The sequence below is a fragment of the Muntiacus reevesi genome, chromosome 14 (assembly GCF_963930625.1).
Source record: "Muntiacus reevesi chromosome 14, mMunRee1.1, whole genome shotgun sequence".
NCBI lineage: Eukaryota > Metazoa > Chordata > Mammalia > Artiodactyla > Cervidae > Muntiacus > Muntiacus reevesi.
Window position 1 is genome coordinate 59,046,476 of NC_089262.1, and position 144,179 is coordinate 59,190,654.

Here is a 144,179-nt window from a genome sequence, read left to right on the forward strand (position 1 = left end):
TCATTATAACTCATAAGCTGAAGGGAGGGCTGCACCAATTTGCTAGCACAAGTTTTCAGGATGACTTGACAATTCATGGTAATTCGTGGACTCGTGTTTTAGTTTGTGTATATCAGTCTCTATGAGCTTGGTTAATGTGAGTCTGCCTCTGAAAGAGAAGTCCATTCTCAGTGCCTGCCAAACATCAGTCAATCAGGTAAGCTATAGATGGATAAGAACTCTAATTTTAAGGCTGATACCCGAGTCCCAGTAAATTATCAAGGGAAATACTTCATTGTGTCTCTTGGCCACTAGCTGTTGGCATCAGAAGCTACACTTCTGGAGACATGCATTATCAGATGCCTTTCCATTTCCAAAAGTACCAGTGGCCTATATAACCATAGGCAGAATTCAAGTTTCTGAGCCCTGCAAGGAATCCATGCAGATCATGGTACTTAAGTTGGAGCTGTTTAATGAATCACAACCCAATTTCCTCCACAGTTCAAAGCTATTTTGTTGTTGCTGAAAATGCTTGCCAAGCAAAGGATCATACAACTTCTTACTTCAACATGTTAAAACATATTTGGTGTATGATGTCTCAGGCATGCAGCACAGAGTCCAGTTATAATCCATGTGGAAATAACAATTGTGTAAATAGTCTGACAAGGAAATGTGACTTCATTCCAGTGACTGGAAGCCAAAGCAAGGAGACTCTGTCCATTAGCCCCGCCAGTTTGCTTTCTTCAGCCACTCTGGCCCTTTTCCCAAGCAGGATAAGTCTCATAACTGAAACAGCACAGCCTTAAAGCAGGCCACTCACATGGCGTTTGAATGGAAGGAGGACACACGGCAAACATTCTTGACCATCTACCAACACGAAACCGGAGCAGGTTGGTGCCCTCTTTGTAGGAAGAAGCCTAATCTAATAGGTAGCAGACAACCCAGATTTTGAGGAAAATTTGCCCTTGATAAAGGCAAAATGTGTTGCCTCTTTTTACCACTAGTCTTTACAATTTTTAATTAACTGAGCAAAGTGAAATGATTCTTAGGTCTAAAAGTCAGCCTTGCAAATGTATCTGTTTATCCAATGTTGGATTTTGAAGACACTGACTAGCACTGTCAAAATTTGATAACTCAGTAAAGGAAATCAACATTACTTTAAAGTTTATTGTAGTTTATGTTGCTCAGAGGCCAAGCAAGGGCAAGTGGTACCAAGGGGCAATGTAATGGGTTTAGACCCTCTGTCCTGCAATACTAGAGTTTTCTCAGAAATGAAAAATGCCAAGCAAAACAAGGTGGGTTAACAGGTTGAAAAGTCAAGAAAGTTAAGAAACTTAGCAAAGTTTAAATAAAAAACCATTTTCTAGTTTATATATCACATAGTTTAACTATTATAAATGTTTAATTATTTCTAAACAATCGGCAGTTTAGTATAGTCATCATTACACCCAGTTTTAGAACTTACCCACTGTTTAAAACAGTGTCTTATGTCTATGTCTACTCTACCCTCAGCTTCAGAAACTAATCTAATTTCTGACTCTATAGATTTTATATAAGTGGAATACCATATATACTTTTGTGTATATCTGGCTTCTTTCAGTTGGCCTAAATTTGGCTTTTATGAATAATACTGTGATGAACATTCGTACAGGTGTTTGGTGGATGTTTGATTTTATTTCTCTTAGCTGAGTACTTCAGAGTGGCATTCTTTGATGACATAGTAAGTTTATGCTTAACTTTTTAAGAAACTACAAAATTATTTTCCAAAGTGGCTCTACCATTTTACATCCTCATCAGCAATGTATGACAGTTCCTATTTCTCCACATCCTCTATCACTTGTTATTGCCTGTCATGAGTTTAGTCATTATAATGAGTGTGAAAAGGTAACTCATTGTTTTACTTTGCATTTCGCTGATGAGTAATGACATGAACACCTTTTCACATGCTTATTAAAATCTCTATTTAAATCTTTTCCTCATTTTTAAATTGGGTTATCTTTTTATTATTGAGTTGTGCAGGTTTATATATTCTGGATAGAAATCTTTCATTAAATACACGATTTGCAAATATTTTCTCTCAGTCAAGAGACTTGGTTTTCTTCGTGGGGTCTTTAAAAGCACAAAAGGTTTAATTTTAATCAAGCCCAGTTTATCATATTTTTATTTTATGGATCATGTTTTGGTGTGACAGCATTTTTTTGTAGGGTGGGGGGAGGCACAGTTCTACCATAAACTGGTCCATAGGAACATATATTCTCCTCTGTCCCCTTTGCTGTATCTTCAAAGCTGCCCAAAAGTATCCAAGTATTCAGTTGAAGCAAACAGGGACAGGACAGAGTTTATAGACAGGCACAATCTCTAAGAGACTATTTTGAAAGTGGAGAAAACTGAGCTTGCAAAGAATAAAGGTAGAAAATAATCTAAAACACTGGAAGTTACTATTAGAGAAATGTTGCAGTAAAGCTAGCATTAAATTAACATGAACAAGAGGGAGGAAGAGCAGGAAAGAGCAAAGGGTCAGAAATTAATGCTATTGATTCTTTCCAGGGATTATAAAAGAAAAACAGAGGGTTTGGGGGGACCCCAACTCTAGGTGGACCAGGGGAGGGATGGTGGTGTTTTCCTCTCTGTCCTTCTCTTATCTCTCTTCTGGTGACATGAACTGGCAGGGTGAGCAGAGTGTGAAAGAGAGGAGCAAACAGCACTTAGTCAGTAACACAGAGAACGCGGTGGAAGTGCTGGAGCCAGCACGCTGAGGTCTGTATCCCCGCTGTGTCCCCAGCTAGCTAAGCTGCCTCAGACGGGACATTTGATCACCAAGATTTGTTTCTTCCCCTTTAAAATGGGAACAGTAATTCTGCTTCACGATTCCACGTTGTGAGGAACAAGTGTGTGTGTGTTGGGTGGAAAGTGATTGTGAAGGTGCCCACTGCACGGTAGGAACCCCATCGACTCTACCACAGGATCCAGAAAAGTTCTGGAGCGAAGTGTGTCCAGGCGTGGCAGAAGTGTGCTAGCACCAGGCCCCGGAAGCTAAAGAGCCACTCATAGCACTCATATGAAACAACCACTCATAGCAAAAATCTACATCCCAACCGGAAAACCTCCTAGACACTAAGAGAAGGAATTCCAATGTCATCAGTCACCTGATGCAGGGAGTGGAATATAGGAAAAGCTCTCTGGGAGAAAGAAACTCCATAGTTTTTATCTTAGGTTATTAGAGATGCAGGAGATCTCAGGGGCTTCCCTGGCAGTAACACATCTGCCTGAAATGCAGGAAAGCATCTACAGTGCAGGAGATGCAGGTTTGATCCCTGGGTTAGAAAGATCCTCTGGAGAAGGAAATGGCAACCCACTCCAGTTTTCTTGCCTGGAAAATCTCACAGACGGAGAAGACTGGCTGGCTACAGTCCATGGGGTCACGAGGGTCAGACACGACTTAAAGACCAAACCACCACCACCACCGGGAGAACTTTGACCTTGGCTGAATGATAAATGATAAAGGAGAATAAATGAGAGGGGAGAGATGCGTTGAAATCTAAACGCTGTCATTAAAAAAGGACAAAGCAGGAAGGATTTTTTCTCATCAGTGAGATGAAGGGGTTGGTGTACATATCCTCAGAGGCTATTGCTTATGATTTCACCATGAGGAAAAGCTTTTTGTAGAAGGAAGACTGTACTTGCCAGAGGACAGTTTCCAGAGAGATTTTAACGGAGTTGGTATGAGAGAATGTTGCTCAAAAACTTCCCTTAAGAGGGAAGGTATTTTAACAAAGTGAGAAGGCAAAAATAAAGAATTCTTACCTTAAGACATATGCCAGTGCTTAAAACTGATGCATGGAAAACACTGAGGACATATTTAATTCGGTAGATAGAATCCTCTTAATTTAGGAATTTAGAAAAAGTCAGTATTTTGGAATATGATGCCGAAAGTGGTAACTTTCAGACTGCAGTATTAGAGTAAGGACATTTGGAAAGGCCTGGAGATTTGCAAATAGATTATGAGAATCAAAAAGGCAACTGAAACACAGATTATTTAAGGGGCTGGACCTACACCGGGGCCTGAAGGAATACTGCGACCTACAACTGTCACAATTAAATAGATCGTCACTAAAAACAGTATGCCTAGAGACTAGCAGTTTCCTTCTAATTCTCTAGGCCTGCAACTCTGGTTGCAGCACCCTGAAGCTTGGCCCCACCAGGCAGGTTTATCTGTGGCATATGGCTGTGACTGGGTTTTAAAACATGCTCTTTGATACCTGGATATGATGTTCTACAACAATCTTTCCACTCTTCCCTCTTCCTTCCACTCCCTTTTCCACCTGTCACTGCTTTGTTCTGGGTCCTGAAGGCTGCCCTGTTTGGTTTGCATCAGCAGAGCTCTTTATCCTCTAAATACCTGCTGGGACCCTGGAAAATACCATAGCTAGTGCTAGGTATTAGGTAAAAACCTGATTAAATTTCTCAGTCTCAGGTGAATAGGAGTTTTGTTTGGGGGGTGAGTGTATGTGCATGTGTGTGTTTCATGACACAGCAACTTGTACTAACTTGGAAAACATTCTGAGTATATAAGACCACGTAGAGGAAAAATTCTGAACAACGTTCTCTTCCCAAGGTTCACAGTCTCCCCCTGTCTCTGTTCACCTCTTCTTTTCAATGAATAACACTTTGGTCATGACAATCTTGGTGACTACCAGCGACCCCATGGACTGCAGCCCACCAGGCTCCTCCGTCCATGGGACTCTCCAGGCAAGAGCACTGGAGTGGGGTGCCATGGCCTTCTCCAGACTACAATCTTAGAGGAGTTTAAATACTTAAGGTAGAAATGCTTTCCCTTTCTGAACAATGTAAAGATATTTTTGAATAAAAGAAATAGTTTTTGCAGCAAAGTAATACCATATTATCATAAAAAACTTTTAAGTGAAGATAGTAAAAATCAAATGTAAAGGCGCCCCATTTCACTCCCAATCATTACCTCAAAACTGCTCCAATTTCACATTTGGGGGTAACCACTGCTTAAATGTATTTTTAAAAAACTGAATAGAATGGTTACTGTTAGTGGGAATGTAAATTGGTACAGCCACTATGGAGAACAGTATGGAAGTTCCTTAAAAACTAAAAATAGAGTTACCATATGATTTAGCAATCCCACTCTTGAGCAGATATCTGGAAAAGACAAACTCTCTAATTCAAAACTATTTACAATAGCAAGAGTCAGACACGACCAAGCAACTAAGACTTCTCACTTTTCATATATATACAGTATTGTTGTTGAATTGCTAAGTCATGTCCTACTCTTGGTAACACCATGGCCTGCAGCCCTCCAGGCTCCTCTGTCCATGGGATTTCCCAGGCAAGAATACTTGAGTGGGTTGCTATTTCCTTCTCCAGGGGCTCTTCCCAACCTAGGCATTGAACCCAGGTCTCCTGTATTGGCAGGATTCTTTACTGCTGAACCACCATTACTCAGCCATTAAAAAAAAAAAAGAATGAAACATTGTCATTTGCAGCAGCATGAATGGAGCTAGAGATTATCATACTAAGTGAAGTAAGTAGAAGGAGACAAATCCCATATGATATCACTTAAACATAGAATCTGAAGAGTAATACAAATGAATCTAGATACAAAACAGAAACAGACTCACAGACATAGAAAACACACTTAAGGTTACCAAAGGGGAAAGGGAATCAGGAAGGGATAAGTTAGGGGTATGGAATTAACAGAGTCACACTACTATATATAAGATAGATAAGCACCGAAGAGTCACTATATAGCACAGGGAATTATATTCAACAATCTGTAATAACCTGTAGTGGAAAATAATCTGAAAAAAAATATATACAACCGAATCACTCCAATGTATACCTGAAACATACAGTATTGTAAATCTTACACTTAAATTTTTTTTAAAAAAGGAATGAAGCAAACAGAACAAATTTTCTTCAGATTTTTTTTTAAGGTAAGAAAAAATCTTTTAGAGACAGCGAATCAGTGTATATTCTGCCCCTTTTTAAATGAGCAGAAAGGGATAACACCAACACAAAACTGATTCAAAGTGAGGAAGAGGCTTACAAAGCAGGCAGCAAAAAGGTAAGAGACAAGGTTTAAAAAAACGTTCTGAGAGAAAAGTGTACCCCTAGAGAGGAATTCAATTTGTTGGGGGGAAATTAAGAAGAGATTCAATTTTAGCAAGTTTTCAGAATCGAAACTTCCAGAGAGAAGTAGAGATAGAGTGTGGTTCACACACCATGGGAAATGGCTCACTCAGGAGGCTGTGGAGGGCTTCAGCAGAACAGTGACAGTCCCCCAGGGATGCCCATGAAACAAAGGAGAGGGCTGGCCACACTTGATGGTAGGGTGCTTAATTTCAAGCCTTCGGGCACAACCCATTTGGCATAGAGGCAAAGGAATGCTGGGATGGACTGAAAACAGTTGGTAGTAAGAATATACTAAGCAGACAATGGAAAGCTTGATGTGAGAGAAGAGGAACATTAATGACCCCAGTGGTACACTGCTGTTTTTTTTTTTTTTAAACAGTTTAAGATGATGGTTATAATTAGTATGGTTAAGAAAACAAAGACCAAGAATATTTATCAAGTAAGCAATGGTGAAAATGTTTCTGATTTTGTTGGTGGCTATAACTGTTTGCAGGGCCTATTACTGATTTGTGACCAGACTTCTTGAAATTTCTTTCTTTCTTTCAAAAATAGCCACCATATTTTTGGATCATTGTTTTGGGATTAGAATCTTAAAACCATCTTGCAATGAGAAACCATTTAGAAAGTAGAGATGCTGCACAAGCTTTCATGGGACAAATTATGGGCTTGAGCCCATTTAGGAAAGAGAGAAAAATCTTCCTTAAGGGGAAGTGAGAAGGAAAATGAGGAACAAAACTGTAAGAAAGAGGTAGGTTAGAAATGTTTATGCTCAGTAACTTTGTGTTATTGGTTTCTGAGTGTGGTGTGAAAAAAGTAATAGACGATGATTGAGTGGGAAGTGGTAAAATGGAGAGAAAAAGAATGAATCTTCCAAAATAGGGTTAAGCTATTTTTGTTACTATGGTTGTTAGATAGCTATTAGTCACTGAACTGGGTTTTTTTCTTTTAAGTATAGGAATTATGAAGTTAAAAGAATTGTTATGGGGATATATAACACTTATTATTTCTTTAAGCTTCCTTTGTAGCACTTTATTCCTACTAGAGTGTGTTGATCGTTAAGTTGAAATTTGGCTTTGAAAAGTTAGCAACCAGTATTTCCCCTAATTATTCCATCGATGGAAGCTCAGTGTGGAGCCTAAAGATTAGAAGAGGACTTAAGTAAGCATTTCTTCAAGCAGGCAGACTGAAGCCAGTAAGTAGCAGAAAGAGTGTTTAATAGAAAGTGGTATAAATAAAGTAGCAAAGCCGTTTCCACCTCCAGTCTTCGTACTCTTTTATACACGCTTATTGGTCATATGCTAAACAAACAAGCAAACAAATAACACCTATCTGCATTTCAGTCTGTTGAATATCAAGAACCCCTGCTATGGTTAGAATTCCTTTGATTGTAAGAAACATTGCAGTCACACGCTAAAGCAGGAAAAAGACATTTGCTGATGCCCCTGGGAATCTGACTACCAGGCCAGGAAATGGGTTTGCAACTGACAACCAGAATTTTATAATGCAAATCAGTACAGGTCTAGCAATAAGTAAAATTGTGCTGAAACTGAACACAAAGGACTCTGATCCAAGTCTTGGGCTCCATGACTAAGAAATCCATCAGGGCAAAGAAGCAGTCCAGCAGGAAGAAGGCTCAAGATGAATGGCTTTATCCACATCCATGAGACAAGGCCCCCTTTGGATACCATAGGACTGAACTAGTTGGTACTCCTCTTAAAAGCTTCCATTCCCAAATGGAGAAATTCACAGTCTGTAAAGAAAATAATGGCTTGTGATTTATATTTTTGGGATCTTTAGAATATTTCCAGGAGGCAACTAAGTGTTCATTCTCTCACCAGGCTCATAAACTCTTGTTCTGGGTCTTAAGCTAGATTGCAGAAATTGGTTTGAATGTTTCTGATTTGATATAATGATCGTCTGTGAACACTACAAATTAGCCATGTCTGTGATGTAAAAAATAGTCTATTCAATAATTACTGGTTCTTCCAAGAGTCCATTAGTACCCACTTAAATCTGGGCTCATGCTCACCTGTAAAAAAAGGGTAAAAAAGTGGGTTTGAACTCTAAAGAATTTCACAGTTCAGTATAGGTAACCCAACTCAAGCTCTTTTCCATAAGCACCAGATCTAATTGCTGCGTTACAGGTATCATATTCCCAGTGGGGCCTACTGTGAATTCTTGGGATATCAACATTAAGAAAAATCTTGTTCTGTTTCTAATTGGAGACAGAAGGAGGATAAACTACATTTCTTTGATGAGAAAATGGGATTTTCTTTCAAAAGCTCATGGGGAAATTTTTGGCTTATATGATTTTGCAGTCATAACCACAGAGATAGAATGTCCTTAAGTATAAGAAATCAATTTCTAGTTGTCAGACTCTGTACCAACCCAGGGGTCATTTTCTTTTTTGGCTAGTTTTGCTGTTAATGTTTATTCGCTAAGTCATATCTGATTCTTTTGCAACCCCATAGACTGTAGCCCACCAAGCTCCTCTGTCCATGGGAGTCTTCAGGCAAAAATACTAGAGTGGGTTGCCATTTCCTCCTGCAGGGGATCTTCCCAACCTAGGGATTGAACCTGTGTCTCCTGCATTGCAGGTGGATTCCTTACTACCGAGCCACATGGGAAGCCCTGACTTTGTCCACAGATAATGTTTCTCTCTCAAGCATCCTTTACTCAAATAAGTAACAGCAAAATCTCCATGGTAGCCTGAGGGGCATTCCTATATTTGAGTACAAGAGGAGTTTCCAAAAAGCAAATGAAGTTCTGGGATAGGAAGCTCAGTGAAAATCAAGTCAATTTTTTGTTTTTTTGGCAAGGAGAGGCCAGAAATAATGACTTTATTTGGAAAGCCAGAAGATGGAGAAGATGGTAGACTAGCATCCCAAAGAACCATCTTTGGGTTTGGATGCTAGCTTTTTTTTTTTTAATAGAACAGAGAGGGGGAGGTGAGAAGGTCAAGTAAAAAAGATATAAGTTGTTGCAGAAAATCAAGTGAATCTTGATTAAAAATCACCACTTAAACAGCGGGACTCTAATATAGATAACTGCATGGAATTTCACTTCTGTTATAAGAAGCCATGTGGTTGTCTACTAAATAATTTGTTGCATTAAGTTCAACTCTGACTTTTGGTTTCTGGGACATTTTGAACTAGGCAGAAGCTGAAAGGAGGTAGCTTACAAGGAAATCATTTCCTTTTGCAGTATAAATAACCCAACGGGTGGTGTGTTGGCTTATGGCCATACCCACTTGTAAAGGCCTAAGCCAAGATATGCTCTTTCCTGGACTAAGATTTTTCCAGAACCACATTTAGGAGCAACTGTATCCTTCCCTTATTAAGGCTTGAGCTATAGAAGGAGGAATGGAAAAGTAGGAAGCTTGTCTGTCAACAGGGTCACAAAGGTGCTTGGTCAGCCATTCAGAGTTGAAAGGCCGCGGCACACCTGCATTAGGAGCTTCCTGCCTTACCTTGACGGTACAAGAGCCACGTACTTGGACAACACTGAATATGAATGGACCATCCAGCCTTTCAGATTCCCTTGCAGGTCACATATCAGGTATCAGGTGATGCCAAAAATAGTTTTTCGAGGCAAAAATATTCACCCCACTTTTCAGTCTCTGGTGCCTAAAATACTAGCAGGAAAGACTTTTATCTCTGTGTTGAAGAACTGAGTTCATAAGTCATAGGTTTGGGATTGTGTCATTGTGTTACTGTGGCAAGGCACTTAACCTCTTTGAATCTCATGTCTTATCTATAAAACCTGATAAATATAAGTATTACATAATTTATCACTGAAAGTATTGAATTTTACAGTATGTAAAATTATTTTAAAAGTTTTTCTTTGCCAATGTATTCGGAGATTGATTATTTTCTATTTTATCATTTTATATAGATGACTGGCTATTTTAATTTGAACAGATTACCAGATGTTTCTGGTAACATTTCAACATGTTACCAGAAAAAAATCATGAAACTCAACTCTAAAGCCTCTGTTTTGACCAGCTCAAGAAAAATCATGAGAAAATATTTACAGATAATCTGTTGTATGTCAGATGTTCTGCTAAGGTAGCTGACTTTATTTATCAAGAAACTTAATTATGTTGGGTCTTTTTTCCATTTTTAGAGTAAAGAAAGTTAAGGCTCACAAAAGTCAAATAAGTTTTCAGCAGTGAGTTAATGTCCCTGTTCTCGTAAAATGAATAATACATCTCAAGTCCTCACTAAGGATTATTCATTTAATAAAAGTGTTCTTCCAAAACAATCTGATAAAAAATGTCACCTTGCAGGTTGATGTGAAGATTAATCAGTTGCTTTCCAACTTTGAAAATTGGTATTTGTTAAAAATGCAGATTCTCAGAATTCCTTCAGAAGATAATGTGTATTAACTAACTTTGTAAATGTAAAGAGTTGTATACATATAAACAATCACTCTTACCATCCTGGGCATTTGTGGAAGGGTTAACACTTCTATAGTTAATCAGCCTGTTACACATTAGGAAGAGGAGTGGGGTTAAAGAAATCGACGTTCATCGAGTATCTAATGTGGTCTAGGCATATTAAATACTTCATGTTATTTATTTATATGAGGTGGATATTAGTATTCCCACTTTACAGATGAGGAAATTGAGGCTGAGAAGTGAAGAGTCTGGTTCACCATGAAACAGCAGGGTCTGTGAACCTACCTTACTTGCTTCCAAAGACCAAACACTAAACTAGAATCACATTACTGATAGATAAGGATCCTTTCTAAGAAACCGTAAGCAGAGACGAGGCCTACAGAGGAGGAAGGATACAAATATGAGGTGCTCAAAATGTGGTTTCCAGGTCGGCAGTTTAGCATCACCCTGAGAACTTGTCAGAAGTGCAAACTCATGGGCCCAGCCCTAGCCTTCTGGATCAGAAACTCTAGAAGCGGGCCCCAGAAACTTAGGTTTAACAGGTCCTGCAGGGGATTCTGATGCACTCTCACGTCTGACCACCTCTTTGGTAGACCCGAGGCACTAAGTATGAGTGTGTGTCTGTGTGTGTCGGTTTGTGGGGAAGACTCTGGGACGGTGGGGAGGAGGGGTGGCCTGAGGTAGGAGGTGCCCTATAGAGGGGTAAGGAAACTGAAGCAGAGGCGGGCAGCCTGGCCACCCTCCCCTTCGCTCTCAACTTACTGTCTTAGTCTCACTGTGAGGCCCCAGGTACACCGTGTACCCCATTCCTCAGAATGAAATGGTGTCAGGAGAGTCTTCAATAAATCAAAGGATCTCCTGAAGATCTGAGCTAATCATTCATTCAGTTATACAGGTGGCTAGAGATTTAGGACAAGATCAGCAGGAACATCTTCAACCGTATATCAGAAGGATCTCATGATGAATGGAAACAGAAAATGTGCATTAAAAACGGTTCCTCTTTTCTTTTTACTTTTACCTCACCTCCCTTCACCCGACACCCCAAAAACACTACCTGGCCATCAATGGAACTGCCTTGCTCCTTTTCAAATTAAAAAGAAAATTCCCCTCAAAAATTTTCTTGAGATTTAAAACAGGAGAGACTAGAAATCAATAACTAAATAACCAAAGGTTTAAAAGAGAATTAGAAAGTAAATATCCTTAAGAATGGAATGACTAAAATGCAATTTTTAACTGTGTTAGGTCATGGGCGTCAATCAACCATAGGAACATAAAAGACTTTAGAAAATTACTAAATGTAGCAGAAATGGACTCTTTCCATTAATTGCTTAGTATTTTAAAAATATGAATTTTGCCACAGAGTCCAAAATTCTGTTCTGTACCTCTGTGTCTCTTTTTCTGTCTTGCATATAGGGTCATCGTTACCATCTTTCTAAATTCCATATATATGCGTTAGTATACTGTATGGTCTTTATCTTTCTGGCTTACTTCACTCTGTATAATGGGCTCCAGTTTCATCCATCTCATTAGAACTGATTCAAATGTATTCTTTTTAATGGCTGAGTAATATTCCATGGTGTATATGTACCACAGCTTCCTTATCCATTCGTCTGCTGATGGGCATCTAGGTTGCTTCCATGTCCTGGCTATTATAAACAGTGCTGCGATGAACATTGGGGTGCACGTGTCTCTTTCAGATCTGGTTTCCTTGGTGTGTATGCCCAGAAGAAGGCAAGGGTGGGATGTTTCGAGAGAACAACATCGAAACATGTATATTATCTAGGGTGAAACAGATCTCCAGCCCAGGCTGGATGCATGAGACAAGTGCTCGGGCCTGGTGCACTGGGAAGACCCAGAGGAGTCGGGTGGAGAGGGAAGTGGGAGGGGGGATCGGGATGGGAAATACATGTAAATCCATGGCTGATTCATGTCAATGTATGACAAAAACCACTACAATATTGTAAAGTAATTAGCCTCCAACTAATAAAAATAAATGGAAAAAATAAATAAATATCTGAAAAAAAATGAATTTTGAACAAGCAAATATACTTACATGGTTCAAAATTTAAAAGATTTGAAAGGGCACACATTGCTTCATTCTATTTAACTTTGTCATCTATCAGCAGTTTCTTGCTGTTAAAGACAGACAGGGACGAGGTGAACTGGTGCTTCTGGTGAATACACTTGGGCTGGGTGGCCTAAGAAGAAGAGCTACCCTGTGCCTTTGCAGGCCCAGAAACAGCCCTTTATTTCACCAGGAGTCCAGCTCAGCAGGACTCTCAGACAAAATTTATAAGCGTCCATTTTAAACAAGAAGCAAGTGCCCATTTTTAAACAAGAAGCAACAGAACCGGACATGGAACAACGGACTGGTTCAAAATTGGGAAAGGTGTATGTCAATGCTGTACATTGTCACCCTTCTTATTTAACTTATATAAAGTACATTGTGAGAAATGCCGGGCTGGATGAAGCACAAGCTGGAATCAAGATTGCCGGGAGAAATATCAATAACCTCAGATATGCAGATGATACCACCCTTATGGCAGAAAGCGAAGAGGAACTGAAGAGCTTCTTGATGAAGGTGAAAGAGGACAGTGAAAAAGCTGGCCTGAAACTCAACATTCAAAAAACTAAGATCATGGCATTTGGTCCCATCACTTCATGGCAAATAGATGGGGAAACAATGGAAACAGTGAAAGACTATTTTCTTGGGCTCCAAAATCACTGCAGATGGTAACTAAAGTCATGAAATGAAAAGACGCTTGCTCCTTGGAAGAAAAGCTATTACAAACCTAGACAGCATATTCAAAAGCAGAAATATTACTTTACCAACAAAGGTCTGTATAGTCAAAGCTATGATTTTTCCAGTAGTCATTATGGATGTGAGAGTTGGACCATAAAGAAGGCTATGCACTGAAGAATCGATGCTTTTGAACTGTGGTGGTGTTGGAGAAGACTCTTGAGAGTCCCTTGGACTGCAAGGAGATCAAACCAGTCAATCCTAAAGGAAATCAACCCTGAATATTCATTGGAAGGACTGATGTTGAAGCGGAAACTCCAATACTTTGGCCACCTGATGCGAAGAACTGACTCATTGGAAAAGACCCTGATGCTGGGAAAGATTGAGGGTAGGAGGAGAAGGGGACGACAGAGGATGAGATGGTTGGATGGCATCACTGACTCGATGGACATGAGTTTGAGCTAGCTCCAGGAGTTGGTGATGGACAGGGAAGCTTGGAGTTCTGCGGTCCATGGACTTAAAGAGTTGAACATGACAATAAATTTTAAACAAAACCTGAAAGAGTCAAGTGGGCTCCTGTTGTCTGATGAATTCCAGCTCTTTTCTAGATAAATAAGTGGACATGGGAAACCAAACCACTCTCAGAGGGCTGTTGTTGCTGTTCAGTCACTAAGTCGCGTCTGACTCTTTGGGACCCCATGGACTGCAGAACACCGGGCTCCTCTGTCCTCCACTATCTCCCAGAGTTTCCTCAAATTCATGTCCCCTGAGTTGGTGATGCTGTCTAAACATCTCATTCTCTGCCGCCCCCTTCTCTTTTTGCCTTCAATCTTCCCCAGCATTAGAGAGTACTTGGTAAAAACACAGCTGGAGACATCAGGTGTTGGTATTATTGATTTTTGTTATTTAGCTACTCATAACTTCTGGTAGGGAAGCTTTTACTTTTATAGTTATATTTTTGCTGTATAGTTATTACTTATGCTTGTCATGTGCCAAGCACTTTACTCCTGTTACCACACTCAATTCTCACACAATGCTGTGTGGTCTTATCCTTATGTGACAGAGGCTTAGAAACCGAGGCTTAGAATGTTAAACAACTTGCCCAAGGTCACACAAAACTCCTAAATAGTCCTCTCCACTCGCTTTTTCTGATCTTTAGGCAAATCCTTCAATTAACAGATTCACTCTCCTCACAGGCTAAAGAAACTTGGGGTGACAGTTCTCTTACTACATCCCAGTCCTAATAACACCCCCTACTTTTTCGGCACCTGCTCACACATGTATCCAGGATCCTTGACTCCTTGGCTGGCAGAGATGCAGGGATGAAGGGGCTCCCACCTGGTGCCCTTGTCTACGGGTGAAAAAGACTTAATAACTAATTTTTACAATGCAGGATGTTTTTACAGAAACTAGGAGTATCAAACTTAAAGGGTGCAGGAAATGGTTATGATGGTTAACGCTCACTTAGTACTTACCACATGCCAGGAACTGGCCTAATTTATTTTACACTTATTTAATCATCTCAACAGTCCCCTGAGGGAGAGACTATTATTATGCCATCTTACTGAGGAGAAAACATTCACAGATTGGTTATGTAACTGGCCCCAATGACACATGGTTATAATGGAAGCTAAACATTACCGTGATGTGTTTTTTTAGTTCAATTCAGAGGACAACATACCCAAGTCTTGTGGCACCTTGCCAGATGCTTAAGAGCTAACTGTGCTGTTACAGCTAATGCCTGATGATGTGGTAACTAGCGTAGTGTCTGTGAAGAAAGAATAATGTATGAAGGTACCCTAAGAAACTGCCTTAATTTTTAACCATGTGGTCACATAAGCCTTGAGGGAGAGGCTGGGGAGAAGAGACTTGATGTGGTATAGATATGTCATTTTTCAAAACTGATATGCATTCTATTTAGCATGCCTTGTGCCTGGCTTCACTTTTCACTCCCTGCTCTGGCCACCCAGCCTTTCCACTGGGAAAAGCCCTGTTTTGCAGTTGTCCAAAGACTATACCTTCCAATCAGCCAGTCTGCTGCCCAGCGTGTAAAGTCACAAGGGAAACTAGTATGAATGACTCAGCTTGACCCATAACTGCCACTAGAAAAATAACCCACACCAAGACTTACAGGCTCTGATTTCCTGGTGTCTAAAGAGCAGTATCATCTCACTGATCCTAAAGGAATCCCCTCCCGAGAGGGGATTTCACAGAAGCTCCTAGATGTGCAAGATGAACAAGAACTCACTTTGCACATGGGTGGGACTTGTGGGGAAAGAAAACTCGGGGCATTTCAGAAGAGGGCTGGTCTGGACTGGAGTGTGGACTGGGAAGGGAAGATACAAAAGGTCTCTCCTATGAAAAGTTTTATGATCTGTTCTTGGAGAGGGACTGAGGGGCAGGAGTTGGGGAAGGGAGTCAGGTGAGTAGCAGCCTCTTGCGATGGTTGTCATGCTCTCATTTTCCTCCTGGGAGAACTGACACCGAATCACAGCTGCTGTAGATGGGCTCCCAGCTGCCGCATCTGAATTCCATGACCCTGTTCTTGACTACAGTGGATTGGTCCAGGGGACCCCCGACCTACATGCAGCCAATCAGATTTGTCTCTAGGAATTTGGGAGTCTGAACTGAGGAGCATAGATATGAGGATCCTTGCTGTTGAGCTAGGTTGGTGGCCTGGAGCTGTTGCTCATGTGTATGACTGATCTGCTTTTTGGACCCAACCACCTTCAAACTGATTGTTCAACTCCTACTGGGGTTTTCTGATTCATTCATTTGTTCAATCAAGCATTCACTTACGTTTAAGTTATCTTGGGTTGATTTCTGTGATTTGGGATTGGAAGCACCTTCTGTAAGGTCATCAGAAAGCCAGCAAGCACTTCTTCAGGCTTCAGTGCTGTCTGAAGGAAACCCATTTTTCCTAAGTAAAACTGACAAGTTAGTTAGCTGCAAATTAAGGCTCTCTTGAAGTCTGAGACTACCTGAGAGTGGAAACCAAGAATAGTGGTCCCACCCTCCACTGCCAGTCTCTTAAATCATTTAAATTATATTGCAGGAGACAAGATTAAGGTCCAACTGTGCTGACTCCAGCCTGGGGTGACTGAGAAAGCTGATGATGGCTAAGATTTATAGAACATTCTACTGGCTGCTAAGCCAGATTTATTACATCAGCATAGCTACAAAATAGGACCCAGGAATGTGCATTTTAAATAAGCACATATATATATATATATATATATACACACACACACACACATCAATTATCTTGGGTAATCGCAATTTTTAAAAAAACACTTACTAACCATTAGTTCACTATATTAGATTTTTGGGGCTACCTAAACAAGTTACTGGAGAAGGCAATGGCAACCCACTCCAGTACTCTTGCCTGGAAAATCCCATGGGCAGAGGAGCCTGGTGGGCTGCAGTCCATGGGGTCATGAAGAGTCGGACATGACTGAGCTGCTTCACTTTCACGCATTGGAGAAGGAAATGGCAGCCCACTCCAGTGTTCTTGCCTGGAGAATCCCAGGGATGGCGGAGCCTGCTGGGCTGCCGTCTATGGGGTCGCACAGAGCTGGACACGACTGAAGCAACTTAGCAGCAGCAGCAGCAAACAAGTTGCCACAAACCAGGTGGCATAAAATGACAGAAATGTATGCTCTCACCGTTCTGAAAGCTAGAAGTCCAAAGTCCATACATTGGCAGGTCCATGCTTCCTCTCAAGACTCCAGGGAAGAATCCTTTTTCTCTCTTCTGGCTTCTGGTGGTGGCCAGCAGTCCTTGGCTTGTGGCTGCATCACTCCAACCTCTGCCTCCACTGTTACACAACTTTCTCTCCTGAGTGTCTATACCTCTATTTCCCTTTTCTTAAAAAGACACCAGTCATTGGATTTGGACCTACTGTAACTGAGACTAATCTCAACTTGGTTACATCTATAAGGGCCATATTTCCAAATATTGTCACATTTGTAGGCACTGGGAGTTGGAACTTGAACATATCTTCTTGGAGAAAACAATTCAATCCACCACACTTCTTGTTGAATATTTATTATATGTTGTTTCTATTTTTTTCCAAATGATAATGCTGCTGTGGACTTCTTTTGTGTAAATCTTTGATGTCACCTTCTCTGATGGTTTCTCTATGACAGATAACTAGAAGTGAGTGATGGGTCAGTTAAAGCCCAATCAGGAAAACAAAATCACTCAAGTTTTTCTAGTGTTGTGGAATTCATGCAAAACACTGACTATATAGGTTCTAGAAGTGGCTACAGAGCCATCGGGGGAGGTGAGGATATCTAGAGTTTAAGAGTGGAGCCACTCTTGGCCTCTGTGAACATCCAATGGCATCTAAAACCAGGACAGAACTGTTGGGCAGGAGCTGGATCACCAGCAATGGCTTTTAGAGGTACTCCTCAAAGTAGAGAGGGGGACACATTCTCCCCTCTCCTCTCACCCCCCAGCTCCTTGCTTGTGTGTCCATGACCAGGTGACTAGGGAGCTGGAAGCACGTAAGCCACCGGGATCAGCCCCCTGAAGTCAGAGAGACTGGGGGCAGGCAGACAAGCTAAGCTGAGAGCAGGTAGATCAAGATGGGAACAGATGTATGGAATTTCAAGTGTTTGATGCGTTGCTAAATGCTTTCTAGAAAGTGGCTACCAATGTACACTCTCACAATAATAAATGAGGGCCTGTCTCATAAAGCTTTGGCTAGTTATTTGAGTATTTAAATTTAATAAATAATATTTTCTCCTAATTTCCAGGGCAACACATATTCATTGTAAGAAATCTATGAAGTAGAAAAGCAAACAGAAAAATATTAAAATCACTCAGTGATAACCACTGTTAAGAAGTGCCTCATACACACTTCAATAAAATATTCTAGGAACTAAGTGGCCTTATGCATTAATTGCCCTATTACATGCAAAGTGAGAGGATATGTGAGAGGACATTCACATGAGTGTCCATTTTTTGGGAGGATTTTTCTGAACATTTGCTCTCCTGAATTCTTGAGTTTACCTCACTGTTAAAATATGCAGTATGACGCAACTTAAAAATCTAGCAAGGAACCCTACAGATTCTACCTTCTGATCCTTGGCTTAGTGATTCTTCTTACTGAATAGCAAACATTCAGACCTTTCCTTCTCAACTTCCTATTCCCAAGTCCAGCCCAGTGTGGGGCTCATAGTAGGTCTCCTATTTATGAATGTGTATGTGTGTGTGTTTAAGCCATTGCTGGTGATCCAGCTCCTGCCCAACAGTTCTGTCCTGGTTTTAGATGCCATTGGATGTTCTCTCTCAATGAGAGAATGAGAACACCAGTACTTTCTTTAAAATTAACCCCATCAGCACAAACAGCCTTACACGAACTGAAAAGTAAGATAGGGAATCATTTTCTCACAGAACAACCCAATATGGCCACTGCCTCTGGCCACGCTCTCAGAAATGAAGGGGCTCCGTCTCAGGCTATAAAACATGCCACGGGTGCTGGCGTTTACTCTTCCTCGGCTGAGGCAGCTCCCCTAGGTTTCAAATCAGAAACCAGATTTCAGGACAAGCAGCCCATCAACACATTCAAGACTGAGACCAAAGATAAGGCAGCCTTACGGAAACAGAAGCCTAGAGGCCCTGCAGAGAGGAGGCAGCGGTGCTTACGTTCACTCACGGAGCGCCGAGGTAGGCACAGCGGCCTGTCCCTGGCCTCTGGCCCTCGGCTCACAGTCGGAGGCTCAGGCAAATCAAAGGCAGAGCCTGTCTTTGTGTTCTTGTTACTGGACTCCGCTTTGTGTTTGACTTCCCTGCGTTACTGACGTGCTGACAGAAAGGCCCCACAGGCCCCATACAAGACGGACATTTTGCAACTTTGTTGAGCCCTTGAAATAATTTCCAGATACTTTTTCCCAAAAGAGAGATGATGCTTTTTGTGTGTGTGTCATGTCAGCCGAGGCTGTGAGGATGAAGGGAGGTGGGCGAGGGGTGCCTGCTAGTACGTTAGGTCTCAACCAGGTGTCTCGTGGGGGGCCCAGGGGAACACGGCTGGGCAGAGGGAACTGGAGTCTGGACACGGGGGTTGCAGAAGTGTAGCTTCCCAAGGTAGGGGTGGGGGAGCGAGGGCCGTTGGCGCCTCGGACACCCTCGGCTCTTCTCGCACGGACTTGTCATGGGATTGCGCTCATCTTCTTAAGTGGTCTAGGGCTAACTGCTGCCCAAAGTCACTTTTTCCTTCCTTCCATTTTTGAGCCAAACCGCTCAATGGGAAGCAATAGTGATCGATGCCTAGGCTAAGAGGCCCCAACACAGACTGGAGGTTCTGGGACACGTCCCAGCTGTGCTCCGCCGCTGCGGCCCTCTTCACGCCAGCATCTCCACAGCGGACTGACTCCCGGGGGAGTGGTTACAGCCCCTCTTCCTTGCTCTGCCTCTCTCCAACATCATTTCATCCTGCCACCTCAAAGATTTTTAAGAGTTAAGAACATGTAAGAAGAGGTTTTTTTTTTTTTTTTTTACCAATAGAAGTCTTAGCCTAGGCAATTCATTCCTTTCTCAAATACTCATTATTTATCTTATCTAAAACAAATTCAGGATATTGGAATGGGATATTCCAATATCCCATTTGGAAGAGTCAATATTAGCCCAATGTCAGTATCTCTGTCATGTTCCATAGTCTCATTTTTCTTTGGTTTGCAACTGGACACTGGCTCCTTATAGGTGTGACTCCAAAGATGTATGTGAGTGTGTGTGTGTGTGTGTGTGTGTGTGTGTGTGTGTGTGTGTAGGGGACAGGAATGGCACCTGGTTATCCGTTCACACCAGTCGCCCTCAGCATCACTCCACTTCTTCTGCACACCACTGTTGCTCAGTGGCTACAGTTTCATCAGATCTCCACCTTCATTAGTGGTCTGCGTATAAAGCCAGCAGAGTAATTTGGCACCTGGCCTCTGTAGGCATCACACAGGTCCTGCTGGTAGCCCCTGCCATGTGGAAGCTGAGCCCTACCTCTCTCCTAGTATCCGGGAACCAATGACCCAAATAGGAAACACTTTTCTCTTTTATCTTCAAAACACAAAAGGCTTTCTTCATGCAATTCCTAGGCCTTTGAAAGTATATATATAAAAAGAACAAAACAATGAGGCCTCTTCGGGGTTTTCTGGCAGCTTTCCTTCAGTGAGTGTGTATCTGTATGCACATGTAGCATCACATATGGAGTATCTGTTAACTGCTCCTTGGAGGTTAGAATACAGCGGCAACTGCCTATCCTTTATTAGTAGGAGAAGTGGGTAAAATTCCCTTTGTTTCTTTCCAAATGTCTAGAGGAAGGAAGAGAAAAATGACAAAGAGGCAACAATTAATATAAGAACTCATCCTGCTACATATTAATTCATCCTAGACTGAAAATCAGGTCACATCTGGATTCCAAAGCTGAAATAAATGTGTGTCAAAAGAAAAGAGTGGAGTGGTGGGGGAGGGGAACATTTATGTCAGTAGAACTGGCCTTCACAAGGGGCCGAGGCAGGGCCTCGCACATGCTCAGCACTCAAAGATTTAGATGCCTAGATTCTAACCAGTGGCAGCCATCACTGAGATGCAGCTTCCCTCCCCACTTAGAAATCAATTTTATGATATTGCTTCTAAGTGATGGCCTAGTCTCGTACCACTTGCACACAGTAGGAAAGGGCTTTCTCACTTTGGAAAAGATTTATTTCACCAGTTTCTTCCTTGCCTTAAAACAAAACATTCTAAATTTCATTCGTTAGCCTTCGTTTCACTGTTTTAGGAGTAATGTGGAAGCAGGCAGCACGGTCTGAACATCAAAAGTCACTGTCACACTCACACACCTGCTTCCTGAGCTCCCGGTTTCCACAGCTGGAACTGCCTGCTCCTCACTGCAGGCAGTCAGCGACCCAGGTAGAAGCAGCCTTGAACTTCACCCTCTGCCCTTCCCATCGAGCAGTGAGACGGTTGGCTCTACTTCACCAATATACCCTAGTTCTAATAACTCATAATAAAAAGCAATGTTTGCAATGCTTAAATATGCCAGAGTCACTGGTCTAAGTGCTTTGCGTGTATGTTTGTGCATGTGCGTTTGTGTATTTGTGTGAAAGATTTAATTCTCACAACCACCCTATAAGGTAAGTACTATTTTTCCCCTCATTTTATAGATGAGGAAATTGAGATCACACAGTTGGTTGCTGGAGGAACTTGGATTTAAACTCTGACTTTGATCAGAGTTATAGCCAGATATGGCTATGATCAGTCCTATGATTGCATTCATCAACCCTTTTGGCACATATAGACTTTGAGCCAAACACTTCCAAATATTTTCCAAATAAACTGTTCTCAGACCCATAATTTCCCCATTTTATGCTTATATAATTTTTTTCTACCTTAACACAAAGCTGTATAGTTATTCTTGTTAACTTTCACCTGGCTTGCTTTTATACTTTTCCAGACAACGGAATTTTTCTTATTGAAATAAGTCTATTTTTCTCATTACGAAATAAATACTTGTTCATTACCAAAAATGTCATGAAATACAGATAATCAAAAAAGAACATTAAAACTTTTATTGATGCTACTCAATGAGAGTTAATCATTATGAATACCTTGGTGTTCATCTTTCCAGGCTCTTAATAAACATCTTTCCAAATTATCCATAAATAAACTTCTGTACATAAATGACTCCTAGAGATCATTTTATATTTAGCATTTCTTCTAGCTCTGAGTCAGCCAAAAAGTGGCTTCTGCGTTTTGGCACAAGATGTCAAAAAATATTGTATAAGATGGACAAGAACAGGCTGCTGCAACATAGCCCAAGATCCTGCCCTCCAGAAGGCAGAATTCAAAATCGATTAGATAGTAGTTTTCAACCAGTTAGAAATCCATGTATTAGTACTTTTAATCCAGTTTTCCATCTTATTCTGATGCACCTAAGTTGTAAGAGTCACTATATAGTGATGTGATGTGATCTAAGTTTTGTAACCAAATAACCAGGCTTCATATTAAGTTGACTATTTGTAGATTCCAAATCCTAATATTATTTTACTATTCCACTCTTTTCAGGCACCTTTTCCATTCCATTTCCAATTTTCAGTCACGTTTTTATTCTTCTTGATTTTCCCAAAATCAATGGCTATAATTTTGCAGTTACTTTGGTTAGTTCTCTCAGCCCCTTGGGATAGAATTCATTCAGGTCTGGAGACGACCGTCTCTCACAGAGCGACATCTTGTTACCTAGCCTGGCCCCTATCTTGGATGTTGATGACCTCTTAACCATATTTATTCCACTCTGTCATGTTTCACTTTTATAGAGAAGATGGAAGTAAAGTAAGAGTAGTGAAGAAGTTGTGTTTCGCTCCTGTCATCCACTGGCCTTAGGATACCAGCCTCAGTACACAATCCTGGTCATTTGTATTCTCGTCATATTCAACAAAAGACCATTTTGATGACTCCAGATTTTTCTGAAAGTTTTGATTCCTTTGTTTCCTTGGTTTCAGCCTTCCAGCTACAGTTTTTACTCTTTTACACCAGTCTTTCTTTTCCCCTTAGCAATGCACTGTTCTCTGATCTGTGTGTGTGTTCTTTTACAATCTGATTTCACTGAAGTGGTCCATTTGCTTTTCCCTCACACCAAGATAATTTTTTAAAATCACTTTTTTAGATTTATTTTTTATCGTCTTAAGCCACTTCGCCCTTAATAGGCTCTAGCTATACCAACATGTCTATCTCTTCTTTGGGTTTCTGAAATATCAGACAGATGCCTCATTTATGCCCTCTGTTTTCCTCTGTACTATCACAAGGATGCCATAGAATATAATAATCAATAAAGAGTGTAGGGATGTCATATTCAATGTGTAGTGATGTCATATTCAATGGGGTAGCCAAGAGACAGACTATGGCTGAGTTAAACAACAATGGAATTTGTTGGGAAGATTATCAGGAAACTCAGACTAATGAGAAGATTTGGAACCAGGCTCTGAAACTGTAAGAACCAAGATGTCTCCAGAAGTTCACTTAGTGAAAATTATTCTCTCCATATGTCAATTCACTTAAAATTAAAAGTCTTAGGAGAGACAATGTACCTGATTGGCCTATCTAGGTCTGATAGTCGTCCCTTGGCTAGGGCAAGGCAGGAAATGCTGACTGACATGCCCCTCAAAACTGCATGAAATGGAGGGAAGGAATCACTCCTCAGGGGCTTGGGGTGCAATTACCTATTGGGGGGGGGTGAATGGACTGCTGAAGAATAACAAATGTCCACTATCTATTGTCTCCCAAGGGTCACCTCACTTCCACTTTACCAATAGGATCTAGCTTTTTTCTCAAAGTTAAGCATTGATCATCCATCTGCTTCTGAAAAGAGATGTTACCAAGGAGCATTAAGAATTTATGAAATGCTCTCTTTTGAGCAGGGAGAGACTTCCCACAGGTATCTGAATAGAGGAAGGAAGTCCTAGGAATACCAAAATCTCTGCCAGTTGTAATAATATCTCTGAGATTCTATTTACCTTGCACTCCCAAAACTTCTAGAAAAGAGAACCAATACACAGATGTATTTACCTCATATTAAAATACTAAATTACTGTAACAACCATATTTTGGGCTTATTATTAGATATTGGAAAATCACAAATGTAGTTCTTCAATCTTTCCCATTATTTCCTCCTGAAAATTACTGATCGTCCTTTAATAACCTTAACAACCCCTTTCACGTGGAGGCTGATTACAGATCTCCTGATACTCTGCTTCCTCTTTCTTCCATTCCTGTACCTTTCATAATATTTGATGTTACTTTTTTTCTCAGACTTTTTTTCCTTCATCATTGTTTCAGGAACCTTATTTATGATCAACCTATTAAATGTGTTCCTTCCCGACTTTGTAAGTGGCCCTCAGCTTTTGCGAGGAACTTATGCCAGTCACGTGGAACTTCCCTGAGGGCTCAGCAGTGAAGAATCTGCCTGTAATGCAGGAGCTGCAGGAGACATGGGCTTGATCCCTGGGCTAGGAAGATCCCCTGGAGGAGGGCATGGCAACCCACTCCAGGATTCCTGGAGAATCCCATGGACAGAGGAGCCTGGCAGGCTGCCGTCTGCGGGGTTGCCAAGAGTCAGACACGACTGAAGCAGCCGAGCACATATGCCTGTCATGTCACTAGCCATTCACTTCTCATGACCACCTTTCTTTAAAGAAAGAATATTCAGTGTGAAGGAATACAAAATATTATGATGCCTATTTCTTCTCAGTTTCCTGCCTAAACTCCTATCTAGGTATGTAGATTTCTTCAAATTTTATCATTTATCCGATGTGACAGGTGACTTACAGCAGGCTTTCCTTTAGAAACACTCTCCAAACAGATGACTCAGTTCTAGACTGACCAGGACAGGTGAGTTATAGTCATCTCCTTGTCCCTCACCATGGAAAAGCTCCCCAAGACATCCTCACCTGGAAAATCATTAAGCACAGATACCAGAGGAGTCAGCAACTCTCAGAATCAGAATCTCTTGATTCAGAGAAAAAAATCTTAGAAGATGATGATAGTGGGTGGAAGAATGAGACTAAGGGAGTTAAAGGGGTAACAGAATACAGCAAAGTTTCTTGATAAGTTTTTCTTGTATCATCCTGGAGTTCTCCCCTGCCTAACAATTCAGAATGACAATAGAACTGGGGGATTATTTTTTAAAACTTCATACTTCCAGGGACTGTATTTGAAACTGAGGCAGGGTATACAAATAGTCTAAATGTCAAACGCAGGTGTCATCAAGCCCAGGAAGACTTGGACTTTAGAGAAACCACAGCAGCCCAGTCAGGCTGAGAGCCCCGTGAGGACTCTACGTTGGAGCCTATCACCAGGATGCCCTTTTACTTTCATAGACACACTAATCTGGAAATTTGAAATTTGTCCACGACTCAGTTTCCTTTCCTTTTAACCATCTTTAATGAAGTCACAAGATCTGAAAATGGCTGAACAGCCAGCCACAGATGGATCCTAGGCTCTGGCACTTACTAGGCAAAGTAGCTTTCTTGGGGTACTCAGATGTGAAGGAAGTTGACAGTGAAACACATTTGTCTAAAAGAATGCTAAGCATCAAATGGGGGATGTCCAGTTCATGCTCCAGGGATTCAAGAACTGCACAAGAAGAGAGGAGGAAAAGCAGGACTAAGGAAAGACCATTTTGTTCTGAGTGGGGCTAGGAGACTGGGGCTCTTTGTATGACTGACCCTCTGGAGCGCGGGCGGGGCAGCTTGTCTTAAAGGTACTGGGCAGACTCAGTAAGAACCACTGTTTCCAAAGAAAGAAACACCATTCATTTTCTTAATCTAGAGCCAAGTAAAAATCAAGAGACTTTCTCCCAGAATGCCGACCAGTCAGCTGATCCCCTGATCCGTAGAAGCTGAAACATCACAGGCGTGGCTTGTCGCAGAGTGTGACCAAGCCAGCAGCTGCTCCTGAGCAGCGCAGGACAGTCTCAGGGTGCAGACATGGTCGGGAGAGGGGGCTAGGAGGGTGAACGGAAGCCAGACTGAGTTAGAGTGCATGTTTATTTGGGGTCAGCTCTGAAGTGAGGGAAATGAGGACTGATGGCTACAGAGAGGCGCAGTCCTCAAACCGCCTCTCCACACTGCTTCCTTTCATAATTAAATTAGCTTGCCTTATAATGATTAAGGCACGTGAAAGATGCAGAAAACTGTGGAAAAGATGTTCACAGGGAGCAATGAGTGGTAGAGAATAGGACACACAAAGACACTGCATGACCCCAATAATTTAACTAACCAATGATTGTAAGGGAATACAGTTTAGATTTTCAGTCTATATTTCCATTTTCCCTCATGCAAATAGGAACATAATCAAGAAGATGGTGAAGGAAAAAGATATCATAAGAATGAGATTGTTTTACCATATCAAGGAAAAGGGAGAGAAAGCATTAATGAGTTAGTCTGAAAGGGATGTTGGGTAAATAATGAGCACGTACTCTCCAAGATGTCAGCATACGCATACTGTAAGCAAACAGGCTGCAGCCACAGCCGGGGGGGACATTGGCCTGGGAGTAGAATTTCTTCCTCAGGAGGTCTTTAGAACAGAAGAGATGCTGCTATTGTAACATGGCTGCGGCTTAGCTGTGGTCCCCACCTCTCACCTGTGTTCTCACTGCCTCAGGCACCGTAAGCTAGTCACCTCAACCAAACACATGCAGCACCTGTCACCAGTCTCTGCCTGAATTCCTGACCTACAGGGTAACAGTGCTTATCCTTGGTTTGAGCTGCTAAGTTTGGGGATGATTCACAGAGAGAACAAAGAAAAAACAAACCAACTGGAGGGGCAGGAGGGAGGGAGCTGGATTCGGGCAGCAGGTGAGTGCCTCAGTCACCTCAGCACTTCTCAAGTGCCATGACCCTTTAGAATCACAAGTATTCTTCTTTTAAACTATAGCGATTTTATTTTTTCACCCTATTGGAGATCATTCTGTATCAATACATGAACGGCTTCCTAATTCTTTTCCACAGCTATAAAGCATTTCACTTTGTGGAAATAGGTATCATCGTTTATTTAGGCAATCCCCTATCTTTAGGCATTCAGACTGTTCTGATATTTCAAAACATTCTTCACAGTACCTATGTACATAGTCCTTCTCGTATGTGAGCACAGGTCAAAGCGCAGAACAAAAGCCTAGAACTGGGATTGTGGATACTCATGTTTCAAACTCACTCTCCAGCCCTGATCTGTAGGGAGCTGTGGCCTGGGAACTGCCTGAAGACCCCAGTGCACCTGTCACACAAGGGGCATTTCATGTGAGCTCAAAGCAAATGCGTGAGAACCTTAGGGTGCCTCTGACAAAGACATCAACATAGAACTGCCTCAGCAAGTCCTCACCTGTGTCCTGCGCCGACCTTCAGGTCAGTACATAGTTCTCAAACACCTTCCGTGCTAGGACACTGTGAGAGGGCTCAAAGAAGGAAAAGACTTCAGGAGGTGAAGATCAAGTCTGCCCGCTCACTGTGGGATCCAGAAGAACTGAGTCCAGTCAGAGGGTTTTCTCCCTCAGGGACACAGCTCCAGTCACCAGGGAAGAGACTGCCCGAAAGGCGCTGAGGATGGGAACACACTCTCTGGGGGGTCTTTCCCTCCCCAGCTCACCCCCCCTCTCTTTCTCTCTCTCTCACACATTTTATGATAAAGTAAAATTATACCATTATGGACAGAATGATTTGTGTTTCCCATTACCTGCATATCATTCTTTGCTCTGGGGTGGGTGTTTCCTTTTGTTTCGATAAAATGCACAAATGTATTTCTATACATCTAGTATTTCAGTGGCTTTCAAACTACTTTGACGATGACCAATAGTAACAAAAACATTTATGATGCAATCCATCCACCTGTGTCTATCTAAAAAAAAAAGCTCACCCAAAGCATTTTGCTTTATTGTGCGTAAAATTCTTGGATATTTTCTATTCTAGTCTATTGCATTTTATAAAAATGCTGGCCTCAACCCACTTGATTTTATGACTCACTCATGGGTCAAGATCTGTAGTTTGAAAAACACAGCATACCACAGGTCTAGGGTAAAATCCAGGTGTTTGTCTTGTGTAATAAGAACCTTAAAAGCCTGTGCTATCTGCTTGCTAAATTGTTCTTCCTTTAAAAGTTAAAAGTCATCCTCGTTAAATGTACCGGAAGCAACATAAATCTGACTTTCTCAGAAGCTGGCATTAATGTGCTGTAGTTTGGTGCTGGTGCTGGGAATGTCAGTAAGTGCACCGGGCTCTGCCATTCTGCTTGATGGGCTGTCACAGTTGGGGAGGTACTTTCCCTCTTTGATGCCTTTGATGCAGCCCAAATGAAGAGAATGCAAATACTACTCAGCCTGGGCCAAGAATCTGTCTCCCTGTAGCTGACTGTTCTCCATGGCAGAGAGAGGCGTGTGTGTGTGTGTCTGAAACTGACAAGAGTGATTTCTTACAGGGGAAGCAAGGGGCATGGGGTACAATGAGAAACAAGGAAAGGGGTGCAGGTGTGGGAGAGCTCTCCCTAACCGTGTGCAGTCACCCCCAAGGCAGCATCACGTTTGTGTGCAGGTCTGCTCAGGCGGAGCGGGGAGAGACACCACATGGTCTGTAAGTCACCTGTGGGTCGGGCCCGGCACATCCCCTCGTGCTCACTGGGGTAAGTGTAATAGGAGTTAACCTGTACTGTGAAAGTGAAAGTCGCTCAGTCGTGTCCGACTCTTTGCAACCCCATGGGCTATACAGTCCATGGAATTCTCCAGGCCAGAATATTAGAGTGGGTAGCCTTTCCCTTCTCCAGGGGAATCTTCCCAACCCAGGGATGGAACCCAGGTCTCCTGCATTGCAGGTGGATTCTGTACCAGCTGAGCCACCAGAGAAGCCCAAGAATACTGGAGAGGGTAGCCTACACCGACAGCTTATTAAAACTGTACTGAGTGCTTATTAAATCTCATGATTCTATGAGGCAGATGCTATGTGATTCTTAACTTTGCAGATGAGAAAACCGAAGCGCAAAGAGGGAAAATCACTTCCTCCAGGTTCCATCACTGGTGTAAGATGGAACCAGGACCAGATCCTATGTCTGTTCAAGCCCAGAGCCTGTGCTTATCACCACTGATACACAACATGTCTATGTAGCCGATAGGAAGCTGGCTCAGAAAGGTTAAGCAGTCTGTCCAAGGTCACACAGCTGACAGGTGGCTCAGTCAGATTATGCCTTGATACCATGATCTTTCACTAAAACCACACAGCACTGCTGCATCGGAAGCCCACAGTGACCTGGAATAATCTAAGGGGAAATACAGCTCTTCCCGGAATGCAAGTGTGAATGTGGCTGGGTGGAACAATTCCAGGGCTGCTACTGAGAAACGCAGACTCCTCCGTTGATTCTCCATAAGATGGCTGGGGGCAGGGGAGGGGCAAGTCTTAGCTGAGTCTTCGGACAAACAACAGTGCAAGCTCGTAGACATTTCTGAGCTCCCTCACTGTCAAACCTAAAGTTGTAAGGGCTTTGAAATTTTCTCAATTCAATCTAAAGCTTTGACTTAAAAATCCTTCTTAAACCAGGCCCCTTATGAGAGGCCAGGAGAACTGATACACTTCATTGCTTAGATAAACAGAAGCAGATCCCTGGAGGGCAGGAACCCTGGCGCACGGTTCTTAGACTACTTAGCACTCAAGTCTTTCTTTATAGTTAGCATTTAAAGCCCCAGAAAAGGAACCTCTAATGCCAGGGAAGACATTTAAACTGTGGGGGAGGGAGAGGTGTCTAGACAGGCCACCTCTACCAATCCCACTGAAGGCATCTGAGCAGTTGTTGCCAGTGTTATACATAGTTAATGTACATGACGGATTCCCAGATGACTCAGCAGTGAAGAATCCACCTGCCAATGCAGGAGATGCAAGAGACTCGGGTTCGATCCCTGGGCTGGGCAGATCCCCTGGAATAGGAAATGGCAACCTGCTCCAGTATTCTTGCCTGGAAAATTCCATGGACAAAGGAGCCTGGTGGGCTATAGTCCAAGGGTCACAACGAGTCAGACGCAACTGAGCAAATGAGCACACACACAGAACACAATTTACATGAGTAGAATTATAGAATCATCACCTCAATAGGAACTTAATAATTCTGCTTACGATCTGATAACTTTCTATATAACTGTTGATTGCTGTTTATTCAAACATGTATATCAATGGCCTTTTTATATAATGGCCTCATGAGGTCATTGTGTGATGCTCATTCTGTATCTCCAGACCCTCCCAGTACAGGGCCTGTCACATATCAGACGCTCAATAAACTTTCACTTAACAAGTAAATGAAGTTGCTGATGCCCCTTTTTAAATTTTCAAATGGGAAAATAATGACTGGCTATACTACTGACAGATTTTTCATTTTAAGAGTAAGTATCAGGGTTTTGCAGATGACACCACCCTTATGGCAGAAAGTGAAGAGGAACTAAAAAGCCTCTTGATGAAAGTGAAAGAGGAGAGTGAAAAAGTTGGCTTAAAGCTAACATTCAGAAAATTAAGATCATGGCATCTGGTCTTATCATTTCATGGGAAATAGATGGGGAAACAGTGGAACAGTGTCAGACTTTATTTTTTGGGGCTCCAAAATCACTGCAGATGGTGACTGCACTCATGAAATTAAAAGATGCTTACTCCTTGGAAGGAAAGTTATGACCAACCTAGATAGCATATTAAAAAGCAGAGACATTACTTTGCCAACAAAGGTCCATCTAGTCAAGGCTATGGTTTTTCCAGTGGTCATGTATGGATGTGAGAGTTGGACTGTGAAGAAAGCTGAGTGCCGAAGAATTGATGCTTTTGACCTGTGGTGTTGGAGAAGACTCTTGAGAGTCCCTTGGACTGCAAGGAGATCCAACCCAGTCCATCCTAGAGGAGATCAGTCCTGGGTGTTCACTGGAAGGACTGATGCTGAAGCTGAAACTCCAGTACTTTGGCCACCTCATGTGAAGAGTTGACTCATTGGAAAAGACCCTGATGCTGGGAGGGATTGGGGGCAGGAGGAGAAGGGGACGACAGAGGATGAGATGGCTGGATGGCATCACCAACTTGATGGACAGGAGTTTGAGTAAACTCTGGGAGTTGGTGATGGACAGGGAGGCCTGGCGTGCTGCAATTCATGGGGTCACAAAGAGTCGGACACGACTAAGCGGCTGAACTGAGCTGAACTGATCAGGGTTTTGATGAATGGATACTGTCCCCTCTTCATTTTACAGACTAAATATAGACTTCAATCACTAGATAACTCATAATTGTACTAAACTAGCCACCCATGTTCTTTCTCTCTAAACAAAGTCTCATAGAATGTTTTTGTTAATTTTTTTTTTAAAGTTTTTAGCTTAAAATTGTAAACTTGGACAAGGAGATAGTTCCCAGCAACTTGGATCCTGATTGGATATGTATTCTACTGCTTCTGACTGTGTGCGTGCCACTGTCCTCCATGTGTGTGTGCATGCGTGCATGCTAAATCACTTTAGTCGTGTCCAACTCTTTGGGACCCCATGGACTGTAGCCAACCAGGCTCCTCTGTCCGTGGGATTCTCCAGGCAAGCCCCGCCCAAATGGAAGGGGCAGCTCTACCCACTAGCTACAGACAAGTCCCAGCAAAGACTAACCCAAATCTTTCCGGTACAAGTTTTACAAGGGTCAATCCAAGTTACAGCCAGTTTGCTATAGTTATTAGCTCATCTGGTAATTCAGGGTCAAGGGAAAATAGGATCAGGGAACCGAAAAAAAAGATGGACTAGTAAGACGGAATAGAGTAACTGAGAGAAAGACTTCTTTTCAAAACCCAAGTAGTGTCTTTGTCCTTTGAAGGACAGGAGATACCCCAAAACAGCAAGACAACAAGAATAAGTCCTACATAAAATCACTGGGGCATCTATTTTCTTTTTACAAGAAAAAGCTCTAGTCCATCTTTTCTGTTTTTATATTCACGAGAAAAAAACAAGTAGATTATAAAATAAAATATGGATCTCAGCATTAACAAATGAACAGATAAAGGAATCTGAACTTTTAACTAAAAAATTATGATCACAATGAGATATCATTCCACCCCCATTAGGTTGGCTTTTATCCAAAAAATGGAAAATTAGAAGTGTTGGAGAGGCTGTGGAGAAACTGGACCCTTTGTGCACTGCTAATGGGAATGTAAAATGGTGCAGGCACTGTGGAAAAGAGTTGGGCAGTTCTTTCAAAAGTTATACATAGAATTAGCAAAAGACCCAGCAATTCCACTTTTAGGTACACATCAAAACGAATTAAAAGTAGGATTGATATAGTTATTTCTACACTAGTGTTCACAGCAGCATAATTCTTAACAGCCAAAAAGTGGCAACAATCCCAAGTTCATTACAAATGAATGGATAAACAAAACATTTATCATATAATTCAGTTTTAGAAGGGAATAAAAATTTGATACGTGCTACAACATGGATGCACTTTGAAAACATTAAGTAAAATAAGACAAACACAAAGGACAAATGTAAATATGATTACCCTTACGTGAAGTTATCTAGAGTAGTGAAATTTGTAGAGCCAGAAAAAAAGAATATAGGTTACCAGAGGTGAAGGAGAGCAGACAGTTATTGTTTAGTGGGTACAAAGTTTCTGTTCGGGATGATGAAAAGGTTTTGGAAATGAATAGTGGTGAGGTTGTGCGACATTGCGGACATACTTAATACCACTAAATTGCATACCTAAAAATGGTTAAAATGGCCATTTTTAGGCTACACATATCTTACCACAATAAAAAAGAATATATTGTGTGACCCGTGACTATATTAGTTATCTTCACCTTATTATACAAACGTCACCACTAAGCTGCTGCCACCTCCCTCAGAATAGGCGTCTGACAGCACAGACAGGGAAATGGGACCCGCTGGTGCTCACTGGCTGCCTGGCTGGCCGAGAATAGCTTTCCTACCCCAGGAACTGGGGAGAAATCGAAGCCGCCCCTTGGCTTCTAATCCACCGCAATAGCTCAAGCACAACACAGGGCTGTGCTCGAGGGGGAGAGACTGTGCTCGTGGCCGCTCCCCCGACTCCTCCCTGGAGGGCAAAGGTTCGGGCGGGCATCTGGCCCCACTGCTGGGCCACCCACTCCTGTTAGGTCTTCTGCCCGGGGCTGGGGAGATGGCACTGCCACTTAGCTGTCAAGCCCATGGCGGCATGGGTCTCCGCAGGAGGGGCAGGTGCAGCCATGCCCTCCACTGTTCCTACTGAGTTTCTGCAGATTTTGTTGAATAGACATTTCTTTTTTTTTCCCTCTCTCTCCCTCTAAAAATGCTTTGCCTGCACCGTGCGGCATGTGGGATCTTAGTTTCCTGACCAGGACTGAATTCGCACCCCATGCCAGGGAAGCTCAGGGTCTTAAGCACTGGACTGCTAGGGAAGTCTATGACATTTCTTAAATTGTAAGGTTTTTGGTTAATTTCCGGAGTTTTTTGAATGGTTATTTTTACTTATTTTTACCAGTTGAATAAATGTCTCTCTAGGAGTGAGGTTTCACTGGGATCGTCACACTGCTATCCTGGGAGCCCCTTCCTACTCCACAGAGTTTTAAGCATAATGGAAAGATGCATATTTTTGAATAGTAGCATTTTGTACAGATCCCCTTGAAGGATCTTCCTGGTAAGTTCAGGTGTTAATTTTATACCCTTCTTACAGTAGTCCAAGGAGAAGCAGAGATGGTGACCACATGCAGTCTTGAAAGTGAAAGTGAAGTCACTCAGTCATGTCTGACTCTTTGTGACCCCGTGGACTATAGCCTACCAGGCTCCTCCCTCCATGGGATTCTCCAGGCAAGAATACTGGAGTGGGTTGCCATTTCCTTCTCCAGGGGTTCTTCCCAGCCCAGGGATCGAACCCAGGTCTCCCACATTGCAGGCAGATGCTTTACTCTCTGAGCCACCAGGGAAGCCCACACACAGTCTTAAGTCTGTCTAGAAACCTGCTGGAGGTGGTGCAGGGGTAGCCAAGTCCTTGGCTCAGAGAGCCAACAGCCTGAATAAGGAGAAGTGCTTGATCAGATAAGCCTGAGATCAAAGGTGTAGTATCCCTGCAGGAAGGTAAAAGGATTAGCATCACAGAGGCACACACAGCTTTTGGAAATACAAGTCATTTGTAATCCACAAAATCACTTGTGTTCTTCCAATAGGTACTCAGAGTGACTTCTTGCTTGCAGTACTTGCTTCCCAGATGCATCGTCATATTTGGTGAATGTTTATCGAATGTCCCTGGGAGGGTGACATTGTCAATTAAGGCTCAGAATAATCTTGTTTTGCTTTTTCTTCCTGTAAAGATGTGGTTATTGCTGGGGATTTCATATTTCTTTTATTTTCAGGTGGTTTTTAAGGAGTGAGAAGAGGTAGATGACTCAAGCTTCAGTATATCCAGTTTTGCAAAACCACAGCTGACGATATTAAATATTACCCTGACTTGGATAATCTGCCACTGTAAGTGAAGCTGTTTTCCTCACCAGGCTTGCTACAGGTTGGAAGGGAAAACTGCCCTTCAACAATGCAAATGCACAGCCATTGTGTCTGCAAGTCCAGAATGATTGATAAGTTTTACCTCATCTATTCCTTCATCTGACACAGGCTGGAGACCAGTTTCATTATGACTACTTTCTAGAAGAAGAAACAAAATCATTTGGCAGCATGCTCAAAGTGATGAATTGTGAAAATGAATGAAATATCCTTGTAACCTCTTTGGATGTCTCTTAATGTATGTCTCCATTTTCCTTCCAAAGGCCATTTGTTTGTTAAGATCTTCCCAGGGAAGAGACTTGCAATGCATACTTCAAACATCAATTTGAAATGATTCTTCAGGTGCAATGCCAGCAACTTTCACACCCCTCCTTCACATGGCCTCTGTGATCTCTGGCATGTCCCTCTCAGCACCCTCCCCTTTTCCCCCTCCCTGCCCAAGTGCATTCTGAATAACAAGGACTTCTGGCTGGACTTACTGTTTGGGTCAAGTTCAGAGAGTGTTCTTGTGTTTCTTTCATCATCTAATAAAGATGGGAGGCGGAGGTCAGGGGAAGCACGTCTTGGAGATGAAGGGCAAATTGAGATCTTTGATTCAAAGAGTGTGACTCCATCACTTTCTCTTGCACAGAAATTGTATTCATCCCACACTTCCTACTGCAAATCACTCTGGTACGACGTGACAATGCAGCAGATACACAAGGACGTTTCCCACATCGCACTACAAACACAGACACCCTCTCCGGGGAAGCTAAGAGAAACTCTTGGGCTTCCACTTCCCCTCCATTTGTTTGAAGGATCAAGAGAACACAGTTCCATTTTCAACAAAAATGAAAAAGGAAAATCATGAAAAGAGCCAGCCTCCTTTTTTTCTCTCTTAATATATTGTTGCATCCAGGGAAGAGGAAACAGTGAGCGCCACTGATACGGGGTCCCCAGGGACCCTATAAGGGTCACTCCCCAGCTCTCAAATGAGCTCGTCTTCCTCCGCTTGCAGAGCAAGTTCAGAACGGGACTGGAAGTTACTCTTGGCTCAGGTCTGCTATGCAGAAAATGAAGTACCCCGGTGCTTCAGGGAACCAGGCTGTCTTCCCACCTGGGTTTTTCCAGGGAGGACAGCTTTTAGCTTTAAAGCTTTGGAGGTTTGGAGTAAGGAGATTTGAAAAGCCCTGAGCTGAGTTCCTGCCAGCCTCCACAGGCCTGTAAGCACTGTGTGTTCCTTAAGGGCAGGGACAGTCTCCTGCTACAGGTTTTTGTTTTTTATTTCTTCTTAAGGTGTTTTCTGTGGTGCCATGGACCAATTCACTTTGGGACTTAAAATGTGACAACATCTTATTTATTCTGTATTGTTGCAAAGTAATGTGTGCGCTGGATAAAATTTTCCAGACAACTGGACTGTCACCCTTTGAGAATTGAATAGTTTAAATGAAAATGTATTTGGAGTGCATTTAGTTGATAAATACGGTAGGGATGATGAACTGTTCTTTGACCGTGCAACTCCATTATCGGGAACGTGTGCTATTTTACTGGCTGGATCAGAGATGGCCCCAGGGCCTGTGGAGATGAGAACTCCTTGAGCCTCACCTGTGGTCCTGGGGTTCTGCCTCCTCCCCTCGCTTCACTGAGTTCTAACTCCGCGCCCCTTTGTCTCACCGCTACTGTTTCTTCCCAGGATCCACGTCTGAGAAGCTTCACTCAGTCTTGACTGTTTCCTTCTTCACTGATCACAACCCAGAATAAAACTGAGAGAAACCAGATGGACTTACTTTTACATATACTATTTGGCAAGTAGGTTCTCTCACTAATCAAGTAAAGAGCTTGGGTTTTATGATAGCTATGAAAATTTAATTCACCCTTTCTATCATTATGTGAGGAGATGAACTTAATACCAAGTGGCATTTTATTTTTTACTTGGAAAAATGTATGTTTATCTTTGTATTAAAATTAAAATTGCTTTCAGTAGAACAAGCCAATTGGACCTCAAAACAGATTTGTGTGTGTTACTCACTCAGTTCTGTCCGACTCTTTGCAACCCTTGGACTGTAGCCCGCCAGGCTCCTCTGTCCATGAGGCTTCTCAGGCAAGAACAGTGGAGTGGATTGCCAGGTCTTCCTCCAGGGCATCGACTCAGGGATCGAACCCAAGTCTCTCATGTCTCCTACACTGGCAGGCAGGGTCTTTACCACTAGCACCACCTGGGAAGCCTCCAGACAGACTTAGAACCACGCATTTCTAACTTCCTCTTTGCTGTCTTTCTAATCCAGGCCAGTATCATCTTGCACAGACTATTCAAACTGCCTCTTCATGGTCTCCCAGCATCAGCCTGGCTTCCTTCCAACCCACTCTCCACACAAGAGTCAGAATGAGCTTTAGAAAATGTAAATCTCATTATTCCATCCCCACGCTCGGTGGCTCTCTGTACCAGCTTCACCTTGCATCACCCTCCCTCTCCTGCTGTGTCTTCCACACTGTCCTTTCCTTGGCCACACTCCCTTCAGTCAAAGACCTTTGCACATGATGTCTGCTCTGCCTGAAATGCTCTTCCCCTTGTTTTTTCCATGGCTGGCCCCTTCTACCCTTCAGTTCTCAAATTAGATGTCACTCTCTGACCACTCTAATTAAAGTAGATATTCATTATTATTGCCTATTAGAGTTGAGTGGATAGATACATGGGAGTGAACATAGAGAATGGGAATCTTTGTATCACACGCTAACGCCCATCAGATAGCATTCGCCATGAAAGGACGTTAAAGTCAGGCAGAGATTAAGTCAGGCAGACAAGTGACCTTGCGAGCTGACTTCAACCCTCTGTCAACAGCTAGTCCGGTGCTATGACAAAGCACATACGAAGCGGCCATGGTGGCACAGATGGAAGCTACACACGAGCGCAACAGCGTGAGCTCCATTTACCAAGGCTAGCCTAGTGCTGAACATCCGCCACACCAGCCACAAGGAAGGGTGCCGAGCTCCCAACGTGGCAGCATTACTCAAGGAGCACAATTAGTCACTTGGTGAGAAGCTGACTCTACTGAGTCCCTTTTGACTTGAAGGGACTTTTTCATAGGAATAGACACATATTTCATATGTAGGTTTGCCCTTCCTGCTGGTAGGACCTCAGCCGGCATGATTATGCAAGTGGTATGGTTATGGAGTGTTTGTTTAATGGACACACAATCTTACATAGTGTAACATCAAACCACAGTATTCACATTACAGCAAATGAGGTGACATATGGGCCCATGACCACAGGATCTACAGGTCATATCACACACATACCACCTAGAAGGGGCCAGCTGCCTAGAGCTCTTCTTGGAGGAAGTACTCCACAAGGATGGAGTGCCATCCTCCAGCATATGCACTGAATCAATATGGTCCCATGCTCTCAACAGGAAGAATGCACGGATCCAGGACCAAGGGTGGAAGTAGGAGTGGCCCTGCTTGGTCTCACTCGCAGTGACATGGTGGGGGCTCAGTATTTCTCATCGCTGTGACTCTGGGCTCTGGAGGGTTAGAAGTGCTCCTGCTCAAAGAGGGTACACTTCCACCTGTGGCATAGCAAGAGGGCCATTTAATGATGAGCCATGTCTGTCACCTGGGCACTTTTTATTCCGTGTCTCCAGGGACTCTGCAGACAAGGACAGGAGTCACCATCTTGGCAGAGGTAAAACACTGGATCCTCAGGAGAGAGAAGAGCAGTTGCCATGGGAGGGTCCGGGGGGGAACGTGTGGAGCCCACCTGGGGCTCTCTCGCTGTGTCCTTCCCCACCTGTGACTGTAAGTGAACAAGCGCAGTAACCCGACTCTGAGAAGAGCATCTCTCTTAGTCCATTCGGGCTGCCATAACAAAACATCAGACTGACTGACTAACACAACACACACTGATTTCTCACAGTTCTAAAGGTTGGGAAGTCCAAGATCACGTGCCCGCAGCTCCTGTGTCTGGTGAGGACCCGCTTCCTGGTTTGAAGACAGCCGCTTCCTTGCTGCGTCCTTGCAGTGCAGAGAGAGAGGACTCTGGTCTTAGCACTGGTCTCATCATGCAGTTCTATCCTCATGACCTTATCTAAATCCAATTATCTCCCTAGGGTCCTACCTCCAAATACCATCACACTAGGGTTAAGGTTTCAACATATAAATTAGAAGGGGAGACCAAAGCACTCAGTCTGCAGCAAAACCATGACCAAGGTTCAGGCCCTTTGGAGATGAGGGTCTGGGTCAAGCTGACCCGGGCAGAGGTGGTATCTGATAGTGAGATGGATCTAGACAGGTAATGGAGGAAGGAGGAAATGAGCATCCGTGTGTCTCTGAGACTGACTGCCGCAGCAGGGCTGAAGTTTATTCCATGAATCTCCCTTTTCTTAGTTTTCCCTCAGGCAGAGAGGCCTCCTGGAACCCTGGAGGCGGTGTTCTGTGATTGCACATGAGGAAGTGGATTGCAGTGATGCAAGAGGTAGGCTGTGGCAGACGCAGAGTCACCCAGTGTCTCTTCAAAGAGGGCCTCGCACTGAGCTGTGGGGAGTGGAGTCAGCAGACGCCTCTGGCCACCAGCTCCCTGACTCTCTCAGGGTCTGCCCCGTGCAGTCACACCTTCCTGAGGTCAGGCTCCTCCTGGGAGCTCAGCTTCTGTTGACGGGGCAAGAGGTGGTGGTGGGGGGGGGGGGGCACCGAGGCCTGAACGTCTCTACCCAGCGCGGCGCAACCCTGATGAGAGGACCTTGCCTCCAGCTTCCCGCCGTGTCGGATGAGAGCAGCACGGTCCTGCTTCCCTCTCACTCAGAGCTCTTTCCTCGTGCTTCTTTTAACTGGTGCTCTCCCCTAATAAACGTCTTGCACCCACATCTGCCTTAGCATGTGCTTCCAGAGAAGCTGCTACAGGCCATGTGCTTGGCGGGCAAAGGAAGAGCCTGCTAACGAGGCTGTTCGGAGTAAGTTATTTCACTCATCAGTAAAGTGGAGACAACAACCTCTGCCTCTCAGGGTTGTGTGAGGTTTAATTGAGACTGAGTGTGCAAGCCACCCGGCACATCGCTTGGCATATAAGAGCATATAACGTTTAAAAGGAAAGTTTCCTCAGAAATGGACAACTTCCCATGCTGACATAGCTCTGGGGGTGCTCTGTTGAAGAGGGGGAGCAGAGTGTTCCATTTCCTGGCCGCTTCACTGATGTTAATAATGATAGCTAAGTCTTGCGAGGCATATACTGTGAGCCATGCACATGAGTGTCTTCATGTATTGCCTCATTTAACCCACAAAATGACCTGGTGAGGAAGGTGCTGTTCTTGGTCCCATTTTACAGATGAGGAGACTAAGGCACAGAGAGAAGTTCACAAACTGGCCTCAGGTCCCAAAGACTAGAAGTGGGAGACCTGGGCTTTGAACCCAGGAACCTGGCACCAGGGTCTGTGCCCTTGCCCACTACAGCATATATTGTACAAAGAACTTGACACAGAGCAACATAATGCTGCCTCTACCCTCTCACTTGTCCACGACACCCTTCCAGAACTAGATTTTCTGAATAGGAGAGAAGAGGGTGAGGACTATGTCACCTGCCTGCTGATGGGCAGAGTTTCATTCATCTGTTTTTAAAGCTTGGAGGGAGAATCCATCACCCCTGTCTCCCTGGGGCCCAGACGCACCCCAGTAGGAACCTCTCAGATGGGAAGTCTGAGGGCAGGCATGAGACGCTGAGAATGGCAGCTTCCTTGTAAAATTTCAGGTGTTCGCAAATGATCAAGTAGGTTTTTTTTTTCCAACATGTCTTTATTTGCTTAAATTAACAAAATATAGGTTACATGCTATTTTCAGGTAAACTGCTTTTTCACTGAAGCAGAAAGCAATATTCACAACTTGGGTTGTTACATACTTCAAGTTTTAGTTTTAAATAGCAAGCCAGAACTCTGTACAAAATCAACATTTGGTATAATATTGTCCAAATATGTGAAGGATTTTAAATGTTAGTTCTGTTACATTTTGTTCCAGCAAAGCAGACAAAGATCATAATTCAAAACACGATGTTAATATTTTATTAAATGCCTTCAGGGCTTAATAAATACAGTGTGCACATTGTGCTGTCTCACGCAACTACTCACATACAAATATACCGGATACCCTTGTGAGATCATGGAAGGTCAGCCTTAGTCTCATGGCCAGTGGAAGACAAATTTTTAAAAAGAGAGAATGAATTGAAAGGCAACAAAAGGAGGCAATCATAGGCTAGAATAAAAAGATCAACAGAAAATATGCCACTTGGATGGGTCAGTTGGTTGGTTCAAAGACAGCGGTCAAAAGCCTGGAAAGCATCGGGTAGTGACCTACTTTCACAGTGTCACAATGTGATCAGTGTCATGCTATCCTGGCCCGGGAAGCGCTGATGACCTTGGTTTCATTCCTTAGTTCTCTGAGAAAGGCCTTATGGCTTCTCTTTCAGGCTTGCGTTCTGGCTCTTTATTAACAGCTCTAGGCAAGGCTGGCCATCCCTTCCCTTAGCTCTGTACTCTGTACTTATGCATAGGGTGCCCATATAATTCATCACCCAAACTGGAACATTTTTGAGAGTTAAGGTGACACTCTTAGTGACTATGTGGGAACAAGAGGTATAAACCTGGGTTGTTCCAGGCAAATCAGGATGTTGGTCACACACAAAACCAAGGTTTTAGACTTGGTTCTTGGAAGGTCAGGGTGTATTAATCAGCAGGTAATATCTAATTATATCCAAGTCTCTTATAGTCTCTCAGAGTCAAGAATGAAAAACAGGCTTAAGAATACATTCCTTAACAATTTTTTTTTATTACTTTTCCTAGACCCTTTTTTCTTCCTCCAAATGAAATTTCACTTGGAAGTCTAACAAATAAAACAGATGGAATTGGAGCTGCTCTGAGTGAAGTGGGGACGAAGGCTGAGAATTTCTCCTCCTCTAGCAGCTCTAGAAGGCCTAAGAGGACCTCTTGCTTCTCAACACACAATGTGGAAACCACCATTCTGGACCATGCTCTTTCCATCTCAACATTAACTTGTTCCTCAAACACTCCCACCTGACTCTTTTTGGGTGGAAAAGTCTATAACTTGCTATTCAAGATCTCCTAGTTCCTATGCTAGTTTGGCACACTCAGAACAAACTGAAATCTGCAGGCTTTATGGCAGGTGCTCAACACCTGGCTGCTGAAAGAATGAATATGTAACAGGCCCCTGAGAGCTGGAGGCTTCAGAGACCACTTTGCCAACCTCCCAGTGATGTCACTGGAGGCACTGATGAGCTATATTAAAAATGATGAATGGAAAGCAAATAGCCCCTTGGAAGGATAGGTTTGGATCCTCTGGATGGGTTCTTGACTCGGAGTTGCTGTGGTGACGGCAGAAACCCACGCTCCTCCTTTACCACCCCCTTTGCAGGTGCTCTGACCCTGAGACGAGGACGGCTGCAGGGAACTCAAGCAGCTTTGGCAAGTTGTGTGGTAATGCTGGAGGAAGGAACCCTAAGCAAAGTGGCAGGAGGAACTGCCTCAGGGACTGACAAAGTGCATGCGTGACTGATGAGAACTAGATGAGGCTGATGGGGAAGCACCTTGACCAAGAGAGAAAAAACAGCATCCCACAGTCAGAGATGGGTCAGACTGTCTGATGAAATGTACTGGGAATTTTGGGAGGAGAAGAAGCAAATAATAAACAGTACCTAGCTCTACAAATAAGAGTTGAAACTACCAAGAAGCAGTTTTTACATAAACACAGACACAGTACCAGAGGGTCACTGCTTATGGGCAGTCACATGTATGTGACATCTTGTCAGCACTGCTTTATTTGTCAGAATCCAGTGCCTAAGGAAAACCCACCTGCTGGGCTCAAACCACACTTCACAGTCACCACCACTCACTGCAATCATGATTCATGAATCTAGGAAGAAATAATTAGTCACTGTAGGCTGACTATGTATTTTTAAACATATTAAGTGATCATAAACCTCACAGGCATCATCTCTTAGTAAAAAAAACTGTGTGTTTATACAGCGTGTGTGTGTGTCTCCTCTCGTGAGGCTCTGACAGAACAGGTAAGAAGGCCTAAGTCAGCAGAATGATCTCAAGGTCTCCTGCTTTCTATATCAATGAGTAAAGCCAGAAGCAGAAATATTTATGGAATCCTTGCAAGGGGGTCTTGGGAGCCACTATTTTATCCTAGTTGATCTTCCTTAACTCTCACTACACATAAGAGTCATCTGGGGCAATCTGGAAAATAACCAATGCCAGAGCTCCACTCTAGACCAATTAAATCAGGGCCTCAGAGGCTCAGGGCTCCAGCATTAGTACTTTTTTAAAAGGGTCCCTGAGATGATTCTGGGATTTCCCTATAGCTCAGATGTTAAAGAATACGCCTGCAATGCAGGAGACCTGGGTTTGATTCCTGGGTGGGGAAGATCCTCTGGAGAAGAAAATGGCAACCCACACCAGTATTCTTGCCTGAAGAATCCCAGGGACAGGGGAGCCTGGCTGGCTACAGTCCGTGGGGTCACAAAGAGTTGGACATGACTGAGCAGCTAACGCTACTATACTGAGCTGACTCTAAAGGGCAGGCAGCACTGGGAACACAGCTCCGCAGCTGCTTTCCTAGTGATGGTTATTCCAATACTCTAGATAAGTTAGAGCTTCAATCTCAGGAAGAATTCCCCGCCCCCCGCCACCCTGTAGCTCCAGCACTAATGAGAAATCCACTGCTCAGAGGGTGCCAACTCTTCCTGCAGCTGCTTTACAGGGCATGAGGCCTTGGAGCAAGGTCTCCAGGAGGGAGCCCTGCTCAGGACTCAGGGTTAGCCTGCAGACGCTCAGCACTGCTGGACCATCCGCAAGCATGCTCCAATGCCACATCTGATGAAGGGAGCGGAAGCTGAACAAGGCAGACCCAGGCAGGAATCTGTCCTGCTGGATTTTCCTTAATCAAAATTAATCACTTTCTCTTGAAATTTTATATCTGCAGCAACTACTCAAGAACATCCTCTTTAAAAACTCACCCTCAAATAAATGGGAAAAAAAAATAAATGTAAAAAAAAGAAAAATAAAAACTCACCCTCCTCTGTCATTTCTGCTATTTTTTGATTATTTAATAAAGTGATTTTAAAAATATATACCACTACTACTATTTTCATCTATCTGGAAAAATGTAACTTTCACAAATTCAACTAAAGAGTCATTAATAAAGTAACATGTCAAGCACCATATTTTTGCAACTAGAAAGAAATCAACCATGTTAGTCAATGGAAAGTAGAATTTCTAAAAGCACCTCAGCATCAGCTTACAGTTAGATGTCCAGAAGAGTATGTACAGTTAATTGTACTGGAGATCCATGAAACAACATTGAAGAAGGCCTCCATGTGTGTTAAACATTAAGGGCCCAAATGCAAGACCTGAGAAGCATTTGCTTCTCTGCTCATTTAGTCTGCGCCCTTTGTCAAGATTCGTGCCCTTCTCCGTCTCCAGCAAATGAGAGCTCATGCGGAAAGCTGTCTTTGCACTGCCTAGCTCTCATTTTCCAAGTGTAATTCCTGAACCGTCCACTTAGATCCCCAAAAGCACTGCTTGTTTTTCCATTTTCCTCTCCAGTAATTCTTTTAGACTCTCATCTCTGTGCTTGAAGTACAAGTAATCAGAAAAGGCTGGGCCCCGCCGCGTGCTCGGCAGGATCCTGAGGCCAGGCCGCTCATCCCTGCGGGCGAACTCTCGCTCGGGGCTGCCCTCGGGCCCCAGGCTGTCGCGGCTCTTCATCGGGCGGGCCCCCGGAGGCGAGGCCTCCTCGGCGGGCGCCTCCTCCCCGGGGCCAGGCTCGGGCTTGGCAGACAGGTCCTGGGGCGCGCAGAGCGGCGGGCCGCGGGGCCCGAGGCCCGGGCTGTCCGGCTCCACCTCGTAGCAGTTGTCCTCGTCCTCCTCCTCGTGGCAGGAGCTGCCCCGGGCGCTCTCCCCGTCCGACTGGAAGGCTGGCCCCTTGGCCCGGCGCTTCTGGGACAGGTCGAAGGGCTCCTCCTGCTCCAGGCTCCGCAGGCCCCCCGCCGTTGGCGCCAGCGCAATTCTCCCCCTTCCAAAACCTGTCAGGAGCAAAGGCACGTTCAGGCCACCGAAGGGGTCGCTGGGTGGAACCCAGGGCTGGTTAGCATAGCTTGATTTTGCATTTTAAAACTAGATAAATCCCAGGAGCTGTAGAGAGACGGGCTTTGTCACAGCTGGAATCGATATCCGTGTGACTCCTTTCAGGGGATTTTGGCAACATGCACGAAAAACTTTAAAAATAAGCACACCTTTGACTTAGCCAATCACATGACTGAAAACTTAAACTATAAAAATAGCCTGGCAGATGCACAAACAGTATAAGGATGGGTGAAAACAACTTATCAATTTAAGGACAGAGGTTTGTTTAACTAAATAGTAGTACCTCCATGGGGCTTCCCTGCTGGCTCAGACCATAAAGAACAAGCAAGGTATTATGTGTGTAGAAGGTATTTCTATGTGTATAATATGTCGATACCTCTTTGTGCTCATAAAAGGTATTCTCTATATACTTTAAGTAAAAATATATATATTTCTAGTGTAGACTCTATTTTATCTATCAAAAAATGTCTGGAAGGATATGTCAAAATCTCAAAAATGGCTAACTATAAGGTGACTTTTACAGTTTTCTTTTCACTTCAAATATATTTATTTTTACTTTTAACAGTGAACACATATTTTACCATAACAAAAAAATAACAAAGATATTTTCATTGTGAAAAAAACGAAACACTGCATTTGGGCCCAAAGAGGCCACCCCATACCCAGACTCCCTAAGCACAGACAGAGCTGGAAGGGCAGAGGAAGGTCCGGTGAGGAGTTCGAAAGCCCCATGTCCAACCACAAGTGTCCTTGCTGCTGGACACGGTGAGGTGAGCGGGCCTCACTTTCAGGGATGGACTTTTCAGCAGCCGACAGACACGTGGGAGGCTCGACCTGATCTGGTCTTGGAGGTGTCTGTCCATGGTGGGCCAGCGGCCAGGCCAGGAGGAGCAGGTGGGGATGACTGAGGAAGAGGAAAGCAGAGAGGGCCGGGGGGTGGCCAGACCCTGGTGCCCAGGGAGAAGCAGGCTGCTAGGGTGGGGACACGCCAAGGAAGCCGATGTGTCTGCCTACTTTACGGTGTTGTCAGGCAATGAAGCATCTGCAGCTTTAATCTTGTCAGGGACACAGGGAGGATCTTTTTAATCTGGGTCATGATTCTTGAGCTATTTCAAAAACTAGAGTGAAGAAATGCCAAAACCTTTTGTAGATGAAAGCATTAACATTGTCGGAAGTCTGTTACAAACTTTCAAAGCAATTCTCTGATATATAGTGATGCTCTTGATTTTTCCAGAGGAATAACAGTCTCTAGGTGCCTGTTAGGATGTGAGCATCCACATGGGATAAGTTCTGGTGACCAAGTCAGACTAGCAGATGTAGCCCTGTCTCCTCATTGCCTTCTATGTCTCCAGCCATGGTGGCTGAACAAACTTCACCTAATTCTGAAAAAATCCAGAATAGCTGGATGCAAAGGATAATTTAGGAAAAGAACATTCTCAAGGGGAAAAAATGCTTTTGTTTTTAACCAGCAAATTTTCAGAGCTTTTATACAAACTCCAGGCCTTGTTTTAGGATGATCAATTTCCTGTCACCCAGGAGTCATCATAATCTCAGTGGGCGTTTCAGAAATCTGAAAGCTACAATCATTTTGCTTCGTGCTGGGTGTACATGCATGTATCCTCCTTATGAATATGGGTGCCTAGTTGACCACATCAGTTGTAAAGGGGTGGGAGAAGCAGCAAATATGAACAAACCACCCATGCTTTTACCCAGTGCAGTGAGCACTGGCCCGAGCCAGAAATTCCCAAGTTAGAATCTCAATTCTGTGTTCACCTTGCTGCTTGACCTTAAGCAGTTCTGTAACACCTCTTGGCCATGGTCTCCTCGTACATAAAATGAGAGTAACACAGCCTACTTTGTGCAATATTGGGGACAAGCAATAGCATCTAAGTGCACTGCCCTGTGCTTGGATCATACAAGAATCGGCAAACATCAGCGAGTTAACATGATACTGCAAGTTACATATATGTGTGTCTTCTCTCCCCACACACAGACCTCCCAGAGGGCGAACAAAGATGGTTTAGTTCCCCTTGTATCTACCAGGGCATAGAGCATACCACACTGGACCAAGAGCATTTACTGCCCATTTACTGAAGGACAACCTACTGAAGTCAGTACTTCTGGAAGTGACTCTTTCCTGCAAAGAAAAGGACTGAGAAGATACAGGAGGCAGGAACTTCCCATCAGTTCAGTTAGGACACAGTGGGGGAGACCAAAGCCCCTGCTCGGCCTGTGGCCAACCGGCCCTCCTAGGCAGGAAAACTGTCCTCGTGTTTCTGACTGTGAGCAGCTGGATGAGACCCAGCCTGCTACAGACACACTTCAGCTATCAGCAGAACTTGCAGACTTGCCCCTTAATAGCAGTGTGATAAAGAGGATACAGCATGGCTTTAGTCAGAAAGGTCTGCATTCAAATTGTCAGTCAGCCACTTTTCAGTTGAGTCAGGTAATATTTCAAAGCCTCAGCGTCCCCATCTGTAATGTGGGGATAACAGAAGTTCCTCCAGCCTGGAGTTACTATACATATTCACAGAGACAGAGCACTTGCTGCAGGGTTTGGAACACAGAACAAACAGTGGTACTGACTGACACCATTATGATACTCTAATCTACATCACTTTTACCTACCACCTTCAGGTATTAACTCAGAATATAGTTTGTTAGAGCTTGTTGCCAACCTGCTCCTGCTACTCTGCTGTGGTCTTGAAGATGATGCTCCCTTGTTTGAATGTAAGAACCACCCCCCAGAGTAGAGCTCTCTGAAGACAAGCTCAGCTCCCCGTGTGTTCCTCGCTGGGCCCGGCCAGCGTGGGCTTCCTGGAAGGGCGATTACCTTGAGAGTGGAGGCCCCGCTCCATGACCCCGTGCTTCACTTTCATGTGGCGCGTCAGGTTCCCCTTCAGGGTGAACTTGCTGGGGCAGTAGAGGCACTTGAAGGGTTTGCTGTCGGAGTGCAGGTGCATGTGGCCCATGAGGTTGTGCATCCGGTTGAACTCCTTCCCACAGAGCTGTCGAGACAGTGACGAGGAGAGCACAGCTTACTCGCGGGTGGGACCCCTGCCCAGATAACCACACTCCGGCCTGGGCGAGGATGGGCGAGCTGCTGCTTTGTTTGAATCTTGGCATTTTTTAAACTGCCTCCAAATAAAGTGTCCCCGAGGAAGTCAGGGAGTGGCTGCCTTGAGCCCAGGCTCAGAGGTGGAGCAGGGAGGGATGGATTCATGAGATTTTATTCCTGTTGTACAGGGAATTTTAAACTCAAGGTAAAAACTGCAAAGCTACTGAAGCTTCTTTGAACACAACCTTTTGAAAAGGAGAAAAACTTCTCTGAAAAGCAATTGCTCAAAGTTATGCTTCACTGTAATGATAAGGATATGATGACTTGGTTAGTATTTATGGAGTATTTACAATATGGAAAGCACTATCCCAAGTCTGCCACGGACTATTTCATTTAACCCACATGAGGCCTATGAGATAGGTGCTGTTCTCATCCCCATTTTACGGATGGACAAACTGAGGGGTTAAGACGAAAGGTTGGCCAAGGCACACACAGCTTATGGGTGCTGGAGCTGGGATAATGAACTCAGGTCCTTGGGCACCAGAGACCACATCATCAGCCACCATGTATCACACAGTTTCCCCCAACGTAACTCTTCTGTTGGACTGTATCAACAATGCTTCTCTAATTTTTTTAATTTGCCAACTATGGGGAGTTCAAAGGAACAGTGTATAAAGGAAGGACTGTGTCCTTTCTCTGGGTAGAGATTTGAAGTACTGAAAATATCACCCTAGGTATACAAAAGCGAACCTATTTTAGTCACTTCTCTTCTTCTCATTCCTACTTCCATCAAATTGCACACACATGACGGCGCACACCAGCGGGTCCCGAGCTCCATGGGAACAGCAGAGCTGCCTGTTTGAAGGCAGGACGTGCAGATGCTGAGGGTGGGAGACGGGAGCAGCGCTGCGTGTGCTCTCCTTGTCCCCAAGCTTCACCAGAGTAGGGTTTGGAAGCTCCAGCCCCCGCTTGGCTGTGCTGGGAGGAATGCCGAGGACACTGTGTCTGTGTTGGGACTCCAGGTCCACGGGAGGAACGCTCTCCTTCCCTCCTTCCTTCCCGCCCTCCGAGGCCCATGTCAGGAGGAAAGAGAAAGGAGCGAGCGGTGCCTGCAGAGAGGGTGCAGGGTCCTCTGAAGCAGACGCCAGCTTTCCTTTCTCACTAAGACATGGTGTCAGCCCAGAGGAGACTCTGGGTGGGACTTTTATTAATACAGACCATACTGTCTTCAGGGGGCTATGGCAGGGAGAGCTGAGCTGGCCAACAGCTGTGACCTCGGGCAGTACGCTGGGCAGTAAGAGGAAGCCATCCTGGCACTGCAGATTTTTCACAGATAATCTATGCTTGGGTAATGAATGGCTGGTTCTATATTTTTAAATGATTCAAATTTGGGGGTTTTAAGTGCTTCCCCCCTTTTCACTTCCTTACTAGCAAGAATGAATGCAGCATGCTGGTGCTCCACACCCAGTATTCACAGCATCCTAACCACATTCATCTGGAAAAGGTGACCCAAGAGGGGAGATGCTGAGAGAGTGGGTCTAATTGAAGAAAAAGTATAGATACTTGCTTTCTTTTTATTCTCAACAGAGACAGTTCATAAAGATATATCAGTCTGTGGCTCAATCTTGCTCACATGTGAAAGTTCTGATAGAGTTCTCCTTATAAGCTTAGTTTATTCAGTTCTCTGCCCTGGCTAAGAAGAAAAATGTATCTAGAGACTCTACACTAGGTATTTCCTGTCATGGGTCATTTTAGAGAAGATGTATCGCATTCGGTTCACGGGACAGCTCCTGAGTATTTGGAACAATGCTGCTGTTGAAGCTGCTGAGCTGAACAGCCCTTCATTAGACAGAGGCATCTCTAAAGGCTCTGCCTGCCTTTTGTTATAACCCCTGCTTAGCACCAGGCTTGACACACGGTAGGTTCTTAGCCTCTGCTGAGTGAGGGAAGGGGTGAGGCACATTAAGCAGATCTGAAAAGAGCAAAAGCCATGGGGACATAAGCACGAGAGATGCAGGGAGAGAGGAGCAAGGGTCTGGAAGGCCAATGAGCTCCCGCACTTGTCCAAGCCTGGATGGGTCTGGGGGTATTACAGGCAAGACAGAGAAAGAGAACTGAAGGAATAAACGGGTGCCTTCTTCCTTCAACGACTTCATGGAGGGTGATATTCCACTTTTAGTTATCATCTCTGGTTGCTGAGGTATTAGAAGCTGGATTGGTCTGAAAATGTTTTATCAAGGAGACGAAATTTGAACTTAACCTTGAAGAAAATGTGGAAAGACTTTCGTTTTTGTTGTGACACAAGAAAAAAGTCTCTTCATTATCTTCAGACACTTCATCAACCTTAAAACTATAGACAAGGGAACTATTACTATTGTGATAATGACCCACAGCTTATTGCTACTGCAACTGCTGTGACTTTGGGGTTAGAGCAATTCACCTGCCGGCGGCCACAGCCCCTTTTCCCCTCATATGATAGCCCACCTCCACCCGACACACACAGGTGTGCACACATCATGAGGGCTACTGCCAGGTATTTTCCAGATTCTTCCTCAGTTTTGGACAAGCAGCCTTTTATGATCACCATAGCTGAGGGTGTATTTTCTATTCTAATGCTTTTCTGGATCAATTCATTCAGTTCTGAACTTTCTGGGTCATTTTAGTGGTACATGGGGACAACAGGACGTTTTATCATTTTAATAAATGACAGTGTCTCCTGGATCATCGAAAAGCAAGAGAATTCCAGAGAAACATCTATTTCTGCTTTACTGACTATGCCAAAGCCTTTGACTGTGTGGATTACAATAAACTATGGAAAATTCTGAAAGAGATGGGAATACCAGACCACCTGACCTGCCTCTTGAAAAACCTGTATGCAGGTCAGGAAGCAACAGTTAGAACTGGACATGGAACAACAGATTGGTTCCATAGAGGGAAAGGAGTACATCAAGGCTGTATACTGTCACCCTGCTTACTTAACTTATATGCAGAGTACATCATGAGAAACGCTGGGCTGGAAGAAGCATAAGCTGGAATCACGATTGCTGGGAGAAATATCAACAACCTCAGATATGCAGGTGACACCACCCTTATGGCAGAAAGTGGAGAAGAACTAAAGAACCTCTTGATGAAAGTGAAAGAGGAGAGTGAAAAAGTTGGCTTAAAGCTCAACATTCAGAGCTCAACATTCAGAAAACTAAGATCATGGTATCCGGTCCCATCACTTCATGGCAAATAGATGGGGAAACCGTGGAAACAGTGGCTGACTTTATTTTGGGGGGCTCCAAAATTACTGCAGATGGTGATTACAGCCATGAAATTAAAAGATGCTTACTTCTTGGAAGGAAAGTTATGACCAACCTAGATAGCATATTAAAAAGCAGAGACATTACTTTGTCAACAAAGGTCCATCTAGTCAAGGCTATGGTTTTTCCAGTAGTCATGTATGGATGTGAGAGTTGGACTATAAAGAAAGCTGAGCACAGAAGAATTGATGCTTTTGAACTGTGGTGTTGGAGAAGACTCTTGAGAGTCCCTTGAACTGCAAGCAGATCCAACCAGTCCATCCTAACAGAGATCAGTCCTGGGTGTTCATTGGAAGGACTGATGTTGAAGCTGAAACTCCCAATACTTTGGCCACTTGATGCAAAGAACTGACTCATTTGAAAAGACCCTGATGCTGGGAAAGATTGAGGGCAGGAGGAGAAGGGGGCGACAGAGGATAAGATGGTTGGATGGCATCACCGACTCAGTGGACATGAGCTTGGGTGAACTCCGGGAGTTGGTGATGCACAGGGAGGCCTGGCATGCTGCGGTTCATGGGGTTGCAGAATGAACGACTAAAAGTGTCCCAGGCAGTATTCAGAAATGTTGCCACCTTCCTTCTCTGTATGGCCAACCTCAGTATACAGCACAAGGCTAGATATATAATAACATTTAATGAATGTCTAAGTATATGGTTAGGAAATACACAACCAAGTCAGGAAAAATATCACTTCCTCATGCAAAAGTTTCACAAAGCAACCATCACCAAATCTCTCTTGTTCCCACTAAAGCTATTCACACTAGTTTGCAAACCAAAATCCTCAGTGGCAGAAAGATAGAAACAATTAGCTCAGGACCTGAAGTACTTGGACACCATTCACATCTCAGTGGTAGGTACTCTTAGCTTCTTCCTCTCAGCCTCTGGCTCTTCCATGGAGCTCTTGGGTTCTTATCCAGAACACCTGACCTTGTCATCCTTCTTAGAGGATCATCCTCACATGACAACACGCAAATGTATGGAGATTTTCTGTGTCTGTGAAAGTTGGAGCGGCCTTTCAGTCACCATTAGTGAAGAGAGGCCAGAGAAAGAGGATTGCGTCAATTAAAGATGGTGCCTTCAGGAGGGGTTTGGTGTGAGCTCTAAACAGAATCACTGTAGTGGAGGAGAGGAGCTAGGTGGAAAGGGAGAAGGGCTGCGAGGGAGCATCAAGACTAGCTTCTCCTGGGAAAGCAGTCATCTACACGGCCCCCTGAAATCATGAGCCGTGAGGTGCAGAGTCTGCCCAAGTCAAGACTTGCTGAATCGCTTCCTGCCAAGGTCTGTGGAAATTAAAGCCAGGATAGGTGTTGATGCAGGAAGCTGCTGGAGTGATGAGGAGTCATATTTCATCTTGCAAGTGGTCATCTCAACCAGTCCAGCCCTCCTTAACTCTCAGTTTCTCTAATAAGCAGTATTAGTGTGCTCCTGACATTAAATATCAGCTTGTCCACCTATACCCACCTTTAAACCTACTTTTAAAAAGGGAAGTGGATCTCAAAGTGTAATAGACAGTTGGGACAAATGTTTTGAACTGTCCTTTAAAAATGGGTTGCATGGATCATTAGACTTTGAGATGGCAGAGCAGAGAGACAATGGTGAAACCCCAGAGCGCCAGAACTTGCTCCATCTTCTCTTCTGTAAAATGTCCATGATAATCACAGTTTCCCATGCAAGTTTTTGATCCAGGTAAAGGGCTTAGCAAATTGTTAAGTGCTCAATAAATATTAGCTCATTACTACCATTATCATGTACATCTGACATTCCAGAAGGTTAAGTTCTTTGAGGATGACGGTGCTGTCTTTTTAAACCAAATTATGTGGAAGGCACACTAAGGAAGGAACAAGTGAAGAATCCTTTGAGTAAACACCTGTCAGGTTACTTGAGGCATCATAGAAATGGAAGCAGGTATGGCTCACGCAGCCCTGGGAAATGTGGATGGAGAGAGAAGGTTCACCGTAGATTGCAGGCTCTGGGAGCCTATCATCTGGCTCTCTGACCCTCCAGCGGGCAGGTGACCTGTCCCCTTCTCTTCATAGACGCTCCTAACTCTGCCTCCTGGCGCCCAGTCCCTCCTTGGTCCCGGCAACTTCCCGCGAGCCCCAGTGACAGCGCCGACAGCGGCGTCACGGAGAAGCCAGTGTGCGCAGAGGCAGGGCGATGGCAGCGGGCAGCCGCTGGGCCGGTCCCAGAGGCCCACCAGACAAGAAGAGGCACGCAACTGGGACACGCACCAGGAAGCCTGTTTCCCTGCTCTGAGAGGAAAGGTCAGAGAGCTGCAGCCTGCAGCCCCGGAGAATGGCCTCTGTCAAGCTGCCCTTCCCTTACATCCTTCTCTCTCTTTCTCTTTTAATAAGAAGGGTGTTCCTTTCCTCAAAGGGAGAGAGAGGGAGGGAGGGAGAGAGAGACTGTAAACTGTCCAAAAGGACCGTGAGAAAACAGGAAGCTTTGAAAAGTACAAGAGAAAGCAAGATGAAATCTATTTGCAGGCGGGTCCCTGGGGACATGCGAGGCATTGTTAAGCAGGCAGTTCATACAGCTATATCCTTCCTTCTGCTGAGGAGGGCTTTGCTGCCAAAAGGCTGCTATCTGGTCACTGCCTTAACTCCCTCAATGCCAGCCTGAGAGCCCTGATCCCAAGCACTGGGTGCCTACAAGTCCCCACTGGGTTGGAGCATCCGAGAGCTTGAGGGGGAGATGCAGCCAAGTTGGCAGAGGCAGTGGGGACCCTTTTCAGAGAGACCTCATCCTTTTCTATCTGTTCTTCCCTCAGCCTTCAGCCCTCTGCTTCAGGCAGGCTGCAGATGACCTGGTGATTCATAACATAGGCAGCTCCCGGCTTCACCCATCTCAAAGGAGAATTTGTCCCGGAAATTCTGGTTGACTGCTTTTCCTGGACAGGTTTCCCAAAGACGGCAGCTGGTTCTTTGCTATTATGGAGCGTGGCTGCTACAAGGAGAGCATCCAAATCAAGCCCTTCATGCTTACGCAGAATCTGGGAAGCATATTTCTGAAACATGGCTTAAGTCTACAGGCACAGGTCTCTGGAGAAGCTCCAGCTGGCTCCAAGAAGCAAGGAGTCCAGAAGTCGAGCCAACAGCAAAAGAACCCAGAAGGGCAGTAACTTTTCGTAAGGAAAAAAAAAGAAACTAAATGGAAACCTTTCCTCTCCTCCAATTTTCCATCCTATTGTTAATTCTTAATCCTGTACTAAATGAATGTTTCTGCTTGCTGTGGACAGCTGTTTCCACTGAGCCAGGGCCAGGGAGAATCAGTTCATGTGACCACAGTAGGAGGGATTGATGTTAGGAAGCATTTTTAGTGGTGAGAATCCCAGGAAATTAGAATCTGATACTTAAAGACTCTTCCCCCAACCTTTTTTTTTTTTTTTTTTTGCAAGTTTTGAGGTAAAGGAAATGGAGTCGGGGCTTCCCCAGGTGGCTCAGTGGTAAAGAATCCGGGCTTCCTCAGGTGGCTCAGTGGTAAAGAATCCACCTTCCAAAGCAGGAGATGTGAGTTCAATCCCTGGGTCGGGAAGATTCCCTGGAGGAGGGCATGGCAACCCACTCCAGTATTCTCGCCTGGGAAATCCCATGGACAGAGGAGCCTGGTGGGCTAGAGTCTGTGGGGTCACAAAGAGTCAGACATGACCGAGCGACTGGACAGCAACAGATAGGAGCCAGCTTGTGGAGTGTGGCTGGAGCAAGGTCTGCCTGTTTTCTTGCAGCCATGTCAATCACGTAAAGGGGAAAACCCTTCCCCATGATCAAGGTCGGGTTTAGTTGTCCAGGCCTGTTCTCCAACATCATCACACAGCCAGCCAGTCAGCCACTCCTCTCTGAGGGGGGTGACTTGCATGGCAATGAGCAAATGGCCTTCTGTTCCTCTCCCAACTCCCAGACCCGAACAAACCCCACCCAGGACCAGGTTTCCAAGAATCCAGCGTGACATGAATGAGAAGCAAAGTCACAGGACACCATCTGGGGATGGCCCATCCCACTGGAGTCTGGAACCAGTTTATGAACACAGAGACAGGCCCTCATTACACAACCTGTACATTCAGACAGGCTCTGAAACTCCTCTGAAATGAAAAGAATGAAGGTATGAAGAGGACACTGAGCAGGCGGCGCTCGGCAGGCAGATGGGGCAAAGCGAGGGAGAGCCTGGCAGTGCGCCTGGCGCTTGTCGGGAGACGCGTGCTCCTGATGAGGTGACTGACACCCGGTCTTGTGTCAGAAATGTCTAAGAAAGGAGTGGGGCCACCTCAGTTGGACAAACGTACACTCTGACATCCAGGGCTTTCTGTTTAAATGACCGACACACCCTTCCAGGCAGCCTCCGACCTCCTGTGGTCTCCTTGGTGGACCTGCTCACCAGGAAGAAGTGACCTTTGCAGATGGCCAGGCCCACCTCCCACTGGAAAGTTCTACTGCCTCATATTGGAGCTGGCACTTCACGCTTCAAACCCTTCTCTTATGGGATTTTATTATGTAGATATCTGGAGCAGATATCTGGAGCCTTATCCACCCTCAAGGAGAGGTCCGATCGAGTTTCTGCTGTTGACCAGCTAATACCCTGTGAAGCATGTGTGGCGCTCTATCGTCAGGGTGAGTGGAGGCCTGGCTCACTGCATCACTGGCCCCATTGAGTCCAGTCTTCTGTGCCCTGGTACCAGGGAGAACCCTCTGAATTCTCAGGCACCCTTGGTCCAAGATCCTCTGCACCTCTTTGGACCCTTGAGGTACAGAAACAGAACTGCCTCTGTGCTCCCAAATCACACACAGCCTGCAAGCCTTTTTCCTGAATTGGCTCTGCTTTATCAAATCCCTCCATTCTAGAGTCGTTTGCTGCCTGGTTTAACTGCTGCAGCTGGCCCTGACTGGTAAAGTGGGAGGGGGCTGGGCTGGATGAATATGGATTCTTAGGGGACTGCAAACCATGCAACAGCACCCACATCTTTTAACAACTTCGTGTGCTCCGCCACCAGTAGATAAAAATACAGTTCGCCCGTGAACCTCAAGAGTAAACTCAACACAAGGAATGAAGAGAGGTAACAAGGAATGAAGAGGGGCAATGGGTCCCTGCTGGTACCTCTACTGCAGCCGACAGTAAACCCCTGGAGGGTGGGAACAGCTCTGTGAAAAGTGAAGGGTTTGGGAGTTGCCTGGTGGGCCAGTGATTAAGACTTCAAACTTCCAATGCAGGGAGTAGGGGTTCTATCCCTGATCAGGGAACTAAGATCCCACATGCTGCATGGCATGACCAGAGAAAAAAAAATTTTTTAATCTAAAAAAAAAGTGAAGGGTTCAAGAGACTCAGTGAGGTGGGAAGGAAACCCAAGGCACGTCTAAAGGGAGACAGGAGAGCTGGTCTGTGGCATCCACAGGCTTGTGCAGCTGGGCCTGACTTCATGAGTGTGTGCCCCATGTGATCACACAGGGCCCTGAATTCAGAAGAGTCCTGGCTCTGGTGTAATGCTCTGCTTTCATCATCTTGAAATTGTGAATAGCATCTGAATGAGGGGCCCCCATCTTCACTTTGCACCAGGCCCTGCAAATTATGTACATCATCCTGCATACAGCTTCCTCCCTCTTCAGCTCAGATCACTCCAAATGGACATAAACTGACTTTCAAACCACTGGGAACTTGAAGGAGGGCAGGGGAAACACAAGTGGGTGGCAGGAAAAGGGCTGGAGGGAGAACCCTCCCTCCCCTATCTCCGGAGAATGCCCACCAGGTCTAGGGAAGCTCTGGCTCCTGACCCCTCTCACCCCATCCAGGAGGAGCCAGCACAGGAAAGAAGTCAGCTTCACAGGGGGTTCCTTCAAGTGGGGGGACATAGTGCGGAGGGATGAAGGCAGCAACAGCCCCTGGAAGCAGGGAACCCTACTCCAGAAACAGGGATCGATAGAGAATGTCACTGGGACTCTGTCAGACACGCAGCACAGACAGAAGGAACATCCACGTCAAACAGAAAAGCGCTAATGATATCTGAGCTCGGTGATTTCCCTCTGCTCCCCTCTCAGCCCTCTCTTCGGGGCTGTGGGGTCACTTGGCGGTACCTTTCTTGAAGTAAACCATCCAACCCTAAGCGAGGTTTCTCCTCACCTGAGGAGTGGAAACCACACGGGGAGAGGGGACAGTCGGGGCACCCGGAGCACTTCTGAGCAGCGCCCGTCAGTGCCTCGGGCTTGACAAGTCTCCAGCCCAAGCTTTACCTCAGTGCATTAAAGAAAAACCCCACCCAGTTAATGAGACCCAGAACCTGGGACACAGATGCTCCACGGTACTCAGGAAGAAACAAGAAGCACCTCACGGCTGTTCCTCTGCCCAAGCAAGCATTTCTGAGGTCACAGGGGGGTTAGCCTTTAAATCTCTTCCATCCCCTCCAGGAGACCTGCCCTCAAATTACACTGCTCAGTCCACATGTCAGGAGGCGGGAGCTGGGGTGGCGTGGGGGAAGGGAAGCAGATGGGCTGGAAGCTTCTCTGACTCCTCTGTGTTGTCTCTGGCTTGTCAGAGGAAGAGGGCTGCACCTGGCTGCTGCCTTCTAGAACAGGAGCCCTCCACATCACCTGCATCCTGTAAAGACCTCAGTCTCCAAATGGACCTGCCACCCTCAGCTCTCCTGGGACTGGCTGCTTCCAGGCCCTGCATACTGACCAATTCCACAGGCAGGCAAGCAAGGCAGCTCCTGGGGCACAGTTGGGTGGAGACACAGCAGATGCCCTGAGTCTGGCCGTAGGCGTTTGCTGCGCCGCAGAAGCCCTTCTGAGGAGACTGAGGACAAGGTTCCCTGCAGACTTCCCCCCCGGCATTTGCAGAGCCCTCTGAGCTCTCCTGGGATTTCCAGGTGTCTCAGGGGTAAAGAATCCGCCTACCAATGCAGGAGACTCAGGAGATGTGGGTGGGATCCCTGGGCCAGGAAGATACCCTGGAGTAGGAAATGGCAACTGGCTCCAGTACTCTTGCCTGAAAAATTCCACGGACAGAGGAGTCTGACAGGCTACAGGGCACAGGGTCGCAAAGAGTCGAACACCACTGACCACGAACACGCGCTGAGCCCTTCCTCTCCACACTCCCTCAGGCCCACCACTCACCTTGCACTTGAAGGGCTTCACGTCCGAGTGGACGATCATGTGCGCCTTGAGGGTCTGTTTCTGCACAAAGCTCTTGTAGCAGAGGTGGCACTGGTAGGCGCGGATGTTGGTGTGGATCAGCACGTGTCTCTTCATGTTGGCCAGCAGCGTGAACTCCCGCCCGCAGATCCCACATTTGTGCTCCTTCACACCCTGGAAGGAGGCAAGATTCAAAAGAACCATGGTGAGCAGGTACAGACTTTCACCAGGACAGTAGTCTTTGCTTTTCTCTCTGACACATAAATCCACCAAGAATTTGGTGACAGATGTTGAGTTCCAAACGGTATGGCTGTAGCCTTGTCAAATGACTATTTTCTTAAAAAGTGTTGATTACATAATCTTTTATTTTCTTCTAAAAAGCATAAACTAGCCAGATGGTTAGAGGAAAAGACAGCTATTGCTTCTGTTGTTCCTGCTGCTTGCTTGGGGTTAATTCTGCAGTAACAGCTCTTGGGGATTAATAGGATTTGGGTAAGAGCACTGCAGAATGTTATGTAAAATGAGTCTCTAATCCAGCTTTCATGATAATGAAAAAACAAAACCTCCTAAACTTATAATATCATTTCCCGTATGAAAACCAACGTTCTCTTGAGTTCTCATTAATGGCTTTGAAAATTCAAAAACAATCAGATCCACACTTCAAAAAAATTACAGCTTGATAATCACCTCTTGAGATGGTCCCCTGGGTTCCTACAGGCCATGGTGGCCTCGGTGTAATTTGACTATGAAGCTCCTCCAAGCCAGCTTCTGTCTGACAGAGAAATTTGGCAGAGGATAGCTATCTCAATTAGAAAACAGGAAAGAAGATTTTCTAGTTTCCCTGCTGTTTGTGGAGAAGTGTTTGAATACTTAAGCGTTGACGCCCTCAACTGAAAGCGTGTCTACGGACTCACAGCGTGAGTAGAATATTACCTAATACTGACCAACCAGTGCTTCCCTGAAACGGCTGCTGCAAGAAATTTTGACCCAGAATGACTTTGGGGAGGAAAACGTGGAGATCCATGGTAATAAAACTAGGGTTATTACAGGTTTAGACAAATCTTTAGCTAACAACTGTACCTTATAAAATCCATACAGCCTGGTATTCACTCACAAGGGCTAGGGCGGGGGGCTGTTCCAAGGTTCTTTCTGCCTATATTTCCATTTCTTTAATTTGGGACATGGTACAAGAAAGTACCACTCCTCAATTTTGGTGAGCCCATGGCACTAAAGGTGGGAGTTCGGGTCCCAGCCTAGCCATTTACTGACCGCATAATCTTAGTTGGGTCCCTCAGCCTTTCTAGGTGAAGCACTCAAATGGAGAGCTGGGCTCTTTCTAACTGGAATATTGTCTAGTCTAGGTGACTACAGATGATTTATGCTAATGGAGAGATCTAAATTTTAATGTCCTCCTAAGAAGATGAATTTTTTAAAAGTGTTGTATACTCAGTGAGTTTAATATTATTAACAAAACTATTTTCTTAATGAGTTTTCAAATTTACTTCAGTATCTTTTTTCTCAAGATTGTTCCTATACTTGGTTGTGATCGAGATAACTAGATCATATACCCAAGTATAGGAACAATCTTACAGAAGTTTCATACCTTCTACAATGTATCTGATTCCTTTTCCACACATACAGGAATCCCTGAAATCAGCACGCGGTCCCTCTGGTGGCTGCCTCTCAGTTCAGGCTCTTTGTTGATGGCTCCTGCACTAGGCAGGCACCTCCACTCTGGGTGTTTCTAAGGAGACTTTTGCAGGGCAGCTGTTTGTGCAGAGCCAAGGCAGCTACACATTTTGTCTGTGTTTGGTCTTAACCTATCAGATGAAACCCACAAAGCCAGAGCAGAAATATTATCTTGGCTGGGCAAAGTCCTCCACTGACCTTTCAGAATGAAATAATAATGTTTTAGCAACTCTGGCTCGCTAGAAGTCTCTCCTGCCAAGAAAACCACTTGAAGTCAAGGGTGATAGAGCAGAGGTCAGTGGGGCAAACTTCCCCTCTTGGAAGCTCAAATTAGACCTAAGTTAGCTTAGCTGGGTAAGATCTCAGGGACACACCGGGGACTAGTTTTAGTTCATCCTGAGTGACTCTAGGGCTGTGGTTGCACACTAGGCTGAAGGTAGACATGTGGGCCTATATTTCTCCTTGAAGATCTGGGTCTTGGGGAAGAGAAAACCAAACCCAGAAGAGAAGAACGCACTCATGCCTCCTGTAACACAAACCACAGAGCACTGCAACCAAGTGGCAGAAGCTCAGTGGGGGAAGCACGGACCCTGCTGACCCAGGCCAAGGCTCTGCTCCCCTCAGAGCCACCTGCAAATGAAGCAGTTGAGAGGAGACACTAAACCAAAAGGTAGCCACAGATTCAGCAGAAAAAGACCGAGAACTTTCCAGAGTTTTCTAGAAGGCTCTGACTAGTGTATCCCAGGTGCAAAGCTGGTCTTGGGTAGTTGGGACTGATGATACACTCATGCTAGTGCCCTGGATGAATTTTCCAGAAATGAAACCTCAGGAAATCTGGGAGGCTAAGAAGCAACAGCACAAGGACCCGCTGTGATGTGTCCTTCATCTTTCCTCACCCTCCTCTCCAAACTGCATTATTTCTTTTGAGGCCCACCTGAGACTCGAGAAGTCTAGACTGGAAAGGGCCTGATGGCTGGGCTCCTCATTCTCTCCCATTTCAAGGTGAGGAAGAACACTGGGGGGCTACACGTGTAGGGGTGGGGAGCCACGCAGGGATCCTGGGTCCTCTCCTCCAAGGACGGGCCAGCCCCACCCCTGGCCGGGAGCCCCGCCCCGGGTCGGGAGCCCCTCAGTACCTTGTGGGTTAGGGAGTGCTGCTTGAGGTGGTGGGGCTGCACGAACTCCATGCCACACTCGGAGCAGATGTAGGGCCGGATGTCCTTGTGCTTCATCATGTGGTTCTGCAGCTGGCTGGGGTACTGGAAGGTCTTGTCGCACTCGGAGCAGTTGTACTGGATGGGGCCCCGGTGCGTGGTGAGGTGCCGCTTCAGCTGGGCCAGGGTGGGGAAGTCGAGGCCGCACTCCACGCAGATGTTTTCCCGCCCGCTGGCGTGCTTGGCCTCGTGGGCCTTGAGCTCGCTGGGGTAGGCGAAGCCGCGGCCGCACACGCGGCAGTTGTGCGGCTTCACCTCGCTGTGCTGCATCATGTGGCGCTTCAGGTGGCTGGTCTGCGTGAAGGCCTTGTGGCACACCTGGCACTTGTGGGGCCGGGTGCCCTGGTGCGTCAGCATGTGGGTGTGCAGGTGGCTCAGCTGCTTGAAGAGCTTCCCGCAGCGGCTGCAGGCGTGCGGCTTGATGCCGCTGTGGCCCAGGATGTGGGTCACCAGGTTGTACTTGGACGTGTAGGACTTCTCGCACGTGGGGCACTGCCAGCGCTTCTGCGCGCCGCCCACGTCCACGTAGTAGCTGTCGTCGATCTGCACGTTCACGTCCACCCGCTCCACCTTCTGCTTGGTCTCCTCGCTCTCCGGCGGCTCGGCTTTGCGGGGCAGCGGCGGCTCCGGCGGCCGCTTGGGCAGGAAAGTGTGCCGGCTGAAGGGGAAGGGCGAGGCCGAGGGCACGAAGAAGGGGAACACGAGGCCCGGGGCCATCTTGGGGTAGTAGGGGTAGGGCGCGGGCAGGAACGGAGGGGCCGCGGGCGCGGGCCACACGGCGCTGGGCTTCACGGGCTCCTGCTTGACGGCCTTGCCCCCCAGGTGCTCCAGGCTGCGGTAGAACTGGAAGCCCACGTTGCACAGGTCGATCATCCGCGACTCGTACTTGGGCCGCGGTGGCGGCGGCGGCGGCGGGAAGAGCAGGGGGAGGTCCGGGGCCCCCGGGTTCTTGCTCTCCTCGGGGTGCAGGGCGAGAGCCGCTTCTTCCGCGGGGTGGTTATAGGGCATCTTGGTGGGCATGCTCTTGCGTTTGCGAGACCCTCCTCCTTCAAAGACTCCTGGGAATCCGTCTAGCTCTCCTGAAGGAGGCTCGTACCGGAACTGGGAAAATGGCCCCCGGAGAGCTTCCGGGAAGGGGTGCCCTGGGGGAGCCTTCCCTCGGGAAACCACGGGCTGCAGGCCGTGGGGAAAGGAGGGGGCCCTCTTCACACCCAAACTGAAGTGCACATCTTCGTCTTTGACCATCTTCAGTTCCTTCTGCATCCTTGGCAATTTTCCTTTAAAGAGAAAGAAATTTATTGTTTGAAAAAAACAAATCCCTTTTATCCATTAAAATTTTTGGTTAGATGTCAGTACCAATTTATAGAGAGTAATGTTTGTTTAATACCCATCCCCGTTTATCCTAAGGCTGTTTAAAATATCATTTTTCCCCCTTGCAAACTCGGTTACTAATGTAGAAAGCACTGGCCTAGTGGAGTGGGAACCTAGGGCTCCAGTGAAAATCCACAGTCACAAAACCATAGCTGGGGCTGGGGTGGGGCCAGGGTATGAGAGCGGGCTGGACTGAGAAGAAACCTGAGAATTCTTCCGGCATTTTCCCCATCTAAGATGAGAGTATCAAGGCCCAGAGAGATGAAGTGAAGTGCTGAAATCCCACAGCTACTCAGTTCAGGAGTAAGAACTAGGACACATTCTTCCAGCTTGAGATGCAATTGCATCTGCCAAATGGTGATTTAAATGTCTTTTAGGGTCATTTCTTCTCTAAGTGAATTGATCTCCCCTGCCTCTCCCTGTCTAAGGGCCTTTGCCGTTGCGGGGGTGGGGATACTGAAGGCCACACAGGAGAGGAGACTTTACTGTTTATCTCAAATCTCAGACTATTTGAGTATCCACCCCCAGCAAGGCCTGGTGCTGGGGTATATCAAGCAGACAAGATCAATGTGATTAAGAAAAGCATATACTTCAGTGTTAACAGAGTCATTCTGGCAATCTGTGTATTCTACCCTTCCACCTGAAGCAACTTCAGGGGAAAAAATTCCAAGACTGTGAGTCTGTCAGCCTGCACTTGTGTCTCTTCCTTCACACAGGTGTCATCATAGAACTTGGTCTTTGGTGTTGGTGACTCCTGTGGTACCTGTGACTTCCCTGGCATGTCTGGGAGAGCCTCTGGGTTCAGAATCTCAGCCAGGGGCCATGCTTCATCATACATGTCTCCTTGCCAGTCTTGTAGCCTCCTTGCTTGGGTACAGGTGGAAGGAACCAGATGGCTGACTTCACATTTCCAGCAAAGGCCCTTTCTACCTAGATCTTCTGGGCCTGAATGGGATTGGCCCTCTTTGCTCAGCAGATTGCTCTCACAGAACCAGTCAGCCTGGTCAGGAGTCAGGTCTGGCCTTGAGTCACTGAAGACGGGGCTAGGATAGGCTCTGGGTTCACACAGGGCTCTGGCCCTGGGAATGACCACTTGCTAAGCAGTGCAGTGTGAGGGTTCCAGGGGTGAGAGGACCAATGATTTTCTGTAGTCCCTGGTGAGGCAAATGTAATTTTGTTTTGTCACCACTGACCTACTAAAGTGAAGAAACATTATTGAACAGAGATGATGTGATTTTTAACATGAATGCAGAATTATGTCTCCAAATTCAGAGATTTTACATATGCACATTTTAATTTCCTCCCTATTTTAATATGGCAAAAATTTCCCCCCCAGTTTTTGACTTGTGCATATATATACCCCACCTCTAAAACAGTAGTCTGCCCTCTCTAGAATAAAATTGAACTCAGGAGGTTTCAAAAAGCATTGAGATCCATCTATGGACATTTCCCCAGACTTGTAGAGCAGCAGCCCCTTCCTACATAAAGATCTTAAGGAACACTGCCGATTCCTACAGAGGTCAAGGAGAACTAGAGCTGCTTCCTCCTGACCTTCTTGAGACAGAGTCAGATGTAGCTGCTGCTAGTTATTATTATCCCCGTCTTTTCGATCTAAGGTGACAAAGAGGGCCCTGGGGGGAGTAAAAGAATTACACCCCCAAACCAAGTCCATGTCAGGGATGGGGAGTATTGAAGGGGAGAGCAGAGAACAGATGTCTCCTCAGAAGGCCTTTTATCAGTCAATTTAAAACCCTGAATGGCCTCTGCAAAAATATTAACAGACTCCGAAAGACCTGAATGTGTGCAACCTACACGTTCCCCTCTATCTCTAAAAATAGGTCCACTGGCATCCATGAAAGATGCGGGATTCCCATGCAGGAGGCAAGAGAGGCATGGGTCAGCGCAGGGGGTGGGGAACTGCAGGCCCTCCTCTGGCTGATAGTCTGTGGCTGCTCCCAGAAAAACAGCAGGTTAGAAGCCAGTTCTCTGCCAGATGTGCTGAAATAATGTGCAAAAATAAAGAACTGAAATTGTCAAAGTAGATAGCTATGGGAGAATGCAAAGAACATTGGTTTGAAGCCTGAAGATCTGGGTTTGAATGCTGGCTTTGGGTTAGCAGCTGTGGGAAAATGAGGAAGTTAATTTGGAGGTTTGATTTTCTCATCCGTGAAATAGGGGTAGGAATATCCCCATGGGGTTGTTGGATACTTAAAATAGGGTATGTTTGTGAAAGCTGATTAACACTGGACAGTTTAGTACTGTACTCTCGCGTGGGAAGAAAGGATAGACAGGAAAGGAGGCCTGAGGTGGTAATCAGGGATTGAAGCCAACTGACCTCATCTCTGTTTTCCAAGCTGATGCTCTTGGTCAATAGTGACTGGCATTTGGGCCTCCTCAAACCAAGGCTATACCTAAGTTGGTCTTGTCCCAGAAGGCACTGTGAACAACACTCAAAAAAGCCAATGGGAAAGACCAGGATGAGTTTATTTACTTAGTATGGAGATCAACCTTCTAGTGTAAGGATACTCTCTCATTCCTTCTCTGTGGCTCTTTACTATTATGGACATATCTTCAAGTCTTACATTCATAACAGATGACTTTGGTTACAAAAGGGTCTTGGGATTGGGTTGGGACAAAGGGGACGGGGTGGTCTCATGAGCTATTTTAGCCAGTCTGTGGGAAGCTGAGGAATTCTCTCTGCCTTATATAAGAAGTCACTTTCCCAGAGACAGAGGACCTGTATATCAAACTCCAAGTCTCAGACACGGGGACAGTTCTGGGTCAACACTGGCAAACCAGCTCTTGCAGTTCCTGCTGGACTGTGAGGGCAGAGACTGGGTCTGTTGGATTCACTGCTGGTTTCTAGCCCCCAACATGATGCCTGGCACAAGGCAGGTGCTCAATAAACTGCTGTGGATGGCAGAAAAAATGAATGGTTCTTACTTTTATTTTTAAAGTCTCCATATGGAAATTTTAATGTTGAATTTGATTATATCTTACATTTATATAGACTGCAGGTGACTTTGGGGGACATCCCTAATCAGATCATGAGGACACATAAATTCTCAGGTAGTCACTATGGGAAGAACCCAATATATACACCTTGCGTGTGCTTTTGTTTGGCTCAGTTCCCAAGGATATCATTCTCTGAATTGACCCTCAGATTCAGGGTAAGCCCTAAATCCTGGCTGTACTAATGCTAGATAGAGTACAAGGTTCTGCAACTTGGTCAGAAAAGAGGTGCCTGAAAAGTCCAAAAGGCAACAGTTAGAAAGACCCCTGGATTGAAACTGTGAAGCATAAGCCAGGAGTGGGTGATTACCCTCACTCTTCCACCCCAAGGAAATGTCTGGGAAGTTAGTAGCAGTCTATCCTTTGTACTAATGTGAGGGTGGAGAGGGAGCGGCCTTAGAATAATCATGCATTTTCATTGCTGTAGTCAGAGAATGTTCTAAGGTCCCTGGCTTTCTTCCATGTATACTCAGCCACCAAACCCAGTAGGCTGTAAATCACGAAGCAAATGATTTGAGGAGGAGAATATTGGGTTGATCTATTTTAGAGAAAAATGGGGTTCAGGATGTCTTCTCTAACGTGTGTTACCTATTAGAGTTAGTTAATGAGGAAATGGGGAATGAGTGGATTTTAAAAACAAAAACAAAATCTCTTCTTTGAACCATAAAGATCAATTAGAAGTACAAGGCTTAACTGAGAAGAAACTACATTTAGTTTTGGGGAAAAAAATTCTTCTAATAATGCCCTTTAATTGGGAATTCACCTACTGCACCAAAATATAAATATCCCCCAGATAAAATTACTGGTATTTTGTGGTTCTCATTGGAATGGAAGTTCAGTCCAGTAAATGCTGTTAGAAGAGTCACTCTGAGTCACCATCCCAGGGGCAGATCTGTTTATCCTCATCCCACAACACTGATTTCTATTCATTCTGAAATTGGTGAAAGAATATATTCTCTGATAGTCTTTATTCCTTGAAGTTTTCCAGTGTTTCCTTGGAAAACATTATGTTTTACTATTGGAGATGCTGGCTTCCATTTTAGTTTGAGAGAGTGGCACTGTATTTACATGGTCAGCCCTACAACTCTGACCTCAGCAAAGATGGAAGCAGGGAGGAGGTGCAAGTGGAGAAGTTGAAGCATAAGAAGCAGCAGCGAGAGCTGGAGAGTCGTGGGAGGATAGCAGGAAGGCAGGAGGGGAAATACGTGGATTGACTGACTGCCAGCCTCTCTCTGTTCATACAAAGAGACGTGATTATAAGGCTCCTCCAAAATGGGATCTTATTGGATCACCTGGTTCTTTCTGAATTTGTGATAACAGAAAAATACTTTGAATCTTAGAATTAAACATTCTGATGATTCAGCATAACTGTCTTACTATGTATGTGGTTGTACTGCTGAGTTCCTCATCTGCAGGTGTTTGGCAAGTAATGATTCAGTCTTGAGTTCCCGATATTGGCAGGAACAGAAGGATCTCTGTATGCATCTGGCAGGTAGAGCATTGTGTTCTAAAGAAATTAATGGTCTGCCTTGTCACTCCCTGGGTTAGGTTAGACGTAGACTCCAGAAGAGGGAACAAGATGCCTGATAGCCAGACCCCAGGGCCCTTCTGGATGCTCCTGTGTCTCCTGTTTAGTTTGTAAATCTGAATTCCTTTCATTTTATTATAAAAAGTAATCTATCAGCCCATAGCATGAGTTGAGTTTCCTAGGTTGGTGGGAAAATATTAATTGGTGATGAGACCTGTTCACATGTGCAATAGTTAATTGAACTCACATAATGTTTTTTTTAAGTTCCTGAATACCACCAAGACATAACATAAAGTCAAATTTAGTTTTCCATTGTTTAAATTGTCCATAATGAGCATGCATACATACTATTTACATATAGAGATAGATATGCTTTTAAAGAGTCCTTAAAACAACAAGAAATTCAGCTACTAACTTCCATAGGCTAAATGAATATGGGTTTCATTTAGGACAGTGCTTAATGCCTAGGTCTAGTTTCTGAAAAGCACTAGTTACTTGAACACTGGAACAGCTGCTAGCATGTAGGGTTATCACTGCCCTCGTGACCCATTTAAAGGAAGGAAATGAATTGGAGATAATGACTTAGCAGTTCTCTCTCCCAACTCTCAGAGCTAATATATCACTCAGGGATGGAGCTCCAACTGGAATGTTAGAATTTTTCTCCTAATTTCTTTAGAGTATCCTTAGAATACATTTCAATTTTATTGTTATTTCATGTTCATAAATTAAATAAACTTGATATACCCACTCCTAGCTAAGCCAATAAACACATGCATGTTTAAAAGCTGAATTTAGTCTGTCTCTGAAAATGACAGCATATTTGGTCTGTTGGACCTTAGAATTGGTAGATAATACCAGAAAATGTGACCCTCTGGCAAGCAAAAGTAGTAGGAATCAACACATAATAGATGAAGTTAGCCATGTGTGGAAGGAACCTATTTTAAAAGTGTCACTCAAGGCAATAGTTTTGTGGAAAGGGGAGCAAAAATCTGTTTTGTATCATAATTGTTGTATTTGTCAAAACTCAGGGTACTAAAGAAATGAATTTTACTGTGCATAAATTCAAAATAAGTTTAAAAATATAAAAGAAACATACAAAATGCCCCTCTATATATTATAAAAGACATAATTGAGGATATTTGAGAAATACACAGTAGTAGTTAAGATGACCAGACTCTACACTCTAATCAGTTCATATCTTTGCAAAGTATCCAATAACACGCATATGGTATATAAAGAGGGGTACTTGTGTTTAAGAATTTGATGATCTAAATTCCTGCTCTATCCAAAGGGGAGATGTTATATATGGCCGATACCAGGTTTTTTTGTTTTTGTATGTATTCTATTCAGCAAGAACTTTGTGAGGCAGGGATTGTGTATTAAACTGTCCTTCCAGGTCTTCTAATCTTTGGCCCTGCTTGCATGTTCAGCAAATAGTCTTCTCTAATTGCTCCAACATTCTTTGAAATATAAGTTACTCTGCTCTAAATGGGTAAGATCATTCTGGTGACTAGAAAATATGCTCCTACCCCTTGTCAAGTAATAGGTTGATATTTACATTTAGGTCCATAGATCACTCTTGTGAATGAATCATTTCCCCCAAGACTGATTAATGGAGTCTCTTGCAAAATGGAACTGGTGAATCTGCAGGCCTGCTGACCAAATCCTGTGTCATGGCAGTCCCACCAGAAGCCGATACTCTGTGAAGTCTACCTGTGTGGCCAGCTATCTTCTTTCTCTGATACCTTTCATTGATGATATTAACCAGAGTGTCCAAGTTTCTACAGGGCAGGAAGTAGAAAGAACCTAAACTATTGGAAGCTTTATGGAGACTCAGAGGTGAAACTTGCCTTTCCACCAGAGTTGGAAGAACATTCCTCACTTTTCTGAAGTCTATCATGTTTGTTCCACTCATTGACTGGGTCCTGTGCTGCTAGTCACCTTTCTGTGTGGGTGGGTAGCTTATATTTCTAACAGAATATGGTAGAAAGTCAGAAACATGCCTGTTGCCTTATATATTGTTGGGATTCAATAATTGCTTCGGAATTTACTTGGCAGATGCCATGTTCTAGCTTGCTCTTGCTCTATGATCCCAAGCAGAATTTTGCCATTATATGAAAGAAGAAATAACTGGTATACTTGGCCTGTTCCAATTCATCCTGAGCCAACTTCACATCAATGAACTGCCAAGAACATCTCCAGTGAGGAAGGGGCTTTAGGGAAAGTGTGGCAATGACTAGGATTGTGCTTTCCAGAAAACATGGTCCCCTCTGCTTTATCCTGGCTCAGAATCTTTGGCCAATATGTGCCCTATTCCTTTGATCTGGAAGATGGAATGTCCTGTTGCACTGAAATGAATGAATGTGGGAGGGCTCTGGAAATGCCCAAGGTGACAGCGACCACTTGACACTGAGCCTCTGAGGGAGGGAGTGTGTCACCATTCTAGCAAACAATATCCCAGGAGGGCAGCCCACCACCATTTCTCTTGCTTACTCAACAACGCCAAGTGCCCCATGATCTCCAGGCAAATACTCATTAGCTTTGTGGAAATGCCCATCCTAATGGGCACATGGATCTGAAACATGTATCCTTTCTTTTTATTTTTACATGGGTAGGGTTCCTGCTCTTTTTCTGCCTTCTGATGAATAATCATTCCTTTTTCCCTTATGCTTTTTAGTTCAAGATTTTCTCATTGACCTGCTTCATTGCTGATTCTTGTATTCATTCTACTCACTAAAACCATTCTTGGAAAATATATATACTTATAAAATATATAGACTCATCTCCTCATGTACTTGTACACATAGCCTATTTTTGGAAAGAAATACAGGAATCTTGTAGTATTAGTTGCCTCGCCAGAGAAAGACTGTATGGCTGGAGGAAGAAGGCTTGAAAGTTTGGCCGCTAGTCTGAGGGAACAGTTCCATTAGTCTGTAGGAAGATGCTGCTCAGTTGTACAACTCCCTGCACAGAGAGGAGACTTTTAATTACATACCCTTTCAACTTATACAATTGTATACTATGAGTAACTTAGTTATTCAAATACTTGCATTTAAAATATAAAAATGCATATTGTCTTTCAAACAGTAAATATTCAGACAAAATTAGTATTGAAATCCCCTTCCTTTTGAAAGCTGAACAATTCTCTTTATACGTTTCTCTGGACTCTGTTTTTCTGCCCAACATCTTTTGATGTCCGGACAGCAGAATAATTAGAGCTCTGGTGCCCACATTTCTACCTCTGACCTTGGACAAGTCACTGAACCTCTGAACCTTCCTCTGCTTACCTGTTGGCAGAGTTTACCCTGGTTTATACTTTGGGCATGCAGCTTTATGACCCAGGCTTATATCATCAAGGAAATAAGTATAAGCAACCACAAAGACCGCATTAAGAAAGTCACAAATAAACTACATTCAATCACAGGTAAACTACGTTCAACCTTGAAAGTTCAGGTTTGGAAGAAAAGCTATGACTAACCTAGACAGCATATTAAAAAGCAGAGACATTACTTTGCCAACAAAGGTCCGTCCACGCAAAGCTATGGTTTTTCCAGTAGTCGTGTATGGATGTGAGAGTTGGACCATAAAGAAAGCTGAGCGTCAAAAAATTGATACTTTTGAACTATGGTGGAGAAGACTCCTGAGAGTCCCGTGGACTGCAAGAAGGTCCAACCAATCAATCCTAAAGGAAATCAGTCCTGAATATTCATTGGAAGAACTGATGCTGAAGCTCCAATACTTTGGCCACCTGATTCGAAGAGACGACTCATTGGAGAAGACTCTGATGCTGGGAAAGATTGAAGGCGGGAGGAGAAGAGGACGACAGAGAATGAGATGGTTGGATGGCATCACCGTCTTGATGGACATGTGTTTGAGCAAGCTCTGGGAGTTGATGATGGACAGGGAAGCCGGTTGTGCTACAGTCCATGGGGTCACAAAAAGTTGGACATGACTGAGCAACTGAACTGACTGTCTCATTTCCCCAAAAAGATAAGTCTGACTTCAGGATTCACAGTAATTACAAAATCACACTCAAATATGACTAATCCAGTTTCTCCATTCTACCCACTCCTGAGTTTTTCCTTGGCTCTTTCCCCAGGGCTGAGAAGGAACTCAGATGCTAAGGATGAGACTGTTGGATTTGGGGCAATGTCAAGTCCTCCCCCCTACCCCAGAACCTCAAGGTAGTTAACTTAAAAGCTTCTTTCAGACTAAAAGTATGATTCTATTTATGCCACTGCAAAATCATAAAATGTCAAAGCACAAAGCGTGCTCCAGCCCTCAGAGTTAGTCCCTCTTTCCTCTCAGTCCCCAAGTCTGTACCCACACCCTTGATGTAGCTTCCTCCCAGAGTATTGCAACAATCTGCCTCCCCACCACACTGTGACCCCCTGAGGTCAGGACTAGTTCCCAAACTCTTCTGTGCCTTCTCTGACTTGTACAATCACTGGTACTTACTAACATTTTTAAGTGATTCATTTTCAAATTGCAATAATTTTCTAGTCTTAAAATGATTTTATTCTGTTTTTATATGTAATGTAATATAGTTTAGGATTTGTTATTGCTTCAGCATGTCTCTGATTCTGGGATTTTCCTTTATCAATTTCTCCTTTCTAATAAGTTCTCTCTCATCCACCCCAAATGTTAACTTTCTGCATAGAAAAAAGGACCGAGAGGTCAATTTGCCAACACCTGACCACCTTGACCATTCATTCATTCTTGGGTGGTTCCTACAACGTTTTGTTCACTGTTCCTTTGACATGACTATTAGCACCTCATTTTCTTTCCATTCCCATACCTAGGGCTCTAGTTCAAGTGCCCACCACCTTACTCCAGGACTACATTCAACAGTTTCCATCCACTTTTCCAGATCTTACTTCTTTCTTCCAAATCCCTTTAATACCAATGCCAATTCCATCTTCTGAAAATTCATCACCCTAATTTTGCTTGTGGTGATAATGTGCCTGGCAGGAACGCTAACCTTCCTAGACATCCTTCCAGTTAGGAGGTGCCTTGTGCCACAGTCCTGGCCAATGAGATATAAGCAAAGGCTGCTAGGACTTCTGAGAAAGCTTTTGCATTCCTAATGCAGAAACCACCCGCTTTATCCTTCCCTGTCTCTTTTTTCTGCCTGAAACACGGATACAAGACTGGAGATGGAGCAGTCATATTGGAACAGTGAAGTGATAAGGTTAATGACAATGTCTTCCACAAAGTATGGCTGAAGGCAAGAGGAAAAGTGTCGTGTTGAACTCCTGCACCCACTTGGTGCTGCATTTCTTGTTATTTGAGAAAATAAATCCTTTACTTGCTTAAGAAAATGTATTCAGAGTTCTGTGGCTTGTAGCTAAATATATTCCCCATCTGATACACAGAGCAAATCAAGTGTAAATATCTCTCTCTGACCTTCAAAGCCCTTTATAAGCAGGTCCAATTCAATTCCCTTTGTCTCTAAAATCCCCTCAACCCAGTGGAAACCACTCTTTTGCTATTTTCTACATGGGGCAAAGTAACTCTTACCTCTTTGCCCTTGCGTAGACTGGTTGGTCATCCAGGAATATTCTTTCTATTGATCCATCTCATCTTCCAGACTGAACTTAAATTCAGCTTCTTCCTGTAACGTCTTCTGCTACTCTTATACCCAATTATCTCTCCCAAGAAGATAAATTCTATTGCATGATCTTAAGGAGGCATGAATTAAATACAGCGTTTTTCCTTATATTAAACTAATTATTTCATGGTTAGGTTTTGTTTTTCCAATCCACATGTAAGCTGCCTTCAGCCCGGGATTCATCCCCTTCGCTCTCCCATCGTGCTCTGCGTGACACAGATTGCCACGGAGATACCCAAGACAGAGTTGCAGCTGGGCTCTGGTTCGTCTACTATCCACCGCTGTATTTGCTTTTTAAAACAGATTTGTCTGTGGCTTTAAGAGCACATGTGAATTTAGGTTGTGTTTTCTTCTGATAAAATTAATATTACCATTAGTTGCCAGTTCATAATCAGTATGAGTTAATTTGCCATGTGGAAATATTTTGCAGCAGCAAACATCACTGATTCTTTATTGTTGTGAGCATTACATTGGATTCATATGTTGTTGGTAGCACATCTATTGGTACTGGAGATCAACCTCCAATCTCTTAAATCTGAGTTTTTGGCATGAAGAGGATGTGAGATTAAAAAATGGGAGCCATTTCTCCTTGTCTCAGAAGCAGCTACAGTGGCCAGTTAAAAGGCTTGGCTTGGGGGAGAAACACACATCTGCTCTCAGTCTCCTGCTCTCAGGCTCCTGTTCTGAGCTGGAGATGAGTGGCTGCAGGGGACAGAATGGCCCAAAGGCCTCCTTGGAGGGCAGAGTTCCCCTGCTGAAGGCAAAGGAGAAAAGAGAGAAGAGGGGGAAATGCCATGGTGGATTAGACCTCCGAGGGTTTAATTACTCGTCTAGGAAACTGAAATAATAACAAGACTCATATAATGGACAGTTTTGTGTCCTTCCTTAGGCATTTCAACTGTGAAAATCTAAAAGGAAATTAGTGTAGGGAGGAGTTGTCCAAATTCAGAAATGAAGGTTATTGGAACTTCTCAATTTTTCTCATTTTTTCTTCAATGAGATATTACCACATTTATATCCTTACTTTCTTCCTCTCTGTCTCAAAAACACACACATACATGTACACACACTCACAGGCATTGCTATATTCTGTGTGTGTCTTGTATTAACAAAATAAAAGTACAGCCAGTATGGAGATTCCATAAGAAATTAAAAATAGAACTACTATACAATTCAGCAACTTCACTGCTGGGTACATATCCAAAGAAAACAAAGCTGTTATCTCAAAGAGATATCTGCACTCCCATGTTCATTGCCGCATTACTCACAATAGCCAAGGTATGAAAACAACTTATTTATCTAAAGTTATACAATCTAAAGTTTGTAAATGTAAAGGCTTCCCTGGTGACTCAGATGGTAAAGAATCCTCCTGCAATGCAGGAGACCTGGGTTTGATCCCTGGGTCAGGAAAATCCTCTGGAGAAGGGAACACCAACCCATTCCAGCATTCTTGCTGGATAATTCCATGGACAGAGAAACCTGAAGCACTACAGTCCATGGGGCCACAAATAATCGGACACAACTGAGCAACTAAGCACACACAATCTAAAGTTAACAACCACCCCCATCTGCCAGCTCTCTCTGTCTCAGCCCCAGCTTTATTTTGCTGGTAAGTACTACCAGGAAAATAGTGCATTAGAAAATATCTTGGCCATTCATCTATTTATTCTCCACTGTCCCCACTGGACCGTAAGCTTCATGAGACCAGGTACCTTGCCTATGCTTGTCACGGTTCAACCCACCTAGAAGAGTGCCTGACACGTAGTAGGTCAACACATTTGGATTATTTGGGAGGTTTTGAATATGTAGCACTCCCCCCACACCCACCTAAAAAATGGAATGCCTAGCAACCTCCCTAGACCTATATTATATCAACATCTCTAGGGGTGGGGCCCCAGGTCAAGCATTGACGCTTTTGAAGAGCTCTGCAAGTGATTGTCATGGTCATTCAAGCTTAAGAACTACTATAAGGAGTTGCCTGAATACAGAGCCTATACAATGAGGGTAGCATGAGTGGGCATGGGAGTGGGGTGGAGGAGGGATTCTGATGAAAGGACCCCTGTGACTCGCAGTCATCCCTGCCTTTCCACCACCCACTCAGGCTCCTAGATTTGGGCTGTGGGAGTGAGAAGAAGATTCTCCTCCATGCCAAGGCTGGGTTGATGAAATACAGCCCATAGCAGTGGCCATCCTGGGGTGCAGGTAATTGACAAAAGAAAGCATCCTGGATAGGTCATGCTGTACCTGGTGAGAGAGTGGGCAGAACCCTCCTAATCCCTCTTTCTCCCAGGCCTAGCCACCCTGCAAGAAGCTGGGCTGGAGAATTGCACCCATCCCCAAGCCCCCACCATAGGGATGGGTCCTCTTGGCTCTTTTAACCTGCAAAGGTTGACAATGAGGAAGAGGGTACGAGATTTTCTCCCTGCATGACTATGATACTTCTGAAAGGTTGAGCTGCGGGATTTTTTTTTTTTTTCACTTCTCTCTTGGAAATCACCTCCATATGCTGATTAGACTGAGGACAAGACTTCTTCTTTACACTGAGAAAGCATTTTCCACTATATTTAGGAGACAAGTGGGACTATTATTTTCTCAGCTTCCTTAATGGATTTCAATGCCATTTGTCAAGGTTGGTTTTCTTTAAAAATCTTTTTTTAATTTTCTAACAACAAACAACTAGATGTAAAATCTTCCAATGTACTTTGATTGATGGTTCACACCTTTTGGAATATCTAGCTCATAATTTTAGAAGGAAGCAGCTGGTACTCTTGACATTTAATTCCAACAAATGCCTCATTCAATTCCCCCTCTCCCAGATAGGGTACACAGACTATTGGAAAATATTCAGTAATACTGATCCAAATGTCCACATTAAGTGCGGAGGAAAGGTAGAGTAAGCTTTTAACATCCTGGAAGCTGAGCTAATGGCATTAAAATGGCTGTTCTTAAGAAAACATGACTGTGGCAAGAAAAGGTGGCTATTTTAGTTGCCATTGATATCTGCATGGGGGACCTTTGAAACTAGGGTAAATATATAGGTTTTTGTTCCTGGGGCAGGTGACGGTTTTACCCAAGGGACTTTGCTGTAAATCAATGGCATAAATATTAATAATGACAGCTATTGTTAACTGAGGACTCGTTGTATGCAAGGCTTTTATGTGGATTCTCTTGTTCATTCACTACTATTATTATCCCTATTTTATAGATAAGGTACTTGAGGTGTAATGAGTATAAAGAATTTGTCTAAGGTCACATCTTGAAAGTGATAGTTCACAAACCACTTGTTGGCACACCTTTACTATAAAAGGTCAAAAATTAAATTGTTTTGGCTCTTCGAAGCCTACAGAGTCCATTGCAACCAGTCAACCCTGCAAAAGCAGCTATAGTTGCCATGTGAACAAATGGGAGTCTCTGTGTTCCAATAAAACTTTATTGGTGATATGTGCATAAACGGAAGAGAGAGAGAAAGGACTATATCTCAATAAAATTGGACAAAAATATTAATTAATTAATTAAACATCACTAAATTACATTAACTTTTAAAGGCTACCATATGTATAGTTGAAAAAACCCTTTATTTACAAGAGCAGGTGGGGGGCCGTACTTGGCCCTGGGGCAGTAATTTGCTAACTCTTGCTCTTCGCCCTGATGCTAAGCTCTCTCCTGAGGCCTTTTGCTGGACTCTTTTACTTCAATAATCCTCTTTCAGGATCATTTACATTTTTGTATGAGCCATTGAGCCTACTTTTACAACGACCTACTGGGCAAATAATTGTGTTTTTTTAGTGAGTCGTATTCTAGCATTAAACAATGCCAGCAACATTCTAAATGTTATGATAGGAAAGAGCTTCTGCAGGGGTGGGATTATAAGCCAACAAGGACCCCTCGGAGGAAAGCCTCTGGGAGCATCTTAGCCCTCAGGAGCTTGTAAGCTGGCATGATGGAAGCTGCTGCTGCTGCTAAGTCACTTCAGTCGTGTCCTACTCTGCTCCCCTGTCCCTGGGATTCTCCAGGCAAGAATACTGGAGTGGGTTGCCATTTCCTTCTCCAATGCATGCATGCGTGCTAAGTCGCCTCAGTCATGTCCGACTCTGTGCGACCCCATGGACAGCAGCCCACCAGGCTCCTCTGTCCACGAGACTCTCCAGGCAAGAATACTAGAGTGGGTTGCCATTTCCTTCTCCACATGATGGAAGAGGAGCTGGGTTTTCCAGCATCTGCTCTGTGCCAAGCCCTGTGCAAAGGCTCTTCGTGCTCTCTATGTCTCCAGAATGTCTATAGACAGCTCCTTCCATATATCTTCAAGGAGGCCCTCAAAAACATACAAACCAGTAAGATAAAAGACCTGAAGAAGATGGAATCCTATATCACCTAATCCCCACATCAATCCTGCAAGACAGTCACCATTACTCCATTTTATAGATAAGAAATAGAAGCTCAGAAGGTAAGTTACTGGCCTGAGGTCAGACAGTAAGTAAGTGGCTGGACTGGCATTTCATCACAGACGTGCCCAATTTCCTTGCCTGTATACCTTCTAGTCGGCCACACTGCCCCTTTGTCGTGGCCTGCACACCTCCCCTTACTTCATAACTCAATCACGGAGTGAGTTTGGAAAGTCAGTTCAATTTGAAATTCTGTTTGCTTCTCCTCTGTAAAAATGTGGGTAGGAAAACTTGGTGTATCCTACTCATTTAGTACAGTTGCTAAGCTAGTCAAGCAAGATAGAACATGTGAAGGATTCTAGCAAAGTGTGAAACTCTGCAAAGGCACCCTGGTGGCGTATGTCAGAGGACCAGTCAGAGCTGCAGGAAGGCAGCAACTTTCACCTCTTGCCACACTGCTAGCCACTGAAAGGGTTTCCTTGCTCCCAGGGAGCCCTGGGCCACATGAACCATTCAGGTTGCCCAAGTCTGGGCAGGAATTAGCCCCCCAAAATCCCCTGAAATCATCCCAAAGCTCAGGAACTTTGAAAAAGTTATAGACTAGTCATCCAATTTCTGTTCACATAAATTACTCTTATAAAGGCGCTTGTGTCATCACCACCCCTCCCCACATTGCTTTCCTCCTACTTTCATTCCTCTAGTTTCAAAAGGGGTTCTTTTTGAAAGAATACATGTAAATCCAACCCTTTCTCCCAGACCTAACCCCTGCTCTGTTATTTCAATGACGTGATAGGGAATGTGGTATAAGATGACTTTCATGGGTCTTTGCCTCAAACTTGTGACCTTTCAAAAGTCTTAGCTAAAAGTTAGACAGGATGAGATGGTTGGATGGTATCATTGACTCAATGGACATGAGTTTGAGCAAGCTCCAGGAGATGGTGAAGGACATGGAAGCATGTTGTGCTGCAGTCCATGGGGTTGCAAAGAGTTGGGCATGACTGAATGTCCGAACAATAACAACAAAAGGTTAGGAACTAGAAAAGTGGAATAGCTTGATTATATTAGGAAAAAATTTCCATATGTCAAAAGTCACATAACATTCAAAAGGAAATGGCAAACTGGAAAAATATTTGCAACACAGGACACAGAACTAGTATTAGCATCTAAGATCTTCTACAACTCAATCACAAAAGTAACTACTTAAAGTGGAAAACTGGGCAAAAACCATCAAAAAGCAATGCACAAGACCAATTCAAGAGACAAATAAAAAAAGATTTTGGCAAGTAACTCCAGATATGCAATTCTTACGGAATCATCAAAGTGGAAATGTTTAGATAAAACATACAGGAATATATCTGTTATATCTGGCATATTTAAATTGTGTGTGTACATGTGCACATGCTCACATGGGTGTATGTAATCTCTCTATAAAAACCTACACCTGTCTGAGACAATTTGGTTGACTGGAGAGAATGCTATTGGAGACAAGGATTGAACTGAATGTCAGATTTAAAACTTATGAAAACCACATATACAAACGTAGCCAAGATTTCAACTCTGAGGATTTGGACAGAGGGAGAAAGAAGCAGATATATTTAAAGAGGAAGCAGTCTCCAAAACTCTTGTTTTGCAAAAATGTCTGGAATGAAGTTTATAGGGCCTGAGGCTCCATCAAAGACAAAATCATACGGGAGAAAAATCCATTCATGAAACTAACTCATCCTAATGCAAATAACATTTTACAATTAGAGACAAACTGGTGTGAAGGACATTTTCTAAATCAATGTAAAAGTGTGCAGAAATAACTGGATCTAAGTTGACTAAGAATTGTGTGACAAATTGATGAGGTTGTAAGGAAAAGTCAATTAAGACACTGATGGACCTGTTATGAGAATCTGAATGCTACAAGACCGTATCTAGAAGATTCTGGGTAAAGACTATTTCCTTGGAAGGGTTAGTAAAATAAAGAGTTCTTTTAAGTGCTTTTCCATGACATATTTTCTGTCCTTTGGAGATTTTTGACTTTGAGTGGTTGGGATAGGCTGACTCCCCCTGCCCCCTCCAATAACAGGTTGATTCTATTAGGTTATTAACCTTCTTTGGTTTTCTTATAAAAACGGTACATTTGATAAGATCATTTAATGGGGCACTTGAGAAATGGCCCCTTTCAAGTGTTCATCTGCATTTGTCCTGATTGAAGAACTGGTGAGACCAACTTAAGATAGAACTAAACACCTTTCCAGGGAGGGTCTCACCTGGTAAGAGGTGACTCATTTGGGTCCATTTAATAATAACAAAAAATGTGAGCAAAGCCAATCTAGATTTTAGGCAATTGCCTATAATTTCAAAAACCTTTGAGTTTCAGCAACTCTGTAGGGATTGATGAAAAATTCAACAAAAGTGGAGAATGGTCCTGCCTTAGAACTTCTGCGGGAGAATTAAGCAAACCATAATAGAAGTGACCCTTGGTATATCTTATTCTAGAAGAAATGTGTTCTGTGCCAATCCGTGTTTTCTGAATTTCATGTGAAGAGTGTGTGGGATATTCAAAGGAGAGAGCACCATGTGTAGATACGTTAAAGCTGACAGGAGACTCAGCTCTCTCAGCACTATCTAGGCTGCTGGCAAATGATAGGCATAATCCAAAGCCCACGCAGTGTGGTGGTTAGCAGAAAAACTGGAAGAAAGTCATGAAATCTGTTTAGGTAAGCTGACTATTGATCAAGATGGATTATAAGATAAAATGAATTGGGACCAGAATTAGATTAAGGTGAGCAACTCTACACAATTTATTTTTAATGACCTTTAAATAATATAATTCATTACCATTTAAAAATTTAATACTGCAATGTTTGAAGAAGAAAATGAAAATGATCAATAATACCACCACCCAGAGTAACTGTGTTAACATTTTTGGTCTGCTTCTTTCTAGTCTTTTACTATGCATGAATACATTTTCTTTTACAATACTGATTATTTAATATATATCTCTATGCAATATATAATTAACTCTGTGATAGACTATTTCACACATAAATCTTGGTTGAGTTTCTATTGTTTCCTTAAATTAAATTCTCTAGAAATAGAATTACCTAGTCAAAAGATATGAATTTTCAGGTCTCAACATATATCGCAAAATTGATTTCTGGGAAGGTCAACCTAATTTATTCCTAAATTATCCACTTCTTTAAATGTATCTTTTTACCTTCTATGGAACCGTTCATTTTTCACTTGAAATTAAATAGGCTCCTAAACTTGGCTCAACATTGTAATAGGAATAAACAAATCTAGGTCTATTGAGAGAATTGTGAATTTGTGGTGACATACCGAGATAATTCTCAACTTTCTCAAAAACTTTCATATCCATTATTACATTTAGTCCTCACAAAAAATCCCTGAGGTGAAAATTAATTTTAGAATGTTTTAAGCATGAGAGAGTGTTTCAGGCATTATCTTGTTCAGATTGTATTAATGCTTCCATCTGACAGAGGCATAGGGAGGATATGAGTTTTAAAGTTCCAGAGTCTGAGTGTTTGGAGTCTCAGTCCATATATTACCTTCCCACTGGGTGAGGGAGCTCTGTGCTGATCCCTTTAAGGCTTCGTGTCACTCCCAATTTCCTCTTCCCCCTCCATTGTTTTATCAGTGTTATTGGGAACTACACCATTCAACCTCTCCTTGTTACAGGAACATGGAAATCTGTACTGAGACTCATAAGCATTCTGTAAAGAAGCACTTTATCAATGATGTGGATGATGACCTAGAAAAGTACCCCCGAGAGTATGTAGATGACAATGAGCCAACAGACCTGAGAAAGTCAGGTCTGAACTTGGGGTGAACTTGATAAACCAAAGTGGTTAAGGGAAATAGTGAAAACAAGTTTAGAACTCCAGGCTCAATATATTTTAGTACCAGACTGTTCTGACCATGAGGACTGCCGAATGCTGGAGCATACTTAAGACTCAGGGGAAATTGTTTTCACTAGTAATTCTCACCTGCTCAATGAACTAGGTAGAATAGGTGAGTTCTGTCAACAGACAGGATGAATCCTCGAGAACTGTCAAGGCTCCATCCACCCCAAAGACTGGACATCTTTGCAGATTATCATCTCCTTAGTGCACTGCAGATTACAGTATGTTGCATAAGTTAAAACAGCACTCCGCTAATGTTTGATGGTCTATCACAGCCTCTGGTCGGTTGTTGCTTTATTTTCTCCCAGGGCTTCCCTGGTGGCTCAGCTGGTAAAGAATCCGGCTGCAATGCAGGAGACCTGGGTTCAATCCCTGGGTTGGGAAGATCCCCTGGAGAAGGGAACTAGGGCTACCGACTCCAGTATTCTGGCCAGGAGAATTCCATGGACTGTATAGTCCATGAGGTTGCAGAGTCAGACACGACTGAGCAAATTTCACTTTCTTTCACTTTTCTCCCAGGGGTCAAATTTGTTTTATTCTAAAACATCTCCATAGCATTTCCATTTATTTTGTATGTGTATGTAATTTTAAATTTTGAGAAACCACTTCTTAAAATGCCTGACATTTAAGAAAATCTGGCCCTATATTGCCAAGTATCACATGTGTAGAAAGTAGCACAGTTCAGCCTGTGGAATGTGCCAGATTTTCCCTAAAATTAACATTCATGCCATATGTTGGTACCCTAAAATCAATACTACTTTGACTGATGAAAATGCAAAAAGAAAACATTCTCAGACTGAGTTCTGTTCTCTTTCTTTGTAGACACTGTTTTATGTAGGCGTTAGCAATGGTATTCTTTGGGAGTGAAAATGAGTGCCTGCTCTGTAATTCCCAGTGAGAGGTCAAACACCGAAAGGTGTGGAAGCCAGAAGCGCCAGCTCGTAAGGCAACAGAACCTAAAGTATTGGCCCTATAAGATGGCCCTGTGTTCTCAATCTACTACACAGCTCCAGACAACGCCTCGGAGGAGACTTGGAGATAGTGTCCTCATTCTCCTCATCCACCATGGTCGTGGAACCTCATCCACCATCATGACGTTCAGGAGGGCAAGGTGGAGAGGAGGGGGCTGGAAATCTCTCACTGAACTTAGAGAGGGCATTACACCAGAAATTTAGACAGTGCCCTGGCAACCCAGGGTGACAAGTGACCTATACTCACACATTCCCTTGTGGGTCCCAGCTGCCGGGCTTCATGACCTTTGAGTTCACATTCCCTCTGAGTTCCTCCTCTGACCCTATCTACCCCTGCAGCAGATAATCTCCATGATGCCAGCCAGAAGTAAATCTTTATGCCTATGGTTTGAGCATCTGCACTACTGTGGGTTTGCAATGTACTCTGTCTATGTGTTTATGCCACTGTGCTCCCTGGGCCCCTCTGTGGCTCGGGCAGAGTGCGGGGCTCTCCCTGACACGCAGAGGGCACAAGCTTTGCTTTTAGATATTGGCCCTAAGCCTGTCCCAAAGGGGAGGACAAGAGGGCAAGGTTATATTACCACTAAAACCGCCAGACATATTTAAACTATGATGGGAATTTTGTGCCTGGGGCTTTGTTCTGCTACAGTATTAAATAAGAACGGTGCATTCTTGAAGTTGAAGCAGGCATGTACATTTGTAGCATGAAGGATACACAGTATTTAAGGGGAACGTTTGAAAATCCTACTAGTAGGAGAACCTTAAAAAGTCTGGAAATATCTCTTTTAAAAAAAATTTTATTATGGAAATACTCAAACTATAAGAATAGTAAAATGAATCTCACACCAAGTTTCATTTATGACGAAGCTTATTTCATCTATACCCACTCACTCCCCTACATCACAACTAGGATGATTTTGAAGTATATCCATGACAACTTATTGTTCCATCTATACCTATTTTAGGACATATCTCAAACAGAAGCACTTTTCTCTTTAAACTTAGTTATAATATTATATATAATATCTTAAAAAATCAATAGTTTCCTTAATCATTAAATATCCAGTCAATATTCAAATTTCTCTAGAAAATTCAACTTTTTGGCTTTGAAGTGAAAGACAGGTTTTTTAAATTTTGTCAATTTACTAGTGAAGTAGCCAATTTTCCACCTCTCAGATGTCATAGAAGAGTTTGGAAGGTGAAAGGAAAGATCTCTTTGGGAGCTCTGATAATTAATATAAACAGAAGAAAAAACTATTTGGACTTCCTTAACCTGGAGTCAATGATCGCCAAGACTGAAGAGGTTGTTACACATTATCCAGCCCCACCACACTTCCTTGTTGTAAACTGAGGCACAGAGGAGTAAACTGACTTCCTCAAATTCACACCGCTAACTAATGACCAAGTATTCAATTTTAAAATCTTAGAGGCTCTATTTAGGATACTACTTATTTTGTTTTTTAAAATTGCTGCAGAAGGACCTCTGTCTAGGCCTTTGTGTGTGGATTTCAGGTCTGTGTGGCTACTTTGATGGCTTCGAGCTGTACTGTGCAATTAAGTGCTCATCAGCTACATGTGGCTTTTGAGCACATGAAATATGACTAATCTGATTTGGGACTTGCTGTACATATAAAATACACACTGGAGTTCAAAAATTCAATGAATAAAAGGTAAAATATCTCATTAATAATTATTCTGTTGATTAATGTTGAAATAACTACTTATTGGGTTGTAAGTTCATCTGTTTCTTTTTACTTTTTTATCATGGCTACTAGAAAATAGAAATTACTTCTTGGCTCACATTCTATTACGTTTCTATTGGACAACACTAGTTCAGAGATTATCTTTTCAATGCAGGATTCCATCAGTTCATTATACAACTAGGCTCTGCGGCTGGAGAGACCTGGGAGAGGTCATCTATCCCACCGGTCTCTCAGTACTAAGGCTGGAAGCTAACCAAACCATCCAACAATAAATCTTATTTTTAAATATTTGTAGAACAATAAATCTCTTACCTTCCCATGGTTTGGCCTAACATAAGTGAGTTCTACAAGTAAGAGAGTCTTACGTCTACTTGTACAAGTATTGTAAACAAAGCACTAGGAATTATTCTTGAGCTTTCCCTCCATCAACCTTCCTGACTGGTCTAAAAGTAAGTTCTACTTTCCAAATACCTCTCAGATCTCTACATTTATCCTCATCGTGAGCTCCACAAGCAACTGCCTGGTCCAAGCAACCACGATCTCACCTGAGCCACTGCGTCTATCTCATATTTGGTCTTCCACACTGTTCTTACTCCTCCTTCGAAATCCATTCTCCATGTAGCAGTGCAGTGACCTTCTGAGTGAGCACAGATGACCATGTCATTCCCCTCCTCAAAGGCCTCCAGTTCTTCCCACTTATTTCAGGATAAAATTCAAAATCTGAACATGACCTTCAAGCTCAGCACGGTCTGATCCATTTCTTCAGCAGCACCTTGCCCATGTTCCCCAAGCTCTCTGCACTTTACTCATATTGGTCTTCTCTCAGTTCCTCATCCCTACCATACTCCCCTCCCTTCAGAACCTCTGTACATGCAGTTCCTATCGCCTGTAACACGCTTCCTCTCCCTCCACCCACTGTCGTCTGGTCGATATCCATTTGTTCAGATCCAACTCAAAGCGTCCCTTCCTCTGCACTTGCTGACCAGGGCAGGTATACTAATGTCAACATGCAGCACAGATCAGAGTGGTCATTTTCATTTGTTTGTGTGATTATTCACTTAATGTCTAACTCCCTTTGTAAACTCTCTGCTCCATAATGGTGGTGAGCCCATTAGCTCACACTCACTATTGTATCCCACTATAGTGCCTGGCGCATAACACACCCTCAATTAATGGGAAGCATAAAGGAAGAAAGGTCAGGTGGTTGTACCAATAAGAACCAACCCTGTCTCTTCTTTCTTTACTAGAGCAGAATGGGAACACCCCTCATCACTGTTCCTTCACAGTTCATTAACAGACCACCTGAGTACCCCAGCTAAGGGTTAAGTCACTTCAGTCATGTCCACCTCTTTGCGACACCATGGACTGTCGCCTGCCGGGCTCCTCTGTCTATGGGATTCTCCAGGCAAGAGTACTGGAGTGTGTTGCCATTTCCTTCTCCAGGGGATCTTCCTGATCCAGGGATCGAACCCATATCTCTTATGTCTCCTGCCTTGGCAGGCAGGTTCTTTACCACTAGCACCACCTGGGAATTCACCCCAGCTATGGATTAGCAAATTCTATGAGCTCTGTTTTCAGTGTCCATCCAGAACGTAACCACTCTTCATCACCTCCACTACCTGTACTATGGTCCAAGTCACAAGTTTCTTCCAAGATCTTTGACCTTTACTTTGAAACAGATAAAAATTACCTTCTAATAGAACCACTCTTAACTCTCCTCCTTCATTCTTGGCTCCTCAAAGCCTACTCAACACAATAATCAAACTGATTATATTAAAATGGAAGTCAGATCTCTTCACTCCCCTGCCTAAAACTCTCCAACAATCTTCGGTTTTAAAGTCTGAGCTCATCCTGTGGCCTGCAAGTTTGTCCCTGATGTCGTTACCCCTCTGACCTCACACCCCACCACACTCCCCCTTTCTTACTCCACTCTAAACCTAATGACCTCTGGTTGTTTCTTGCACACACCAGGCATTCTCCCACCTTGAAGCCTTTGCACCTGCTGTCCTTTTTGCCTAGAAGCGCTTCCTCTGGATACCTACATGATTCTCTCGTTGCTTCCTTCCAGTTTTTCTTCAATATCACCTTTTCAATGAGGCCACCCTAATTGTGATCCATCCACCCCACATTCCCTATTCTCTCTCTTTCCCTGTTTTATTTTTCTCCATATCTTCTAACAAATTATATAACATGTTATTCATTGTCCAATCCTCTCTACTAGAATGCAGACTCCATGAGGGCAGGGATGTTTGTTTTTTGTTTCCTGTTATACCCCCAGTGCCTAAAACAGTATTTGTCAGGAGGTTGTTGCCAAATAAATGTCTGTTGACTCAAAGACTAAGGTTCAGCCCATGTACCTGAAAAACAGGCGGACTTGCAACCAGCCATCCAGCATGACCATGCAGAACTGGCCTGTTGTGTTAGGAGGGCCAGTTTGGCTCCACCTTGGAGCTATTTCAGGAGATTTGGAGGTTCCCTAAGCCCAGGTCAGCTGCTCAGTGTCCCAGCTCAGTTCTGGTAACTGTGAGGCCACGGAAGCAATCCAGCTCCAAGGAACATCTAAATAGCTTCTTCCCATGTTCTCCCACTTCCCCCTCCTCCATCCCCACTGCACACAGATTTACTACACAGCCCTCTCCCTTTCCAAGGACACAACTCAGGCTATTTCTAAACCTGAGATTCTGATCCAAAACAGTAGCCAACACACAGTGTATCTCCATGTGCTCAGGAAAAGACAGGAGACCTCTGAGCAATTTCCTGGCCCCATATTTTTCCATGCCAGTAAATGAAGCCTTCTTTAGCTCAGGGAATCTCTATTTGAACCAAGCCAATGCCTTAATGGTGCATTCCATTCCCTACTGTCTGGGCTTGTTTCTTTGTTCTTTTATTTTCCATTTTAAGTGATGGATGCCTGGATCCCTTCTGTCATCAAAACTTTGACAACCAGCTCTCCCGGGTGTTAACTACTAGTTAGGGTACACATAACGCTAATGGAGAGTTTCTTTCCTAAATAGGCATTTATTTAATAATACATAATACTTAAATTGCTTTCTCTGCCTTTAAAGAGTTTTGCAAACTTTACACTTCATTAAGCTGAGCAGCATTTGAGTTCCTGTTTTATGGCTGAGAACCGAGCAAAGTTAAACAATTTGCCTAAGGCTACATACAACGAGCTGTGCTTTGGACAAAGTATTTTGTCTTTTTTTAATGGATAAGGAAAATATACCAATTTAAAATTGTAGTTATTTAACAACTGTGGTGATCAGTAAATTAGTCTTGAGTTCTTTCTGTGTGTTTTTTAAGGCCACATTTGGGGTTCATCCTTGGCTGTACTCACGCCTCCTTGTCTCCAGACACCACTTCATGTTCCTCTTCTCCTTCCTCCCCTACTCCTACCCTTCCTCCTCTTCCTCGCTTTTATTCTTTCCTGGCTCTTGGATAATTTAGCTTTTAGGAGGAACCAGCTCTATCCCCAGTCCTTATCCCTGTTTCTCTGGGACCTACTCTCAGGTGATAAACATATTGTTGCTAGTGGATTAAGAAGGGTTTAAGTCAAGTTTCTATGGGTGGAGAAGAATAAATTGTATAATATCTTCTTGGCTTATCAGTTTTAGTGGTTTGTAATTTAAAATATTTTAAATGCAAACAAATATGGACGGGTTATGGAGCAGAATGCAAAACCTAGGACAGGTTAAAGTCTGAAATTCTACCTACGGCAGATCACTTAGGATTTCCTTTCCAGATTTTTCTCTCCCATTAGCAGTACTTGGATTAGAAAACTCTGAGAAGAATTGATATAACATGGCACTTCCTCTGAGCTCTCTGGAGATGAAATATCAGGATTGGTTTTCTAAGGGCTAGTAGAATGAGTCTTGTTATTTTATTGTTCCTTTGAGCAAGTAATGTTTTTTTAAGACTGTCTTGAAGGTAATGAAGATAAGTTGGGGCATCTTTTCCTCTGAATCTTGAATATCCACCAGGCAGTAGCTTTATTAAGCTAAGGGCAGAGTGGCCTTTTTCTCATCATTCAACAAATAAAAGTGGTAAGCAAAGAAACCTATGATACTTGAGACTATGATTAAAAAGAAAAATCTGGGACATGTGTTCAAAGATAAATTTCTATTACCTATTAATTTTACACTGAACATGTTGAAGACCTTTAGAGAGAATAGAAATACGTGAAATAAAGGCTAAGCCACAATGATTTGGATTTGGCTTTAACATGTCCACACCAAGTTGTATGTGCCCTCAAGCCCCAAGGATGCTTAAGTTCATGGGAGCATTTGGAGAAAAGGTACAGCAACATGTATGTAACAAGAGTAAAGAGCTGAGGGCACAGAGTCAGAACCCCAGCTCCCTCACCTACTAACTTTCCTAGGCCTCTCTTTTCTCAGCTATAACAACAGGATAGTCACACTTCATTTATCAAATATTTCTAGCTCTTCTCCTGAGTACATAGTCAGATGGTACTTCCCTACTCCCTTCACATGTAGGCATGGCCATGTGACTAGCTTTGGTCAACAAAATGTGAGCGCAAGTGACATGTGTCATTTCCTTGTGGAATCTTTGAGAATCAGTCCACGATTTCCATAATTTTCTTTTCCTCTACCATAGCAACCTGAAACATTTCCAGTATAGCTGTCCTGTCAGCCCAGGTCCTAAAATTAACACGACCTAGGTCAATGCCATTGTTGATTCACGTAATGAATATGTAATGAAAGGGCAAGATAAATCCTTGTTTTCTTTCTTTCTTTATTTTTTTAAGCCATGGCGATTTAGAGTTTACTTGTCATTGAAGCATTACCTAGTCTATCCAGACTAGTACACTACTTCATTGATCTGGGGAAAGATTAAAACCAGACACCTAATAGTAATATTAATGGCACATAGCAAGTGCTAAATAAAAGCTAGTTCTTTCCTTTCTTATTAAATTTCTCTGCTTTGTGATCGTTCTCCGCTGTTCCTTAGCAGCCCTGAGATGGTTGTTTCCAGCTTGAGCAGAATGAAAATAAACTTTAAGACTTCTTAAAGCATTCCCTCATGCCCTTTAAGAAAACAAGAGCGCCCTTGAGAGGTGCAGAGTTGGGAATTCCCATGATGAGAAGAGAAGCTCCTCTCTGAAATTTATAAATGAGAAAGGAGCTGTGTGTCTTATCAAGGAAATCAGCCATAAAGTAAAACCAAAGAGCTCTGAAGACTTCCCACCACAGAGAATGCTCCACCTGACAGCAACATGCTGCTGCGAAGGAGTTGGCATCAGGGCACAGACCTTTTGTAGGGATCTGGTTCTGACTCCTCTGTAACAGGCTATCCATACTAGAGCAAGGTAGGGCCCTGATCTACTTAGTACCTGCTTTTCTGACATTTTGGGGAGAATGATGAAGATGATCAGACCTCAAACTTTTAGCTTTTTCCTCACTGGCTTCTTAAGAGGTTCCTCCCTTCCTTTGCCTAATCCAGGCTGTGACTCCATGAGTCTGAGAGGAGGACCCAATGGGCCACTGCTGCTCCTTTAGTCAAATCAGTTCAGTTCAGTTGCTCAGTCCTGACTCTTTGCGACCCCATGGACTGCAGCACACCAGGCTTCCCTGTTCACTAACTCCCAGAGCTTGTCAAACTTACTTAGACTTAATCATTAACAACTTGTCGAATTAGGTCATCAATCTTGTACTTTTTTAGGGTGTTTGACTCCACATTGGAAGAGAAAAGTTCCTACTAAATTTACTCTAGTAAATTTAGTCTTTGAGACCTATTCAGAGGGCAAATAATAATTGATCCATTTAGAAGGCATTCATTAGGGCTGTGGTTCTCTAAACTGTTGAAATTCTTTAGAACAGAAGAAGGAAAGAGGAAGGGAGTATGTATGAGACAGAGCTGAATAAGACCTCCACCTCTGCAGTCACTTCCAGAAATTAGAGGCAAGCAAGATACCTCTATTTCAGAACCTTCAGTGAGAGATGAGATATGCAGAAAAATAGGAAATGTGATGAAGGGGAACATTCATTCAGAAGATTTGTATTGAGCATCTGTGGAAGGAGAGGTACTGTGCTGGGCACAGTCATAGTCCTGACTTGCTCAAGGGGAGCTGTTTTGTGAGGCTTCACTGCAGAACTCTAACATCCATGCCCTCCCCCAGCTACTAGATGCCAGTGGTACCCCCTGGTCATTGTGATAACCAAAAGGCACCCTCCCTGCTTCCAGATGCCTGGGGGTAGGGGTGGTAATGGAATGTACTGCCCCTAGTTGAGAACTACTGAACCTGAGTAAGACAGTTGCTGACAATGCTACATTAGAAACCTCTTCAAGGAGCATAAAAGACCCCAGTGAAGGCAGAAGGAACCAAAGAGAAGCCCACCCTGACACCTCCTTCCTCCCCCCGAGATGACACTTTCTGTCTACATCTTACCCTGTTTTATGGACTCAAAGGTCCAAATGAGGCAGGACTAGGTTTGAGGTGCTGGTAATTCTGAAGACTTTCAATTTAACTGGAGTTTGGGGGATGAATAGAGTTATTAGAAGAAAGATGAAGAAGCTATAAAAGGTGCAAATTGGTTAGAAACAACCCCTAGACATCCCTTGATACTAAACCAGTTGGCTATTAGATGTCAACGGGGCCCTTTAGAGCCAGCCCATAGCCCTGTGGGAGAGCTTAGAGGGCTGAAGGCACTTCACATTGGAGTTCATGTTGCATGGCCACCTCAGGGGTCTGGCATATACTTTTGTCAGCTCACAACCCTCTTCCTCATTTTTAGGTTGCATTCATTGGAGGAAGGGGGAGGATGAAGAGAGAAAGGGAAACTAACATTTACTCAGCATGTAGTATGATCAGATAAAGTGCTAGGAATGTTCCAACCTTCCATGTCACAGAGAGGCTGAGTGAGGTAGAAGGAGCATAAACGAGGAAGATAAGTAGCTGGGGTTTGAATTCTGTGTCTTTCATTTACCAACTGTGAGCAGTTAATCTCTGAGCCTCAGGTTTCTCATATGGAAGCAAAACAAACAAGAAAGAAAACCACCTCACAAGATTAATTCTGAGAGTTCATAAAATAAGACACATAAAACACCTGACCAAAAACAAAACAAAAAAAACCCCACTCAATAAATAATAACTATAGTAGTATGTTTTGGTTTCCTAACAACACTGGTAAGAAGAGATTCTCATGGTCGTAAAGAGGAAGGAGAAAGACCTGAAACAAGATTAGGGCTAGAAGTTTAGAAAAATGATAACACAAATCAATAATTCTCATTCCAAGTTCTCTGTTTTTTACTCCAGGCCTTTTCATCTGGACCTTCTGAGGGAAAATTTCAGCAATTGCTCCAGACCTGAAATGGGCCTCAGAGAGCCCTGGTTGTGCACTGGCGAAACCACTGGGATGGTGGGGAGGGGTTTCTGAGTCAAACGTTACAGACAGAGACACAGTGGAATGCATGCAGAGGAGTGCAGCCTGCTGGAGGGGAGATACAAAACCTCACCTTACTGAGATAGCTGACCAACCCCCGTGTCTTAAGAAGGAGGTGTGTTGGAGGTCTGGGGATTTGATGTCTTCTACTTGAACACTTCGAAGAACCGACACATGGAAGGATTGGATTTGTTTTGTGTGGTCACAGTAAGTAGAAATAGGGTCAATGCATGGAGGTGAAAGGGAAGCATATTCACCTCCATTCAATATATCCGCCAATTAACTGCAAATATCTGGAAAGCTCAAACTGGGTTTTATTCATGTAGTGTCCATAGGACCAGCATAGAGCCTTGCCCACATGGGACAGCCAAAGGTGAGTAGCTGCTAGGATTATTATTGCCTGGCCTTGGGACAAGCATCCAATTCAGAAAAGCCAATTGTCTCTGCACTGGCCCATATACCTGACACCTTTGTTAGAAACAACTATGTCAGCCATCTGTGACACTTGGGGTGGCCCATTTTTAAAATCTAGTGAGGGCTTCTTTCCTCCTGCCATCAACACCTTGTTTTGCAAACACTGAGAAAAAGAAAAACAAAAAATCTTTCTATCTGGCTCAAAGGTTGTTTATGGAATAAAGCTAAATAACTATCCATGGGATGATCTGGAAGTGAAATTTTAAGCTAGATAAACATTGAGCCTGCTATGAAAGGTCATTCTAACTTCCTTTGACCCTCTCATAACTGTGATCCTCAGCATTTTGGTTTGTGGCAAGAAAGCAATGCTTTTCTCCTCCCATCTAGACGGTCTACTGGTCTTGTTTCCTCTTATAGTTTTTGACGAGGAATAAAACCTGTACTTGACATGAGCTCCAAGCCCAGACTTTTCCTGCCTGATCCATTAAATGCATATTTTGATGAATCTAATGCATAAAATTGATAGATTTGTAAAGGTTACTGGACCAGAAGATATAGAAACCTCATCATCTCTCTATCTCAAGCTCACTGAAGCAAATACTTCCAAATGTAGCATCTGCATAAAAATCCTGCCTGTAACTAAAGAGATGTAGAGGAGAAGTTATATGAATCTAGATTGCCCTTGCTGCCTGTGCCACGTTTTCACTTATTCATTAATTCACCCCCAACAAAGTCTATCAAGTTCCAGCTATGTGACAAAAACAGTGCCAAATGGTGCCGCAACAACAACCACACTTGCTGAATGTTTCTTATGGAGCAGAAATGTGTTAAGTTATCACGTGTATTAACTCATGCGACCTCACAGCATCCTGTGAGGTAGGCTCTACGCTTTCCCCCACTCTGCCAGTAAGGAAACTGGTACACAAATAGGTTAAGCAGATTGCTCAAGGTCACACAGGTTAGAAAGGAAGGAACCAGGAGTCTTTGGGGAGATAGTTGTTAGACAAAGGAAGAGATTAAACAATAATGACTACTTTCAGACACTTTCTATCTAGACTTCTATCAAATGTACAAACTTGCTATAGGTAGCAGTTTTAGAGTGGAAAATTTCATTTCTACCAGAAGACCGAGATTATTCAAAGTACCTCCATGTAATTTATTGGAAAACCCCAGCTTTGGTCTACAGACAGTGGTTTCCAGGTTTCTCAGCATGATTCCCTTTGTAAATTTCATAAATTCCATAACTAACTAAACTCATTTTGCAAATCCCCAGTAAAAATACAAAATAACCAAAAGCTATTTTTAATTCGGTAACATTTACATTAATTTATATTTTATTAATTACCATGATACAAAGAACCATATTTGAAAGCAGAGGTACATATACTTTTAAGACATGAGTCAGCACACAAACAGTAGGCACTTGACATCCAAGTAGAGACCCCTTGACTCCTTGCAGTAACTCCATAGACCCTGGAGATACGCAGAGCTGCACGACTTCTGCTGAATCGTCCCTCATCTCTCAGTTTCAGTTTACTCATCTTTAAAGTGGGGATAATAAGAGCTTTTACAAAGAATCTCAGAGAGGATTAAGATGAGACCAACAAGAAGTTGGAGGGTTCTTATCTGAGGGAGTACAAAAATGGTTAAAAAACAGTCTCTGACAAATATGGTTCCAATGTAGTTAGGGAGAACAGACACATGAAAGAATTAGGAGGCAGGGCAGCCCATTAGCTAGACCATGTCTTCTGGAATCTAGTTCTAGAATGTGATCTAATAACATATAAGGCATACAAAGGAAGATACTTTGAATAACCTAGGTCTTCTGGCGGCAATGAGTTTTCCCCTCTCAAACTGCTACCTATAGCAAGTTTGTACATCTGATAGAAGTCTAGATAGAAAGTGTCTGGAAGTAGTCATTAGTGTTTAATCTCTTCGTGTGTCTCTTTCCTTATATATATGTAAGATGTATGCAAAGAGGGTTCACTATCACCTTACACACAGAAGGGAAACTCAGTTCATGTAAAAGCCATCAACTATGTTTTATTGTTTTTGTCAGAGGTCTGCTGTCTATGGCTGGGACCCTTGCAGTTACAGGGATGCACAGGTTGGCTGGGTTTAGGTTCATCCCTTGCTGTGCTGCGCTGAGACTAAAGCTGGGAAACAGGGGCATATGCACATCATAGTGATGGAAGATTTTGGTCTGGTTTGGTTTGAAACTGCAACTCATATTTATTAAATGACTACCATGGAGAGGAAGTTATAGTATGGCCCTAATATTAATATTTAATGATAGTTTGATCCAAATGTAATTTAAGGCATATTTTTCATGCAAATTGAAACTTGCTACTTAACTGGCTCAATTCCCAGCATAATGTTACATACAATCTTGCAGTTTTACAGCCTGCATTCATCATATTTTCAGGATATAATTGACTCCAGGACATAGAATTTTGGAAGAAGTTTCCCTCAATGATACTAACTTGGGGGCAGCAGAAATTACTCCAGTCTCTCCCTTTATTCTTGTTGGATTGAAAAAAAAAAAAAAAAACAACCCTTCAATCATCCCAGCATTCCAAGTTCATGATGCTAATGAGTACACAATTTGATAACTTAGATGCCTCTCTTCCCTCCTCCCCCAAGAGAGTTTCAGGTCCCGTGGGCAGGAGGGAAAGTTCAGATTAATAATTAAAAGAGCTAACATTTATTGAATATTACTATGAGGCAGGCACTGTGAGTAAGCAGTTGCATGAATTATCACTCTTAATCCTCAGAACAAGCCCTAAGAGGCTGGTGCTATTTTATACCTGTCGTGCAGATGAAAAAATTAAACTATGCAAGATCACACCACTGGCAAGCGAGAGGGTGGGGACTTGGTCTCAAGCAGCTGCCCCCAGAGCAGGGGTTGTAATCACTCCTCTATACTGCCCTGCCACTCCCTCGCATACCTGGCTTCCAGGACTGTTTTCTCACCCTGGTTGACACTCGTATTTCACTTGTTGCTAAGGGAATAGGGACCCTATAAATTGAGAGGCAACTAAAGGAGAAGGAACATGGCCTTTGGCTGTGGCTTTATATATGGCATTTGGTGACATGCTGGCCGGGACAGGACAAGAGAATGCAGATGGATGTGAAGTGATCATCCTTAAGGAAATTATCAGAACGTGGACCTTAAAATCAGAAGCATTTTCATTGTATATGGATATGTACTTAATTGGTCCAATCCCTCACTGGGTGAACAATTATGCTACTCTAATCTATTTTTTAATCTTGCATTGTAGGTCTATCTTTTTACATCATCTAAGTATATTTGTGAGAGACTTCCCTGGTGGCTCAGACGGTAAAGTGTCTGCCTACAATGCGGGAGATGTGGGTTCAATCCCTGGGTCGGGACGGTCTCTTGGAGAAGGAAATGGCAACCCACTCCAGTATTCTTGCCTGGAAAATCCCATGGATGGAGGAGCCTGGTAGGCTACAGTCCATGGGGTCGCAAAGAGTCGGACACGACTGAGTGACTTCACTTCACTTCAAGTATATTTGTAAGATAATTTCTAAGAGGAGTCACTTTTACATTTTTATAGACACTCACAAATTGCTCTCTACAGTGAAGTTTTACTAATTCTCCATTCCACCATCTATGTATGACAGTACTCTCCAGATCCACAGAAACAAATATGCCAACAAGTGCCTCAACTTTTGTTTCATCAAGTAGGTAAAAAATGGTATCTCATAGTTTTAACTTGCATTTAATTATTATGAAGTAAAAGACTCTTGAGAGTCCCTTGGACAGCAAGGAGATCAAACCAGCCAATCCTAAAGAAAATAAACCCTGAATATTCATTGGAAGAACTGATGCTGAAGCTGAAGTTCCAAGACCTTGGTCACCTGATGCAATAACTGACTCATTGGAAAAGACCCTGATGCTGGGAAAGATTGAAGGCAGGAGGAGAAGGGGACGACAGAGGACAAAGTGGTTGGGTGGCATCACTAACTCAGTAGACATGAATTTGAGAAAACTGTGGGAGATAGTGAAGGACAGGGAAGCCTGGCGTGCTGCAGTCATGGGGGTACAAAGAGTCGGACATGACTGAGCAACTGAACAACAGCATATTATCTTTTATTTTTTACATGTTTAAGAACTAACTATATTTCATTTAATATGAAATGTGTTTCATGTCATTTGCCCATTTTCTGGTCATATTAAGTTCTTTGTGATATACATGTTTAAAAATGTTTCCCCTAGTTTTTTATTTGCTATTTTGATCTTGCTTTTTGAAATTGAGCCCTATAGAAGCTTTTTTAATTTTAATGTATAACAAATGTTAAGGCTTTTAGATAAAACTAGAAAGACTTTCCCTACTTTGAAATTTTTTTTTTTAAATCTGCCATTTTCCTATTATTTTTATGTTTTTATTTTTAGCATTTTAAATCTTTGATCTATCTCAAATTTTATGAAATAAAGAACGGATATAAGTTTGTTTTCTCCCTAGGTGTCCCAACAACTAGTTACATGATCTAACTTTCCTCTCTGATATGCAATGCTATCTTTGTCATATATTAAATTTCTATATGCTTTTAGGTTCACTCACTTGCCTTCTGTCCGTGTGTCAGTGAGCACACTCAAGCCTCTTTCACTAACTCAGAGTTTAGCTTTCTCTCCTGCATTAATAACATTCTCAAATCAACATACAAGTTAATGGGACACTTTATGTATTCCTTGCAATAACATAAGTCCTCTCTTACCTTCTCCTCCACTGCCACTAGCTAACAAAATTCAGGGATTTTTTTTTTTGATCATCACTAGGAAAAATTTAATTACAATAGTAAATCTGTATGAAAGTACACGGGACTGAGAGTCAGATACTACATTCTTGGTCAAATAAACAATTTGGGGCTAATCCACAGGTTCCTTTTATAAGAGTCAGTGACTTTGGAGAGTCTCTGTGTATGTGTGTTTATACACATGTGTGTAAAGCACATGTGCCATGAACTGAAGAGATAACACTTTATTAAGTAAACCAACACCATCTCCCCCAAAATCCACATTGGTTGAAGGCAAAAACACTTGGCACTTTCTATCCTAATCCTTCTGGGGTAGGATCTGCTCACCGCTGAACGTCCTTCCTAACTGTAGGCACTGAGTGAGTGATACCACAATTCCTTTCCTAGGAGGCTCAGAAAGAGCAAGAGGAGCTAGTGTAAAGTGTGAGACATCTGAGCACTTAAAGGTTGTACAGACACACCAAAATGATGTAATACTGAGCTGCACCTTCTTTTCCAAAACCTAGGCTCTTCTCTCCTTCTCTAACATCCTCATTAAGACTCATGGCCTAGGCTACAGCCAGCAGATAAGAATTCTCCATCCCTGGGGGTTGTGTAGACAGCACTGGGCGCAGAGGAGCTGTGGGCAGTGGGAGGAGACACCAGCTTGTTTGCTGCATTGTGTACTATCTCCTAAGCATCGAGAAAGACCACGATTGCCCTACTCTCTTAAAAAATCCACTAGGGGCTAGGATTCTGGATATACCTAGGAGTAACCTTGTAGAGCTTTTTGCTTGTTCTTCACCCTAAGAGTTCAAGTTCTAATAGTTCAGGAGCCCCACCTTGACGGATTAAGTATGGTGCTCCTTAGCACCTTCAAAGTTCTCAATACATACACTTTTCAGGATAAGAAAGACCTCTCTTTGTACATTTTTTTAAACTGAAAAAGCTACTAGGTGTGGAGGGAAGGAGAGGAAGCTCCACTATGCTATGGGGAAGAAAACCACCTGAATTAGAAAAACAGCAAGAGACAAGTAGTGGCTTTTGTGGTGGGTGTTCCATAAAACAGCATAGAAAACTCAAAGTTCTTTCTCTCCCTACACTTCCTGTGGAAGAAGGCCAGAGGGGCTCGATTAAGGGGGAGAAGCCACTGCCTCCATCCAGGCAGAGGCGTTTTGTCCAGGCCCAAGCCAACCAGAGGCTATTCCGGTCCTCTCCCTCACTCTCTTCCGGCCCGGCTTCCTTTCCCCACCCCTCCAACAATAGCCCCCTCTTGATTTCTGTTCTAAGCCAGAACGGTGAGTCCCCAGTGCAGAGGAAGCTCTAAGGATTCTTTCGAACTGGGAAGAGTGAGGGGTGTGTGCTGGCATCTGCTCTTGAGCGGTGATGCTGGGGACCCGCCCCTCTTTTCCCAGAGGCGGATAGCAGGGGGTTTCTTGTCCCTGTTCTCCAGCTTTCAAAGGAAGAAACTGGTAGAATACCTCTTCTTCTTGGAAGAAGATAATCTGAGATACTCTATTTCGTACTATTGCATTTAAATATTTTTTCAAACTGCTGAAAAAGCTGGACACCTTTTTGGAATAATGTTCCCCACACTTGTCACTGCCCCTGCTAGGTCTTCCTTAGGCCACAAGATGATACCACAAGGAAGATGTTCCCCTCTGAGGCCCCTCCCCAGCTTCATCAGAGCTGGAGAAGCGTCTAGGAATCTATCCCAGTGACTCTGATGTTCGGCTCTCAGAACACACTTGAAAAACAATACCCCAGACCTTTACTCTCTGAGATTATCAGGGTCCCTTTGTATGGTGTCACATTGCTAGTTTAGACAATAAAAGTCATGCCTAATGTTGCTCAGAGCTGAGTAGACTTGAGGTTTGTCCAGTAACACCATTATCCGAGAGGGAGTAATGCTGTCTTGGACAAGTTCAGAGTTTATGAAAGGGCTTTGTAACTCCATAGAACAGGGACCTATGTCAATCTGTGTATACAACAGATCAAAACCTTAAGGCAGTGCTGCTCAAACATGAATGTGCACCTGAATCATGTGGAGATCATGTTAAAATGCTGATTCTGATTCAGGGGGTCTGGGATACAGCCTGAGATTCTGCTTTTCTAACAAATTCCCAGGTGATACCATCCTGTTGGTTATTTAACTCCATTTGAGGAACCAAATGCCATAATGGATGGGCTTCCCTGATGGATCAGCAGTAAAGAGTCTGCCTGCAATGCAGGAGACGTGGGTTTGACCCCTAGGTCGGGAAAATTCCCTGGAGGAGGAAATGGCAACCCACTTCAGTATTCTTGCCTGGGAAATCCCATGAACAGAGGAGCCTGGTGGGCTGCAGTCTGTGTGGAGCGGGGAGAGGGGGAGGTCACAAAGCAACATGGCTGACGATGCACGCACTCCTTAAGGGATACTTAATTTAAAAAAAAGTTATTAGCTGCTTCCTCCTTAATGAGAAACCTGAAAACAAGCAACATCAACTCAGTGACCTTGAGTAATTTATCTACTTTTTCTAGCTTGTCTGTTAAACAAGGTAGTTGCTTTTCCCCATCTCTAAAGTGGGGGAGAATAAAGAACCTACTTCTTAGAATGGGAGAGTTAAGTGAAATAATGTACGTAAAGTTCTTGGCAGGCCTCAGACTTGCTAAAAACTCTTCCATAAATGCTGTCGGTGGTGGTGGTACTCTTGTGGCTATCTCATTCCTCATTAATACCAGTGGCCATCACAGAATGAGGTCAAAGTGGGGCCATAACAGATCATAGCAAAAGAGAAGGGGGAAGAATTCCTTTGTGTGGTCCTGGTATTTGGCACCAAAGAGACAGGCTTTATCAATGAGAGGTCTTAACAACTAAGACAGCAAAGTTGTTATTATATTTATGCTTATATTTACCACTTTTACATTTGCCATATAAGTGCAAAACTGCCACAGTCCAGTATTTGTTCATTTTGGTTGTCTCCAGTGCCTAATTATATAAAGGAAAGGGTATTGTGCACCACAAGGATATCACGTTTCCCTCCCTGAATTCATTCCTTCATGTTTGTGTAAACTCAACCCCAGTGGCATCCCTTTAACTTGGATTTACAGCCCTGCCTGTAAAAAGCAGAGAGCACTGAGCATTTCCTACAAGGCTAAATCCTGGCTCACGACGGCCTCAGTCAAGGAAAAACAAATGACCACTCTCTCTCTGGCCAAAAACAATGTGCTAACCCATCATCTGCCCAGAAAAGAAATGGAAAATAAAATGCAACCAACAGCCTTTTCTGTGTAGCTGATAAATGTTTATCACCCACGAACAAGTGGGTAGGGTCCTTACCAAGATGACACATTAATATACATGTAGCAGCCCCATGCGTGTGATGGAGGAGTGAGCCATTCAGTCAGTTCAGGTGGGAAATAAACATGCCAAGCTGGAAGTTTGACATTGTCCAGAATCCCGGAGAGATTGACTGATTTTTAACTTACTAACTGCTGTGTTTAGTATTAACTAAAGATGGCATGTTTGACTCTACAGCCCACTTATTTATCATCCATTCAACAGATGTTTTGTGCATCTGTTATATGTTCTGGGCTATATGCTTACAGCAGTGAACAAAAGAAGGCCCTGTCTTCATGGTGCTTACTTTCTAGTGAATTTATGTATTCTAGATAACTTCTGATGAAGACAAGCTCTTATTATTTTATCTAAATGTCATAGTTTCATCTAAATGAATTTGATATTTGAATAGTTAAAAAGAATAGCCGTCATTAGGCTAGCTGTTTCTGACAGTATCTCTCTGTCATGTGGAGAACTATATCCACTGCTGCTCTACTTATTAGCCACACAGTTTTCTTTTGATTAGCAGATTTAACATGACTTGTGGGTACTGGTTTTTCAAACACCATTATCAATCTTTTGCCTTTCCATGTCAGTATTAATTTAGGGACAAGGATCTAACTTCTAATAAAGGCTCAGCACAACACACATTGTAAAAAGGTGAAAATAAAATAAAAAAATGTATGATATTGAATCTATTTTCTTTAAAGTAAATATAAAAACAGTATCTGTGTTTTCTTTGATTAAAGAAAGAATGCATGCTCACTAAAGAGACAAATAATATATAAATGCATAAATCAAAAAGCGCTATTCATATAGAATTCCAATATTTGTAATTGTAAGTAATTGCTCTTTATAATATATGTCATTATAGAATATTGATCAGATTGGTTGCATATTCCTTACTCCATAAAACTAACAGCTTCTAGAATAATGATATATTTGAAACTAATTTCTAAAGAGAACATTCAATGCCGAATAGGAATTATGCTTAAAAGTAAAGTACGGTTCTTAGAACAAAAATGTAAAAACACATTTTAATTTAATGTCAATGCAATCCTGAAGAAGACAGAACAAAACAGTGAGAAAATCACAGGATGTCAGCATGAGTCTTATAGATCGTGTGGGCAGTGGGCAAGAGAGAAGCAGAGCGTAAACAAGTCCCCAGTGAATTCTAATACACACTCACACACAGAGACCCCCTTGAGGGTCGCTGGTTTCATCCAACTTCGTCATTTTATAGAGAAAACTGAGGTCCAAGCAAGTGAAGACATCTGTCAGGTCATATGTGGAGAGGGCAGCAGAGGTTGGCAGAAGTGCTCTGACTCCCAGTCTGGTCTTTGTTCTCTTATCCCAAGTCACCTGAGAAGACGCTTGCTTTGCACTTTAGGGTAGAACAGCACAGCTTCGATCTTCTCTCCAAAGGTTAATTTGTCCAAGCAAATCTCTATTGTATCAGGGCCTCTGACTCTAACCAAGGCACCTCAGCGGTTTGGGATATTGGTGGTCGATTTCTGGTTGTTGCTGTGGTGGTTGTGTTTTGCTCTGGTAAAGTGGAGAGGGAAGTTTTAACTAAGCTAAAGTATTGTTATTACTTGACAGACTAACTAGCATGTAGGTTTTAAAGTTTAGAGTGAGAAAACTAGCAGTTGGACCTCCCTTTCACATACACACACACAGTAGTGATACCAGTGTTCTGTTTATCGGTGACAGGCGGCTTGCCGCTAAAATGTTTGAGGAGAGGGGTCACTGAGCATGCTTAGTCTGTACTGTGAGGAGAACATGTCACTTCAGATCTTCTTGTCTCTGACTGAGTCATGAACTGCCACAATGGTCTCCAAAAAAAAAAGAAAAGTCTCTAGCCCTCCACTGCCAGGGAAAAGGTCATCAACAACGCAGAGCTCACGATCTTGGGGAAGTGGGTGAAAGGGAGAATGAAACGTCCACAACATCATGTAGTCTCTTCATGATGAAAATTGAAGACTTTCATCCCAAGACAAACTCTCCCCTACTCTCTCCTCTGCTGAACACAGATGGCATTTTAATGAGGCTAAATCTGGCTGTTTCTGCCATCAGCAGAGATAAACACCAAAACAGTAAACTCTGCTTTCCTTTGTTTTGCAAGATTTTGGGATTCAGGACAGCTTCACTCAATGTGTGCCCAACTCCAAAGCTCTGAGGGATGATTTTTGTTTTGACAGACCCTTGGTATAGTATTGATCAAGGATCATGATACAAATTATAGTGTATATATTCTACTCTCTACGTTCAAAAAACAGTACCTTATAAGGCTTAAAAATTACATCTGACACAGATTGACTTCAACTACTTACCACACTTTGTGTTAATTGTGTTACATAAATAAGCTTGTTTAATCCTCGCTACAACTCGATTACATAGATGCAATTTTACGTTAGGGGAAACTGCAGCTTAGAGGAGTTAATTACCTGGCCAAAGTAAGTGTCACACAGTAAGCGACAAAGCTGAAATTCAAACCCAGATTTGGATAACAACAAAGCCTGGGCTTTGATGTTCTGCTTGCTCGAATTTAATTCACATATCAGCCCACAGGACACATCCTAACATGATTTAACATTTATACAGCAAATTTATGGTTTAGTTATATGTACAACTTTGGCACAAATTAATTAATGCAACCTTCTGTGTGTCAAATTATGGCTCATTTCAAGCTGGAGTTTCCTTAATGATATCACAGAAGAGACTGTGATGACTCCGAGTAAGAATCACACACTGGAAGTTTCCACAAATGCCAACTCACTCTTTGGAGCTGAGTGAAGACAGATTGGTAGCAACTAGGTTAAGCTTGTCAATGACGTTCTTCTTTAGGGAGCTGCTTTTTTCCCCCAGTATCCAACAAACATTCTCATGGCAATGAGTTAAGAACTCAAATGGAAATACTGAATATATATTTTTTTCTTTTACAGAAAAGAACCTATCATGAGCTCCTTAATCTTGGGCCACATTGGAGACACAGCCTCAGGAAGGGCTGTTTTCTGTGCCATAGACAGACCCACCTTTTGCCTTACTTGTCAGTGTGACTCTGCTGTCATTTTTTTCATATTGTGTTGCCTCTGATGCTTTTATTCAATAACCCAAATGAGATAGTATTCTCTGATGTTGTTCTAATTGGGCATAAAATTAAATATATTATCAAGGAAAAATGAAACTGAAAGAAGCACGAAAAACTGCAGCCCTGAGTTTTCTACTGAGTCATATTTGCTGATAAAAGATGGAAAAAAAAGAAACAAAAACGCCCAAGCTGATCAGTCCTGGCTACCCTTTGACCTGAAGATCTATGAAATGGGGTGAATAAGGGTAGGTGGTAGGGGAGTTAGAAACCACTTTCAATTATTATTAGCATAATTTTGCCTCCACAAGCAGGAAAACGCTATCATATCTCTTTCCCATTGCTCCTTTTATAGTGCTCCTAAGGAAAGTCTCTTGAAAAAAAAGGAGAAGAAAAAAGAAGTCTGACTAATGGAACAAAACCCACATAATAGTCCAGTTTTATCATTTTCTTACTCTTATTAAGATGATGGCTCAGTTTTAAATAAAGATTAATTACTTGAGCATGGTTAATGCATAGTCTGGCCAAATTAATTTATAAATGAGAGAACAGCTAATTTTATTACACTCTTCACATCCCAGATGACTTCAATCAGTAAATTTCATAGAAACGAATATAAGAAAAAACCTCTGCCCGTCCTTTGTCTTTCATCCATTCAACACCTCTCTGAGTTGAACGGTTAATATTAGTAAATATACACAGTCTTTCAGAGCAACCTTGCTGGTCTGTTTTTGACAGTGTGATCTTGGCTCCCTTGTGGCTTGCCATGATAAGTTCTTTGTAACGTTATACTTTCTGATGAATCTAAATGAAGCAAGATAGACTTTTAAAAATTAATTGTGTGTAGAATCTTGATTAGTTTGCTGTATTCTATTTGATGCTTAAAAAACCAGGCACTGGAGAAATATTCTTCAATGTTTAGCTTGGTTATTCACTCCTACTGATGCAAGTGATCGATCTCAATCTTCCTATCCTAGTGGCATGTTGTTTTCCAAAATTAAAGCAACTTGCCCCTACATCTTTACCCTCTTTTGTATGGCAGATGACATCTTCAGTGGACAGTGGATAATAAATTTACACTCAACCCACATATGGAGCCTGAACACATAAGCACCCCCCCCCCCCATACAGTACAATTCAAAGTGACATTCTCTTCTTTTTTCCCCTCCTGCCTCAGTGAGGCAGAATAACAGTCACAAATTAACAGTCCTCTTTGAGGCAGGGGATGTTGAATGAAAAGGAAAGAACAAGAGCAGGCACCTCCATCAAGACAATGGGTAACAAAATCCCCAGAGCAAACCACAGTTCTTAACAGACACCCTGAGAAGGCTCCCAGGACACAGCACTGAGGAAGAGCGAATTCTCGGTGAGACAGAGCGCTCCAGTGGCTCTTGGTGAATCCACCACCTAATCTGTGCCAAAATTCAGATTTAACACAATGCCCATCTTAGCCCAGTGCAATTCTATGTCCAGTTCTGCCAGGCTCAACTCTGCAGAACATCAGTATTCTCTCAAAAGAAAAAAAAAAGACATACAAGCTTCAATTCTGGGCCATCCTTCAGTCACACCCTTTGATTAAGGATTACACCCAGTAAGGCATTTTCTGTAGAAGATGCCCACAGCAACATCCATCGCAGGGACATTGAAATGGAAGTAGAAAGGATTGCGTGGGTAACTTACCAGCTCCTGAGTCTGAGAGGCTGCAGTCGCCCCCGAGGTTTACCTGATCCCTTGTCTGTCTTTCTCCCTCTCTTTCTGCCTCCTTGTGTACAGATTGCAGGGAACTTAAAGAACTCGCAGGGACAGTGTTTCGAATGACTTAAGAAAGAGAACAGGAACAATACTTCGTTCTCTTTTTCTCAGATGAGTACCTTCGGGAAGAAGGAAGGAAGGGAGGGGAGAGGGAGGAAGTCAACAACCCTTTGCTTTCCTGAAAAAAAATAAGGAAACAGAAGATAGACATCTCATTTTCTCTTAAACAAAATGTTGGAAGGGGCAAAAAAAAAAAAAAAAAACTTTGAAAAAAGGAATTCCTCAAATATGCTCTCTGCCCTGGGAGCTTTAAAGAGATGAAAAGCCTTACTGGCCTGTCCTGTCCAAACAAATGGTGTTCCAGAAAGGCAGACTCTCCTGAGCTTGCAGCCTGACATCTAGTTTGCAGAAAAGACACAACTAAAGGGGAACAAATCTGCCTCGTCCACTCTGATGGAGGGAAAGTTCGGTCTGTCATGCTAACCAAGGCAAACCTGCAGCCTGTGAGGCCAGGCGTGCACAGGTCAGCCCGAATGTGTGGCTCTCCCTGGGCTCTGTGAAACACCAGCGTTGCTGCAAGTCTTCGGCCTGACTCTAGAGCTCTCCATTCTTCCAGGATCAAATAACAGATGTGTGCATTGATCACTGAGCCTCATGCAGAGGACCAAGATTTCGTCTTTGTTGATGGGTGAAAAACAACAGCAGCAACTCAGCACGCTGCTGCCAGACACAGTTATCTCAGAGCTGCGGCCCGCACTGCTATGCCCTTTACCTTCCCAGTGCTTTCAGATTTGGTCACCTCTGAAAAAACCGGAAGGTGGTGTCTAATTTGTTTTCAGAATATTGCCCAGGTCTTAGGTAAGTCATCCACAAAGTTTGAAAAGGATTGGGAGCCAGATGATGGTGGGACTGTTCTTTACCAAGTTAGGGGGTCCTAGGAGTGCAATGGGCAAGCACAAGCTCTGTTTAGGGGTGTCTCACTCAGGAATAAGCCTGGTCTACAGTTCTCTGATTTGCATTGTGTGTCCCATGCCCTTCATTCATCTGGTTAAGGTCGTTTTTTTGCCACAAGCAGAAACCAGCCGCAGATTGTTGTGGCGGCAAAAAAAAAAAAAAAAAAAAAACAGCTTTAAGTGCTTCCTTATTTCAACCAATGGTGAAAAACTGGGGTGGAGCGTCACACCTGAAGACGAGGAACAAGTCAAGTGAATTCAAGGAAAGGATAAATCTGGTTCATTCTCTCTGCAAGATTTTATTGTATTCAGTGGACTATGAGATCCTTCATTTATCCAGTTTTCTTCCCCCAGTAATTATCTATCAATTTATCTCTCTATCTGAATGTGTGTGTGTGTGTGTGTGAGAAAGAATGTGACATTACTCAGTAAGTTTGTAAAAGCCCGAACAGACTTGTTCTTTGCATCCTCATGGCATCAATTCTGACACAACATGTGGCATTGGATTTCTGCCATGGGGGGACCCGACTCCGTCTACAGATGACAACACTGGTGCCCAGACAAGAATCTGTACAGTTTACCCAAATTCATCCACATCAGCGACCAAAGCCAAGCAGCTCATCTGTCTCCAGATGCAGCTCTGGTGCTCTTTGCCCTCTGCTGGCCTTCCTCTCTCTCCTGCCTTTGTAGAAATGGGAAGGAACACAAGCAGGAGAATCTGAGAAAGCGGGAGAAGAGCATGAGAAAATGGAAGGGATAGGAGTTGATTCCTGTGGAGCAGTAACAATACTGGAGGCCAAACTCTGGGTAACTGTGAGGTTTAAGAAGCGCTCTGCTGCACAATAAAATGTGGAAGTAAGCGGGAGGGAGTGAGGAGCGGGTGAGTGAGGAGAAAGAGGGAAAGGCTGGGCTGGGTTTCTGAGGCCCCAGTCAGCGGAGGCCGTGGGGGGATGAGAAGAACAAAGACGTTCAGGCTGCAGCTCTCTCTGGTCCCTGGAGAAGCAATGGCAGCACCGCGCAGCCTCTCCAGGCTCTCTTCCCACTGCGGCCTCAGGGCTGGGCCAGGGCTGAGCCCCAGGAGCCCTGTCAGAGTCCAGAGGATTCCCTCTCAAGTCTGCAGCGTGTGGGGACTGTCACGTGCAGGAGCCTTGTTTTCTCTGAGCCAGCTGACCTGCCACAGACAGCGTGGACGGGGCCTGTGCAGTCATGGTTTTTCAAGAGGATTCTCAGCCCTGTCTGTGCCATGCTGTTGCCTGCAGATAGCTCGTTGCCACCTTCCGTGAGGTTCATAGAATGGGCCTCTCTCTTTCCCTGTTCTGCCAGTCATATGAAGATGATCCTCCAATACTTGTAACGTCACCCACTGGGTGTCTAGAAGCTGAAACTCCTAAGTCCCTCCCATCAGGTTTCTTGGGAGAAATTTTTCATCAGGTCACTCAGGCTGGTGAGGCTTTCTGTCTAGCCATCTCATGGTTTTTTCCGGCTCTGAAGGGGAATGAAGGGAATGGATGTTTACACTGCAGACAACTGAGGAAAGCCATGTATAGAAGCAGACCATGGGCCAACCCCTGACCCAGCAGGTGAGCTCACATTGCATTGGCTATTACAGAGATCATTCGATTAGAGAGACGGGACTATAATATCAGAGGAAAGGATAAACACCAAGGTTAAAATTCAGTGAGACAAAAGCAGTGACCCAAGACTCAGAACCAGCGCTGCAGAAACACAAGCTCTACTCAAAATGGCTTCCCACTTCTGAAGCATCCTAACTGGTACTTTCCCAGCTGCTGATTATCGAGTGCTCTAGGGCTATCTATTTACCCCAAGACTCATTCAACCCCTGGCCATAGAGGGTGGGAAAATGGAGAATGATTTGAAATATAAGATAAGTTCAGAATGGGCTTTCCCAATGACTCATTCGGTAAAGAATCTGCCTGCAACACTGGAGGAGCAGGAGACATGGGTTCAATCCTTGGGTCGGGAAGATCCCCTGGAGGAGTGCATGGCAACCCACTCTAGTATTCTTGCCTGGGAAATTCCATGGACGGGGGGAGCCTGGCAAAGAGTTACAAAGAGTCCATGGGGTCACAAAGGGTAGGACGCAACTCAAGGGACTGAGCCCACACACATATATTCAAAACAGTATGCAAAAAAGTAAGTGTACACATCAGTGAAATTTTATAAAACAAATACATCTGATTAAGAGAAACCTAACAAGAGATTCCTGTGATCCTCCATACTTCTACCTCTCCTCAATGGTCACACAGCCTTCAGTTCTCAAACCTGACATAGATACGCATTACATGGTTTACATATCACATGACGTTGAATTGTGTTTTCTACTTTGCATTACATTTGTGAGATTCACCCCTATTGTTGAGTGTAGTTGTGGCTCAGTCACTGTCTTGCTGGAGAGTATTTTCACTCTGTGACTGTGACCACACTTTATATATCCACTCTACTGAAGATGACATTTGGGTTGTTTCTATTTCGGGGCCATTACCAACAAGCTGCCAGGAATATTCCTGTCCCTGCCAGATGTCTTTTTAAAGCCTGGTGCAGGACTCCCTTCTCTGCAGGAAGAATGTCCACTCCAATGATTCACAGCCCTTTGTTTGGTTTCTTTATACCCACTTCCTCTCACATGGGACGCATGGCATAGATTTTTCTCTTGAACCCAAGTGGACTCAGCTTGAGGACACGGTGATGTCTTTGGAGATACTGGCAGAGTTCCTGAGGAGCTTTGGAACAGGTTGGGAGTCACGGTTCTTGCTTCCTGCTACAACCTGGAGATGCTAGTTCCTGTTGCTCTGAGTCATGCTCCATGTTCTCACCATCCCCCTTCCAGATTCTGTGGCAACTGAGTCCGCCCTCCCTCGTGCAGGCTTCTCACGTGTTAGACTAACGTGCTGAAGAGAGAGCCAAGTCCCGCGCCTGAAACTGCTTTGAAACTTCCTTTGTTCCTTTGATTTATTTTCTTGGTCTTGCCAAGCCCTGATATCCTCCAAGCCCCAACTCCCCAAACTTGAGAACATTCATTTCTTTCTTTCTTTTTAGTTTCTTTGTAGCATGAAATTATGATATGAAGGATTATAAACAAGTTGCTAAAAAAAAGTCTGTTTTATGGATCTAGTGTCCTCATTAGAGAAGCAGGGACACTAACATAACATCTATTTTTCATAGTCTTAGGAGTGAAGAAGAGGAGCTAAAATCTTTCCAACACATACCATGTGCCAAGTCTTTTCTAAGCACTCTACGTGTCACAACTTATTTACTCATCACAACAGCCCACTGAAGTTGGTGCTAATTTGCCCTTTATCTCCTCCTCTTTTTTAATAGATGAGGAAACTAAAGCATGAAGACATTACACTACTTTCCAGTATCACATAATTAGTTAAGATTTCAAACCCAGGGAATTCTGGCTCAGAGCCCTATTTCAACAAAAGGTAACTTACCCTGCCCTCTAAACAAACACTGCCTGTCACATAGTAAAACGTGGTCTCTAGACTGCAGAACATGTTGTAGAGTAGAAAAGGCAAAATCGTATGGCACAAAGGCACATCCTCCAACTATTTAGTCAGCATGTCTTATGAACCAGAAGGCCCCCGCCAGGTATGGGCAATGTACATGTGAATTTTACTTCCTAGCAGAGGAGAGACACTTTCAATTTAGCAAAACACGCTTGGATATCTAAACAATTTAAATTGCAGTCCGTGCTCTGAAGAGGAAATCTAAGAGCTAGGAGAGCTGATAAAAGAGAAGTGAAGTGAAGTCGGTCAGTTGTGTCCGACTATTTGCGACCCCATGGACTGTAGCCTACCAGGATCCTCAGTCCATGGGATTTTCCAGGCAAGAACACTGGAGTGGGTTGCCATTTCCTTATAGTCAGGTACAAATGGTCAGGGAAAGTCTCCCTAAGAAAATGAAATATACATGGAGGCCTGAAGAAGGAGTAGGCGTGTGTCAGGCAAAGTGGCGGAAGCAGCAGTCCTGCAAGGGGCAGCCAGGGGACTCTGAGTTCAGATTCTGGACTTGATCCTCAGTTGGATCAGAAGCCACAAAATATTTCACATGGGAGAAGGACATACTTACTGCATTTCAGAAAGCCTATGTGGGTCACTATGCAAAGAATGGTTCATAGAGGGCAAGAGTGGAAGCAGCTGGAGAGTTGTAAAGTCTAGTCTAAATGTGGTTGGGACAGAAGGACTGTCAGGAGCTTCAGGCGGCCGTGTGGGTGCCTAGAGAGGTTTGAGAGCCACACTGACATGCTGTGTGACGAGTTTACTGGGGAGTGAATATAGGCACCGCCTGGCACATGGACAGCTGGCTTTTGGAAGATTCACACTTTTGAAGAGCAGCACCTTCTCCCGTGCCCCCACTCCACCCCTTATCTCCAGAGCCTCCATCGCTGAGTACCTACCTGCCTTTGTTCCACCCCACCCTCCTGGCTGCCTGCCTTGGCATCACTGTCCTCATGTGCAGCCCCATGCCTACATTTCTTAATATTCACCCAACGGAGTTTCCTTTCCTCTAGCACGGGGGTCTTTAACCCTGGACCGTGGACCAGTAGAGGTCTGCTGCCCATTAGGAACTGGGCCCCACAGCAGGAGGTGAACAGAGGGCAATCGAGCAAAGCTTCACCCGCTGCTCCCAAGATCACTCCCCATCACTTGCATTACCGCCTGAACCACCACCCCCCAGCCCTGCCATCCATAGAAAAATCATTTTCTACGAAACCGGTCCCTGATGCCAAAAAAGTTGGTGTCAGGTGCTCTGGCACACACCCAGTGCTGCTACTGAAAAGCTGGGGCATTCTCAAAGCTGGCCCAGGAGGGGTGACTCTGAGAGATGGAGCAGAATTCAGCGTTTGAGCTCCTAGGGCTAGGGAAAACGCACTCTAGGTATTCCGCATTAGGACCCAGGCTGAAATTCCCTAAGGAAAGTCTGTGAAGCATGGTAGATAGGTAGTGTTATGAGTTAGTTACAGGACTAAATCTTAAGAACTGGCCTGTGGACTTAATCACCAAGGAACACATGGTTTCTACAGAAAAATGAGTTCTGAGCTCCAAATGTCTGATATCAGCAAATGAGTATTTTTAAGTTGGGGCTTCCCAGGTGGCTCAGTGATATCCCCCTGCCAATGCAGGAGACAAGAGACAGGGGTTCCATCCCTGGTTCAGGAAGATCCCCTGGCATAGAAAATGGTAGCCCACTCCATATTCTTGCCTGGAAAATTCCATGGTCAGAGGAGCCTGGTGGGCTACAGTCCATGGGGTTGCAAGAGTCGGACACGATTGAGCATGTATGCACGCAGTCATTTTGAGGTTGGGGAGTGGCAGTAGTTGTGTTAAAAAACACCTGTGGTTTCTTGTCAGGCTGGAGGTAAGCAAGTACCCTCCTCCAATACTCACTTCAGTTGTTCAGTAGAGCTCATTTTTCCATAATCTTCCTCCAGAGGGGTCATATAGGTCTATTCTTCTACTGACAGGTTCTCTCCAAGCGCCTTGAGATCCTATGTTTCAGTAGCACACAAGAGACAAGAAACAACTTTATTTTTATACATTACATTAAGCATGATTAGAATTCCCCTTCCTTGATAAAGTTGGCTAAAGTTCTGTGTCATTATTTTCCATGATCCTCACACCCTTCCTTTGGTTGTAGCAGACCCAGGACTTTCACAGCCCTAAGAAAATAGCATTAAGCCTTGGTGCATGTTGGCTGATCCACGGTTCCCTCAGAGGTGCCTCATTCTGCTTGTGCCTCTACACTCTCAGTGCTAGATGCTGTCAAAGGAACATCTACCCGGTCTTTTAAGGCCACACTGACCAACTCTATGGCTACCCTTGTCATCTCTACAGCACTACATAGGTGAGACCCAAGGTTTCTGTAGCCTGTCTTCTTTCTTAATCTTCAGGGATCCAACTCACACCAGGGGTCAGGCTTCTCCCTTCTTCAACCCCATTGCCACACCTTTCAGCCTCCTTGGACCAGACCAGGGACAAACTCAAATATTAAATGAACCAAGCAAGTTCATTTAAACAGTACCCCATGTGTAACATAATAGGGTGTGTTGGGAATCATGAAAAAATAGCCCATGACACATTTAAAGTGGCTTGTGACCATGTAAGAACACAATCCTAGTGTGATCAGATCATCTAATTTTTTTAAAAAAATAATAAGCTGAAAACATGAACTTTTAATGTGAAATTTCTTGTTTTAAACATTTTAGAATTGAAAACAGACTTTTTAAAAAATGTTAAAGAATTATCAATCTTTGGGGTGTGAAAACGGTGCAGTGGTTTGCTTTTAAAATATAAAGTATCACAAGTGAAATGTGATTTATTTAAGAGCCTACATGAAAAAGTAAAATTTAAATGGGAAGGGAGCCTAAATTTGATGGTTTTTAAATATGCACACAAATTCTTCGCTATTAGTCTATTTGAAACAAGGAGTCTAATTCTGATCCCTGAGACTTGGTGACTTGTTCCTAAAATAGAACTAGGCAGAAGTGATGGGGAGTAACTGAGGCGAGCAGGTCACAGGAGACACTGAGGTTTTTCTCTGCCTTCGCTCTCAGATTGCTTGCTCTGGAGGAGGTCAGTTGCCGTGCTGTGAGAACCCTTACGTGCCCTGTGGAAAGGGCCACATGGACAGAGACCGAGGCCTCCGGCCAAAGCCCCGTGAATACACCGCCCCGGCAAAGGGTCATCCAGCCCAGTCAAGCCTTCAGAAGACTGAAGCCTCTGCCGTGGCAACCTCATGAGAGATCCTGAGCCAAACCACCCAGCTAAGCTGTCCCTAAACCCCTGACACCATACAAACTCTGAGGTAATAAACATTTGCTTTTTAAGCCATTAAGTTTTGGGGTCGCTGCCCTGGTGGAACTGCAGGAGATGCAGGTTTGATCCCTGGGTCAGGAAGATCCCCTGGAGAAGGAAAGGACAACCCACTCCCAATATTCTTGTCTGGGAAATCCCATGGACAGAGGAGCCTGCTGGGCTACAGTCCAAGGGATTGCAAAAGAGTCAGACATGATTTAGCAATTAAACAGCAATAGGCTTTGGGGTAATTTTTTATACTTCAAAAGATAATTATTAATAATGCACTAGGAGGTAAGGCTGCTGTTTACAACTTTAAGCCTTAACTTTTCAAACCAAAATTCCCACATGGGAATATTTGCTGCTGGCTATACCAGTTTGAAACTCATCAAAGCTGTTAACTGACTGCTACACTCACCTCCACCCACCACCAAACAAAGGGGGCAGCGTTAAAAGATCACATGCTTATTGTATGCTACATGGAATTCCTGAGAAGTGAATATACCTGTGACCCACGGTAGTCATATAATGGACTATTAGTGTTCAGCTCACCATCTATACCATCAATTTGTATCTTTATTTCTCTCCCACTTTCATCAATGAGTGATACTCTCTGGGCAAGTTCTCTTTTTAGGAGTGTTTTCATGGTAGATTTTAAATTGTTAGAGGCTGGAAGATCAGCAGCTAATATGTTTTATGAAGTGGCACAATCTCTACTCAATGTTGTGAATGTCAGATGAGTCCAGTTAATGCTCCAAAAGCTAGATATTGGAAAGATTTCATTCTCTTTGAAAGAAAAAAATGGATAGAATCCTTTGACCAAAAAGTAATCTTACTTAGAAACTAACACAGAAAACAAAACGTAAGTTTTGTGGGAACCTAGACTTTGCCAGTTTCTTGTTGTGTCTCCAGTGTCTGGAAGTCACTGGTACAAGGAAGATGCTCAACAGACATTAGCTGAATGAATGAATGAGTGAATGAACGAATGAGAGCAATGAGAAGAGACTCCATTGAGGAGGAGGGTGGGGTTCCATCCATTAAGCTTTCTTCTCCCTTCCTCCATCCCATCTCAAATATCACCATCACTGAGGCACTTTGGAGGCAGCCTGACTCCTTGAGAAGCACAGTTTTAAGCGTGGGGACTGGGAAGAGTCCCCACGGGTCTAAACATGAGCAGACCCGCCCCTCGTCCTTCCACCTGACTGGCCACAAGGCCTGGCAGTGGTTTCCCACTCTCCTCTTTGGTTATGATTTTTTCTGCAAAATGAGATAGATTAACGCTCCCAGCCTTAATTCCAGCAGCATCATGAGTCTGTCCAGGCTTCCCCTTCTTTTAACATCCAGCCCAAAGGAGGCAAATCACCATGTGTGAGGCACTTTGAAACTGTCAAACTGCAGGACTCAGAGCCGTGTGACCAGAGGCTCACAGCTTGGCAGTTGACCTGATGTGACTGATGTTCAAAGCAACTGCCGGGGAATAGAAGGCGCCCTGCACCAAAGAGCCAGCCAAAAATAATGAGGGAGGTGAAGAGAGAAATAATAAAAGAAAGAAAGAAAAAGCATGCAGGGTAGGGTTTGGGGTCACTTGGGCTTCCTCTGGTCCCGTGTCTCCTCTCTCCTCCTCCACCCAGTCCTCAAACAACCCTCTTCTGTCTCCTCCAAAAGAAAAGTTAAAAGCTTTCTTTTGGGAAAAGAGCCGTTTGCTTAGACCGCTGCTGTTTACCTTTGGTAGGATTGCCATTGGTGGTGAGTTTAAACACAGGAAAAGGCCTCTTGGTTACAGGAAGAGCTGCAGACAGGTCTGGAAGACTTGCCGCGATGCAGCGGAGATGCACCTTCCCCTCCATGAGCAGCCCTGGGACCAACACTGGCAACCAACCTTCAACTATTTCTTGGATTTCATCAACTCTTCCCTTCCTCAAGGATGTTGTTTCCTAAAACACGAAGATGATGAGGGATGGCTGGTAGGACTGAGAAAGGGAAACAAGAGGAGAAAAAGAGGCTTACATCACAAATGCAAAGTCATGACTGTTTCCAGTCTAGTATGGAAAATACTAGCAGCAAATAACAAGCAGCAAGCCTTGGGTTAACCTTTGGTGGTCTTATTTATTTTCAGTCATTAAAATCATCCTTCAGTAACTAAAGAGGCCACATTTGCTAAAATGGGGCTACAATTTTGCCCTGAAAATGGAATTCTCTATAACTTACCTCCAGAACTGTGTGATTTATTTGTGAAAGGGAAAAGAAAGAATCTGCCTTCATATTTTTCTAAGCACTTGCTCATGAGACCTACCCACCCCAAGAAAGTTTTGACTAAATTGTGAGAGAAAGGAAGAAAATAATGCTAAGGAAATAAATGTTGTCAAATAATCAAAATCTTCTGGGTCTTTCCCATTTCCTCCAAATTTCTTTCCTCTAATTCCACTTCAAAAATTCCCCTGGCTTCGAGAAGCACTAGACTTTTTGGTCATATCATTCTCAAATTTACCATGAGGATCTCACTTCTCTTTCCCTGATTTCAGAGTCATTTGGGTCAAAATATTTATGTCTTCCAGAGAGCCCGTAGCATACTTCTCCCTCCAAAAGACTTTACCCAACTATAATTGAAATGAAGGGCTGCTCATCTTTCCATCCACTGGCCTCCATCCTATCTAACCCTCACAATCAATGAGCTTCTCACATAAAGGATGTGCTACAGAGAAAAGCAGCAATTTCTTCTCCACTGAAAAATTTTCCCCAGTACTCCAAGTCCGCTAAAATTTAACTGATGTATTTTACTTGGTGTGGAATGAGTGAGTCTATAACAAAACCATTTGGGTTCTTTCAAGAATTTTCTCCTTAACTTTGGTTTTTAGCCATTTGACTCTGATATGTCTGGGCGTGTGTGTGTGTGTGCTTTAAAATCTGTTCTATAAGGGGTTTGCTCTCCTTCCTAAGTCTGTAGGTTCATCTCTTTTTCCATACTTGTAAATTTTCACTCTATTCTTTTTTTTCAAATATTCTTTGCTGCACCATTTTTTCCTCTTCTCCCTTAGTGACTCCAATTGCACATATATTAGACCTTTTGATAATGTCCACAGGTCCCTACAGATCTGCTCTTTTTCTTTCTTTCTTTTTTTTTTTTTTTTAGTCTCTCTTCTCTCTGTTCTTCATATTGGATCATTTCTACTGAAGTATTTTAAAGTTCACTAATTTCTTTTTTCCCCTATTCTTTCTATTTTACTGTAAAGCCCAACCAGTTTTTTTTTTAATATGGCAATTTTCAGTTCTAGAATTCTCTCATTTTTTTGTTATTAAAATAGCTTTTTTTCTGAGAATCACTTTCTAATCTATCACTACACTTATCTGTGAAACATACATATGACAAATGGTGGGATAATTCTCTTGGTCTGAGTTTTACATCTAGAAGAATAAAAGTTTGAGAGGTTAAGCAGATTTATCAAGATTGGAGGGGCAGTGATGAATATAGCCAGGATATATAATATATAGTGTGTAAGATAGTGGACAGTGATGGAGAGAAGAGGAGGACAGCAGGAGATGAAGGAGTATGGGAATAAGGGGGAGTGTGCAATTTCAAAGGGGAACTTTAGGGAAGGCCTCATTGAGATGGTGAAGATAGAAGAAACATCTGAAAGAGATAAGAAAAAAGAGAAAGGCAGTGGGAAAAGAAATTGCCCTTAGTAAGTTTATGATATTTTGTATGTATGTTATACATAGATCACTGGATCTTCCATTATTTTCTTATGAGTTAGTGGGGCAAGTTTATCAGACTGAATTTCAAAGACCAGAAGAAGTCATGACTTCAAATTGTCTTATGAACCATTTCATATCATATCATATTGGGTTCTTTGAAAGGATGAGTACGACAAAGTAGTTTTGGTTCTATAGGATATAGTACATCTTTGGCATGTATAAATTGGTTTATAGGAACTAACAACTGATAAGTGTGAATTAGAAATAGAAGACTGAAAATTTTTCTTTCTTCTGATGAATAAAAAAATATATATAACTTTTACTCCTTATAATTGATGACCAGGGAATTTGGGTCAACCCTCCCACTAAGGAAACCTTACAAACTGTATGAAATATAAAAACATTCTCTTAAAAGCATCAAAATGTTCACAAAATAGTGAGGGGTTTAAAGCCAACATCAAGAAGAAAAGAACCTGGAGAACAAGCCTGATACTCAAATCTGATTTTTCTGTCAGAGCATTTGCAAGTCCTAAAGAAATAGCTGCAAAACTGAGCTGCACTTTTGACAAATTTCTGGGGCCAGGGAGCAAAACGTGAGACTTGCAACATACCAAGGGTAGAAATTCCAATAAACTGACTCCACTTTACTCCACTTTAAACTGAGGTCCCAAAGAGTTGCAGCTTCAGGTAAGGTGAATCATGAGTAAACCAGTCTCTGCATTGAATTTCCTTCTGCCTGTATGTTATCTGGGTGGGTCCTGGAACCTCAACCTAGAACTTGGTTTGATATGGATCCAGACTGGTAGGACATCAGGTGTCTGGCAGAGGCAAATGAAAATCCTCTTTGGAAGAAGAATGCTATCATGCTAAGCCTCAAATTATTCTTACAAATAGTTTTTGAAATATAATGTCCAACACACTGTCAAAAATCACCAGTCATACAGGGAAACAAAACACATTGAGCATGAGTCAGCAAAACAACAGAAATTTTAAAACAGGCTCATAAGCACTGGAGTTAATATCTGTTGAGATCATTAGCCATGAACTACAAAACTACCTTGCTATGTTGGAAGAAGAAAGCAAGAGAGAGGCTCTTATTTGAGTAAGATTTTATGTTTGAGGAAGAGAGAGAGCCAAAGGTAATAGTTTTTTAAGATGTAATAGCTGAGAATATTCAGAACTAATGAAAGACATCAGTCCATAGATTTAAGAAGGCTAATTGTTTATATACAGTATATGCACTCAGCACTCCCAGATACATAAAATCATAATAAGTCAAAGAAACAGAACTGTATATATACTGTATATTAAGAGGAACCATAGGGAAAAGGGCATAGTACCAACGATATAGAGTTAAATTGATAGTTGACTTCTAAAAATCAATAATGGAAATCACAAGACAGTAAAATGGTATTATCAACATGCAGAAAGAAAGCATCTGCCTGCTTAAAATTCTATTTCTAGTATGTGTGTGAAAATACACACACACACACACACACACACACACACACAGAGTGTACTCAATAATAAAGATGAATGAATACTTTTTTATTCAGAGAGACTTTGGGAGATGCTAAAAGATATATGTCAAAATAAAGTAAGATAATTCAGATGGAAAGCTTGGGATACAGGAAAATATGAAAAGCAAAAAACCAAAGTATCCATGGAATTTTAAAATTATATAGAATTTAAAATTTTGACACTGATAGCAAATGAATTGAGATGTGGTTAAATGGGATTAAAGTGTTCTTATATTTCTGAATTGCATAGGTCAATGGTAAAGATCAGTATTTATAAAAAAATTTTTTTACTAGACTGAGAGAAGTTAATCCAAAGTTAAAAACAAAGTAATAAATATTAAGAAAATAGTTTTTAATCTAACACTGAAAGAAGAGACAGGAGAAAAAATAATAATAATAAACAAATCTTAATCCAAAGGAAGTCAGAAAACAAAGAATCACAGAGGATGGACTTCCCTGGTGGTCCACTGATTAGGAAACTGCTTGCTAGTGCAGGAGACGTGGGTTTGACCCCTGGTCCAGGAAAACCCCACATGCTTCGGGGCAACTGGGCCCATATGCCACAGCTACGGAACCTGAGCTCTAGAGCCTGTGCTCTGCGGGAAGAGAAGCTACTGCAATGAGAAGTAGCCTGCGCACCCCAATGAAGAGTAGCCCCAAGTCACAGCAACTAGAGAAAGCTGGCTCACAACTAGAAGACCAAGTGTAGCCAAAAAATTTAAAAATTAAAAAAGAAGAATCACAGAAGAGGTTGGACATACTGAAATCATGAAATAAGATGATAGATTAAAACTCAACTGTATCAATAACCACATTAAGTAAAAATGGGCTAGTGTTACTATTGCTTAACAAGCACACATCAGAGGGCTGTGAGGACTATTCGAGAGTGTACTGGACAGAGGGTGGCAGGCCTGAATTCAGGTGTGGTTTAGTCATCACCAGTCATGTAGTTCTGAGCAGTTCTCTGGACTTCAGTCCCCGCAGGAAATGAATAATGAGTGGACTTCATTCAGCCCGTACAGATACAGAGACCGCTCTTATGACCTCTTTTCATAGGTCCCAGGTCTTAAGACAGCATCTTGTTGCTAAGGGCTTGCTACATTCCTAGAAGGAAGGGACGCCCTCTACTGAGACAAAATTGAATTCTCTTAAGCCTTTGTCAGCTACTGGGCAAGAAGATAGCTGAGATGGCATATAGAAATGGTATATTTATAGGTGGAGAGGACTTAGTTAAACCTCGCATAAACACCAACTCAAAGGACATAAGTTTGAGCAAACTCTGGGAGATGGTGAAGGACAGGAAAGCCTGATGTGCTGCAGTTCATGGGGTTGCCAAGAGTCAGACATGACTTAGCGACTGATCAGTAACAAACATCCTTTAAACAACCATTCATACTCTCACCAGAATCTCCAACTTGAGTTAACAAATGAAAAAGTGCAACCCATTGGTCTCTAAAGACGGCTGGGTAGAACTTCCAAAGATATTTGTATTCATCCTCTTCCATAAGAAATGTGTGTTTATCAACATTTAATATACCTAATGACACTGTTGCTTTTACTTGGTCCATATGTAAGATGGTCATAGATCACAGAACTGGAATTATCCTGAGGGAAAACTGGGAATTCCACAATGGGAAGGGGTTCACCCTTACACCATCCTGCCTTCATTTTCTTTCAGTGTATTGTAACATTGTACAGCTTGTATGGTGCCAACTAACAATCTGAACAATTGGCTTAAAATATTCCTGCCAAAAAACTACAAATTGAATAGAATATTAATAATGCAAACTTAAGCAAAGAACAAGAAGATGGAAGAACTGACATTTTCCCTACACTTTCATCCATATTACAAAGCAAAAACAAAATAATCAGATCTGCAAAGAAATCTGCCAAAAATATTTAAAGACTGAATCTGTATTTTTGAAATACAGATTTGTATGCATTGTCATCAATGAAAGTGAAGTCAAGTGGGCCTTAGGAAGCATCACTACAAACAAAGCTAGTGGAGGTGATGGAATTCCAGTTGAGCTATTTCAAATCCTAAAAGATGATGCTGTGAAAGTGCTGCACTCAATATGCCAGCCAATTTGGAAAACTCAGCAGTGGCCGCAGGACTAGAAAAGGTCAGTTTTCATTCCAATCCCTAAGAAAAGCAGTGCCAAAGAATGCTCAAACTACCTCACAATTGCACTCATCTCACATGCTAGTAAAACAATGCTCAAAATTCTCCAAGCCAGGCTTCAACAATACATGAACCATGAATTTCCAGATGTTCAAGCTGGATTTAGAAAAAGCAGAGGAACCAGAGATCAAATTGGCAACATCCGCTGGATCATCGAAAAAACAAGAGCGTTCCAGAAAAAAACATCGATTTCTGCTTTATTGACCATGCCAAGCCTTTGACTGTGTGGATCACAATAAGCTGTGAAAAATTCTGAAAGAGATGGGAATACCAGACAACCTGACCTGCCTCTTGAGAAATCTGTATACATGTCAGGAAGCAACAGTTAGAACTGGAAATGGAACAACAGACTGGTTCCATAGAGGGAAAGGAGTACGTCAAGGCTGTAAATTGTCACCCTGATTATTTAACTTATATGCAGAGAATATCATGAGAAACGCTGGGCTGGATGAAGCACAAGCTGGAATCACGATTGCTGGGAGAAATATCAACAATCTCAGAAATGCAGATGACACCACCCTTATGGCAGAAAGTGAAGAACTAAAGGGCCTCTTGATGAAAGTGTAAAGGAAAGTGTAAAAGTTGGCTTAAAGCTCAACACTCTGAAAACAAAGATTATGGCATCTGGTCCCATCAATTCATGGCAAATAGATGGGGAACAGTGGAAACAGTGGCGGACTTTATTTTTTGGGGCTCTAAAATCACTGTAGATGGTGACTGCAGCCATGAAATTGAAAGACACTCACTCCTTGGAAGGAAAGTTATGACCAATCTAGACAGCATCTTCAAAAGCAGAGACATTACTTTGCCAACAAATGTCCATCTAGTCAAGCCTATGGTTTCTCCAGTAGTCATGTATGAATGTGAGAGTTGGACTATAAGGAAAGCTGAGTGCCAAAGAATTGATGCTTTTGAATTGTGGTTTTGGAGAAGACTCTTGAGAGTCCCTTGGACAGCAAGGAGATCCAACCAGTCCATCCCAAAGGAAATCAGTCCTGAATATTCATTGGAAGGACTGATTCTGAAGCTGAAACTCCAGTACTTTGTCCACTTGATGCAAAGAACTGACTCATTGGAAAAGATCCTGATGCTGGGAAAGATTGAAGGCAGGAGGAGAAGGGGATGACAGGGTTGCAAAGAGTCGGAGCAACTGAACTGAACTGAGCATCATTGAAAACCTCAAATATCAGCTGATATCCACTCATGATCAAATAGGGTCATTATATTAGCAGGAAACCTTAAAGCATTGTTTATTACATTTTCCCAGTCTTAAAAAATTCCTTTTGCATATGTTTTATAGTGAACTGATATGATTGCTTGCTTGTATAATTAGACAGACATTTTGGAGATATATGCTCAAATGGTGGGGTGGGTGTAGGGAGTGGGCACTACACAAAAAAATCTGGAGACACTAGGCCTACTTAAAGCCCCAAATGTCTGGGGCTGACTTGGAGAATGACATGAATCCTAGGACTACCTGGGAACGGAATAGCCACAGGTCCTGTGATCAGAAGGGTTGAGCATTACTGTGTAGTGGCTCTTACATTAGACAGACTCCAGCTCCAGTCTGTGCCCCTCTGGGCAAGTGGAACCTGTCTAGCCATTGCTGAATGGTCAGCTGAGTTATTTCAGTCCCAGTTCCCTTGTGGAGGTGTTGCCCCAGCCCCATGCTTAACTCAGAAAACCTGGTCCACCATGATGCACAGTTCACTTAGCCCCATTTACAAAGGAACTTTGACAGAATCTACTTTCCGCATGCCCCATGACTTCAACTTTCCAAACATGTGCTATTTTTAATTCTAGAAAGAGATTTTTCCTTTAGTTTCTGAGTATCAGTGATACTGTGATTTGTAATAAGAAATATGTATATTTGATCTTCCTCCACTGTTTTTGACACAGAGCTCCTAAAACCACTGGAATTTCAGAAGTGATGTGAGCGAAAAGGAGTCTTTTGTTATGTTAAAGATGTGACTTCAGAGGCACCTAAGGCTGGGGGCTGGTTGCCAGTGAAGCCAGTGAAGCCAGCCACGTGATTAGAGGGCTGGAAATTTCAGTGCCGCTCCCTAACCCATCCTCATCCCCCAGAGGAGGGGAGACGACAGAGGTCGAATCTTGGACCTGGTACACTGGGAAGACCCAGAGGGATTGGGTAGAGAGAGAGGTGGGAGGGGGCATCGGGATGGGGAATACATGTAACTCCATGGCTGATTCATGTCAGTGTATGACAAGACCCACTGCGGTATTGTAAAGTAATTAGCCTCCAACTAATAAAAAAAATTAAAAAAAAAAAAAGAGAGACTAGCATTGACATATATACACTACTGTGTGTAAAACAGATAATGGTAACCTGCTATATAACACAGGGAGATCAACTTGGTGCTCTGTGGTGACCTAGAGGGGGATGTGGGGCAGTGGGATGGAGGTCCAAAGGCAGGGGGGATGTAGGTATGCTTATAGCTGATTCACGTTGTTGTAGAGCAGAAACTAATACAGCATTGTAAAGTAATTGCACACGTGCTAAGTCACATCAGCCGTGTCTGACTTCGCAACCCCATGGACTGTAGCCCTCCAGGCTCTTCTGTCCATGGGATTCTCCAGGCAAGAATTCTGGAGCGGGTTGCCATTTCCTTCTCCATTGTAAAGCAATTGTTCTCCAATTTAAAAAAATTTATTTGTTTTTTCCTCAAAAAAAAAAAAAGCCAATGGCCAATGACTTAAACAATTCTACCTAGGTAATAAAGTCTCCTTAAAAGCCCAGAAGGCTGGGGTTCAGAGAACTCCTAGATTGAGGAACACATGGAGATTCAGGAAAGGGCCTCAGTATTTTCCCATAACTTTGCCCTATGTATCTCTTCAATCTGGCTGTTTCTGAGATTTGCTTTATTTTTGCCACATCAAACACCATGTGGGATCTTAGTTCCCCAACCAGGGATGGAACCCATCCCTCCTGCAATTGGGAGGGCAACCAGGGAAGTCCCAGATCCTTTTATAATAAACCAGTAACCTAGTAAGTAAACTGGTTTCCTGAATTCTGTGAGTCACTCTAGCAAATCAGTTGAACCTGAATAGGGGTCATGTGAACCTCTGAGCCTTAAGCAGCAGCTTCTGAGCCAGAAGCACAGGTGACAACTTGGACTTTCAGTTGTTATCTGACACCAATGGTGCGGGGGGGGGGGGGGGGGGGTCTTGTGGGACTGAGCCTGAGCCCGTAACTGGTGGAATCTGACACTCTCTTCTAGTTCACAGTGTCAGAATTAAGTTGCAGGTCACAGAACTGGCGCTCCCAAAATTGCTGCATGGTGTGTGGGAACCACCTCCACCCCGTTTCCCCCTCCATATTAAAATGTCCTGAACCCTTTGGTGTGACATTTTTTTTTTAATGTTTTGTATCCCATTTATAGGGCATCCCTGATAGCTCAGTTGGTAAAGAATCCACCTGCAATGCAGGAGACCCTGGTTCAATTCCTGGGTCGGGAAGACTCACTGGAGAAGAGATAGGCTAGGCTACCCACTCTAGTATTCTTGGAATTCCCTTGTGGCTCATCTGGTAGAAGAATCCGACTGCCATGCAGGAGACCTAGGTTCGATCCCTGGGTTAGGAAGATCCCCTGGAGAAGGGAAAGGCTACCCACTTCAGTATTCTGGCCTGGGTTGCAAAGAGTCGGACATGACTGAGCGACTTTCACCTTCTTCCATTTATATCACCATTCCTATATATTAAAGTAGGGAGAAATATTCATGTGATTATTTTGCTATCTTGACTCAAAATCTTTGAACACTGATTTGGAAGGTTAACAAGCCCAGACGTGGGGAGCTGAGCTTCACAGGTGCCGCAGCAAGGTGTCATTAAGATCAAGGCTTCCCTTGTGGCTCAGCTGGTAAAGAATCCACCCACAATGCGGGAGACCTGGGTTTGATCCCTGGGTTGAGAAGATCCCCTGGAGAAGGGGAAAGCAACCCACTCCAGTATTCTGGCCTGGAGAATTCCATGGATTGTATCGTCCACGGGCTTCAAACATTTGGACACGACTGAGCGACTTTCACTTGATGAAGATACAGTGCTCACTCCATGTCACCACATTGAGCTCTGTGATTTTATTTGCTTTGTTGGTCTATTTATGTAAACACATTTATTAAATTTCAGTAGCTTGAGGATACAAATAAAACAGCAGCTCTATCATGTTTCAAACTAAATCAGCTCAGCTGGAATAGCAGAGTGTATAAAGACCCTTGTGAGAAATGTGCCCTCTCTCTGAATTGTCCAAGAACGTCAGGGGTTATTATTTAGTCCAAAATAGCCATTCTTCCTGTCATGGTCCTGGTTTTCTTTCCAACAGATGTCTCACCCCACATTACTTCAAGCCATGAAGTATCCGGTTACTTAGCTGGTGGGTGGCTCAGCACGAACTATGTTACCCAATTCTGGTCCATCAGACACGAGAGCATGGCAGAGGTGGGAAGGGAGGGCACTTCTGGAGAGGACTTCCTCACGCCTAAGAAGAGAGATAAGACAAGTAACCACTCCCTCCCCTTTATTTCCTCTGGACATTAAAAATGTGTGCATGTGACTTTGGGGACCTCCACAGATACATATTCTCCTTGAGCTGAGCCAGATCAAAGTAAAGTGGAAAAGTGAGAAGACCCCAGTCCTAATGATGCCACTGAACCACTGTGTAAACAACCCAGAACTTCCTAGCCTCAGACTGTTTTCTCATTATTATTTATGCCACCTGAGGTTTCTATCATAAGAACACTGAAGCATCCTAGCTGATAGTCCCTGCTTCTAAATGACTCCAGACTTGAGAATGGGAATAGAAATACAACGAAGCCACATCTAATGAACCCTGTATTTTCTAGGGGCCCACGAGCCATAAGCCCTGAGCCCACATGCTGCAACTACTGAGGTCCATGTACCTAGAGCCTGTGCTCTGCAACAAGAGAAGCCAGTGCAGTGAGAAGCCCGCTCACCGCAACTAGAGAAAGCCCACACACAGCAACAGAGACCTAATGGAGCCAAAAACAATTAGTGAACTAAATTTAAAAATTAAGAAAAAAGAAACAATGCAAACTAAAAATATGGGCCATGTATGTCACTGAACAGTTTTTTAGTGGCTGCATTAGGATGAAATTAATTTCAATAATGTATTTTTAGGCTTCCCCTAGCGGCTCAGTGGTAACGAATACATCTGCCAATGTGGGAGACATAGGTTTGATCCCTGATCCAGGAAGATCCCACATGACTCAGAGCAACTAAGCCCATGCACCACAACTGCTGCGCCTGTGCTCCAGAGTCTGGGAGCCACAACTGCTGAAGCCCGAGTGCCCTCGAGCCTGTGCTCCACAACAAGAGAAGCCGTTACAGCGAAAAGTCCGTGTACTGCAGCTAGAGAGTGGCCCCTTACTCAATGCAACTAGAGAAAAGCCTGCACAGCAATGAAGACCCAGCACAGTCACAAATAAAAAATAAATAAATAGATAAAATTGTCACAATGATGTATTTTTAACCTGGTGCATGTAAAAGGTTGTCATTTCTACATGTAGTCAACGTAAAAATTATTGAGCTATCTTACAATCTTTTTTTCTATTGTCTTCAAAGTCCAGTTTACATTTTACACTTACGGCACATATCTTGATTCCGAGCTCAAAAGCCATCATAATGGAAAACGATGTGAGAAAAGAACGTATATAAGTGTGTAACTGCATCACTTTGTGCAGCTGTAATGAACACAACATTGTAAATCAACTATACTTCAGTAGAAAACATTTTTTCATTCTGTGTGTGACGACTGGCTGCTGACCTAAGTTCTCCGGCAGGCTGCCTTGGGCAGTGGGTTGCCCCCCTCACTGGGACATGCAGGGCTGGAAATGGGCCGACTAGGGCCCCCTGCTGGGGCTCCTGAGATAAGCATTTTGGTTGAGCCTCTTACACCTGGGAAGTTGGGGATGTGTTCTGGCTTCAACCATGGGCTGACCTGAACCAGTTCTCTTCACAGGACATCCAGGCCTGTTACTCAGCCCAGGTCACCAGCCAGACCCTCCTCCTTCCCGTGGGTTTTCCTGAGAGAGCCCTCCACGTCTTTTCCTGTTGGCGCATACTTCAGTCATAATCAAACTGGACTTTAAAACATAAGAGAATTTCTATCTCTCATTCCAGAAAGTTTCTTCATCTCCCTCCCTACAACTTTTTTTTTTTTTTTTTTTAGCTCTTTATGGACCACCTCTTCATAACAAAGGGGCTTCCCTGGTGGCTCAGATGATAAAGAATCTGCCTATAATGTAGGAGACTTGGGTTCAATCCCTGGGTCAGGAAGATCACCTGGAGAAGGGAATGGCAACCCACTTCAGTATTCTTGCTTGGAGAATTCCAGGAACAGAGGAGCCTCGTGGGCTACAGTCCACGAGGTTGCAAAGAGTCAGACATGACTGAGCGACACTACTTCATGACATGGACCGCTGTGATGGGCAAAAAACTTCTTTTTTTAGGTCATAAATGTCATTCTACCTTCCAAGGCATTAAGTGTCAATTCATCTTATGCTTAGATAATTGAGAGGGGACATTTAAGTCCCAGGCAGGCAAAGATATCAGTAGCTACTTTTAAAAGGAAGCATTTCTGGCTCAAGTTCCATCTAACCAGCTAACAAAACAAAACTGAAAAAACAAACCAAAGAAAAAAGACTTTCATGTTTTCTTTCAGTTAGAGATTTGGAAGTGTGGGTAAACAGACATGGCAGGTGCCTGCTGAAGTACAACTTTAGTATTTTTCTAATAACTGAAGAGCTATTGCTGGCTGCTTCCAGCAAAACCATCCCTGTGACCACAGACCACCTTAAATGAGGGGTGTCATGTGTTCATGTGGCAGGAAAAGATGGAGGACCTGCTGGAGGAGGGAGCAAATCCTATACCTCCTTCTCTGTGAGATGCTTAGAATCAGAACTGGCCCTTAGTACTGAGTAAACTGCAAGGAATTGACCTTGGACAACTACAAGGTCAGAATGAGGGGGAGGCCAGGAGAGGGATGCAGGGTTTTCTGTGAATTAGTGCTAGTTAGGTTGGGGGATGGGGTGGGAGGACTCACATGATGATTCTGAACACTAAAATTGAGTTTTAACCTTATTGGTACCCATGACAGGCCATACAATTATCATGGAAAAAAAAACACCAGATATTGACCATCCTGTACTTATTGACATTAACTTTTAACAGCAACTATATATCTAGTTTTGTTTTCTATGTGGAATGTGTAAAATAATGTACTATGATGATGTTCCTCAAAGTTTCCTATTTTTAGAGTCACCTGGAGAGCTTTTAAAAGTCCCCATGTCTAAGCTGTGCCCCAGACCAATTAACCCAGAATCTCTGGAAGAAGGACCCCAACATCAGCATTTTCAAAATTTCCCTTATATGATTGCTACGTGCAGCCCAAATTCATGGAGTTTTCTGCTAGTGGGAATGTAAAAGAGTACAACTACTTTGGAAAGTAGTTTAGCATTTTCTCACAAAGCTAGTGAAAGTGTGAGTCCCTTAGTTGTGTCCCACTCTTTTTGACCCCATGGACTGTAGCCCGCCAGGCTCCTCAGTCCATGGGATTTTCCAAGCAAGAATACTGGAGTGGGTTGCCATTCTCTTCTCCAGGGGATCTTCCCAATGCAGAGATCTAACCTGGGTCTCCTGAGTTACAGGCAGACAAAGGTAAACGTACACCTGTAAATATAAGCCAGCCATTCTAATCCTTGGTATTTACCAAAGAGAAATGAAAGTCCATGTATACACTAAGAACTGTAAACAAATGTTCATAGAAGCTTTGTTTGTAATACCTCAAAACTTAAAATAACCCCAAATATCAATTACTAGGTAAATAGATGAAAAAAGTTGGGGTTATCCAAAAGTAAAGTAAGACTTGACAACAAAAGGAACAAATTACACAATGCACAGACAAATACACACAATAACAATAAGTGATTGGAAAGGAAGAAGTAAACCTGTCCTCACATTCAGAAAACATAGCTATAAACACAGAAAATGCTAAGAAATCTACAAATTAATAAGTGAATTTAACAAGGCCATGTGGTATAAGGTTTAAAAAATCATCTTATATATTACATGAAAAAAATATATATACATTACAATGAAAAAGTAATTAAAATTTTAAAATTCAATATATAAGTGCATTTAAAGACATGAAATACATTGGGATACATTTAACAAAGTTCTTGCAATTCTTCTACACTATTGCTGAGAAAAATTAAAGACCTAAATAAATGCAGCAATAAGCTATGTTCAATATTGGGAAACTAGATAATGTAAGATATGAAGTCTCCTCAAATTGATATATAGATTCAATGCAATTCTTACTATTCAGCAAGAGAAGCAGACACACCCAAGTAAATAAACAAATAATAATATAATTACAAGTAGTGCCACAAAGAAAAGAAGCAATAGAGATGAATGGTGTGGAATGGGAGGCTAACTAGATAGAGCAGTTAGCCTTTTTTTTTTTTAAGATAGACATCAACAAGCTGATTTTGTGATTTATATGAGAATAAAAAGAACCTAGATAAGCCAAGACAATTTTGAAAATGAAGAACACAGCTAGAGGATTTACATTGTGTATTTCAAAACTTATAATAACACTACAGTAATCAAGACTGTCTGGTGTCATTGGAACAATAGGCATATAGATCAAAGGAGAGTCCAGACATAGGCCCACATGAAGATGGTAAATAAAATTTGTTTTTTCCCCCACAGCAATTTGATGGGGAAAGGATAATATTTTCAACAAATGTTGAAGAAACAATTAGATATTCCCAGGCAAAAGATAAACTTCAACCCTTCCCTCACATGACACAAAAATTAACTCAAAATGGAACATAGACTTAAATATAAGAGCTAAACCCATAAAACTTGAATAAAATACAGGAGAAACCCTTTGTAATCTTGGAGTGAATAAAGACTCCTCAGGACACAAAAAATACAAGCCACAAGGGAAAATTTATCAAATTGGACTTCATCAAAATTAAAAGTTTATGTTCTTTGAAAAATACCACTAAAAAAATGAAAAGAACACAGACTGGGAGAAAATATTTATAATATATATTTCTGATGAAGTACCAGAATATATAGAGAACTCTTACAACTCGATAATGAGTAATCAATGAAAAATGGGCAAATTTGGGCATTCACTTTACAAAAGACATACAAATGGAAAAAAAAAAATGAAAAGATGCTCAAAAGATGATCACTGATCATCAGAAAGGCCACAATGAGATACAAGTACGAAACCTCTGTGCTATGTACTTAGTTACTCAGTCGTGTCTGACTCTTGGTGATCCTGTGGACTGTAGCCCAACAGGCTCCTCTGTCCATGGGGATTCTCCAGGAAAGAATACTGGAGTGGATTGCCATGCTCTTCTCCAGGGGATCTTCCCGACCCAGGGACCAAACTCAGGTCTCCCACGTTGCAGACAGATGCTTTATCGTCTGAGTCACCAGGGAAGCTAGCATTTGTTAACTAGTATTTGTTTATTCTGACTGTGTGACCGGTGCTGAACTATGGTAATTATCAGAAGATGCCTCATATATGGAATTTAGAAAGATGGTAATGATGACCCTATATGCGAGACAGCAAAAGAGACACAGATGTAAACTGTGTCCAAAAGAACAGACTTTTGGACTCTGTGGGAGAAGGTGAGGGTGGGATGATTTGAGAGAACAGCATTGAAACATGTATATTATCATATGTGAAACAGATCGCCAGTCCAGGTTGGATGCATGAGACAGGGTGCTCAGGGCTGGTGCACTGGGATGACCCAGAGGGATGGGATGGGGAGGGAGGTGGGAGGGAGGGTCAGGATGGGGACACATGTACACCCATGGCTGATTCATGTGAATGTATGGCAAAAACCACAATGTTGTAAAGTAATTAGCTTCCAATTAAAATAAATTTAAAAAGCAAAAACAAACAAAAAAAGAAGATGCCTTCAATTGCTGATGGTATAGCTAAAGAAAAAAAGGAACTAGACAACACTGCAGAGACTGAATTTCTTAACCCAAACCAGTGAGACCACACTTCCTTGCTCATCTCGCCGACTTTACCTTTCAGTGCCTAGAGCTACCTCTCGCGTGAAGCCTTCTGCATCTGTTCCAGGATAGATTCCTAATAGGCCTTCGTTTAATACCCAGCTATTTTCACTCAGTTGAACTTCATTCACTTGTTAACTCAACATTTTCCTACATGTTGAGTTTAATACATGAAATATACTCACTTCCTTTCTGTGGTTCTAATTTCTCTCAAATTAGTAACCCCTCCAAAAGTGGTTCATGCTGTTCTTTGGTATTTGCCACACCACTAGCACACAAACAGGAACAAAATGAATTAAACTAACTTAAGGGCTTGACTGCAGCCATGAAATTAAAAGACACTTTCTCCTTGGAAGAAAAGCTATGACTAACCTAGACAGCATATTAAAAAGCAGAGACATTACTTTGTCAACAAAGGTCCATCTAGTCAAAGCTATGATTTTTCCAGTAGTCATGTATGGATGTGAGAGTTGGACCATAAAGAAAGCTGAGCAGGGAATAATTGATGCTTTTGAACTGTGGTGTTGGAGAAGACTCTTGAGAGTCCCTTGGACTGCAAGGAGATCAAACCAGTCCATCCTAGAGGAAATCAGTCCTGGATATTCTTCGAAGGACTGATGCTGAAGCTGAAACTCCAATACTTTGGCCACCTGATGTGAAGAACTGACTCATTGAAAAAGACCCTGATTGATGTTGGGAAAGATTGAAGGTGGGAGGAGAAGGGGACAAAGAGGATGAGATGGTTGGATGGCCTCACCGACTAGATGGACATGAGTTTGAGTAAACTCTGGAAGTTGGTGATGGACAGGGAGGCCTGGCATGCTGCAGTCCATGGAATCGCAAAGAGTCAGACACAACTGACCAAGTGAACTAAGGACTTCCCTGGGATTCTCTTGTGGCTCAGCTGGTAAAGAATTCGCCTGCAATGCGGGTGACCTAGATACAATCCCCAGGTTGGGAAGATCCCCTGGAGAAGGGAAAGGCTAACCACTCCAGTATTCTGGCCTGGAGAATTCCATGGACTGTATAGTCCATGGGGTCACAAAGAGTCAGACAAGACTGAGCAACTTTCACTTTCACTAAGGGCTTCCCTGGTGGCTCAGTGGTAAAGAATCCACCTGCAAATGCAGGAAAATCCCTGGTCAGGGAGGATCCCACATGTCACGAAACAGCTAAGCCTGCGCAGCACAGCTGTTGAGCCTGTGATCTAGAGGCTGCGAACCATAGCTGCTGAAGCCCGTGTGCCCTAGAGCCGGCACTCCACAGCAAGGGAAGCCGCCGCGATGAGAAGCCCGCAGAGCGCAACGAGAGAAAAGCCCTCATAGCAACGAAGACCCAACACAGCCAAAAGTAAATAAACTGATTAATACATTAATTTTTAAAAGCCAAATTAAATGTGGTGGGAAAAGACGGCAGAGATGTGGTTTGACAAGACCACATGGAAGAGTGGCTTCGGAGTGTGGGTTATAATTTTGGCTTTGGCTCTATAGCTACTGAGTATCCTCTTCACGTTTCTTCATTTGTCAAGAGCATAAAATATCTCCTTAGAGATTTATGGTCAGGATCAAATAAATTAACATATATAAAGTGCCTAGTACACAGCAGGCACTGAGATATATTTATTTTCTTCTCCTTCCTAATGAAAAGTAACATAGTTCATATTCTGATAGAAATTTAATCCTTAGGTCATACTGAAGTATTGAATCCAGCATAAACTTCAGAGTCTTTGGCTTGTATTTTGAATATTCATACAGAAATCCTCATTTATATTCCTCCCCTCTTATCAAACCCCATCTCCAAGTAAATTGTTCAGAAAGTGAGAAACATTTATTCTCACTTATCCTTGATACCTGAAGTTAATCAAAACATGCTTACATCATTACCAGGGTGTGGGCACAAATATAAGAAGAATCTGGGTTTGCTTAATCAAAAGAAGATTGTCCCTTTGAACATAAGGGTTAGTGGGAGCTATAAGATACAAAGTAAGAAGTGGGTTAAGTGGATTCTGCAAAAACTCAAACATAATCCAATGCTCTTCCCTAGCACAGTTCTATTTCCAGCTCTGCCAGGCTCAGCTCTATAAACTTCTGGTTTGCTTTATCTATTTCATCTCTCCGGATTTGACTGTCATGTTCTTGTCTACCCTGAGGTAAGGACAAAGACCATTTTCCCCACTGAGAGGATCCAGCAATTATGTGGACATCTGTGGCAGCAAAAGAAAAGCTTTGAATTGTCTCCATTTCACCAAATATTCAAAAATAAAATGAAGTGTTAAATTATACCTGACAACAAGAAGCTACTAGGATCCAGTTCCTAGGGGTGTGTGCGTGTGTGTGTGTGAGCGCTTGTCAGAAAGAATGTAATGTTATTCAGCAGGTTTGTAAAAGCCAGGACAGACTTGTTCTTTGCATCCTCATGGCATCAATTCTGACACAACATGTGGCATTGGATTTCTGCCATGGGGGGACCCGACTCCGTCTACAGATGACAACACTGGTGCCCAGACAAGAATCTGTACAGTTTACCCAAATTCATCCACATCAGCGACCAAAGCCAAGCAGCTCATCTGTCTCCAGATGCAGCTCTGGTGCTCTTTGCCCTCTGCTGGCCTTCCTCTCTCTCCTGCCTTTGTAGAAATGGGAAGGAACACAAGCAGGAGAATCTGAGACAGCGGGAGAAGAGCATGAGAAAATGGAAGGGATAGGAATTGATTCCTGTGGAGCAGTAACAATACTGGAGGCCAAACTCTGGGTAACTGTGAGGTTTAAGAAGCGCTCTGCTGCACAATAAAATGTGGAAGTAAGCGGGAGGGAGTGAGGAGCGGGTGAGTGAGGAGAAAGAGGGAAAGGCTGGGCTGGGTTTCTGAGGCCCCAGTCAGCGGAGGCCGTGGGGGGATGAGAAGAACAAAGACGTTCAGGCTGCAGCTCTCTCTGGTCCCTGGAGAAGCAATGGCAGCACCGCGCAGCCTCTCCAGGCTCTCTTCCCACTGCGGCCTCAGGGCTGGGCCAGGGCTGAGCCCCAGGAGCCCTGTCAGAGTCCAGAGGATTCCCTCTCAAGTCTGCAGCGTGTGGGGACTGTCACGTGCAGGAGCCTTGTTTTCTCTGAGCCAGCTGACCTGCCACAGACAGCGTGGACTGGGCCGTGTGCCATCTGAGCTGGATGGCTTTGATGTCAGGGAGCCACGTCCAGTCGGGAGGGGGCCATGTCGTCTCTGGAAAAACTTGAAAGTGATTTCTAGTGTTTCCAAAGCACTGTGAAGCAGTGTCGGTCTTAGGTAAGTCAGCCTTGGTTTCCCGAGAGGGATTCTCAGCCCTGCTGTGCCACACTGTTCCCTTCAGATAGCTCGTTGCCACCCTCCCGTGAGGTTCATAGAATGGGCCTCTCTCTTTCCCCGCTCTGCCAATCAGATGAAGATGATCCTCCAGCACTTGTAACGTTACCCACTGGGTGTCTAGAAGCTGAAATTCCTAAGTCCCTCCCATCGGGTTTCACAGGAGAGATTTCTCATCAGGTCACTCAGGCTGGTCAAGCTTCCTCTCCAGCCACCTCAGGATTTATTCAGACTCAGAAGGGGAGTGAAGGGAATGGATGTTTGTATTGCAGACAACCGAGGAAAGGCATGTGTAGAAAGTGGACTATGGGCCAGCCTCTGACCTAGCAGGTGAGCTCCACATTGTGTAAGATTTACAGTTTAAAGAAGAGCCAGAGGTCTGAGAGCCCTTGAGGTGGGGTGTGACAAGGAGGAGAAGAACTATGGTTTACAACTGATGGGGTAGAAACAATACCACAGAACTCTGAATATCCATCCCCAAATCCTCAACTCATTCAAATCGCTTCCCACCATCTGAGACATCTTTATTTATATTTCCTACTTCAGGTCCAATTAGAGTAGCAAATCTGTTCATTTGATCTTAAACTGATTTAACACCAGACTACAGTTGTGTTTGTTTTATTTATTTCATTGTTTAAGTGTAATATTTATACATAAAAATAAACAAATCATAGGTGGTCAGCTTTATAGCCAGCCAGGTCCAGACACGGAATCCCACCCACACCCAGAAACCTCCTCAAGTCCCTTTCAGCAACTGCCTCCTCAGGGATAACTCTGATCCTGGCTAACTTCTGACCATGAGGATTTGTTTTTCCTGTTTCTGAACCTAGAGTCACTTGGCTTCGTCCGGTTTGCCATGACGTGCAGGGTGCTGCCATGAACGTCCTGCAAACGCCAGATGTTCTTCTAATAGGTTGATGCAGTGCTGCCTGTTTTTGCTCTGACCCACTCTACCAGGAAGACAGTTCATATGCAAGACTCACAACATTTTTGGAGTTATGATACCCTATTTTTATTTCATTAGGGCACCTACTACCTCCCTCGTCCAAAGGTGTACTGCATAGACTTCCGTTGTTTTTTTTTTTTTTTTGCATAGGCTTTTTAAAAATAAAAATTAACCTAGTTTAAGGACATGGAAATACCAGCAGCATTCACTCACTTCTGTGGGCCTATTGCACGTTGTCCTGCGCAGAGCAAGTGACTGTAACATTTGTTCGATTGCACTGAATTGTTTGAGCACAATCTCCACACACACCAGCAGGAAGTCTCACCGCTCTTCACCTTCTCTAAATAAAATATCATTGCTCTCTTAACAATTTTCTTCAGTAATTGCACTCTCCTCTTTGGCTCTGATATCCCCAGGGTAAAATATTTTTGGAAAACCCTATACGCAGTAACACATGTCTAAGCTGGCAACAAAAAATTTTATCATCAGTATAACTAAATGACAAGATTGGAATTTCCACTGTGTTTTAAATCAATACAGTACTTTAATTTTTTTTAAACTTGAAAACTACAAACTTACCTCATACAGTTTATAGAAAATGGTCCACCATATTCCATAATTGTCAAAATGGTCCTCACTGAAAATTAATTAGCAAAGTCAAACTTACTGTCATTCAGATATGGCTTTCTGTTTTTTTTATTTTTATCACTTCAAATAAATATGTTAATACACATCCCTTGGCAAAAATTACATCTAAACTTTCATTCCAAGCTACACATATGGATGGATGATAGAAGAGATGGAGGGAGGGTTGGAGGAAGGCATGGAGGCATGGGTGGAGGCTTGGAAATGCACCATGACCTTTTCCCCTGAAGGAAACGAAGTGCCACACCTTCAGTATTTCCTCCCAACGCTTCCTTTGCTTTGCTTTCATGTGACTCTCTCAGAAGGGATGCATTCTTGGATTGTTTATTTGTTTGGTGCTCAGAAGTCTTTTACACTCAAGGGTAATAAGGCTCCACAGGAAGACTGGGGTGGGGGGGGTGGCGGGGATGAGAAGTCTATTTTCCTACATTTTAAAGTGGGACAAGGGAAAAGGGGGAAAGCTGTACCCCGAACCAATTTACTTCTTATTTTCTCTCTATAACCATACAGAGGAGAAAGTGTTGTGTTTTGGTTTTTTTTCTTTCTTTTTTTTATTAGTTGGAGGCTAATTACTTTACAATATTGTAGTGGTTTTTACCATACATTGACATGAGTCAGCCATGGATTTAAATGTGTTCCCCATCCTGAACCCCCCTCCCACCTCCCTCCCCATCCCATCCTTCTGGGTCATCCCAGTGCACCAGCCCTGAGCACTTGTCTCATGCATCCAACCTGGACTGGCGATCTGTTTCACACTTGATAATATACATATTTCGATGCTATTCTCTCAGATCACCCCATCTTCGCCTTCTCCCATAGAGTCCAAGAGTCTGTTCTATATATCTGTGTCTCTTTTTCTGTCTTGCATATAGGGTTATTGTTACCATTTTTCTAAATTCCATATATATGCGTTAGTATACTGTATTGGTATTTATCTTTCTGGCTTATCTCTCTGTATAATGGGCTCCAGTTTTATCCATCTCATTAGAACTGATTCAAATGTGTTCTTTTTAATGGCTGAGTAATATTTCATGGTGTATATGTACCACAGCTTCCTTATCCATTCGTCTGCTGATGGGCATCTAGGTTGCTTCCATGTCCTGGCTATTATAAACAATGCTGTGATGAACATTGGGGTGCATGTGTCTCTTTCAGATCTGGTTTCCTCGGTGTGTATGCCCAGAAGTGGGATTGCTGGGTCATATGGCAGTTCTATTTCCAGTTTTTTAAGGAATCTCCACACTGTTTTCCCTAGTGGCTGTACTAGTTTGCATTCCCACCAACAGTGTAAGAGGGTTCCCTTTTCTCCACACCCTCTCCAGCATTTATTGCTTGTAGACTTTTGGATAGCAGCTGTTCTGACTGGCGTGTAGTGGTACCTCATTGTGGTTTTGATTTGCATTTCTCTGATAATGAGTGATGTTGAGCATCTTTTCATGTATTTCTTAGCCATCTGTATGTATTCTGTTTAGTTCTTTGGCCCATTTTTTGGTTGGGTCATTTATTTTTCTGGAATTGAGCTACAGGAGTTGCTTGTATATTTTTGAGATTAATCCTGGTGTTTTAAACATGTTGGGTCACTTTACTTTCTCCTGTTATTAGGCCAATGTGACCTCTATTTCCAGTTTTACCTAAGAGGTAAAAGACCCATGGGACTCCAGAAACTAGACAGGGCATAGGTTTCCCAATCTCTTAAGAAAATGGACTGTAAGAGATTTCCTGATTGGACATTTGCTTACTAAGTTCAGGCATTTTCTAGTTGGCATTAAAATCAGCACTATCATCAGTTTTTAATTATATAACAACATTTATTTTGTTCATTACCCCCTGAGGTCAATTTTTAATTCAGGTTGACTTTTTCCTGAAATTTAGCACAACAAACACCTTTACTCATTTGCCCCCCACAGCTCAGCTAGTTTGAGCTGGTGGAATGCAAACTAATTTTAAAATAAGCAAAAGACTCCCAAGGCAAGACTTTGCTGCTAATAATAATAATAACACATTAAAAGTCAAGTGATATTACTCGGACATCTGACACCCCTTATCCTCCACAACAGCTGCAAGCCTGAAAATATTCCCCAAGGCCTCTGGGAGTGAAGACTCTGGGCAGATTCAAACCCTGAAAGTTATAGAAGACATAAGGCAACCAGTTCTTCCCTCAGATAAAAGAGCACATCTGGGAGAGCAGGACCTCTGAAAGTTACAGAAGTCACCATGGAGTTGTCAAAAACTCAGAAGCCCAAGAGAATTAAGTGGGAGAGAAACAGAAACAGCAGAAAAAAGTGATGAAAAATGAGAAGCAAGTGGCAAGAGAAGCCAGAGCAAAGCTAGAAATGTTGATGATTTGGGAAGAGAGTCCTCAAGAGTGAAGAGAAGGGACTTAGGGAGACCCAGAAGACAACCTAGGAAAAACGCAGCAGCTCAAAGTGCTGAGCAGACGGGGAGTCTTCAGTGTTGGCCCCCATGCCCTGGACACCTTAGACTTCCGATGGTCTGTTTGTGGTCTTCAGGTAATGGGTCCTTGTTCCCTTTCTGTCCTGTGAGCATTAAGGAACAGAGATCTACTCATGATCCCAGACAAAAGGGAAGTTACTAAAAGGATCCTTGTATATACCACAACAGAATTTAGAACTGGAAAACTATCAGGATAAAATGGCTCAAGGAATCAGCTATTTCCTCTTCTCCATGCATCACAGAGTCCGCAGAGACCCTGCTTCACTCTGCATACAGGCCCCTCCACCTTCCCTCAGTTAACGTTTCATCTGCTCCCTCAGAACTGAGCTTACTTACAGCCCTTCATGGGGTCTTCAGCCCCAACTTTTACGTCACTCAGTTTGCCAAACATATGTCTGTTCCCACATCTGCCTATACCAGGAGTGTTATTACTATAATTACATAATTTAATTAATTCATAGGTAAACTCAAAGCATGTAAATAGAAAAAAAGAGAACTGTTTCTACAAAAACTCATTTGAATGCTTTGAAAGGACTCATAAAGTTGAATCTCATACACACAGAAACTTTGCTATCAAATTAGATAGGATAAAAACAACTCTAAAAGATTAGGGAGAAATAGCCCCCAAATCTAGAAGTATTCTGTACTCAGTTTACTTGAAATTTGTTTTTAGGTTGTTGATTCACTTGAAAGAAACCAAATTGGAAATAGTTGATGACTCACCATGGGTGTGATTCATTCCAGAAAGGCAATACAGAACTCCCACCAGCCAACCCATAATCAAAGCAAAGCAAAAGGGTAGCCTTACATGAAAAGATAGCAAGTGAATTCACAGGTATTTGATGAATTAATGTGTGTACCTACTAATTTACATGTATATATACAATTAATACAAAAATTTAGGCAGTATCACTTTTCAGTTATTCTCCACAGTAACTGCCAACATCACTGTAGTCAGATGGAGTAGGAGGTTTTCTGCTGCAGTGTTCGACCCTCCTGATGCTCCCCACTCGGGGATTTGCTTCGCATCAAGCACAAGACAGGCACCAATGAACTCTGGTCCCTTGACAACCTCAGAGGCAGTAAACAGGCCAGACAGTGATAACCGTAACCCTGCTCCTAAATTATCTTGAGGAGACCCAATACTCCTCAAGCACTGAGCCAATGATAAGTAATAGTGAACTCAACCCAGTTCACTGTTTGTTCCAAGAAATAAAATAACATGGTCTTTTGCTTTGAATTCATTGTTAAAGGATTTGCATGTTTTTACTAGAGAGGCCCCTAGAGAGCAAGGAAACTGCCCTAAATATTGCCCTACACCTGGAGGTGGGGCAAGCAGGACAGTGGAGGTGATGCAACATAATGGCATATGCTTTCTTTCCTCCCAGCTACTGTGACAGGTAAGGGCACAGCTCTGGAGTCCAGAGCTCCTTGGCATTAACTTGTCGTAAGGTCCCGGCAACTTTTCTCAGTCTCAGCTTCCTCTTCTGTAAAACAGGTTGTTGTAAGCACTAAATGAGGTAATGGATAAATGGTAAGATATGGTTTTTTCCTCCCCCCATCCTCTCCTTTTAAGACCAGGTGTGTTTGCCAGATGCGCAGCTTGCCAAACACCGAGAAGCTGAGGTTTGCAGCCAAGAAAGTGTTTACTCACAAGGCAGCCAAGTGAGAAAATACGGGAACAGTTCTCAGATCTGCCTTCCTGAGGTTGAGAGGGTTGGGGTATTTATGGGATAAGTTGGGGGGGACGTTCTTGGGCTCTGAGAAAGGGAGGAGGTTGCTAAAAAGTATGACAATTGGTGAACTCTGTAAGCACATCCAAGTTACACGCTCATAAGGATCTGAGGGTGGAGTTTTCCAGCCCTCTGACGTCAAAAGGCCATTCATTGAACACCTGCACAGGCCTCGTTGTAGGCTGGGTGGTCCCAACCAGCCTTAACCAGCTCACACTGGGCAGGAGCTGACTCCAAATTCTTGTAAAACAACTGGGCTATTTGAAGCTGGGAGGGGATGCAGTTACAGAAAGAAAAACAAAATAACTTGGACGAGCTTAATCAGAGAAGCCAGTTACTAGCAGAAGGGTTTTAGCAAACTACTCTCTTCTTCGTTGCTCTATAAGACAAGCTCGAGAATTCCTGTGAGCCGTCACTTTTTGTTTCTCTGGGGGCCTGGTTTCAGTTTCACCTTTTCTCCCTCCACCCACCCAGCCACCATCAGGCAGGGGAAAGCGGTAACACTGTAAGAAGAAAGAGCACTCTAAGAAGGCCTGGAGTCATTGGCAGAACAGTTAATTGTAAGAATAAAGAGGCACATCATTATGTTTGCCACACTCTGAAGAATATAAAGGGCCTAAAACCTCCTCAACCTCTCACTGTAAGGCCCACAGCAGGCACACCAAGCAATCATTCATTCACTCATTCACGGGTGGAGAAGCACCAGTCGTGTGCGAGGCGCTGTTCCAGGCACAGCGGTGAACAGAGCAAGTCCTGTCTCTCACGGAGCTCACGTGAAACGCCAGTAGAAGAAAAGCCAGAGTCTAAGAGGCTGATTGGCGGTGAAACCTGTGCACAATGCCATAGTGAGCACAATGAACACCAGCTAGGGTTGTTATTGTTAGCCCTAATTTAGGGTTACTAAAGTCTATCCTTTGACCTTATGCCATATATAGCTGTTTTCTGCACTAAAGCTGAACTCACCTCACACTAAGTTTCTCAGAAGCAACCTCCACACTCTTATGCTCCTCAAAACACAAAATGCTTTGTATTTTACCATCTTTCCCCTCTCCTAGCTTCCTACCTGTTTTCGAGAATCATAACCCTTTCCCTAGTTCTCCAGAGGTTAGGAATGGAAGTCAGAGCTATAATGCTCTATTTGCTCTATTAAAACATGAATTATTAACGCTTCACTTCCCATCCTATTCTAGAAGTGAAAGAAAGCCACCCTCTTCCAGAGTCTCTCTCTGTGCAAATCTATGAACACAAAGAAGCATTCCTAAGGGACTGCAGTAGGGCAGGGGTAACTAATCTGCAGATGGTCTCATTCCTGCCTGGCACTTTCCATTGTGTGGTCCTACCTGGGTTTACCTAGGCCACTGGACTTTAAATAGGAACCCACCACACTCTGATTCCCCACTTACTGAGATTTATGGTTTTAAAATACCTTGTAACATGTAATTCACTTATTTATTAGGTATGTCCTTTATTTTCCTTTTCTTCCCTGAGAATGTAAATTCTTTGGCTGGCAAAGATGTTAGGTTTTTTCATTGGAAGGATGCCTGGCCCATATTAGGCACTCAGTAAATATTTGTGGAATGAATGAATGAAAAAAGCTTTCTATCTATCCTGGAAGGACCATGCAGCCCTTAGCTAGTGCTTCAAAAGGCAAAATCAACCAAAACTTGGGTAACTGACTTAGACCCTATTTTTCTTGCAAACTATAAAGGGTGGGGCGGAGGGAGAGTGGTTTCCCCCAGCTCCTCTCCCCTTCTCCCTTGCAGAGACGGTGGAGGCGCCAGTGAAGGAAGGGCAGGCAGGGTCCCTGCCACCTTCTGAAACAGTGGCTGTGTGACCTGCTTGTCTTGCTCCCATTCTTCGGACAGTCCTATTCCTGGATTTTACAGTGTGTGCCTGTTCTTTCCACATCACGGTTACTGTGAATAAATACACTGAGCAGCATACAGGTACATTTTTCTTTCCCCCCTGCACCATGACTAGCAGTTAGTTTGATTCAGCAGACAGGAAACACAAATACACTGAAACTGAGATTTGAAAGCTGCATCTGGAGTTGCAGGATCTCATTTGTAAGAGGAGGGATCGTGGGGCGGAGGCGGTTGAGGATGCGCGCAGCGCTGGGGGGCCAGGAGTGTCGGGGAGAAGAGGGGAGCGCCTGCTCCGCCCGTGTCCCCACCCCCAGCTAGCTGGAAAAAAGCTGGGTGTGCTGCGTCTTCCGCAGTGTCGTCACGGTTGAAGCGGCTGCAGGCGAGCAAGGAAACGAGTGGAGAGGCCGCGAGGAGCCAGCCTCCCACAGCCCCGGGGACAGGGGATGGCGAAACCGCTCCCTAAGCGAGGGCTCACTCTGCAGAGCAGTCTCCCCGGCTTTCCCCGGCGTTGCTCCGGGACCCAGAGTTTCAGGGCGAGCTGCAGGGGGGGAGGCGGGCTCCCCTTCCAGGGCTCTGCCGCAGAGGGCCCGCCGCGCTGTGGCCGGCCTCCGCGCCCCGGCCGGCTACCCGGCCCCTCGGCGGCCTGTCCACTTGGCCAGAAGCCTGACTGCCCACCCCGCTCTTCGTGGCTCGCCCGCCCCTGAGTCCCTGCATCGCTTTCACAGTTCACACGGTCACTCTTTTCGGTGTGTTCTGTGGCTCCCCGGCTATAAAATACATAAAGATCATATGCTCTTTCTCCTTAAGCGTCCTTTTCCCCCACCCCTCCTCTGATTATAAACTGCTTCTGTAGTTCCTGTCGTGTTCAACTCAAAGCAATGAGCCTTACAGGCCGCTAATTACGCAACTTCAGGAAAATCCTTCTGGAATGGCTTTCTCACATGCAAAATGAGATTTTTTTAGGTCCCTTCCAGCTTTAAATTCAGGGCCTTCCCAAGGAGAACTAGAGTTGGTTTGCTGGATAAAGCTGCTCTGGCTGCAGTGGTTCGTGGAATAAATGTTTTGTTCCTATAGGTTATGGGTGGGTGGTCTTTGTGAGCTGCCACCCAGAAGGGGAGCCCACAGTGACCCCTGGTTTCTTCTCTTCTGGACATTACTACCTACCCAGCTCTTCTAAAACCAGGTCTCCATGCCACAGACATGTGACCACTTTGATACTGACTGGGGGGTAGGGGAAAATCCCTTCTGCAAGTTCTGTGTTGAAAAGGAAGAAATTTTTCAGAAAGACTTTATTGCTAGGAAATTATGAAGTACAAAAACACAAAAACCATGGAAACATCCAGTCAGAGCCCACATTCTTTGAATAACTTGAAAAGAAAGCAAACGTTTGTTAGCAAATTTTAGGCAAACTTGAGCCCCAAGTCATTGCCCTCAGCCGAACCATGAAGGAGAAGGATGCCAAATCAAAGATTTTCAAACTTCCCCTACACAGCCTCAGCGGCCGGTTTCCAGGCTCTGTACAGAGAAATAGGCATGAGCTCTGTGATCATTCACATGGGACTTGACTTCAGTTTTGCCCCTTTTTTGGCTATCTGGCTTTGGTGAAACTTCTTAACTTTTCTAATTCTCACTTTTTTTTTTTTTCTATTCGGTAGGAATAATGTTGTCTGTCTTGTTGACTTGAATGAATCTTAAATAAGAATATTTGTGTATCATTCAGAGTTCATCTTTGAAACTGGACTTATTCCAATTGGCTTAGTCAAGCAGCAGTTTATTTGGTGGCTCAGACAGTAAAGAGTCTGCCTGCAATGAGGGAGACCTGGGCTTGATCCCTGAGTCCAGAAGAGTCCCTGGAGAAGGAAATGGCAACCCACTCCAATATTCTTGCCTGGAAAATTGCACGGACAGAGAAACCTGGAGGGCTACAGTCCATGGGGTCACAAAGAGTTGGACACGACTGAGCAACTAACACTTTCAAGAGGTGCAGAGGGGCTACAATCCCTAAGAAGGCCAGGGAAATCAGACCTGGAGGCAGTGAAACCAGGAAGTCTTCCCAAATAACACTACCAGTGCTCCAGGAGATTCCCTAACCAGTCCCCTACCACCCTGCAAGCAGCAGCACAGGCCCCAGTGGCTTACTTGACTAGTCCTAAGCCTACAGGACCTCAATAGGGCTTCTGCCATTGCTGCTTCTGAGAGCTGCACTTCTCAGGATACTGCCTTCGCTTGCAGCCTTGCCTTCCAAACCAAAGTCTCTGGTTCCCTCTTATCATCCCTGAGGATCTCTCTCTCTAGCCCTGACAAGACACACCCTTTCCAACCCATTTTCCTACATATGGTTTGATTTACTTGAGACAGTCATCTGCCCATTTTTAAGGCTGATTCTACCCTTGGGTGCTTCCCTGGTGGCTCAGACGGTAAAGCATCTGCCTGCAATGCGGGAGACCCAGGTTCTATCCCTGGGTTGGGAAGATCCCCTGGAGAAGGAAATGCAACCCACTCTAGTACTCTTGCCTGGAAAATTCCATGGATGGAGGAGCCTGGTAGGCTACAGTCCATGGGGTCGCAAAAAGTCGGACACGACTGAGCAATCTCACATCATCATCTACCCTTGGGTGGAATTCAGCTTTTTAACTCTTCTTCAAGAATAGAACAGTGTGACCTTGGCAGGAGGCACCAGTTTTCCCTACAGCCTCACCTCTTTACCTCCTCACTGCTGCTGCTGCTAAGTCACATCAGTCGTGTCCGACTCTGTGCGACCCCATAGACGGCAGCCCACCAGGCTCCCGTCCCTGGGATTCTCCAGGCAAGAACACTGGAGTGGGTTGCCATTTCCTCCTCCAGTGCATGAAAGTGAAAAGTGAAAGTGAAGTCATTCAGTTGTATCCGACTCTTCACGACCCCATAGACTGTAGCCCACCAGGCTCCTCCGTCCATGGGATTTCCCAGGCAAGAGTACTGGAGTGGGGTGCCATTGCCTTCTCCTTACCTCCTTACAGCCCTATGTTAATATTTACCTCTTCCTGCTGTAAAGCCTATGCTATCTTTAGACTACCTGATACTTTGCCTTGTCTCATCTAAGTCAAGTTCAGCTACCAGCTGAGCCACCACCTGGATGTTCTTTGATTCAATATCCAAATGCTTCCAAGGCCTAGACCAGTGGTTTTTTAGCCCCTGGTTGCACAAAGAAAGAGGATGGGGGGCTGAGCCTTGGAGAGTCTGACTAAATTGGTTGTGGGTGAGCCCAGATGTAGGCATTTTTAACAGCTCCCCAGTTTATTTTAGCAGGGGAACCGTCTTCTAAAATCTCATCAAGATTTTGCTTAACAACACTGAAAGGTTTAAGCAGGAAGTAAAAATTGAAAACATAAGATCAAACAAGAGTGAAAAGGGTAATATACTTGCAATCTCTAATAAGTATCTGCAAATATTAACTTTTGAGTTAACAATTTTGCAAGTAGGGTCAATGAATTAGCCTTTTTAGGCCATTTCAGCGTATAGGTCTGAAAGTCATGTGAATTCCTCTTGGTCATTGTGTACCTATTAATATTTAATTTAAATAGAAAGTGGGTGGGGGGAGAGAAGAAGTCTACAGGATATAACATGATGACTGGTTGTCTAGTCTCTCTAAGATAAGTCAGGAATGGCAGATGGTAAATTCTGTTTATCTCAGATGTTTGGTTCGTTCAATAATGAGTCATCTTTTGACAAAGTGCTTGAGGTAAATATATTGACAGCGATGAGGATACCAGGGTGTTCATCATTCATCCCTGACTTCACGTCAGTTTTCAATGTTTTTCCCTGTAGAGTCTCCATTCTGAACTGTCAATTATAGTGATAAGAAAGGCGCAGGAGGAGGGAATCAATATGCCTTCAATGATGGGATAGGTAAAATGCCATAGAACGATGGAAATAACCTCTCAACATGGCTCACATTATGTACCTGA

General features: G+C 43.4%; 1 protein-coding gene and 1 long non-coding RNA gene across 2 annotated transcripts; one reads left to right on the plus strand and one right to left on the minus strand.

Moving 5' to 3' along the window:
• The first annotated feature begins 776 nt into the window (after nucleotides 1-776).
• Nucleotides 777-41,139, plus strand: LOC136146661 (uncharacterized). Its single transcript, XR_010659029.1, has 3 exons — nucleotides 777-869; nucleotides 34,143-34,254; nucleotides 41,088-41,139. It is a non-coding gene; the product is annotated as an uncharacterized lncRNA (long non-coding RNA).
• A 2,670-nt stretch (nucleotides 41,140-43,809) lies between these two features.
• Nucleotides 43,810-104,073, minus strand: ZNF366 (zinc finger protein 366). The gene is made up of 5 exons (XM_065905651.1): nucleotides 103,943-104,073; nucleotides 60,714-62,068; nucleotides 57,871-58,062; nucleotides 47,245-47,419; nucleotides 43,810-44,350 (listed from the first exon to the last, which is right to left on the minus strand). The coding sequence occupies exons 2-5, from the start codon at nucleotides 62,052-62,054 to the stop codon at nucleotides 43,827-43,829; spliced, it is 2,232 nt and encodes a 743-aa protein (XP_065761723.1). The 5' UTR covers nucleotides 62,055-62,068; nucleotides 103,943-104,073; the 3' UTR covers nucleotides 43,810-43,826.
• Nucleotides 104,074-144,179: the final 40,106 nt, after the last annotated feature.

What these genes read in the sequence shown, in the direction of transcription:
- ZNF366 (XM_065905651.1), bottom strand. Translation starts at nt 62,054, where the DNA reads ATGCAGAAGGAACTGAAGATGGTCAAAGACGAAGATGTGCACTTCAGT. An exon ending in AGCACTCCCTAACCCACAAG is followed by an intron (nt 58,063 to 60,713) that starts GTACTGAGGGGC and finishes GCCTCCTTCCAG; the next exon opens with GGTGTGAAGGAGCACAAATG. An exon ending in GCGGGGCCTCCACTCTCAAG is followed by an intron (nt 44,351 to 47,244) that starts GTAATCGCCCTT and finishes TGCTCCTGACAG; the next exon opens with GTTTTGGAAGGGGGAGAATT.